This window comes from Oncorhynchus mykiss, chromosome 2, assembly GCF_057628025.1.
Source record: "Oncorhynchus mykiss isolate SJ-2025 chromosome 2, ASM5762802v1, whole genome shotgun sequence".
NCBI classification, from domain to species: domain Eukaryota; kingdom Metazoa; phylum Chordata; class Actinopteri; order Salmoniformes; family Salmonidae; genus Oncorhynchus; species Oncorhynchus mykiss.
In genome coordinates, this window is record NC_143023.1 from 58,036,566 (window position 1) to 58,160,668 (window position 124,103).

The following is a 124,103-nucleotide window of genomic DNA, read 5'->3' on the forward strand; positions in this document are numbered from 1 at the left end:
GTGATCTAGTAATGATCTTTCTTCCTTTGCTTGGGTATCATGGACCAGGGATTTCAGCTCTGGGTCATTGTCTGAGAACTCTTCCCCCTTGACTTGTCCTTTGGGAAGTTCTTCATGCCAAAGAAAGTCTGGACCTGTGAACCAGTTGGAAGCCATGAGCTGTTCTGATGTGAGACCTCTGGAAGCATGATCCGCAGGATTCTCTTCAGAGGTCACATATCTCCTATGTTCGGGATCTGTGCTTTGCTTAATGCGTTGAATACGGTTAGCTACAAAGACGTGGAATCTTCTGGCTTCATTGTTGATGTAGCCAAGAACTACCTTCGAGTCTGTCCAGAAGTATTCCTGTAGACCTTGTATCTCTAGCTCCTTTCTGAGCATGTCACTTGTTCGAACAGCTACCACCGCTGCTGAAAGTTCCAGTCGTGGTATAGTCGTAACCTTGGAAGGGGCGACTCTCGACTTCCCCATAACTAGGGAGCAATGAACTTCTCCTGCTGTGCTGATTGTTCTGAGGTATGAGCACTCTCCATAACCTGAGGTACTAGCGTCAGAGAAGTGATGGAGCTCATAACTCTGCACCTCCTTGAAACTTGATGGCAAGTAGCTTCGTTGGATCCTTACTTCAGACACGTTTTGTAGACCTTGGAGCCAGAATTCCCACTGGGAATGTAAGTCATCTGGAAGGGGGTCATCCCAGTCGATTTTGTCATGACACATCCGCTGCAAGATCTGCTTCCCTGCCAGGACAAAGGGTGCCACAAACCCAAGCGGATCATATACAGAGGCTACTGTAGACAACACTCCTCTTCTTGTGAGTGGGCGTTCCTTGACAACTACTCTAAACTGGAACTCGTCTGATGCGACACACCACAGTACACCAAGCGCTCTCTCCATGTGTGGTTCACCCAGAGCCATATCCAGGTCTTTGGCACCCTCGGCACATTCTTCCTTGGGAATTGTGGCTATAACTTCCTTGCTGTTAGAGATAAACTTGTGCAACCGAAGTTTGCCGATGCTGCAAAGCTCTCTTGCATTTTTCACCAGCTGGGCCTCTTCAGCCTCAGACGATACGCTCGTCAACCCATCATCAACATAACATTTCCTTTCTATGAACTGGATAGACTTCTCGCTGAAGCTTCCTCGTCCTTCGGCAGCAAGATGTTTGAGACCATAGTTGGCGCAACCGAGAGATGAAGCTGCGCCGAACAAGTGGAACTTCATACGATACACTGAGGGTTGAGACTCTAGATCTCCGTTCTCCCACCAAAGGAACCTTAGATAATCTTGGTCTTCTGCTTTCACATGAAACTGGTGGAACATGCGCTCTACGTCACACATGATTGCAACTGGACCCTTACGAAAACGACAAAGGACGCCCAGCAATGTGTTTGTCAACTCTGGACCGGTAAGGAGATGATCATTCAAGGACGTCTCTCGAAATTTAGCTGAGCAGTCAAAGACGACTCGTATCTTCCCAGGCTTTTGTGGGTGATAAACCCCATGGTGCGGGATGTACCATGCTGGATGCTTGTTAATTTCCTCTTTAGAGACCTTCTCAGCATCTCCACAAGCTATGGTATCTTCCATGAATGCTGTGTAGTCCTTGTAGTACTGCTTGTCTCTCCTTAGCCTCCTTTCCAGGCACTTGAGTCGGTGAACTGCACATGTTTTATTGTTCGGCAGATTGGGTCTTTCTTCCTTAAACCTTTCTTTAGTACGATCTTCGTGCAGGCAGGATGGATGCCTCCTCTGACACGTGTCGCAGGTGTTCCTGTTATCACAATCTTTCGAGCGATGCCCAGGCCTTAAACAGCCAAAGCACAATTTATTATCTTGAACAAACTTCTGTCGCTCTGCGGTGGGCTTATGCATGAACTTCCAGCATTTGTGGAGACTGTGACCTGACTTCTCACAGAAGCGACAACTAGTAACAGTATCTTTCTCATCAGAGTTAGTTGCTCCGGGGCTTTGAATCCTTGGCATCTTAGGTTTTCGTTCTTCGCTTGGTTTCAAAGCATGAAGGGATGTCACAGGATTGCAAGCGATCTTTGCTTCTCTCGTGAGAAACTTCACAAACTGACTGAAGCTTGGAAAGATCTCAGTTTCTTCTAAGATGTCTATGACCTTTCTATTCCATCTTGAAGTTAGCGAGGATCTTTTGGTTTTCATTACAGTCATTAAGCACCTCCAGGCCCTTATTCTGAGACATAGCAGCCTCACAGCTGCGAAGAAAGTCTACAAGGTCTCTAAGTTCCAGACTGTCCTTGGATCCTATCTTAGGCCATGCATTGAGCTTATCTCTGAAGGACTTGGCGATGAGGAATTTGTTTCCGTACCTTTCTTCAAGAATGGTCCATGCAGCATAGTAGACTGACTCTGTTCCTAACATAAAGTAACTTTCGATGGCTTTCTTGGCACTCCCACCAATATATTTTCTCAAGTAATATATCTTCTCAGTTGCTGGTATGTTCTTCCTGTCTATCAGAGTCTGAAAAGAGACCTTCCAGTCAGTGAACGAGAGTGGTTCTCCATTGAATGTTACTGGTTTGCGAGGTGTTGCTGCAGCTGCTCAACTTGACCCACCCCATCTCTATCACCTTTAGTGAAACTACCTCTTTCTGACATTCTAAATCAAGTCAAATCTAGGTAAGGTTAGGATAAGTGAGTAGATAATTTATACTCCAATTCACTGTAATTTAAACCTTAGTACATGGTATAAACATGTATAAGGCTTGTAACGAAGGCTTGAACAAACACCTTACCAAACAATTACACTATTAACTTACAGGTGAAAATATAATTAATAGGTGTACACTGACCCTTAATGTTTTGTAACTATATATATATATATTTTTAGTAAGTATCAAATAATATTTTTCCAGTAATACACATACCAGCGATACATTAAGATAGAAAGAGCAAATGCATAATACCAGAGTCTTTATGAAATAGACAACTATCTCCAGTCCTTACGAATTGTAATCTTAAAGTCTCTTATTAGCTGTTCACAAGGCTAGGACCACCTTCAAACACCTTGACTTGTACTTGCGTGTCTGACTTTCCTGTTAGTCTTGACCTTATGTTGCCTCACGATGCTTCCTTATGTGGAGATTTTCTTCTTAGTTTGCAGGTAGGTGCAAAACTCTTATCTGGCAGATGACAGGGTCTACCAGGACTTGGGAATCTTGTAGACGTTTTACTGCTGGATGAGATTCTTCTTTCTCTCTTGCTCGTGAAGAGCATTGAGTTCTCACTGTAGCTCCCTTCAGTAACCACGAGCACAACCGTTCCTTGATTTTAACTGGCGGCTTTATTCTGTAGTTTTAGTCAGAATTATCACCTTCTGTGAGAACTATAAAGTAAATGAAAAATACAGTTAAGCACACTCTTACAAGCTTATCTTACGAGTGACTTATTAGCTTGGTATAACTCTGAAGTGCTTACATACATAACAGTTTAACCGGCGTTATAACGGGTTCAGATTAAACACATGAATAAAGGAAAAAATACCTCATTGGCTGCTTATTACAGAAGGGAGGAAATCAAACTTCACACTTATTATTCCTGGCATGAATTCACACTTCATCCTAACATACACTCTTCAACCTTTATGAACTACACCCGATGACATGAAAACTTAGCTAACGCAGCGCAGGATTGCCTTCCCTCCAAAAGTGTGTTGCTACAATAAGGATCCCCGTTACAACAGTATTAGCTACGTAGTTCCGCTTGTATTATCATTTCCCCCGCACAGCGGACACGTAAACAATTCAAACAAAAGACAACGACATAACCTGTAAGTCTAACTGTCAGTTACACTCCCACCAATCACCGGTGATTTCTGTGAAAGGGGTCTGCAGGTTTCTTAATCGGCTTCCAGGAGGGTGACTGTCTTATGGATGGGCCTCTCCAGATAGGTGGGTTTGGTGATGCGTTTATCTCTCTCATCTAGGGTTGAGTCGCTGATCAGAAACTTGAATCTTCTCACCCGGCCATCCTGTCCCGGGTACACTTCTGTAACCTTTGCCAAATTCCACTGGTTGCGTGGTGCAGTATCATCTTGCAAGATGACAATGTCATTCATCCTTGCGTTTCTTCTGTCTTTACTCCATTTCTGTCTGTGTTGGATGTTTAGGAGGTACTCTTTCTTCCACCTTGTCCAGAATTCATTGGCTAAGAATTGTACTCTGCGCCATCTCTTGCGGAGATAAAGATCTTCCTTGATGAACTGTCCAGGTGGCGGTAAGATAACTGTGGACTTCATTGTTAAGATGTGATTTGGCGTGAGAGGTTCTGGACCTAATGGATCATTCAGATATTCCGTAGTTAGGGGCCTACTATTTAAAATCGCCATGACTTCATAGAGAAAGGTACGCAGAGAAGCGGTGTCGAGTCTTCCGTCTGACTGATCAAGAGTGGATGTTAAGACACTTCGTATCGTGCGGATTTGCCCTTCCCAAACACCACCCATGTGACTTGAAGATGGGGTGTTCATGATAAACTCGCATCCAAGTTCCTTCAGTCGTGTTTGATCCATTTCTTTCAGGGCGTCCACAAACTCGCGTCTTGCGCCAATGAAGTTGCTGCCTTGATCACATCTGATTTGACGAACATTACCACGTATGGCAATGAATGAACGCAGGGAATTGATAAAAGCGTTGGTGGTTAAGTCATCAAGCATTTCAATGTGAACTGCTCGGGAGCCCATGCAAGTGAGTAGGAGCCCATAACGCTTTAACTCTCTTCTTCTGTCCTTGGCATAGAAAGGTCCAAAGCAGTCCATATCGCAGTATGTGAATGGAGGCGCGGTCTCCATGCGTTCCTTCGGAAGATCTGCCATCCTTTGCCCTTCTGTACATCTTCTGAATTTCCTGCATTTCACACATTTGTAGACGTGAGAGGAAACTGCATTGCTGCATCCTAGGATCCATATACCGTTGGATCGCAGCTCATTGATCGTCATTCCACGTCCTTGGTGTCGTACTCTTTCATGATAGTGCTTGACGAGCAGCACTGACAAGTGGCTATCTCTTGGCAGGATTGCAGGATGCTTCACATGGGAATGAAGAGTTGCATGAGCCAAGCGACCTCCCACCCTGAGGATACCTTGCCCATCCAGAAATGGACTCAATTTATGCAACTTGCTTGCTTTATCTTTGGTCTTGACGTCTTTCTGGTGCCTAAGGTTGTGTATCTCATGGGAGAAGGCTGCTTCTTGAACCATCTTTATAATGGTGTGCTCTGCCTCTCTCCTTTCTTCTATGCTTGTAGCTTCACTGGACCTCAATTTTAAGCCTATGGCTTCCTTGACATGTCGTTTGAGCCTGGCAATAGCTTTTACCACTCTTGCCCAGTCTGAGAACTTATGAAGGTGATCTAGTAATGATCTTTCTTCCTTTGCTTGGGTATCATGGACCAGGGATTTCAGCTCTGGGTCATTGTCTGAGAACTCTTCCCCCTTGACTTGTCCTTTGGGAAGTTCTTCATGCCAAAGAAAGTCTGGACCTGTGAACCAGTTGGAAGCCATGAGCTGTTCTGATGTGAGACCTCTGGAAGCATGATCCGCAGGATTCTCTTCAGAGGTCACATATCTCCTATGTTCGGGATCTGTGCTTTGCTTAATGCGTTGAATACGGTTAGCTACAAAGACGTGGAATCTTCTGGCTTCATTGTTGATGTAGCCAAGAACTACCTTCGAGTCTGTCCAGAAGTATTCCTGTAGACCTTGTATCTCTAGCTCCTTTCTGAGCATGTCACTTGTTCGAACAGCTACCACCGCTGCTGAAAGTTCCAGTCGTGGTATAGTCGTAACCTTGGAAGGGGCGACTCTCGACTTCCCCATAACTAGGGAGCAATGAACTTCTCCTGCTGTGCTGATTGTTCTGAGGTATGAGCACTCTCCATAACCTGAGGTACTAGCGTCAGAGAAGTGATGGAGCTCATAACTCTGCACCTCCTTGAAACTTGATGGCAAGTAGCTTCGTTGGATCCTTACTTCAGACACGTTTTGTAGACCTTGGAGCCAGAATTCCCACTGGGAATGTAAGTCATCTGGAAGGGGGTCATCCCAGTCGATTTTGTCATGACACATCCGCTGCAAGATCTGCTTCCCTGCCAGGACAAAGGGTGCCACAAACCCAAGCGGATCATATACAGAGGCTACTGTAGACAACACTCCTCTTCTTGTGAGTGGGCGTTCCTTGACAACTACTCTAAACTGGAACTCGTCTGATGCGACACACCACAGTACACCAAGCGCTCTCTCCATGTGTGGTTCACCCAGAGCCATATCCAGGTCTTTGGCACCCTCGGCACATTCTTCCTTGGGAATTGTGGCTATAACTTCCTTGCTGTTAGAGATAAACTTGTGCAACCGAAGTTTGCCGATGCTGCAAAGCTCTCTTGCATTTTTCACCAGCTGGGCCTCTTCAGCCTCAGACGATACGCTCGTCAACCCATCATCAACATAACATTTCCTTTCTATGAACTGGATAGACTTCTCGCTGAAGCTTCCTCGTCCTTCGGCAGCAAGATGTTTGAGACCATAGTTGGCGCAACCGAGAGATGAAGCTGCGCCGAACAAGTGGAACTTCATACGATACACTGAGGGTTGAGACTCTAGATCTCCGTTCTCCCACCAAAGGAACCTTAGATAATCTTGGTCTTCTGCTTTCACATGAAACTGGTGGAACATGCGCTCTACGTCACACATGATTGCAACTGGACCCTTACGAAAACGACAAAGGACGCCCAGCAATGTGTTTGTCAACTCTGGACCGGTAAGGAGATGATCATTCAAGGACGTCTCTCGAAATTTAGCTGAGCAGTCAAAGACGTCTCGTATCTTCCCAGGCTTTTGTGGGTGATAAACCCCATGGTGCGGGATGTACCATGCTGGATGCTTGTTAATTTCCTCTTTAGAGACCTTCTCAGCATCTCCACAAGCTATGGTATCTTCCATGAATGCTGTGTAGTCCTTGTAGTACTGCTTGTCTCTCCTTAGCCTCCTTTCCAGGCACTTGAGTCGGTGAACTGCACATGTTTTATTGTTCGGCAGATTGGGTCTTTCTTCCTTAAACCTTTCTTTAGTACGATCTTCGTGCAGGCAGGATGGATGCCTCCTCTGACACGTGTCGCAGGTGTTCCTGTTATCACAATCTTTCGAGCGATGCCCAGGCCTTAAACAGCCAAAGCACAATTTATTATCTTGAACAAACTTCTGTCGCTCTGCGGTGGGCTTATGCATGAACTTCCAGCATTTGTGGAGACTGTGACCTGACTTCTCACAGAAGCGACAACTAGTAACAGTATCTTTCTCATCAGAGTTAGTTGCTCCGGGGCTTTGAATCCTTGGCATCTTAGGTTTTCGTTCTTCGCTTGGTTTCAAAGCATGAAGGGATGTCACAGGATTGCAAGCGATCTTTGCTTCTCTCGTGAGAAACTTCACAAACTGACTGAAGCTTGGAAAGATCTCAGTTTCTTCTAAGATGTCTATGACCTTTCTATTCCATCTTGAAGTTAGCGAGGATCTTTTGGTTTTCATTACAGTCATTAAGCACCTCCAGGCCCTTATTCTGAGACATAGCAGCCTCACAGCTGCGAAGAAAGTCTACAAGGTCTCTAAGTTCCAGACTGTCCTTGGATCCTATCTTAGGCCATGCATTGAGCTTATCTCTGAAGGACTTGGCGATGAGGAATTTGTTTCCGTACCTTTCTTCAAGAATGGTCCATGCAGCATAGTAGACTGACTCTGTTCCTAACATAAAGTAACTTTCGATGGCTTTCTTGGCACTCCCACCAATATATTTTCTCAAGTAATATATCTTCTCAGTTGCTGGTATGTTCTTCCTGTCTATCAGAGTCTGAAAAGAGACCTTCCAGTCAGTGAACGAGAGTGGTTCTCCATTGAATGTTACTGGTTTGCGAGGTGTTGCTGCAGCTGCTCAACTTGACCCACCCCATCTCTATCACCTTTAGTGAAACTACCTCTTTCTGACATTCTAAATCAAGTCAAATCTAGGTAAGGTTAGGATAAGTGAGTAGATAATTTATACTCCAATTCACTGTAATTTAAACCTTAGTACATGGTATAAACATGTATAAGGCTTGTAACGAAGGCTTGAACAAACACCTTACCAAACAATTACACTATTAACTTACAGGTGAAAATATAATTAATAGGTGTACACTGACCCTTAATGTTTTGTAACTATATATATATATATTTTTAGTAAGTATCAAATAATATTTTTCCAGTAATACACATACCAGCGATACATTAAGATAGAAAGAGCAAATGCATAATACCAGAGTCTTTATGAAATAGACAACTATCTCCAGTCCTTACGAATTGTAATCTTAAAGTCTCTTATTAGCTGTTCACAAGGCTAGGACCACCTTCAAACACCTTGACTTGTACTTGCGTGTCTGACTTTCCTGTTAGTCTTGACCTTATGTTGCCTCACGATGCTTCCTTATGTGGAGATTTTCTTCTTAGTTTGCAGGTAGGTGCAAAACTCTTATCTGGCAGATGACAGGGTCTACCAGGACTTGGGAATCTTGTAGACGTTTTACTGCTGGATGAGATTCTTCTTTCTCTCTTGCTCGTGAAGAGCATTGAGTTCTCACTGTAGCTCCCTTCAGTAACCACGAGCACAACCGTTCCTTGATTTTAACTGGCGGCTTTATTCTGTAGTTTTAGTCAGAATTATCACCTTCTGTGAGAACTATAAAGTAAATGAAAAATACAGTTAAGCACACTCTTACAAGCTTATCTTACGAGTGACTTATTAGCTTGGTATAACTCTGAAGTGCTTACATACATAACAGTTTAACCGGCGTTATAACGGGTTCAGATTAAACACATGAATAAAGGAAAAAATACCTCATTGGCTGCTTATTACAGAAGGGAGGAAATCAAACTTCACACTTATTATTCCTGGCATGAATTCACACTTCATCCTAACATACACTCTTCAACCTTTATGAACTACACCCGATGACATGAAAACTTAGCTAACGCAGCGCAGGATTGCCTTCCCTCCAAAAGTGTGTTGCTACAATAAGGATCCCCGTTACAACAGTATTAGCTACGTAGTTCCGCTTGTATTATCATTTCCCCCGCACAGCGGACACGTAAACAATTCAAACAAAAGACAACGACATAACCTGTAAGTCTAACTGTCAGTTACACTCCCACCAATCACCGGTGATTTCTGTGAAAGGGGTCTGCAGGTTTCTTAATCGGCTTCCAGGAGGGTGACTGTCTTATGGATGGGCCTCTCCAGATAGGTGGGTTTGGTGATGCGTTTATCTCTCTCATCTAGGGTTGAGTCGCTGATCAGAAACTTGAATCTTCTCACCCGGCCATCCTGTCCCGGGTACACTTCTGTAACCTTTGCCAAATTCCACTGGTTGCGTGGTGCAGTATCATCTTGCAAGATGACAATGTCATTCATCCTTGCGTTTCTTCTGTCTTTACTCCATTTCTGTCTGTGTTGGATGTTTAGGAGGTACTCTTTCTTCCACCTTGTCCAGAATTCATTGGCTAAGAATTGTACTCTGCGCCATCTCTTGCGGAGATAAAGATCTTCCTTGATGAACTGTCCAGGTGGCGGTAAGATAACTGTGGACTTCATTGTTAAGATGTGATTTGGCGTGAGAGGTTCTGGACCTAATGGATCATTCAGATATTCCGTAGTTAGGGGCCTACTATTTAAAATCGCCATGACTTCATAGAGAAAGGTACGCAGAGAAGCGGTGTCGAGTCTTCCGTCTGACTGATCAAGAGTGGATGTTAAGACACTTCGTATCGTGCGGATTTGCCCTTCCCAAACACCACCCATGTGACTTGAAGATGGGGTGTTCATGATAAACTCGCATCCAAGTTCCTTCAGTCGTGTTTGATCCATTTCTTTCAGGGCGTCCACAAACTCGCGTCTTGCGCCAATGAAGTTGCTGCCTTGATCACATCTGATTTGACGAACATTACCACGTATGGCAATGAATGAACGCAGGGAATTGATAAAAGCGTTGGTGGTTAAGTCATCAAGCATTTCAATGTGAACTGCTCGGGAGCCCATGCAAGTGAGTAGGAGCCCATAACGCTTTAACTCTCTTCTTCTGTCCTTGGCATAGAAAGGTCCAAAGCAGTCCATATCGCAGTATGTGAATGGAGGCGCGGTCTCCATGCGTTCCTTCGGAAGATCTGCCATCCTTTGCCCTTCTGTACATCTTCTGAATTTCCTGCATTTCACACATTTGTAGATGTGAGAGGAAACTGCATTGCTGCATCCTAGGATCCATATACCGTTGGATCGCAGCTCATTGATCGTCATTCCACGTCCTTGGTGTCGTACTCTTTCATGATAGTGCTTGACGAGCAGCACTGACAAGTGGCTATCTCTTGGCAGGATTGCAGGATGCTTCACATGGGAATGAAGAGTTGCATGAGCCAAGCGACCTCCCACCCTGAGGATACCTTGCCCATCCAGAAATGGACTCAATTTATGCAACTTGCTTGCTTTATCTTTGGTCTTGACGTCTTTCTGGTGCCTAAGGTTGTGTATCTCATGGGAGAAGGCTGCTTCTTGAACCATCTTTATAATGGTGTGCTCTGCCTCTCTCCTTTCTTCTATGCTTGTAGCTTCACTGGACCTCAATTTTAAGCCTATGGCTTCCTTGACATGTCGTTTGAGCCTGGCAATAGCTTTTACCACTCTTGCCCAGTCTGAGAACTTATGAAGGTGATCTAGTAATGATCTTTCTTCCTTTGCTTGGGTATCATGGACCAGGGATTTCAGCTCTGGGTCATTGTCTGAGAACTCTTCCCCCTTGACTTGTCCTTTGGGAAGTTCTTCATGCCAAAGAAAGTCTGGACCTGTGAACCAGTTGGAAGCCATGAGCTGTTCTGATGTGAGACCTCTGGAAGCATGATCCGCAGGATTCTCTTCAGAGGTCACATATCTCCTATGTTCGGGATCTGTGCTTTGCTTAATGCGTTGAATACGGTTAGCTACAAAGACGTGGAATCTTCTGGCTTCATTGTTGATGTAGCCAAGAACTACCTTCGAGTCTGTCCAGAAGTATTCCTGTAGACCTTGTATCTCTAGCTCCTTTCTGAGCATGTCACTTGTTCGAACAGCTACCACCGCTGCTGAAAGTTCCAGTCGTGGTATAGTCGTAACCTTGGAAGGGGCGACTCTCGACTTCCCCATAACTAGGGAGCAATGAACTTCTCCTGCTGTGCTGATTGTTCTGAGGTATGAGCACTCTCCATAACCTGAGGTACTAGCGTCAGAGAAGTGATGGAGCTCATAACTCTGCACCTCCTTGAAACTTGATGGCAAGTAGCTTCGTTGGATCCTTACTTCAGACACGTTTTGTAGACCTTGGAGCCAGAATTCCCACTGGGAATGTAAGTCATCTGGAAGGGGGTCATCCCAGTCGATTTTGTCATGACACATCCGCTGCAAGATCTGCTTCCCTGCCAGGACAAAGGGTGCCACAAACCCAAGCGGATCATATACAGAGGCTACTGTAGACAACACTCCTCTTCTTGTGAGTGGGCGTTCCTTGACAACTACTCTAAACTGGAACTCGTCTGATGCGACACACCACAGTACACCAAGCGCTCTCTCCATGTGTGGTTCACCCAGAGCCATATCCAGGTCTTTGGCACCCTCGGCACATTCTTCCTTGGGAATTGTGGCTATAACTTCCTTGCTGTTAGAGATAAACTTGTGCAACCGAAGTTTGCCGATGCTGCAAAGCTCTCTTGCATTTTTCACCAGCTGGGCCTCTTCAGCCTCAGACGATACGCTCGTCAACCCATCATCAACATAACATTTCCTTTCTATGAACTGGATAGACTTCTCGCTGAAGCTTCCTCGTCCTTCGGCAGCAAGATGTTTGAGACCATAGTTGGCGCAACCGAGAGATGAAGCTGCGCCGAACAAGTGGAACTTCATACGATACACTGAGGGTTGAGACTCTAGATCTCCGTTCTCCCACCAAAGGAACCTTAGATAATCTTGGTCTTCTGCTTTCACATGAAACTGGTGGAACATGCGCTCTACGTCACACATGATTGCAACTGGACCCTTACGAAAACGACAAAGGACGCCCAGCAATGTGTTTGTCAACTCTGGACCGGTAAGGAGATGATCATTCAAGGACGTCTCTCGAAATTTAGCTGAGCAGTCAAAGACGTCTCGTATCTTCCCAGGCTTTTGTGGGTGATAAACCCCATGGTGCGGGATGTACCATGCTGGATGCTTGTTAATTTCCTCTTTAGAGACCTTCTCAGCATCTCCACAAGCTATGGTATCTTCCATGAATGCTGTGTAGTCCTTGTAGTACTGCTTGTCTCTCCTTAGCCTCCTTTCCAGGCACTTGAGTCGGTGAACTGCACATGTTTTATTGTTCGGCAGATTGGGTCTTTCTTCCTTAAACCTTTCTTTAGTACGATCTTCGTGCAGGCAGGATGGATGCCTCCTCTGACACGTGTCGCAGGTGTTCCTGTTATCACAATCTTTCGAGCGATGCCCAGGCCTTAAACAGCCAAAGCACAATTTATTATCTTGAACAAACTTCTGTCGCTCTGCGGTGGGCTTATGCATGAACTTCCAGCATTTGTGGAGACTGTGACCTGACTTCTCACAGAAGCGACAACTAGTAACAGTATCTTTCTCATCAGAGTTAGTTGCTCCGGGGCTTTGAATCCTTGGCATCTTAGGTTTTCGTTCTTCGCTTGGTTTCAAAGCATGAAGGGATGTCACAGGATTGCAAGCGATCTTTGCTTCTCTCGTGAGAAACTTCACAAACTGACTGAAGCTTGGAAAGATCTCAGTTTCTTCTAAGATGTCTATGACCTTTCTATTCCATCTTGAAGTTAGCGAGGATCTTTTGGTTTTCATTACAGTCATTAAGCACCTCCAGGCCCTTATTCTGAGACATAGCAGCCTCACAGCTGCGAAGAAAGTCTACAAGGTCTCTAAGTTCCAGACTGTCCTTGGATCCTATCTTAGGCCATGCATTGAGCTTATCTCTGAAGGACTTGGCGATGAGGAATTTGTTTCCGTACCTTTCTTCAAGAATGGTCCATGCAGCATAGTAGACTGACTCTGTTCCTAACATAAAGTAACTTTCGATGGCTTTCTTGGCACTCCCACCAATATATTTTCTCAAGTAATATATCTTCTCAGTTGCTGGTATGTTCTTCCTGTCTATCAGAGTCTGAAAAGAGACCTTCCAGTCAGTGAACGAGAGTGGTTCTCCATTGAATGTTACTGGTTTGCGAGGTGTTGCTGCAGCTGCTCAACTTGACCCACCCCATCTCTATCACCTTTAGTGAAACTACCTCTTTCTGACATTCTAAATCAAGTCAAATCAAATCTAGGTAAGGTTAGGATAAGTGAGTAGATAATTTATACTCCAATTCACTGTAATTTAAACCTTAGTACATGGTATAAACATGTATAAGGCTTGTAACGAAGGCTTGAACAAACACCTTACCAAACAATTACACTATTAACTTACAGGTGAAAATATAATTAATAGGTGTACACTGACCCTTAATGTTTTGTAACTATATATATATATATTTTTAGTAAGTATCAAATAATATTTTTCCAGTAATACACATACCAGCGATACATTAAGATAGAAAGAGCAAATGCATAATACCAGAGTCTTTATGAAATAGACAACTATCTCCAGTCCTTACGAATTGTAATCTTAAAGTCTCTTATTAGCTGTTCACAAGGCTAGGACCACCTTCAAACACCTTGACTTGTACTTGCGTGTCTGACTTTCCTGTTAGTCTTGACCTTATGTTGCCTCACGATGCTTCCTTATGTGGAGATTTTCTTCTTAGTTTGCAGGTAGGTGCAAAACTCTTATCTGGCAGATGACAGGGTCTACCAGGACTTGGGAATCTTGTAGACGTTTTACTGCTGGATGAGATTCTTCTTTCTCTCTTGCTCGTGAAGAGCATTGAGTTCTCACTGTAGCTCCCTTCAGTAACCACGAGCACAACCGTTCCTTGATTTTAACTGGCGGCTTTATTCTGTAGTTTTAGTCAGAATTATCACCTTCTGTGAGAACTATAAAGTAAATGAAAAATACAGTTAAGCACACTCTTACAAGCTTATCTTACGAGTGACTTATTAGCTTGGTATAACTCTGAAGTGCTTACATACATAACAGTTTAACCGGCGTTATAACGGGTTCAGATTAAACACATGAATAAAGGAAAAAATACCTCATTGGCTGCTTATTACAGAAGGGAGGAAATCAAACTTCACACTTATTATTCCTGGCATGAATTCACACTTCATCCTAACATACACTCTTCAACCTTTATGAACTACACCCGATGACATGAAAACTTAGCTAACGCAGCGCAGGATTGCCTTCCCTCCAAAAGTGTGTTGCTACAATAAGGATCCCCGTTACAACAGTATTAGCTACGTAGTTCCGCTTGTATTATCATTTCCCCCGCACAGCGGACACGTAAACAATTCAAACAAAAGACAACGACATAACCTGTAAGTCTAACTGTCAGTTACACTCCCACCAATCACCGGTGATTTCTGTGAAAGGGGTCTGCAGGTTTCTTAATCGGCTTCCAGGAGGGTGACGGTCTTATGGATGGGCCTCTCCAGATAGGTGGGTTTGGTGATGCGTTTATCTCTCTCATCTAGGGTTGAGTCGCTGATCAGAAACTTGAATCTTCTCACCCGGCCATCCTGTCCCGGGTACACTTCTGTAACCTTTGCCAAATTCCACTGGTTGCGTGGTGCAGTATCATCTTGCAAGATGACAATGTCATTCATCCTTGCGTTTCTTCTGTCTTTACTCCATTTCTGTCTGTGTTGGATGTTTAGGAGGTACTCTTTCTTCCACCTTGTCCAGAATTCATTGGCTAAGAATTGTACTCTGCGCCATCTCTTGCGGAGATAAAGATCTTCCTTGATGAACTGTCCAGGTGGCGGTAAGATAACTGTGGACTTCATTGTTAAGATGTGATTTGGCGTGAGAGGTTCTGGACCTAATGGATCATTCAGATATTCCGTAGTTAGGGGCCTACTATTTAAAATCGCCATGACTTCATAGAGAAAGGTACGCAGAGAAGCGGTGTCGAGTCTTCCGTCTGACTGATCAAGAGTGGATGTTAAGACACTTCGTATCGTGCGGATTTGCCCTTCCCAAACACCACCCATGTGACTTGAAGATGGGGTGTTCATGATAAACTCGCATCCAAGTTCCTTCAGTCGTGTTTGATCCATTTCTTTCAGGGCGTCCACAAACTCGCGTCTTGCGCCAATGAAGTTGCTGCCTTGATCACATCTGATTTGACGAACATTACCACGTATGGCAATGAATGAACGCAGGGAATTGATAAAAGCGTTGGTGGTTAAGTCATCAAGCATTTCAATGTGAACTGCTCGGGAGCCCATGCAAGTGAGTAGGAGCCCATAACGCTTTAACTCTCTTCTTCTGTCCTTGGCATAGAAAGGTCCAAAGCAGTCCATATCGCAGTATGTGAATGGAGGCGCGGTCTCCATGCGTTCCTTCGGAAGATCTGCCATCCTTTGCCCTTCTGTACATCTTCTGAATTTCCTGCATTTCACACATTTGTAGATGTGAGAGGAAACTGCATTGCTGCATCCTAGGATCCATATACCGTTGGATCGCAGCTCATTGATCGTCATTCCACGTCCTTGGTGTCGTACTCTTTCATGATAGTGCTTGACGAGCAGCACTGACAAGTGGCTATCTCTTGGCAGGATTGCAGGATGCTTCACATGGGAATGAAGAGTTGCATGAGCCAAGCGACCTCCCACCCTGAGGATACCTTGCCCATCCAGAAATGGACTCAATTTATGCAACTTGCTTGCTTTATCTTTGGTCTTGACGTCTTTCTGGTGCCTAAGGTTGTGTATCTCATGGGAGAAGGCTGCTTCTTGAACCATCTTTATAATGGTGTGCTCTGCCTCTCTCCTTTCTTCTATGCTTGTAGCTTCACTGGACCTCAATTTTAAGCCTATGGCTTCCTTGACATGTCGTTTGAGCCTGGCAATAGCTTTTACCACTCTTGCCCAGTCTGAGAACTTATGAAGGTGATCTAGTAATGATCTTTCTTCCTTTGCTTGGGTATCATGGACCAGGGATTTCAGCTCTGGGTCATTGTCTGAGAACTCTTCCCCCTTGACTTGTCCTTTGGGAAGTTCTTCATGCCAAAGAAAGTCTGGACCTGTGAACCAGTTGGAAGCCATGAGCTGTTCTGATGTGAGACCTCTGGAAGCATGATCCGCAGGATTCTCTTCAGAGGTCACATATCTCCTATGTTCGGGATCTGTGCTTTGCTTAATGCGTTGAATACGGTTAGCTACAAAGACGTGGAATCTTCTGGCTTCATTGTTGATGTAGCCAAGAACTACCTTCGAGTCTGTCCAGAAGTATTCCTGTAGACCTTGTATCTCTAGCTCCTTTCTGAGCATGTCACTTGTTCGAACAGCTACCACCGCTGCTGAAAGTTCCAGTCGTGGTATAGTCGTAACCTTGGAAGGGGCGACTCTCGACTTCCCCATAACTAGGGAGCAATGAACTTCTCCTGCTGTGCTGATTGTTCTGCGGTATGAGCACTCTCCATAACCTGAGGTACTAGCGTCAGAGAAGTGATGGAGCTCATAACTCTGCACCTCCTTGAAACTTGATGGCAAGTAGCTTCGTTGGATCCTTACTTCAGACACGTTTTGTAGACCTTGGAGCCAGAATTCCCACTGGGAATGTAAGTCATCTGGAAGGGGGTCATCCCAGTCGATTTTGTCATGACACATCCGCTGCAAGATCTGCTTCCCTGCCAGGACAAAGGGTGCCACAAACCCAAGCGGATCATATACAGAGGCTACTGTAGACAACACTCCTCTTCTTGTGAGTGGGCGTTCCTTGACAACTACTCTAAACTGGAACTCGTCTGATGCGACACACCACAGTACACCAAGCGCTCTCTCCATGTGTGGTTCACCCAGAGCCATATCCAGGTCTTTGGCACCCTCGGCACATTCTTCCTTGGGAATTGTGGCTATAACTTCCTTGCTGTTAGAGATAAACTTGTGCAACCGAAGTTTGCCGATGCTGCAAAGCTCTCTTGCATTTTTCACCAGCTGGGCCTCTTCAGCCTCAGACGATACGCTCGTCAACCCATCATCAACATAACATTTCCTTTCTATGAACTGGATAGACTTCTCGCTGAAGCTTCCTCGTCCTTCGGCAGCAAGATGTTTGAGACCATAGTTGGCGCAACCGAGAGATGAAGCTGCGCCGAACAAGTGGAACTTCATACGATACACTGAGGGTTGAGACTCTAGATCTCCGTTCTCCCACCAAAGGAACCTTAGATAATCTTGGTCTTCTGCTTTCACATGAAACTGGTGGAACATGCGCTCTACGTCACACATGATTGCAACTGGACCCTTACGAAAACGACAAAGGACGCCCAGCAATGTGTTTGTCAACTCTGGACCGGTAAGGAGATGATCATTCAAGGACGTCTCTCGAAATTTAGCTGAGCAGTCAAAGACGTCTCGTATCTTCCCAGGCTTTTGTGGGTGATAAACCCCATGGTGCGGGATGTACCATGCTGGATGCTTGTTAATTTCCTCTTTAGAGACCTTCTCAGCATCTCCACAAGCTATGGTATCTTCCATGAATGCTGTGTAGTCCTTGTAGTACTGCTTGTCTCTCCTTAGCCTCCTTTCCAGGCACTTGAGTCGGTGAACTGCACATGTTTTATTGTTCGGCAGATTGGGTCTTTCTTCCTTAAACCTTTCTTTAGTACGATCTTCGTGCAGGCAGGATGGATGCCTCCTCTGACACGTGTCGCAGGTGTTCCTGTTATCACAATCTTTCGAGCGATGCCCAGGCCTTAAACAGCCAAAGCACAATTTATTATCTTGAACAAACTTCTGTCGCTCTGCGGTGGGCTTATGCATGAACTTCCAGCATTTGTGGAGACTGTGACCTGACTTCTCACAGAAGCGACAACTAGTAACAGTATCTTTCTCATCAGAGTTAGTTGCTCCGGGGCTTTGAATCCTTGGCATCTTAGGTTTTCGTTCTTCGCTTGGTTTCAAAGCATGAAGGGATGTCACAGGATTGCAAGCGATCTTTGCTTCTCTCGTGAGAAACTTCACAAACTGACTGAAGCTTGGAAAGATCTCAGTTTCTTCTAAGATGTCTATGACCTTTCTATTCCATCTTGAAGTTAGCGAGGATCTTTTGGTTTTCATTACAGTCATTAAGCACCTCCAGGCCCTTATTCTGAGACATAGCAGCCTCACAGCTGCGAAGAAAGTCTACAAGGTCTCTAAGTTCCAGACTGTCCTTGGATCCTATCTTAGGCCATGCATTGAGCTTATCTCTGAAGGACTTGGCGATGAGGAATTTGTTTCCGTACCTTTCTTCAAGAATGGTCCATGCAGCATAGTAGACTGACTCTGTTCCTAACATAAAGTAACTTTCGATGGCTTTCTTGGCACTCCCACCAATATATTTTCTCAAGTAATATATCTTCTCAGTTGCTGGTATGTTCTTCCTGTCTATCAGAGTCTGAAAAGAGACCTTCCAGTCAGTGAACGAGAGTGGTTCTCCATTGAATGTTACTGGTTTGCGAGGTGTTGCTGCAGCTGCTCAACTTGACCCACCCCATCTCTATCACCTTTAGTGAAACTACCTCTTTCTGACATTCTAAATCAAGTCAAATCAAATCTAGGTAAGGTTAGGATAAGTGAGTAGATAATTTATACTCCAATTCACTGTAATTTAAACCTTAGTACATGGTATAAACATGTATAAGGCTTGTAACGAAGGCTTGAACAAACACCTTACCAAACAATTACACTATTAACTTACAGGTGAAAATATAATTAATAGGTGTACACTGACCCTTAATGTTTTGTAACTATATATATATATATTTTTAGTAAGTATCAAATAATATTTTTCCAGTAATACACATACCAGCGATACATTAAGATAGAAAGAGCAAATGCATAATACCAGAGTCTTTATGAAATAGACAACTATCTCCAGTCCTTACGAATTGTAATCTTAAAGTCTCTTATTAGCTGTTCACAAGGCTAGGACCACCTTCAAACACCTTGACTTGTACTTGCGTGTCTGACTTTCCTGTTAGTCTTGACCTTATGTTGCCTCACGATGCTTCCTTATGTGGAGATTTTCTTCTTAGTTTGCAGGTAGGTGCAAAACTCTTATCTGGCAGATGACAGGGTCTACCAGGACTTGGGAATCTTGTAGACGTTTTACTGCTGGATGAGATTCTTCTTTCTCTCTTGCTCGTGAAGAGCATTGAGTTCTCACTGTAGCTCCCTTCAGTAACCACGAGCACAACCGTTCCTTGATTTTAACTGGCGGCTTTATTCTGTAGTTTTAGTCAGAATTATCACCTTCTGTGAGAACTATAAAGTAAATGAAAAATACAGTTAAGCACACTCTTACAAGCTTATCTTACGAGTGACTTATTAGCTTGGTATAACTCTGAAGTGCTTACATACATAACAGTTTAACCGGCGTTATAACGGGTTCAGATTAAACACATGAATAAAGGAAAAAATACCTCATTGGCTGCTTATTACAGAAGGGAGGAAATCAAACTTCACACTTATTATTCCTGGCATGAATTCACACTTCATCCTAACATACACTCTTCAACCTTTATGAACTACACCCGATGACATGAAAACTTAGCTAACGCAGCGCAGGATTGCCTTCCCTCCAAAAGTGTGTTGCTACAATAAGGATCCCCGTTACAACAGTATTAGCTACGTAGTTCCGCTTGTATTATCATTTCCCCCGCACAGCGGACACGTAAACAATTCAAACAAAAGACAACGACATAACCTGTAAGTCTAACTGTCAGTTACAAGCATTTCACAGTAAAGTCTACACTTGCTGTGTTCGGCGCATGTGACAAATAAAGTTTGATTTGATTTGACCTCAAATGAACTTATCCCCTGCAATCACAACTGATTGGCTCCACAACGCATTAAGAAGGAAAGAAATTCCACAAATTAACAAGGCACCCCTGTTAATTTAAATGCATTCCAGGTGACTACCTCATGAGGCCGGTTGAGAGAATGCCAAGTGTGAAAAGCTGTCATCAAGGCAAAGGGTGGCTACTTTGACACTTTTTTGGTTACTACTCTGTGTCTCACAAAGCCATGTCAGTTGGGACCAAAAATCTCAAATTTGGACTCATCAGACCAAGGACAGATTTCCACCCGTCTGATGTCCATTGCTCGTGTTTCTTGGCCCAATCAAGTATTTTCTTATTATTGGTGTCTTATTATTGGTGTCCTGAATCACGCAGTCTCCTCTGAACAGTTGATGTTGAGATGTGTCTGTCACTTGAACTCTGTGAAGCATTTATTTGGGTTGCAATCAGAGGTGCAGTTAACTCTAATGAACTTATCCTCTGCAATCAGAAGTGACTCTGGGTCTTCCTTTCCCGAAGCGGTCTTCAAATTTCTTGAAATTTTCCGGATTGACTGACCTTCATGTCTTAAAGTAATGATGGACTGTCGTTTCTCTTTGTTATTTGAGCTGTTCTTGCCATAATATGGACTCTTTTATCAAATAGGGCTATCTTCTGTATACCAACCCTACCTTGTCACAACACAACTGACTGGCTCAAACTTATTAAAGATGGAAAGAAATTCCACAAATGAACTTTTAACCAGGTACAACTGTTAATTGAAATGTGTTCTGAAGCTGGTTGAGAGAATGCCAAGAGTGTGCAAAGCTGTCGTCAAGGCAAACGGTGGCTACTTTGAAAGATATATTTTGATTTTGTTTAGCAACTTTTTTTGGTAACTACATGATTCCATATGTGTTATTTCATAGTTTTGATGTCTTCACTATTATTCTACAATGTAGAACATAGTCAAAATAAAGAAAAACCCTTGAATGAGTAGGTGTGTCCCAACGTTTGACTGGTACTGTATGCGTATTTCATGTGTTGTGGTGATAGTGCAGCTACGACGTTGAAGACACATTTCCCTTAGGGATAAAGACAGTCTGGTCATGGCTTTGTTTTGTCCTACAGCTGTGCACCACCACCCCAAGAAGGACTCACGTAAAACCCCCAAAAAAAGAGAGTCAGAGAACAGTTCATATTTTTGTAATGTTTGCATTTTTGTCTCATTTTCACAAAACAGGTACAGGGGAAGGAAAAGCCTTTCAATGGAACCTGAGGTATTTTGCGTCAAGCAGCCTAAGGTATCAGGATTTTCTTTTCAAAACTTACCTAAACTCATCAATGTTCTTAGATACGTTGCTATTTACACAACATAATAATAATTATATAATAATAATAATAATAATAATAATAATAATAATACATCAATACCAACAATTATAGCAATCGGGACAGCCTGCATCTTCTCTTAACATGTTTTAAAATAATTATAGCATCTTTTAAAAAATAGAGAGAGTAGAAGGAAAGGCTAGGAAGAGAACTGAACACAGGAAATCCAGGTCTGACCTTACAGCAGCACAAAGGTATAGGTCAAAGGTCAAAGTTCGCCATAGAGAAAAGATAACCGAAGAAAAAGAAAAGAAACACATATACGTACATCATAAATAAATAGACAATCTCGCACCAGGAGAGCAATAGCATTCATTCATTCACCTCTGAATCACAACAAATCCATTCGAGTTTCATCCCTTCCATTTTGTTTTTTTTATCATACCTTTGGAAAACAAGAGTGAGCGCGATAGAGAGAGAGCGAGGGAGTGAGGGGGACATGCATTGTGCTGATGTGCCAGCAGCTGTGTATCCTGCTCCGGGCTTGGCTCACTGAAAGATCCCCTGAGAACAAACGAAAGGTGGCGGTGTATCTTCGTGTGTGTGGAGGGGGTTTGTTTCAGCTTTGGGCTCCTCTCACATCCCAACACTGTGTAATTAATCCTGTGTGTGTGTGTGTGTGTGTGTGTGTGTGTGTGTGTGTGTGTGTGTGTGTGTGTGTGTGTGTGTGTGTGTGTGTCTGTCTGTCTGTCTGTCTGTCTGTCTGTGTGGAAACTAACCAACAGAATGAGTCTAGCACTCTTAGGTGGATGTCTCTAATATTGTCAAAATGTGTGGATCTACTTGCATATACCAGTAGTTGTTGTCCTTAGCCCTCGAGAAATCAACAGTCCTTCCTACAATAATGCTGCTCTTTAGAAGAGCACAGGGTTTAATAAGGTTCTTCAGTCTCCTCACACGAACAGTCTCCCAGTAGATAACCCTAATAACTGTAGGAGCCCACGATCACCCCAAAAAAATAACGTCATAAATACACACAACTGAAGAGTCGACACAGTGAGCACAAGACGTGGAAAAGATGTATTTCAGCGTCTTCTCACTGTCTTTACAAGCCAAAATACATGTTTTGTACGTCTTTTCAATGTCTTTCAAACGTGTTGTGCTCATAGGGAAGTAGCTAGAAACCCCTCAGATGACTGTTTTTCACCATACCACGCGTCTGGTTATATCACCAGGGGTTAGAGCGTGTTGGTACCCTTAGGAAGTGGATGGGATACTTGTTTTTTGAAGAGAGTGACAGAAAAGTGCATATTAATGTCAGATGAAACCCAAAATACATCACTCTCCCTCCAAATAATGAACATCACATATTGCTTGCTTGTAGTTGTGTGTGTGTTGTTGCATGTGTATGTGTTTCATAAATACCATTCAACAAAAACTGAGATTAACAAAGGAAAAAGTCCACAAAACATGATTATTTCTCATTACCAGAATGAACAGATAAAATAAATTAAAACTATGAGAAAAAAAATGTTGATTAAAAGTCCATTAAAATTGCTATATATATTCATATAGTATTTGTCTGTCTGTCGGCCAGCCACTCTGGAGCATGCTCAGTAGAGGCTGGGAGAAGGGGGGGCATGGGTGGGGGGGTATACATAGGGGGGTGGGGTGTGTGGAGGGAGACATGCGTGTACAGAACGCCACTACAGGGAGGTCGTAACTTAGACCTAACCCCTCCCCTCCCCTCCCCACCGCCCCAAACCTCAGTCACGTCACACCGTTTAACACTGGAAACAAGGGAGCAGAAGAGGATTGTGGGGAAAATACACTGTCAGTCTTTATCGGTCACTATGAGTCCTCGTGGACCATGCTGGGCTGACACGCCAACATGGAGGATCCTTCATTGTTTTGATGCAGTATCACCGGTATAGTCACTTAGTAGACACTGAATGGTATCTCACTGCAGTGTGATGTGCTGTGTTTCTGGGGTACGTAGCGCTTTCAGTCTTTTTAATGAATGGTGGGGCAGACTGAGCCATGCTGGGGTTCACTGGGGCTGAAGTCAAGCTTTAGGAGGAAACCGCTTGGCTATACGTCTCAAATGACACCCTATAACCTAACTAGTGCTATACTTTTGGTGACATTTGTTCAAAAGTAGTGCACTATATGGGGGATAGGGAGCCCTTTGTGACTTGCCCCAGGGTCCCTTTTTGTCTAGCTGACACCATACAGAGGAAATAGTTCATAGTTCAGTGTCAGGCCCCACAGCCTCCATCTTCCCCAGAGTTTCTCTCTTTAGAGCTTTGTTTGGTAGTACTGTAGATGTACAGTAGTAGTAAATTGACAGTTGAACCTCATGTCTCGTCACAAAAACTCTCTGTCCATTTGTTTGTCTTCTCAGAGTTTGAGTCTTTAACACGGTCTGCGTAGGGATTATAAATCACCCCCCCATGTCCTCCCCCCTCAGGTCCATTTGCCCCCCTCCCTGGGCGAGCAGGTTGTGGTCCGGAGTCCGGTTTGTCAAGATACCTCGATGATCTCCACGCTCCCGGAGAAGCTAGACTGCTTCCCAATCTTCCCTAACTCCTCCCGGGAACGTGTCTCGGAGATGCCCTCCTCAAACTCCATCTGACAGCTGCGCCGCTTGAACTGCTTGTCGTTGCTGTTGGAGCCCGTCCCGTTAGCAACGGTCGTCGAGGATGATGACGACGCTGACGACGACGACGTTTTGTCCCGCGGCACTTTCTCCCGTAGCCGCACCCCTTCGCTACACCCGAACGCCACGTACGCTGAGCTGCTTCCGAATCGCACTTCCACCCCTCCTCCACTGCCGCCTCCGAGTTCCATCCCTCCTTCCCCTACCTCTTCTGCCCCAAAGTACCAGGGGGTGTCGGTGGTAGGGGTGACTGGGGTGGTCGCCTGGACTGTGTCTCTGTGTTTGGTCCACATGGTCCCAGATCCCATGGTGGGCAGGGAGAGAAGCATGGAGCCCTTCAGGCTGTCGTCCAGGCTGGGGCTCTTGTGGACGGGCAGGGAGCGTCCCAGAGCCAGGCTGAGGGACTGGGGGTGTGGGAGGTAGGAGTGGACCGGGGAGTTGCTTGTGGATCCAGCTCCACCAGATCCAGAGCCGTGCTTGGCTTTCCTCCTGGGCCTGGACAATGAGGGACCTCCAGAGCGACCGCCCCCTTCACTGGGACCCCCGACGCCGAGACCTCCGATGCTACCGCCGCACCCCGGGGAGGGGAAGGGCGACTCGGCTGAGCCAGGGCTGTCCGGGGCAGGGGAGAACTGGGGACAGATGCCATTGACAGGGGGGCTGTCCAGTTTACACAGCTTGGGCACATCCTCGGAGTGTGTGAGCGCTGCCAGGCGCGGGCAGTGGGGGCTGCTAGGGGAGTACACAGACTTGATGTCCAGGGAGAAAGAGCGTTTCAGCCGGTTGGTGTCCAGGATGCGCTCGGCTGACAGGTGGAGGCCGTTGAAGCCCTGCTGGAGGGAGGTCGGCGAGGGGAGTTTGGGTTCTGAAGGGGTCGGGGGCTCTGCTAATGAAAAGTCATGATGACCGTTGATCTCTGAACCTGTGCTGACCCGGTTGACCTCTGAACCCTGGGATTGACCTTTGCCCTCAGAGGTCTTGTCATCCGACAGCGCTTGGAGGAGCCGCAGACCCTTCTCGAACTCCAGCAGCTGGCCCAGGAAGTTGAAGTTGGGCGATATCGAAGGCCGCCGGTCCTTCACAAACCTGGTTAGGGGGGAAACAAGTGAGCGAAATGTTAGTTCCAGTTAGAGTTGGGGATCCAGTTGCAAAGTAAAGCAAAACAAATATTTTGTAAAGTTCCTCCAAGCTACTTCCTGTGTGAACCTAATATTGATTGTTGGGTTGCATGCAGGGATACTCTGTGATTCTATCTCCTTCCCCAGAGTCAGGTGAACTCGTGGATACCATTTTTATGTCTCGTTGTCCAGTATGAAGGAAGTTAGAGGTCGTTTCGCGAGCCAATGCTAACTAGCGTTAGCTAGCAGATACCCATAGACTTCCAGTTATTGCGCTGACGCTAGTTACTAATTGCGCTGGCGCTAGTTTGCAATTTCCTTCAAACTGCACACAGAGATATAAAAATGGGATCCATTGGTTAATTTGACTCCGGGGAAGTAGATAAAGGGGCTCATCGCCAAAATCCTGAAGTATCCCTTTAAGTAGCAGGTTAACCCCCAGATGAACTGGTGTGAACTAACTGAAAAGATGATCCTAGGTCTATGTTCTCCAGACAACACCGCTAGTTCCTATTGTACACTTTTGTACAGTTCCTCTGGCAACCATAACAATTTCATTTCTCACGACTGGGGAGTAGAGTTGACTGTCTAGCGTTTCCTCAAACACTTGAGTCGCCTTTTTAAAAGACGGGGAGAGTGTACCTGTAGGCGTCATCCGATGACAGGCCCATTGTCTTCATGATGTATGCGATGGCGATGGTTGCCGAGCGTGAGATTCCAGCCAGGCAGTGCACAATGACTCTGCAGTTTGACACCTTGGCTTTGTCTGTTGGGAGGGGGAACAAACACGTGTGAACACACACAGCTGTACACAAAACCCAGGAACAGTTAGTCAGAACAGAGAGTCCCGAGAGAATGGAAAGCCCATTGAAAACGATCCGCCACTTCCTGTTCAGCACTGGGGGTCGTCGCCATGGCGATTAACATGGCTTCGGGAGTGTCGCTATTGATGCAGTTTATTGTACGTGTTCAAGTACCACTTGTGAAAGCAAGGAGAATTGTATGGTGCTGTACATTGTGACTGTGATATTTTGAATATGAGGGCTGTTTCACTATGTTGTGTGACATACACTACCGCTCGGGCTACTAGCGCATATTACCGTTGCATATTCTCCCGCACATACAAAAGACACACAGGGAATCTTGACTTACCAATGAATTCATTGGTTTTCTCCAGCCAGGGCAGTAGCTTCTCGCAGTAGTTGTCGTTGACAGGGATCCGCATGAAGTGGCTCTCGCTGATGAAGTCAGGCTTGGGACAGGTGTTACTGGCATTCAGCACGTACGTGATGCCATTCTGAACCATCAGGTCCTACAGACAGACACGACGAGAGACACAGGTGGGGGGGGGGACTGTTAGGAAAGGCAATAACAAACCAAAAAATTGACAGCAAAGGTAACACTTCATATTTCTGCTCACAGTCCCTCTACTCCGATTCAGAGTGTTCAATAGTCACATGTATTGGGGTTGCGGGTGCAATTGCAGGGTACATGCAGGACTAGTGAAATAACATAATGGAAATGGTAATGTAAAACAATATGACTATAAATAGCACTACAGACACAGCAACAACTGTGGCCGTGATGAATAAACACATGTCCATATTCCCCCCTTCTCTGCTACGGGCTCACCTGGTTGAGGACGTCTTTCTGCGATCCCAGGTAGAGGTGTGGTAGGATGCGTGTGGGACCTACGTTAGCTACAGGCAGGCAGGGCTGGGATATGCTCATAGGCAAAGCTGGCTTGCCCTCACACAGCCCGGGGAAACAGGAGGAGAACGCAGCAAAGCCCCCTACAGGAGAAGAGAGACAGAGGAGAAAAATATCAGTTATACTCTACAATACAACTTTCCCCCAAAATTGGCAAAACGTTTGGGCGCCACTGCGTTTGGTTCAGCCGCACCTACAGAACTCACGACCCAATACACAGCATCTCTTGGTGCACTGAATCCCCTCATGTTACAAACGTGTGTTCCAACAACGTCGCCTAACCATTTGAAACTGTGGACATATTGTAGACAGCAGTTGGAGCTAGAATGCGAGATAGTGCCTCAGCTCCCAGATCAGTAGGAAAAATGTCTCTGCCGCATCTTTGACTGGGGGTTAGTTTGGCTGCTGGGCGCCGAGGAATGTGTGTAGCTGGCCCTTTAAGAGCAGGCGGATCCACTTTTGGCCTGTGTGTGCGTTAGTGTGTGTTAGAGACTGTGTGTGTGTGTGTGCGGCTCTGTTTCCTGCATGAGCTCATGTCCTGTAGCAGAGAATTGCGTCAGGGCTGGGGAATGAGAGAGGCCACAGGTGCAGGGCCAGCACAGAGGCCCAGTAACATCCCCCCCGACGACCGCGCAGTACACGCGCACACAGACGCACACTTGCACGCACACAGCATACAAACGCACACACATGCGCGTCCAGCGTGCACACAACCGCGCAGTGCACAAAACACACAGACACACACACACACACACACACCACAGTCGTTTGTACAAGCCTGCATACACATGCAAAACCACACAAAGACAATCTTACACAATCTTGCTCACTCTCGCTTTCCAAGTCTGACTCACACACACATGAACAAACACACACTCGCTCATCATTACTCTGCATTACCACGGTTGTATAACTTCTGGGCGGGGCTAAGGGGGGAGGGGAGGGGGGTGAATGACCTCGCCGAGCAAAAGAAAGGTGGGAGGGAGCGAAGAGAAGGAGGGAGAGATGGAGGAGTGCTTCAAGGAAACCCTGAGCCCCAGCCCAAGGATTAGAACCTAATCTAGGTTCAGCCCTGCCTGCCCCAATCTGGCCTACTGCCACACACACACACACACGCACACACACCAAAGTGCTGCTGTGCTGAATATGGGTCGTAGCGGAGTCAGTGTGAGCAGAGTGTATTCTGACCCACTGATAGGCAGGCAGACATAGGGCTATATCTGGCGCCCGTCTCTTTAAGAGTAGAGAGGATTGGGAGGAGGGCCTGCCTGTTTCCAGCTATTAATGGCAACCCGGGCAAAAAAGATGACATCACCTCTCCACACGCAGTCGGGCAGGCAGAAAGAGAAACAAATGAAGAAAGAGAGGAACAGAAAGAGTACGCTCTTACTATGACTAAGGTAGTCCCCCCTTCCCTCAATTAGCACACTTCCTTTCAGCAGCAGTCTACGCCTGCACAGATATAATAACTTCTGGAATATTCCTCACTCCGAGCCACCCCCATCCATATGCACTTTATTCACACTGCATAGAACAGAACAGTGGAAGGAAGGAGGGAAGGAAGGATCTCTTTCAGGTTGTTCTTTGAAGGCTATCTTCCTGGTTGTGCTCATGCTCTCTCACTCTCTCTTAGCTCCTCTGACCGAGGAAGGAGTGTGTTCCTGAAAAACAGGAAAACCCCCACGTCACGTTAAGAAACATTTCCTTTTTCATTTAAGAGGACATTTGTCAGAGAGTTGTTGAGAGGATCAAGTCAGCATGGGACAGTGGGTGTTCAATAGCTAGTGCTGCCTTCGTGCAAAATGACCTACTCTCCTCCTCAGGTACAGAGAGCAGAGATAACACAACAGGATTGTGTGCCCGTGGGTCTATTGAGGGCTATTACGTTTCAGCAGGGTTATGTCAACACCTATCAAACACACACACACCACTGAGCTGTCCAAAGGTTTTACCGTGGGCCTGTGCTGCGTTCGTTGGCTCTCAGTCAGCACTGATAACACACACTCACTCACTGTCACCGGTCACCTGACCTTCAGACTTAATGTGGCTATGGCAATCACACGGGGACGATGTGGCCCGACCGTTGGGCCTATTGTCCCTGGGGTGCTGTCACTATGGGAAAACTCACCATGCGCCCACACACACATATACAGAGTGCCCTCATACACACACTCTTGAGAACCTGATGATGTGCCAGAGAGACATGCACTCACATCCCCCAAAAAGTACCAGATGACACATCTCTCCATTCCAATCCAAACCCATTGAAAAAACCCATGACACACTCTGGTCCAGCTGTCTGATGCGATGACATCATAAAGTCAACTGTCCGTAAGCACTGAGAAACACAGTCACAGACCAGGTCTGCTTCCCAAATGGCGCCGTATTCCCTATGCAGTGCACTACTTTTTGCCCGGGGCCCAAAGTAGTGCACTGCGTAGGGAATAGGGTGCCATTTGGGATGCATGTCACCTCAGACAACAGCCTGTCCTGGTCGGGGCTCCTGTTCCACTTTAGTTTCTGGCTAAGACAACTGCTCTAGGACCAGTTGCCTGTTCCCCCAGGGTCTCACCTTCCCCATTATGAGCTGAATAGCTAAACTGACCCTGGCTGTTGAGTAGCCACCTTTCAGTCTGGTAGCCAACTCACTGGGCACGGGGGAAAGAGGGCACTGTGTCGCTCGCCATCAGCTTCACCAGCCAGTGTCGACTTCCTTCCCCCCCCCCCCCCCCCCCGCTCTATCATGTCATGTGTTTTATTCTCTCCTCTCGGAGCGCCCCGGCCCTCCCTTGTTTGGTCTCTCTCTCCTTTTTCACCTTTTGTTTCTCCATCCCTCCACGGGGAACTCTGAGGGAGAAGTAGAGTAACGCACACAAATCGAGACGCCACCCCATATGAATGAAGTTCATAGAGAAATACGTGTCAATGAGTGTAACATAACATCTATCAATGTTGAAGAAAGAAATGGAAAGCTTGTGTTTGTAGCAAGTTCATGGGGACAAAGGATCCCTTTTCCCCCCCACAGAACACATGGCGTGTGTGTTGCCATATTTGGAATGCAGCACACACGCTTTTCCACCAAAAACAAATCACATTCTCCATTACTACAAAACAGTCTCAGTTATGATAAAAAGGTCTGTTTGTATGGCCTGAAATCACTGAGATATTGACTGAACACAGAGAGACAGAGAGAGAGAGGGGAGAGAGAGAGAGAGAGAGAGAGAGACAGAGAGAGACAGAGAGAGAGAGGGAGAGACAAAGAGAGAGAGAGAGAGGGGAGAGAGACAGAGAGAGAGAGAGAGAGACAAAGAGAGTGAGAGAGAGAGGGGGAGAGAGAGAGAGAGAGAGAGAGAGGCACACTATATTGGTACTATTGATTGGCGCTCAAACCCCCCCCCCCCCAAACACAGCATTATGTCTTACTGGAGGGAAACACACACACGCAGATATGGGCAGTATTTCTGTGGTATTTGAATTACTTCTGAGTATTTAGTATGTTCTATTACACTGGGTTGAACTACACTCCAGTGTATTTTTTGAAAGCTGTAATTTGTATTGTCAAAATACCCAAAAACATTTATATACCATATATTTCTATACAATATATTTTGTGGCCCCCTTTCACACCCTACATTAGTATCAAAAGTCTGAAAAGAGCGTCTGCTAAATAAACGAAGTATACATGTATATGTCAAAATGAAAATCGCAAAACGTGCTCAGTATTACTCTGACAAGCTCCGCCCCGAAACGAGGCCCGTGATAATGACAATACCCAGTGATCCAGATACCAATGATCCAGATACCAGTGATCCAGATACCAGTGGTCCAGATACCAGTGATCCAGATACCAGTGATCCAGATACCAGTGATCCAGATACCAGTGATCCAGAGTGGTTTTTGTATTTTAAAATCCACCATACATGCATTTTAATTAGGTACAATACTTTGCAATAAGCATCTTATTTTGTTTAAATACATTGGTCTTCAGGGCGTTTTGTAGTTGTATTTTGTAATTGACGTCCATCACCATGCACACGCACGTACGTACACTCCCCCTCCCTTCTCCACCCCGGGGGAATTGATTTGTCTGAATGACTGCCCTCCCTCCATCTCCTCTCTTCTATCATTCATATGGGGGGAGACATGACGCCATCCTCTGTGCCCCTCCAGCTGTCCCCTCTGCTCTGTAGGGGACATTAGCATTTCAATGTGTGTGCCCCCCCCCCACTATGACATCATTGCACACATGCCCCACTCCACTCTGCTCCACAAAGAGTCTGCTAAAGCAGCAGGGGGCCAAGCGTAGCCACTAGATCAGCGTGTCACAAAGGACAACAAAATTGCAATGTAGCAGATTGAAGGGCAACCAGTATCAATCCGTTTGTGCCTATGTTATGTTTATGGTAGCGTTAGCATGTGGCTATGTGTGTTTGAGTGTAAGTAGTGGGGGTGGTTTGTAGCAGCCAGGCAGCTTACTTCCTGAGCGCAACACAATCTGAGAATAACCACTATGACACTAACAACACCTCTATTGAATAACAATAATAATTTGGTGGGTGCCTATATTTGTCCTTTTTGACACATGTACAATTGTGTATTAATATATTGGTATTGGACATTTTTTTTGTGCATATCCCAGTCTCCCTGAGACACCCTCGGAGAGTGGGGTCACGGCCAAAGTCTGCCATTATCAACGGCGACCCTGGAGCATTAGGTTTAAGTGCCTTGCTCAAGGCCACGTCGGCAGATTTTTCACCTTGTCGGCTCGGGGATTCCAACAAGCAACCTTTCGGTTTACTGGCCTGACGCTCTAACCGCTCGGCTACCTTCCGCTCATTTTCAACAGGGGATGACAAACGTGTATTTGTCTCGATCTTGACTAACGAGTTTGGCGGCTCCTGCCTTGAAGCCATTGCACAGCGTGAACAGGACCAGGTGTGGAGTGCTGGGCTCACGGCACTGAACCAGCTCGCGGCACTGAACCAGCTCGCGGCACTGAACCAGCTCGCGGCACTGAACCAGCTCGCGGCACTGAACCAGCTCGCGGCACTGAACCAGCTCACTGCATTGAACCAGCTCACAGCACTGAACCAGTTCACTGCACTGAACCACATGCAGAGCATACACACTCTCCAGCACATCTAATATATAGCTACACACACACACACACATAATTAATGTTGGAAATACACAAACTGTACATTATATCAGTGCACACTGTGCAACACACACTACACACGCACGCACACACACACACAGTGACACCTCGGCATTGTCTACTCCTGCTGTGTGAAATGTGTAATATAAAACACCTGGCTTCAGTGCACACACAAATCGATAAAACTGTCAATGCAGAAGAGAGAGAAAGAGAGGAAAGAAAGAGAGAGAGAGAGAGAGAGGCAGAATGTTCAAAGAAAGGGGCCTTTGTGATAGTTTTACATGTCAATGACCACACGAGTGAGCACTATGTCACGCTGCAGAGCTGAGCTCGCTCTCATCTCTTTCTATCCCTCCGATAAATCCCTCTACTCTGCTTGTCCATCTTCTCTTTCATTCGCTTTCTTCAAGCCTCTGTGAATCCCAGACTTCAAGGGATGCCTGGATCTCCAGTAAGTCAGCCATAGCCCCATACCTCAATACTGTTTTACCCCCTACCCTTGTACCTTGTAGAGTTGTACACCACAACCTCTGCAACATACCCCTTGTGCCCCCAGCTCCCCCATTGCCCAATACCCCCATGTGAGGGTCCCCCCCCCCCCCACAAAGCCCCCCAGGCTGGGTCAGTACACACCTCGTAACTCCCTCCCTTCTTTGGTCCTGCGGACTCTGATCTTCAGCCTCCTGTCTGACTCCTGCAGGACAGGCCAGAAACAGTCCTCCGCCGGGGCTATGACCACGTCCAGAGGCATCGCCCTCAACACGCTCAACATACACGCGTTCTGGTGTGCTCAGATCTGGTGTACACTGACTGGACGTCCAGACCGGGGGAATCCCCCAGGAATAAGTCGGCAGAACGGGTAAACAAACAAATAACTTCCCGAAAAAGGTCCAAAACTCGACACCACAAAGTCCCGAGTCGTCACTACTCACACTGGTGGTGTCTACTCAACTCAGACGGTCCCCAAGTCCAAGGAGCAGAACCTTAGTCCCAGAACTCAAGAGAATGGACGGAACCCGCTAACAGAAAGCAAGCTACTCCCAAACATCTGTAGATGTACTGTCCACAAGTCCCACAAGCCAGTTCTAGAACTCATTCAGATCAAAATCCACCCAGAATGAGATGTATCCTATAATATCTAACAAAGCCATAGAGGTCCAGCACTATTTTGAGGAATAATTAAATAAATAACTATGGAGAAAACAAATGGTGGTCATGTATCTCTATCTCTCTCTGTCAGTCCTGTGCTGTATTGCCTGCAGTTTCTACAGTGTGTCTCTCCGTGCCTCCTCTCCGCGTGTGTGTGTGTGTGTGAGCCCACAGCCAGCAGAGCAGTACCCTATTGTTGTGCTGCTTCGCTCTCCCAGTCTCTCATTCGCTCACACTCCTCCCCCCTCCCTCTCTTCCTTTCCTCTGTATAGAGGATGACGTAGTTCTCTCTTTCCTCTCGCTCGCCCGGGGAGGGGGGGGGGGTGAATGAGCTCACTTGCCGTGAGCTAAGACTCTGACCCCCTCCTCTCCCTCCCCTCCCCTCCTCCCTCACATGGTCCCTCCCTCCTCCTCCCTTGCTCCCTCCTTCCCTCTCTTGTGGAGCCAGCGCTCTGTCATAGCTAATGTCTAAGGCATGTAACCACATTCCTTACTCACCAGACAAATATGTGGCTACCTCAGGGGCCTAGCGAGCTGGAGCAGAGAAAGACAGCAACTACTGCTCAATGGGTTTTAGCAAAATACACTGTGTCTCCGTGTGTTTAATTAAATAGTGTGTGATTTATAATGTGCAGTGTGTGTGCATACAACAAGTAGGAGATATCACTCCCTCTGAAACACATCACTCAATCTGCCTTAGCAACCCACACACTCAATGCCTGTGTGTGTGTGTGTGTGTGTGTGTGTGTGTGTGTGTGTGTGTGTGTGTGTGTGTGTGTGTGTGTACATATAAATATACACACACACACACAGACACACACTAACATTCAAAAGTTTGGGGTCACCTAGAAATGTCCTTGTTTTTGAAAGAAAAGCACAATTCTTGTCCATTAAAATAACATCAAACTGATCAGACTTTACAGAAGCCTCACAAGTCCTCAACTGACAGCTTAATTAAATAGTACCCGCAAAATACCAGTCTCAATGTCAACAGTGAAGAGGCGACTCCGGGATGCTGGCTTTCTAGGCAGAGTTCCTCTGTCTAGTGTCTGTTCTTTTGCCCATCTTTTATTTTTATTGGCCAGTCTGAGATATGGCTTTTTCTTTGCAACTCTGCCTAGAAGGCCAGCATCCAGGAGTAGCCTCTTCACTGTTGACGTTGAGACTGGTGTTTTGCGGGTACTATTTAATCAAGCTGCCAGTTGAGGAATTGTGAGGTGTCTGTTTCTCAAACTAGACACTCTAATGGACTTGTCCTCTTGCTCAGTTGTGCACCGGGGCCTCCCACTTCTCTTTCTATTCTGGTAAGAGCCAGTTTGCGCTGTTCTGTGATGGGAGCAGTACACAGCATTGTACCAGATCTTCAGTTTCTTGGCAATTTCTTGCATGGAATAGCCTTCATTTCTCAGAACAAGGATAGACTGACGAGTTTCAGAAGAAAGTTATTTGTTTCTGGCCATTCTGAGCCTGTAATCGAACCCACAAATGCTGATGCTCCAGATCCTCAACTAGTCTAAAGAAGGCCAGTTGTATTGCTTCTTTAATCAGGAAAACAGTTTTCAGCTGTGCTAACATAATTGCAAAGGGGTTTTCTAATGATCAATTAGCCTTTTAAAATGATAAACTTGAATTAGCTAACACAATGTGCCATTGGAACACAGGAGTGATGGTTGCTGATAATGGGCCTCTGTATGTAGATATTCATGAACAAATCTGCCGTTTCCAGCAACACTGTATTTCCGATTAATTTGATGTTATTTTAATGAACACATTTTTTTACATTTTCTTTCAAAAACAAGGATATTTCTAAGTGACCCCAAACTTTTGAACGGTAGTGTATATATACAGTGGGGCAAAAAAGTATTTAGTCAGCCACCAATTGTGCAAGTTCTCCCACTTAAAAAGATGAGAGAGGCCTGTAATTTTCATCATAGGTACACTTCAACTATGACAGACAAAATGAGGAGAAAAAAATCAAGAAAATCACATTGTAGGATTTTTAATGAATTTATTTACAAATTATGGTGGAAAATAATTATTTGGTCAATAACAAAAGTTGATCTCAATACTTTGTTATATACCCTTTGTTGGTAATGATGTTTTCTGTAAGTCTTCACAAGGTTTTCACACCGGTATTTTGGCCCATTCCTACATGCAGATCTCCTCTAGAGCAGTGATGTTTTGGAGCTGTTGCTGCGCAACACGGACTTTCAACTCCCTCCAAAGATTTTCTATGGGGTTGAGATCTAGAGACTGGCTAGGACACTCCAGGCTCCTTGAAATGCTTCTTACGAAGCCACTCCTTCATTGCCCGGGCGGTGTGTTTGGGATCATTGTCATGCTGAAAGACCCAGCCACGTTTCATCTTCAATGCCCTTGCTGATGGAAGGAGGTTTTCACTCAAAATCTCACGATACATGGCCCCATTCATTCTTTCCTTTACACGGATCAGTCGTCCTGGTCCCTTTGCAGAACAACAGCCCCAAAGCATGATGTTTCCACCCCCATGCTTCACAGTAGGTATGGTGTTCTTTGGATGCAACTCAGCATTCTTTGTCCTCCAAACATGACGAGTTGAGTTTTTACCAAAAAGTTATATTTTGGTTTCATCTGACCATATGACATTCTCCCAATCTTCTTCTGGATCATCCAAATGCTCTCTAGCAAACTTCAGACGGGCCTGGACATGTACTGGCTTAAGCAGGGGGACACGTCTGGCACTGCAGGATTTGAGTCCCTGGCGTCGTAGTGTGTTACTGATGGTAGGCTTTGTTACTTTGGTACCAGCTCTCTGCAGGTAATTCACTAGGCCCCCCCGTGTGGTTCTGGGATTTTTGCTCAACGTTCTTGTGATCATTTTGACCCCATGGGGTGAGATCTTGCGTGGAACCCCCAGATCGAGAGAGATTATCAGTGGTCTTGTATGTCTTCCATTTCCTAATAACTGCTCCCACAGTTGATTTCTTCAAACCAAGCTGCTTAACTATTGCAGATTCAGTCTTCCCAGCCTGGTGCAGGTCTACAATTTTGTTTCTGGTGTCCTTTGACAGCTGTTTGGTCTTGGCCATAGTGGAGTTTGGAGTGTGACTGTTTGAGGTTGTGGACAGGTGTCTTTTATACTGATAACAAGTTCAAACAGGTGCCATTAATACAGGTAACGAGTGGAGGACAGAGGAGCCTCTTAAAGAAGAAGTTACAGGTCTGTGAGAGCCAGAAATCTTGCTTGTTTGTAGGTGACCAAATACTTATTTTCCACCATAATTTGCAAATAAATTCATTAAAAATCCTACAATGTGATTTTCTGGATGTTTCCTCCTCATTTTGTCTGTCATAGTTGAAGTGTACCTATGATGAAAATTACAGGCCTCTCTCATCTTTTTAAGTGGGAGAACTTGCACAATTGGTGGCTGACTAAATACTTTTTTGCCCCACTGTATATACATACATATACAGTACTAGTCAAATGTTTAAACACACCTACTCATCCAAGGGTTTTTCTTTATTTGACTATTTTCTACATTGTAGAATAATAGTGAATACATCAAAACTATGAAATAACACATTTGGAATCTTGTAGTAAGCAAAAAAAGTGGTGAATCTTGAAAGTAGCTACCCTTTGCCTTGACAGCTTTGCACACTCTTGGCATTCGCTCAACCAGCTTCACCTGGAATGCTTTTCCAACAGTCTTGAAGGAGTTCCCGCATATGCTGAGCACTTGTTGGCTGCTTTTCCTTTACTCTGCGGTCCAACTCATCCCAAACCATCTCAATTGGTTTGAGGTCGGGTGATTGTGGAGGCCAGGTCATCTGATGCAGCACTCCATCACTCTCCTTCTTGGTCAAATAGCCCTTACGCAGCCTGGAGGTGTGTTGTGTCATTGTCCTGTTGAAAAACAAATGATAGTCCCACTAAGCCCAAACCAGATGGAATGGCAAATCACTGCAGAATGCTGTGGTAGCCATGTCAGTTAAGTGTTCCTTGAATTCTAAATAAATCACTGACAGTGTCACCAGCAAAGCACCCCTAAAACATCACACCTCCTCCTCCATGCTTCACGGTGGGAACCACACATGCAGAGATCATCCGTTCACCTACCCTGTGTCTCACAAAGACACAGCGGTTGGAACCAAAAATCTAGAATTTGGACTCATCAGACCAAAAGAGTCTGGTAACACTAATGGACTTATCCTCTGCAGTAGAGGTAACTCTGGGTCTTCCTTTCCTGTGGCGGTCCTCATGAAAGCCAGTTTCATCATAGCGCTTGATGCTTTTTGTGATTGCACTTGAAGAAATGTTCAAAGTTCCTGAAATTTTCCGGATTGACTGACCCACATGTCTTAAACGAATGATGGACCGTCGTTTCTCTTTGTTATTTGAGCTGTTCTTGCCATAATATAGACTTGGTCTTTTACCAAATAGGGCTATCTTCTTTATACCCCCCTACCTTGTCACAACACAACTGATAAACAAATGCATTTGTTCAACCCTTTTTTGGTTACTACATGATTCCATGTGTTATTTCATAGTTTTGATGTTTTCACTATTATTCTACAATGTAGAAAATTGTAAAAAATAAAGAAAAACCCTTAAATGAGTAGGTGTTCTACAACTTTTGTCCAACATTTTTGCCACCCTTGACAAAGATTATTATTATTTTTTTTTATAATATCAATGCTGAGCTATATTGTGTGCTACATTTATTTGGGAAATTATATTATTTTATACTAATACAATTGCTCAGATAAAAATATTATGTTTAAAAAGAAATACAAATATTTAAAAAAGGTAAAAACTTATTGGCACCCTTGTTTTCAATACTCCAGCACCCTCCCCTTGCAAGAATAACAACAATGAGCCTGTTTCTAAAATGTTTTATAAGATTGGAGAACACATTGGGATCTTGGGATGGGCAACTTTGATGGGGTGGGGTCCACAAAAAAATCGGAGGGGGCGCTCGCGGGTCTGTGTAACCAAATCCATACCCACACAGTTGCTGGCCTTTTAGGGGGCCTAAAGTAAAATGTTGTTGCCCCCCCCCCCCCCCCCCCCCCCACCACCTTGCAAGCAAAACATTTTATCGGCCCCCCAGAAGTTTTAGAGTTCATATACTGCAATCCTACACAATTTGCCATGGGGTGTAGAGAATGCTTTGCAATTGTATAATTAATTTCATGCAATTCTAGTCATTTTACCATACGTTCGCAGTTTTTAATATGATATCTGTGAGAGCGACTAACAAAATCAACGGGGGGGGGGCGGTCGGTAATTTGACCATGATTACTACAAGTTTAGAACACTGGCTAGACTAATTTACCAATCTTAAAATTGTTAGCTGACATGAGCTAATTGAGTAACAGTCAGTGACTGAAAAAACAAGCGATAAACTGCTGATGCCAACCAAATTCTGAAATTGCACCTTGTGAATTCTACTATTCTAGATTAATCCACGGACCTACAAAAGTGGGCCCCAGTTGCCCATCCCTGTCTTAGACCATTCCTTCATACATCATCTTTCTAGATCCTTGATATCCCTTGTGTGTACTTATGGACTTACCTCTTCAATTGAATGCACAGGATTTCAATGGGGTTCAAGTCCGGAGACTGTGATGGCCATTGCAAATTGTAGATTTTGTGGTCAATTAGCACTTATTTTTTGCAGATGTTGATTTGTGCTTAGGGTTGTCTTGCTGGAAGATCCACTTCTGGCCAAGTGTCAGCCTCCTAGCAGAGGCAACCGGGTTTTGGGCAAAAATGTCCTGGTACTTAGTAAAGTTCACAATGCCGTTGACCTTAACAAGGGCCCCAGGACCAGTGGAAGCAAAATAACCCCATAACATCAAAGATCCACCACCATATTTTACAGTAGGTATGAGGTACTTTTCTGCATACGTTTCTGTTTTTCGACAACAAACCCACAACTGGTGTGCGTGGTCAAAGATCTTCATGTCATCTGACCATAGCACCGCCTGGAGCTTGCTAAACGGCATTGGCACTTGGATTGGAACCGGTGTTATGTTCATATGACATGAAAATAGAACTCTTTGGCCACGCAGTGATCTCTCCCGATGTCTCATAAAACATTTTAGAAAAAAGCTGAGTGGCGTTATCCTCACAAGGGAGGGTGCTGGAGTTTTGACCCCCCCCCCCTCACCATGTGAGTGTGTGTGTTGAAAAGGGATGTTAATTAAACAGTGTGCATTTTAGAACGTGCATGCACTGAACAATTTGTATATGTCCTTAATTAGATAGTGTGTGGGTTGTGTATCACGTATGAGTGTTAAAACGCTTAGTCTGAGTGTGAATGTATCAAACGATGTGTGTGTGCTTCAGATAATATTTACACGCATATGTGTGTGTGTTGCAGACATAGATTCAAATACTATTTATGGTATTTCAACTACTTTCAAATACATTTTAAAGTAAGTATTTCTATATATGTATTTTGAAAGCACAATGTAGTTGAGTTTTGGAATGTATTTGGAAATATATTTGGAAAGTATTGGCAAGTATTTTAAAATACTCAAATACACAGTATTAAAAAAAAGTTAATACTCCCATGAATTTGAACCAGATCTGTTTGGTATTTGAAATAATGTATTTGGAAAAAGACTTCTGCAAATATTTTAAAACAGTGGGTTATGTGTAGTATTTGAAAAAACTTCAAATACTTCCAATAGAAACATTATTTGAGAAAACTCAAATACACAGAAAAGTATGAAATATAAAATGAAAGAGAACCTGTTAACGTGTTTTGAATTCCAGTATGATTACATCATCTTGTGTAAGTATGTTGCCTGTATGCAAAGACAGAGATAATGGGTATATGCGTGCGCGATGAGTAATTGCTCCACATTTCCTGCTCTGGCCCTTATTTTAAGCGCCTGTGTTTGCACGCACACACCAGTAATAAGCCACAGTCAGAGCGATCTCAGAGCTTTACTTTTGCATCACAAACATTACCTTGATCATCAAGTTAAAGTTGACCTTAATCATACAATTCAAACCTCTCCTCGGGGACCGCCAGACGTCTCAAATGGTTTTTGTAGCCCTTAACTAGCTCGCCTGATTCACCTAATCAAGGGCTTGATAAGGAATTGACAAGTTGAATCCGGTATGCTACTTCTGGGAAATATCAAATACATGGAACGGCTGTGGGAGGAGAGTAGCGGTTCGAAAACCACTGATCTAGATGATCAAACTAACGCCGGCTGCTATCTGAATAGGTCTATCGGACAATTTTCTTGGGTCACTATAACTATATCTATTTTGAGAATTGGATTGGTCCCCTCTACCACACGGTACCCCACTAATCTACCGACGGAAACGCACAAGGTGGCTAAAAACAGACCTCCATCCTCTGCCAGCTTGCTACCTATGGCCCGGCTAGCTGTCTGAATCGCTGTGAACCCCAACCAACCTCACTACTCACTGGACCCTTATGATCACTCAACTAAGCATGCCTCTCCTTAATGTCAATATGCCTGGTCCATTGCTGTTCTGGTTAGTGTTTATTGGCTTATTTCACTGTAGAGCCTCTAGCCCTGCTCATTATACCTTATACAACCTTTCAGTTCTACCACCCACACATGGGATGACATCACCTGGTTTCAATAATGTTTCTAGAGACAATATCTCTCTCATCATCCAATGCCTAGGTTTATCCCCACTGTATTCTCATCCTACCATACCTTTGTCTGTACATTATACCTTTAAACTATTTTATCTCCCCCAGAAACCTCATTTTACTCTGTTGATGATGTCCTAGACAACAAATTCTCATAGCTTTTAGCCGTACACTTATCCTACTCCTCCTCTGTTCCTCTGGTGATGTAGAGGTGCATCCAGGACCTGCAGTGCCTAGCTCCACTCCTATTCCCCAGGCGCGCTCTTTTGATGACTTCTATAACAGTAATAGCCTTGGGTTCATGCATGTTAACATTAGAAGCCTCCTCCCTAAGTTTGTTTTATTCACTGCTTTAGCACACTCTGCCAACCCGGATGTCCTAGCCGTGTCTGAATCCTGGCTTAGGAAGACCACCAAAAACTCTGAAATCTCCATCCCTAACTACAACATTTTCAGACAAGATAGAACGGCCAAAGGGGGTGGTGTTGCAATCTACTGCAGAGATAGCCTGCAGAGTTCTGTCCTACTATCCAGGTCTGTGAAAGCCAGAAATCTTGCTTGTTTGTAGGTGACCAAATACTTATTTTCCACCATAATTTGCAAATAAATTCATTAAAAATCCTACAATGTGATTTTCTGGATTTTTTTTCCTCATTTTGTCTGGCATAGTTGAAGTGTACATATGATGAAAATTACAGGCCTCTCTCATCTTTTTAAGTGGGAGAACTTGCACAAATGGTGGCTGACTAAATACTTTTTTGCCCCAATGTAGCCCTTGGTTCTCTCCAGACCTGACTGCCCTTAACTAACACAAAAACATCCTATGGCGTTCTGCATTAGCATCGGACAGCCCCCGTGACATGCGACTTTTCAGGGAAGTTAGAAACCAATATACACAGGCAGTTAGAAAAGCCAAGGCTAGCTTTTTCAAGCAGAAATTTGCTTCCTGCAACACAAACTCAAAAAAGTTCCGGGACACTGTAAAGTCCATGGAGAATAAGAACACCTCCTCCCAGCTGCCCACTGCACTGAGGATAGGAAACTCTGTCACCACCGATAGATCCACAATAATTGAGAATTTCAATAAGCATTTTTCTACGGCTGGCCATGCTTTCCACCTGGCTACCCCTACCCCAGTCAACGGCACTGTACCCCCTACAGCAACTCGCCCAAGCCTTCCCCATTTCCCCTTCTCCCAAATCCAGTCAGCTGATGTTCTGAAAGAGCTGCAAAATCTGGACCCCTACTAATCAGCCGGGCTAGACAATCTGGACCCTTTCTTTCTAAAATTATCTGCCAAAATTTTGTCACCAAAGCCCCATATACTACCCACCACTGCAATCTGTACGCTCTCGTTGGCTGGCCCTCGCTTCATACTCGTCACCAAACCCACTGGCTCCAGGTCATCTACAAGACCCTGTTAGGTAAAGTCCCCCCTTATCTCACCTCGCTGGTCACCATAGCAGCACTACCTGCCGCACGCGCTCCAGAAGGTATATCTCTCTGGTCACCCCCAAAACCAATTCTTCCTTCGGCCGCCTCTCCTTCCAGTTCTCTGCTGCCAATGACTGGAACGAACTACAAAAATCTCTGAAACTGGAAACACTTATCTCCCTCACTAGCTTTGGGCACCAGCTGTCAGAGTAGCTCACATATTACTGTACCTGTGCATAGCCCATCTATAATTTAGCCCAAACAACTACCTCTTCCCCTACTGTATTTATTTATTTATTTTGCTCCTTTGCACCCCATTATTTATATATTTCTCCTTTGCAGATTCTTCCACTGCAAATCTACCATTCCAGTGTTTTACTTGCTATATTGTATTTACTTCGCCACCATGGCCTTTTTTTTGCCTTTACCTCCCTTATCTCACCTCATTTGCTCACATCGTATATAGACTTATTTTTCTACTGTATTAGTGACTGTATGTTTGTTTTTATGTTTTTTTACTCCATGTGTAACTCTGTGTTGTTGTATGTGTCGAGCTGCTTTGCTTTATCTTGGCCAGGTTGCAATTGTAAATGAGAACTTGTTCTCAACTAGCCTACCTGGTTAAATAAAGGTGAAATAAAAAAATACAAAATAAAAATAAATTGTCTTCATGTAGGATCACAGAACTGTAAATATCCTACTATGTTGCAGTGAAAATGGTTAACTGAATGAGCTACATTGTTCAGTTTCGTTTGTAGTCTGCTAATAGTTGAGGTTAGGATTGGGGCAGGGCAGACTGGTCCCAGATCTGCGATTAGAGTCCAGTTGTTCCTCAAGTGGCTGAGCTCACCTCATGCTATAAGACTGTGAGTGAGTTAGTGAGTGACTACAGTGATAGAACTAGCAGTAGGTAAACATCTGTAGTCCACGTGGTGAGTGAGTTAGTGAGAGACTACAGTGATGGAACTAGCAGTAGGTAAACATCTGTAGTCCACGTGGTGAGTGAGTTAGTGAGAGACTACAGTGATGGAACTAGCAGTAGGTAAACATCTGTAGTCCACGTGGTGAATGAGTTAGTGAGAGACTACAGTGATGGAACTAGCAGTAGGTAAACATCTGTAGTCCACGTGGTGAATGAGTTAGTGAGAGACTACAGTGATGGAACTAGCAGTAGGTAAACATCTGTAGTCCACGTGGTGAATGAGTTAGTGAGAGACTACAGTGATGGAACTAGCAGTAGGTAAACATCTGTAGTCCACGTGGTGAGTGAGTTAGTGAGAGACTACAGTGATGGAACTAGCAGTAGGTAAACATCTGTAGTCCACGTGGTGAGTGAGTTAGTGAGAGACTACAGTGATGGAACTAGCAGTAGGTAAACATCTGTAGTCCACGTGGTGAGTGAGTGAGTGAGTGAGTGAGTGAGTGAGTGAGTGATAAGAACTAGGTCAATTGGAAACAGGCCACAAGCCTCCCACAAGCCTCCCACAAGCTTCCCACAATAAGTTGGGTGAATTTTGGCCCATTCATCCTGACAGAGCTGGTGTAACTGATTCAGGTTTGTAGACCTCCTTGCTCGTACACTTTTTCTCAGTTCTGCCCACAAATGTTCTATAGGATTGAGGTCAGGGCTTTATGATGTCCACTCCAATACCTTTACTTTGTTGTCCTTAAGCCATCTTGCCACAACTTTGGAAGTTTGCTTGAGGTCATTGTCCATTTGAAGACCCATTTGTGACCAAGCTTCAACTTCCTGATTGATGTCTTGAAATGTTGCTTCAATATATCCACATCATTTACCTCCCTCATGATACCATCTATTTTGTGAAGTGCACCAGTCCCTCCTGCAGCAAAGCACCCCCACAACATGCTGCCACCCCCGTGCTTCATGTTTGGGATGGTGTTCTTCGGCTTGCAAGCCTTTTTCCTCCAAACATAACGATGGTCATCATTTAAAGGCACAGTCAACTTAGTGTATGTAAACTTCTGAACCACTGGAATTGTGATACAGTAAATTATAAGTGAAAAAAATCTGTCTGTAAACAATTGTTGGAAAAATTACTTGTGTCATGCAAAGTAGATGTCCTAACCGACTTGCCAAAACTATAGTATGTTAACAAGAAATTTGTGGAGTGGTTGAAAAAATAGTTTTAATGACTCCAACCTAAGTGTATGTAAACTTCCGACTTCAACTGTATCTATCCAACCATCTGGAAATTATATCAAACTCAGTTGGTATCATAGGTGGCACTCCCTATTGGCCATCTAGTGTCACTATTGTCACCAACACTAACTCACCAGCCACCAACTTAGTGTCCATTACGTTCATGTACATTTCTTTGAGCAGCAAACTAAGTGATCCTCAGTAGATTAACATAAATATGTTTTGTCCTCTCTCCCTTTCTCCTCCCCTTACCCACTCCCCCCTCCTCTGCTCCCCCCAGCAGGGTAACAAGACCCAGAATAGCAGGTGTTTAATTAGGGGATTGCAGGCAGGGTGCTAAAAACGCCAGGGAATTGCTTTTATTTACTGCACACGTGTGTGTGCCTGCCTGGCCATAAATAGGTGTGATGGTCACTCTGCCCCCCCCCCCCCTCCCCAAGCCAGACCAGCTAAGACTGGGCTTTTATGGGAGAGGGCCTGTTACTGGGACAACACCACAAAGTTTATACACACAGAGAGAGAGAGAGCGCGATGGAGACGAGAGAAATAGATAGAAGAGGAGTAAAGGCCTTATGGGAACATAGAGACCAATAACTTACAAATAAACGTCAGGAGCGGTTTTGAAAGCGTGTTACTTCCACCAATGCGTTGAAAATGTCTGTTGAACCAACAAAAAAAAGCATTTTCAACATCTTTTCCATGCCTTGGGCTCATAGGGATATTGTTTCTTGGTGGTTGAGTGAACATAACCAGGGACTGCTAAAGAAAAATCTCAGTTCAGTTGTAACAAACATGGTGTTGTTCCTTTAGTGGATCACAGGAGACTACATAACCCACAACACCCTGCTACAGTATTTCCACCAATGCAATGCAAAGGTATATTTCCCTCTGTTTGTTATTGGCTGAGTGAGGGTTTCCTTCCTCTTCTAGTTAGGCCTTAGTGAGCAGAGAGAGGAGAGCAGAGCTATGACCTGTTCCTCATGCCATGAAGTTTGTTAGGTTGTGTTAGCACAGCAGGGCTAGGATAGATTGCCGGCTAACGAGCTGCACCACCTGCCTGCCTGTCTCACACCCACAGCCCACACACTTGACAGGGAAGGCAGGGAGGGAGGGGCAATAGAGTACAGTACATTTAGGGCTCGTACAGACAGAGACAGATCAAATTGTGCATGAAGGACACACAAATCTCTCTCTCAAAAGTTGCAACTTCTAACGCTCCTAAAAGTATGTTTGAACAGGGTTGAAAGTCTGAAAGGATATGCTTTCTATGAGAAAGCACGCAGTGGCAAAACACGATGCGTAACTTACAGCAACAAGTTCAACAGTCAAAATACATGACCTATAGCCGACGTGCAAGTTCTGTGAACGTGAATATAGTGTGCCTGTTTACTATTATGTGCTCTCTCTCTCTCTCTCCTGTCTCTCTCTCCTGTCTCTCTCTCCTGTCTCTCCACAGGATCATCTGTCAGGATACCAGCGGAAAGAGACATCACCCCCAGGCCAGACTACACAACAGGAGGCAGGCGTCCACAACAGGAGGTGTGTGTGTGCAGATATCAGGGGAAAGCACCATCGCCTCAGGGTAGACTACAGAGCAGGGGGGGGGTTAGGTTAATGAAGGTTAATGAAGTGTGTGTGTGTGTGTGTGTTGATAGGGCTGGTTGTCAGGGGATCAGTAATAGGGCTGCTCCATCAGTGACGTAATGCCAAACAGGAGAACAGAACACAGCTGCCATGCCTGGGGGGTGAGGTAGTCACTGGGGGAGATAGAGGGGGAGGAGGGAGAGGGATATATGGGGGGGGGGGAGAGATGGTGAAGTACCATGAGGATAAGGGAGAGATAGAGGGGGGAGAGCGGGAGGGTTGGTGAGGTAGTCCTGAGGACAGTAATCCGTGTGTGTGTGTCTCTGTGTGTGCAATACTAAGACAGTAACCCTGGGGTGTTGGGATGCACTCTGGTGGTTAAGTTGTGTTCTAGGATGCGTCTGCTCGATTGATGCTAGACCCCCTCCCCATCTAATCTACCCCCCATGAAATGGACCTTGGGAGAAGCAGACTGCACAAATATACAGACGTAAACTCCATCAACCATGGGCAAGGGAGGATGAATCACACACACACCACACACACACACACACACACACACACACACACACACACACAGGGGGTAGGGAAAGCCATCACACACTCTGTTGGGGGCCAGTCAGGACCATACTGCCTTTCATCAGCCAGATGAGCTCCTTCAAAATCCCAGTGTGAGGTGTTCACTGTGTATGTGCCGTATGTTTGCATTTTGTGTTTATCCCCATTAGAGTTTGTGGATGGGGGAAGGTTTGTGTGTGTGTGTATGTGTGTATGTGTGTATGTATGCTTACCATATGATAATTGGGGATGGGTTAACGGCCAGATCACCCGTGATACAAGTCAGTATTCGACGTTCATCCATGTCTGAGGACATCGGGAGATGACGTGGAACCCGGCCACTAGGGGCAACAGTGAGCTCTGTTACCTTCAAGTGGGTTTCAGGGATGGCAGATGTGCACAAGCATCTGCCTCTGGTGCCAAAGGTTCCATGTTCAAATCCAGCCATAGAAAGTTGTTATTATAGAATTTTGTTTGAATACTTTCCCAAACCTTAACCATTCGGAGTTAATACCTAACCTTAACATTTCTGAGTTTACGCCTAACCTTAACATTTTTGAGTTAATGCCTAAACGTAACCCAAATCTCTCGTGCCAAAATATTTGACGTCTGAGAAACAAGGATGAACGTCTCATTCTAACGTGAGACTGAGAGAACTTGTTGTGGTTAAATGGTTACGTCGCTGTGTGTGTGTGTGTGTGTGAGTGTGTGTGTGTGTAGCTCAGGTCTGATTTCCCTAGAGGAGACTGTCTATCAGGGTGGGTGTGCTCTAGCATAACGGATATGGTTTATTCATTATAATGCTCATAGGAAGCTGTAACACACTGGTCACTAGGGGAGAGAGGCAGAGGTTGATCTAATGTAAATATTAATTGGCACTTCTACGATGGCAAATATTGATTCAATGGATTATGGAAATACGGCTTAACGGTTGTGGTCCGCATGGAAATAAGACTCTTTCTTTATGCTTTTCTCTTTCCGTCTTTCTCTGACAGCGTTCTTTAAGTTTATGACCTCGCTGACTATGCCAGATGGAGGGATGTCTGCACACACACACACACACACACCAATGAGTGTGCTGACATGGTCGGGATAGACTTGGGCTGAAGCCAGGTCAGACTAGTGTTAATTAGCTCCTATCAACGCTGCAGGCAGCTGACAGACAAAGAGGTCCCAGAACAGAACTTACTGTGCTACAGGCCACACAGGCCCTTCTGCTCCTCTAGTTAGTTAGTTAGATAATCTATCATGAAAACCCTACTCCATAGGCTCGCTCTATCTCCATCTTAGTTTCCCATTCTCTCTCTTTCTTGCCTCTCTCTCTCTCTTTCTCCGTATCTGTCCTTATTTTCCTCTCATCTTCTCTGTTTTTCTACCTGTTTCTCTTTTTCCTTACCCCCACACTCTCTCCTCCCCCCACCCACCCTCTCTCCTCCCCCACCCACCCTCTCTCCCTCCACATCATTTCCTGATCAGGAAATTATGTCACAGCACACCCAGTCCCTTTAGATAAAGGAACGAACTGAAAGAAAAACACTGAATGAATTGATCACAAAACATTGAATACATTGGAATACATTGAACCTCAAATTGTAGCCAATTTATGCTGGTAGTAATTCCTAAAACTTGCCAACTAAATGTTGCTATTTTCCTAGCACACATTTGAGTCCTTTCCGAATCCTTCCAACTGACACAATATGCACTAAGATATATTTCTGGATAAAGTCATGTCATAGAAACATCTATATACAGTATAAACATGTATCCCCAGGAGGGCTGTGTTTTGGGTGGAGATGAAGACAGTGGCCATCCCTGTGCCCTGGGTTAGGGTGTGCTTTCCTGTCATGGCAGCCCCTATAGAGACAGAACGGCATTTGGCTCTGGTTGTTCTAATACTCCGGTCACATCCACCCAGCAGTGAGTGACATTATTAGCAGAGTGCCCTGACAGAGAACAATGGAGCCAGAGGTGACGCAAGGCTCAGATGAACCAGCCATGCTGTCCACATAGACATCAATACATCTACATAGAGGGTCTCTTAGGAGTCGGACCTCTATGGCCCTGACACTCACACACACACACACACACACACACACAGCCTCTCCCACTGTGGGGGACCCTAATATCACTTCGCCACATCTGAAACAGGAAGTGGTTGCACAACCCTTACGGAAAGAAATACATTTAAAATCTATTTTTAGATTAAAAAAAAATAAAATAGGACACGTGAAATATTTAAAATTAGCCAAATAAATGTCCACTGAACAAAAATATAAACGCTACATGCAGTAACAGCTCATTTAAAGGAAATCAGTCAATTGAAATAAATTAATTAGGCCCTACTCTATGGATTTTGCATGACTAGGAAAACAGATATGCATCTGTTGCTCACAGATCCTTAAAAAAAAGATATGGATGTGGATCAGAAAACCAGTCAGTATCTGGTGTGACCACCATTTGCCTCATGCAGCGCAACACATCTCCTTCACATAGAGTTGGTCAGGCTGTTTCTTGTATTTGTATTTATTATGGTCCCCATTAGCTGCTGCCAAGGTAGTAGCTAATCTCCCTGGGGTCCAGCAAAATAAAGGCAGTTTGATTGTGGCCTGTGGAATGTTGTCCCACTCCTCTTGCTGTATATTGGCGGGAACTGGAACAAGCTGTCGTACACGTTGATCCAGAGCATCCCAAACATGCTCAACGGGTGTCTGATTGAGAATGCAGGCCATGGAAAAACGGGGACATTTTCAGCTTCCACGAATTACAGATTCTTGCAAAATGGGGCCATGCATTATCATGCTGAAACATGAGGTGATGGTGGTGGATGAATGGCTCAATAATGGGCCTCAGGATATTGACACAGTATCTCTGTGCATTAAAATTGCCGTGAAGAAAACGCAATTGTGCTCGTTGTCCGTAGCTTATGCCTGCCCATATCATAACCCCACTGCCACCATTGGGCACTCTGTTCACAACACTGACATCAGCAAACTGATTGCACAAACTACATTATTAGGCTGTTTAGCTAGTTTGCTCTGACTCAGCTAACTAGCGATTAGCAATAGCGGATAACACGATATAGGCCCAACTTGTTAACACAAGACACACTAGCCGTTTGCAGATGTAAGTAACCCAAACTAATAGTGTAATTATAGAACGCTAGTGGATTTACATTAAGAAGCAAAGTGACAACAACATCGCTGTCATCAACATTGTAGCATGTGTTGCATTGACCATGCAGACTGGATGCAAGTGTCTCGTGGTTGAGGAAAAACCAATGTGCTCCTTGAGTGACAGGGGGCGTGGCTAGGTCAGTGTGGAAAGAGGCATGGAGAGAGAGCAGAGAGAGATGACTCAAGTAGCGGAGTAAACTCTAAAAATGGACGTTAGACACAGCGTATCACATTTAACAAACCAAACATTCAAATACCGTTATAGAAGTTAAAGTAAAAAGCCAAACTGGTACGTGCATCAATAACGGTATATCGTAAAAGATGGTATACCGCCCAGCCCTACGCTCGCCTACACAACTCCATATACGCCGTCTGCCATCTGCCCGGTACAATTGAAACCAGGATTAATCCGTGAAGAGCACACTTCTCCAGCGTGCCAGTGGCCATTGAAGGTGAGCATTTGCCCACTGAAGTCAGTTATGACTGTGAACTGAGGTCAGGTCAAGACCCTGGTGAGGACGACGAGCACGCAGATGAGCTTCCCTGAGATGGTTTCTTTATTTTTTTTTTATTTTATTTTACCTTTATTTAACCAGGCAAGTCAGTTAAGAACAAATTCTTATTTTCAATGACGGCCTGGGAACAGTGGGTTAACTGCCTGTTCAGGGGCAGAACGACAGATTTGTACCTTGTCAGCTCGGGGGTTTGAACTCGCAACCTTCCGGTTACTAGTCCAACGCTCTAACCACTAGGCTACCCTGCCGCCCCTCTGACCGTTTGTGCAGACATTTTTGAGTTGTGCAAACCCACAGTTTCATCAGCTGTCTGGGTGGCTGGTCTCAGATGATGCTGCAGGTGAAGAAGCCAGATGTGGAGGTCCTGGGCTGGCGTGGGTACACGTGTCTGCATGTGAGACCGTTTGGACGTACTGCCAAATTCTCCAAAATTAAGTTGGAGGTGGCTTATGGTAGAGAAATTAACATTCAGATCTCTGGTAACAGCTCTGGTAGACATTCCTGCAGTCAGCATGTCAATTGCACTCTATGTCAAAACTATGGCATTGTGTTGTGTTAAAAAACTGCATATTTTAGACTGGCCGTTTATTGTCCCAAGCACAAGGTGAACCTGTGTAATGATCATGCTGTTTAATCAGCTTCTTGATATGCCACACCTGTCAGGTGGATGGATTACATTGGCAAAGGAGAAATGCTCATTAACAGGGATCTGAACAAATTTGTGCACAACATCTTAGAGAAATAAGCTTTTGTGCTTATGGAAAATATCTGCGAAAATGTCTCTTCTCGGCAGAGTTGCAAAGAAAAAGCCATATCTCCGACTGGCCAATAAAAATAAAAGATTAAGATGGGCAAAAGAACACAGACACTGGACAGCGGAACTCTGCCTAGAAGGCCAGCATCCCGAAGTCGCCTCTTCACTGTTGATGTTGAGACTGGTGTTTTGCCAGTACTATTTAATGAAGCTACCAGTTGAGGACATGTTTTTAAAAATTTTATTTCACCTTTAATTAACCAGGTAGGCTAGTTGAGAACAAGTTCTCATTTACAACTGCGACCTGGCCAAGATAAAGCAAAGCAGTGCAACACAAACAACAACACATGGAATAAACAAACATACAGTCAATGATACAATAGAAAAAGTCTGTGTACTGCTATATACAGTGTGTGCAAATGAGGTAGGATAAGAGAGGTGAGGCAATAAATAGGCCATAGTGGCAAAATAATTACAGTATAGCAATTAAACACTGGAGTGATAGATGTGCAGAAGATGAGTGTGCAAGTACAGATACTGGGGTGCAAAGGAGCAAAATAAATAACAGTATGGGGAAGAGGTAGTTGGATAGGCTATTTACAGATGGGCTATGTACAAGTGCAGTGATCTGTGAGCTGCTCTGACAGCTGGTGCTTAAAGTTAGTGAGGGAGATATGAGTCTCCAGTCATTGGCAGCAGAGAACTGGAAGGAAAGGCGGCCAAAAGGAGGAATTGGCTTTGGGGGTGACCAGTGAAATATACCTGCTGGAGCGCGTGCTACGGGTAGTGCTGCTATTCTGAGAAAGGCGTGGCTTTACCTAGCAAAGACGTATAGATGACCTGTAGCCAGTGGGTTTGGCGGCGAAAATGAACTAAAGGCCAGCCAACGAGAGCATGCAGGTCGCAGTGGTGGGTGACAAAACGGATGGCACTGTGATAGACTGCATCCAATTTGCTGAGTAGAGTGTTGGAGGCTATTTTGTAAATGACATCGCCGAAGTCAAGGATCGGTAGGATAGTCAGTTTTACAAGGGTATGTTTGGCAGCATGAGTGAAGGAGGCTTTGTTGCGAAATAGGAAGCCGATATTAGATTTAATTTTGGATTGGAGATGCTTAATGTGAGTCTGGAAGGAGAGTTTACAGTCTAACCAGACACCTAGGTATTTGTAGTTGTCCACATATTCTGAGTCAGAACCGTCCAGAGTAGTGATGCTGGACGGGCGGGCAGGTGTGGGCAGCGGTTGAAGAGCATGCATTTAGTTGTACTTGTATTTAAGAGCAGTTGGAGGCCACGGAAGGAGAGTTGTATGGCATCGAAGCTCGTCTGGAGGTTAGTTAACACCGTGTCCAAAGAAGGGCCAGAAGTATACAGAATGGTGTCGTCTGCGTAGAGGTGGACCAGAGAATCACCAGCAGCAAGAGCGACATCATTGATGTATACAGAGAAAAGAGTCAACCCGAGGGTTGAACCCTGTGGCACCCCCATAGAGACTTGTGAGGCGTCTGTTTCTCAAACTAGACACGAACGTACTTATCCTCTTGCTCAGTTGTGCACCAGGGCCTCCCACTCCTCTTTCTATTCTGGTTAGAGCCAGTTTGCGCTGTTCTGTGAAGGGAGCAGTACACAGCGTTGTACAAAATCTTCAGTTTCTTGGCAATTTCTCGCATGGAGTAGCCTTCATTTCTCAGAACAAGCATAGACTGATGAGTTTCAGAAGAAAGTTCTTTGTTTCTGGACATTCTGAGCCTGTAATCGAACCCACAAATGCTGATGCTCCAGATACTCAACTGGTCTAAAGGTCAGTTTTATTACTTCTTTAATCAAGACAACAGTTTTCAGCTGTGCTAACATAATTGCAAAATGGTTTTCTAATGATCAATTAGCCTTTTAAAATGATAAACTTGGATGAGCTAACACAATGTGCCATTGGAACACAGGAGTGATGGTTGCTGATAATGGGCCTCTGTATGCCTATGTAGATGTTCCATTAAATAAATCAGCCGTTTCCAGCTACAATAGTCATTTACAACATTAACAATGTCTACACTGTATTTCTGATCAATTTTATGTTATTTTAATGGACAGAAAAAATTGCTTTTCTTTCAAAAACAAGGACATTTCTAAGTGACCCCAAACTTTTGAACGGTTAGTGTGTATATATACTCAAATATATATACTGTATACACACACACACACACACACACACACCGTATATGTAAAATGTATATCACAATTTATGCTAAATGCATTGGAAGATGTATTTAATGTGTTTCAAAATACATTCTGAAATACATAATGTATTTTAAAATGTATTTATCAATATATCTGGTTCATATATTTTCAAATGTATTTGTAAATGTCTAGTGAAATGCAGTATATTACATTTGATTGTAATTGTAAGAAATATCTGATTACATGACAATGTAAAACCTGGTCTCAGCATATGGGAACAGGTGTCATGCCAATTCATTTGTTATGTTGTACTCTGCTTATAACGACTAAGCTTGAACACTGCCAGTTCAGTAGTGTTAATGAGACTGCCATACAGTACCAGTCAAAAGTTTGGACACACCTACTCATTCAAGGGTTTTTCTATATTTCTATGATTTTCTACATTATAGAATAATAGTGAAGACATCAAACCTATGAAATAACACATATGGAATTATGTAGTAACCAAAAAGTTAAACAAACAAATAAAAATATATATCATATGAGATTCTTGAAAGTAGCCACCCTTTGCCTTGATGGGGTGGCAGGGTAGCCTAGTGGTTAGAGTGTTGGACTAGTAACTGGAAGGTTGCAAGTTCACAATCCCCGAGCTGACAAGGTACAAATCTGTCGTTCTGCCCCTGAACAGGCAGTTAACCCACTGTTCCTAGGCCGTCATTGTAAATAAGAATTTGTTCTTAACTGACTTGCCTGGTTAAATAAAGGTAATATATATATATTTTTTTAAATGACAGCTTTGCATTCTCTTAACCAGCTTCATGAGGAATGCTTTTCCAACAGTCTTGAAGGAGTTCCCACATATGCTAAGCACTCCTCTTCCTTCACTCCGCGGTCCAACTCCCAAACCATCCCAAACCATCTCAATTGGGTGGTAAGGTGATTGTGGAGGCCAGGTCATCTGATGTAGCACTCCATCACTCTCCTTTTTGGTCAAATAGCCATTACACAGCCTGGAGGTGTGTTTTGGATCATTGGTATCTTTTGGTTCTGGTTTCTTTGCAACAATTCGACCATGAAGGCCTGATTCACGCAGTCTCCTCTGAACAGTTGATGTTGAGATGTGTCTGTCACTTGAACTCTGTGAAGCATTTATTTGGGTTGCAATCTCAGGTGCAGTTAACTCTAATGGATTTATCCTCTGCAGCAGAGGTAACTCTGGGTTGTCCTTTCCTGTGGTGGTCCTCATGAGAGCCAGTTCCATCATAGCGCTTGACAGTTTTTGCGACTGCATTTAAAGAAACTTTCATAGTTCTTGACATTTTCCGGATTGACTGACTTTCATGTCTTAAAGTAATGATGGACTGACATTTCTCTTTGCTTATTTGAACTGTTCTTGCCATAATATGGACTTGGTCTTTTACCAAATAGGGCTATCTTCTGTATACCACCCCTACCATGTCACAACACAACTGATTGGCTCAAATGCATTGAGAAGGAAATAAATTCCACAAATTAACAAGGCAACCCTGTTAATATAAATGCATTTGGGGCGGCAGGGTAGCCTAGTGGTTAGAGCGTTGGACTAGTAACTGGTTGCAAGTTCAAGTTCAAACCCGCGAGCTGACAAGGTGCAAATCTGTCGTTCTGCCCCTGAACAGGCAGTTAACCCACAGTTCCTAGGCCGTCATTGAAAATAAGAATTTGTTCTTAACTGACTTGCCTGGTTAAATAAAGGTAAAATTAATAAAATAAATACAATTCCAGATGACTACCTCACGAAGCTGGTTGAGAGAATGCCAAGAGTGTGCTAAGCTGTCATCAAGGCAAAGGGTGGCTACTTTGACACTTTTTTGGTTACTACATGATTCCATATGTGTTATTTCATAGTTTTCTATGTCTTCACTATTAATCTACAATGTAGAAAATAGTTTTAAAAAACTTTTTAAAAACTGGAATGCGTTGGTGTGTCTAAACTTTTGACTGGTACTGGTAGTACAAGTAATACTAAAGAGCTCCATTGTTATCAGTCACCATTTCATTACAATATGATTTTAGGTGAAGAGGCACTTACTGTTGTATTTTTTTTTTCTCTTGAGATTGGAAAACATGCTTATCATGAAATGTAACATTTCTGAACATTTATGACAGAATGTTAATATTTACGTGAAATAAAAAGTTATCAAAAAATAAAATAAAAAAAAGTTTCATGAAATGATATCACCGCCAAAGTTTTGGGCTTGGTTGCCAAACAAATCATTTCCATTGATCAATACGTAAAGAGTGTGTGTGTTTTTTGTGTGTACTGTATATGTGAGTTTGGGTATGGTTATGTCTACTGTGTGTGTTCATTTGTGTGTGTGTGTGTGTGTGTGTGTGTGTGTGTGTGCGTGTGAGAGACAGAGAGAAAGGAGGAGGGATATGAGGAATGATGACGAACTGCAGCATTCCTCACCAGGGTCCTTGGGCTTGACAGGAACTCCAAAATTAGCCTGCTGTTTCCGCGGTGATGGAAAATCTCCCGCCTTTATCAGGAAACCGAATTCCATGAGGGTCAACGGCAGTGTGTGTATTTAACATGTATTTACAATACCAGTTCCTCGGTGTGTGTGTGTGTGTGTATGTATGTATGTATGTGTGTGTGTGTTATACACTTACAGTACTCTATGAATGAACTAGTGAGTTACAATCCTTTCTACATGCCCCACATCTTTTTTGGCCAAGACACTCATCTCTGTATGGTGTAAATCCATATGCTCTCTCGTCTCTCGTACAGTATGCCGCTACTCTGACTCACTCTGGCATGCACCAGTCCTGGGAAGACAAGCCTGAAATCATGCCCACCATGGATGAAGTGTGTTCCAGATGGGACCAAAACGATCCGCTGGCTACTGCATAAACACCATGGCAACCACCCAAGTAAACAAGGAAGGGGTTTTGGTGGCATGCCAGAGATAAAGTGGATCAAAAAGTCAGGCATGAGGGCAAACAGGAATCCGCCATTGTTCTATGGAATGACGCAGTCGCGACTAAAGTGGTAGAGAATGAATGGAATCTAATGGACCCGGGCCAGGCCAAGGTAGAACAGGGCTAGATGTTCATCTAGCCTCATTCTGCTACTGTTATTTTCCACTGAAGATGCACGCCAACCCCGACGTGAACATCGCCTGGCCTAGACCACTGTCCATGTTTTAGAGTGTATAGCAGTCTGTTCAACAGTGGCATGTCTAAATTACATTGTCACGTGGCTGCTGAAGCAAAGCGCGAAGAAACCGACTGTGAGCGGGAAGGCGGGTGCCCGTAAAGGGTTTATGTGTCCAAGTGTGTGACCGCCGTGTTTGTTCATGTGTATGCATCTAATGTAAAGCATGCGTGCCTACTGCCCGTTTCTCTAAGTGAATGTGTCTACGTGTGTCTCCCTGTGCGTGGCCCCTTTAAGCCAGTGGGGGTGTGAGGAAGAGGGGGAAGAGGGAGAGCAGGAACACAGCTAGACCACGTCACGCTGGAAACATTTGGCAGCAGCAGACACACACACGCTGGCCTGCATGTTTTCGTGCTGCAGTTTTGAGGGGGGAAAAGGGAAGATGACATCAAGCTCATCATGTGGGGCCAGGAAGACGGGGGATGATGAGAACACTGGCAGAAACACAACACTGTTACATAAAACGTACAGGGTACGGTTGGGAAAACCAGGACCTCTGGGGTGTGTGTGCGCACACAGGCGAGTATTTGTGCCCTTGCATTGTATGTCAACTACTGTGTCTGTCTTTGTGACTGTTTGTAGCCATAGAGTATGCAACTCATGTACGCAAGTGTGCCATTGTGTACGTATTCAAGAGAGGTGATGTCATTGGCATTCTTACAGGTCATCGGTTTGACCTTTCTGCTCCTCGGGCAGGGGCTGACTGGGGCGGGGTCAGGTGTGTCTGTGTGTGTGTGTGTGTGTGTATGTATGTGTGTGTGTGTGTGTGTGTGTGTGTGTGTGTGTGTGTGTGTGTGTGTGTGTGTGTGTGTGTGTGTGTGTGTGTGTGTGTGTGTGTGTGTGTGTGTGTGTGTGTGTGTGTGTGTCTACGGGCCAGGGGTGAGAGTACACAGGCCACTGGCGCCAGATGTGACGACCGCAGGAGTCTGAAGAGAAATATTGGAAGGAGGAGCGGATGAAGGTAAGAGAGGAAGGGAGGAAAGGGGAGGTGGAGGAGAGGGAGCGGGTAGGAGAGGTATAAGAGGAGGGGATCACTAGAGGAGAGGAAAAGGGGAGCTAAGAGAGGAGGAGAGGGAAAGACACAGAGAGACAGAGAAAGGGGGAGGGAAGAGAGGGAGCAGGGGAGAGGGAGAAGGTCATTGAGTATAATGTGCCAGACCTCCCTCGGGGAAGGTGAGCTCACCTCTTAATGGCACCACTGGCTCCTTCTCAATGAAATCATTGATCTGCCAAGAGTCCCCGGTACGTAATGGATACGGAGCAGATAGGAAGCGAGGGAGGGTGGAGGGGTGAATGGGGAGAAGGGGAAGGAGAGCTGGATGAGAGGGGTGAGGAAAAGAGAGAGAGCGAGAGAGAGAGAAAAAAAGGGCAGGACCATGACCCCTGGCAGCCAACCATCAGATCACTGTGACCTCAATGACCTCAACTGTGACCAATCAAAATACAGCGGTGAACATAAACAATCCAATCCCATACGACCATTTCAGGCCACACACACATCCAATCGCTGTTCAGCTTGGTACTCCATAATGTAGTGAGTTTGTTAGAGAACATTTAAAATGTCTACGCAATTCAATAGCAAATTATGCGAAATATGCTCAATGTATTACAGGGGAGCTAAGAGTGGCTTTCCACATTAAAAATACTTTCTACTCAGAGTATGAGCAGTAGATGCTAGTAAAATGGTCTGGGATTATTATTTGGCTATTGCTTCCGATTGGCTCAGTGGGTTAGACCACTGCCCGTGGAATACCAGGTTCGTGGGTTCGAATCCCACATAAGCCATGTGCTGAATAGAAATGCTCAAATTTGGCCACATTATTCTGCGCCTCAGGCCGTGCATAGCCACAGAGATGACCACCCAGTACTGGGAACGAAAGAGAAACATAAAGCCTTCATTCTGAGAGGGCTCAGGCAGGTCACGCTACAGTCCGACATTAAAAATGACGTCTACACACAGGCCGTCATTCATCAGGATGGAAGGAGGTGAATTACCTCACCTCCTCAATAGGTCTGTCTAACCAACACATACATGCACACACACAGACCTCCTTATGTAGTGCATTGGAATGTCTCTGAACGGCTGCATTGTGAGAGTCTGCCTCCCACGATTACCTCACTTCCTCAGCGTCTCTCTCTCTCACACACACACACACACGCAGGGGCCGCCGCCCAGTTGTATAACAGCACAACTGGATTGACCTTTGTACTGTAGACTGTGCAGTTACACCCAAACCTGATCTCATCAAAGCCTAGAGGCCCTCACACTGCTTCTGTGTGTGTAAGCGGTATCTTTCATTACCTAATATCTGGCACAAAATGGCTGCTGTGTATCCCTGATGTCGGTGCTACCAAAGATTCTCTATTATATTGACAAGATAGTCAAGTGACCGCTCTAACAATGGAAATACATGTCCTTAAAGATGGATGGCAGATGGGACCACTCTAGCCAATGAGAGGGCAGATACACAGCTGAACAACAGGGCATAGAGATATATAGAATACTTATCTTTGTATCTGTGCCGTTATAGCATCTGTGAAACCATTTTAAAGTAGTCAATTTTCTACTTCTTCATTGGATGCTTGCTCCCAACTTTTCCAAAGTTGTAGAAATGCCATATTGAGTCCACTTGTATCAGTGCATTCAAACCAACTCACGAAACCAATGCGAAAATGTATATTCGTTCAAATTAGCCTCACGAAGTAAATAAGCAAAAATATATATTGGGGACCAAATTCGACACTAGTTGACCTCCATACAGTTCGTGGGCTTATATTCGTGGCCAGATTTTGAGTAAAGCCTCTCGTTTCGCCACTTCCTCTCTGGTGATACACATTGGTGGATGTGGAGTAATGATCACACACAATGTAAAGCGCTTTGGATGGATCTGGCATGCAGCACACAGATTTGATGATCACAATCTCTTTTCCATTCCATCCTCGTCAGTGTACGGCATCTAGGCACCTTCTCTCACTCGCTTTACTGATCTCTCTCTCTCGGTCGGTCTCTGTGTCTGCGCATGTGCGTCCCAATGGTATGTAGCTTTAGTAATCCTGGGGGGAAAAAAACACTGGCAGATGGCACTAGGAGAGATTAGGAACAGTCACTGCACATCTGTAGACCACACACACACACACACACACACACACACACACCTGCATCTCTCTCTACCTTTCTCTCTCTCCGTACCTATACGTCTGCCTCTCTCTCTCCGTCCTCTCCCTTCCTTACCCACTCTCCACATCTGCAGAGCTTGCACACCTGACAGCTGGACCTCTGCCTCGTTCTCTCGCCATTCTCTCCTGTTCTCGCTCTCTCTTCACACACTCTCATCTCCAGAGGGTGCATTTCTCAACACTTGCATCTCTACCTTTCTCTTTCCTCGATCGTTTAATCTCTCGTTGCGCATACAAACACACCCCCTCCCCTCTCTCTCATAACAACATCAGGACAAGAGCTATGCTCCAGTGCACTCTGTTCTCAGTATAGCCAACGTGAGAAACAAACAAGCTGGGGACCTCAACCCACTGGGGACTGGACTGGCTCTGGCTGGGCTGTGTATGTGTGTCTGGCACTGCCTGCGTTCTACTGATGCTAAGCTTTCCTCTCTCAAGCATGGTTCTCACACACATGAGAGCACGCACGCACACACACACACACACAAACACACATTTGAAACAGAAATACTGTGAAGAGTCATCTGGCCATACACGTAATCTTCTTAGTGAGTAAAAAACAACCCTATGGGGACTGGACCTCACATGACACTCGTGATATCATCTGCAACATAGGGAAGGAAGCACTTACAGCATAGAGTAGATCCATTGATTGATTTGACTTCTACGTCTGCACTTAAAGCACCATTCGCGGTTTCCCGCCCTCCCAAACACCACCTCCTATGGGCTCCATAAAGTCCCAAGCTGTTATGAACTATTCTGTTATGACAAGCCTGAGTAGGGCCTCAGAATGTATTAAAAGAGCATTACCATTTGGTGTTTTGGCGGCATCAACACTATAGCACAGGCTACTTCTGGATGCGTGTGTGTATGGGTTTTGCGTATCTCTGTGTGTGTGTGTGTGTGTGTGTGTGTTTAGCAGCACGCGTGTGTGTTCTAATCCTTCATTTAGCATGCCTGTGTGTACATAACCGTTTAGGCAGTAAATCCTCTCTCCCCCAGACAGCGAGACCAAGCTGCTGTAATTATTCCTGTATTCACTCTGTCTATCCCATTTAAGGCTTCTTTTCATCCCTCTATCCTAGCCTCCCCTCCTCCCTCCCTCCCTCCCTCCCTCCCTCCCTCCCTCCTCTCCTCTTGATGCTCGGAGCACTTGTGCAGAGCTGTGCGTGCATGTGTGTGAGTCGAGAGGGCCACACCAAGCAGTCGGCTTAGATCATGAGGTCATCGGCGCTGTTAATGACGGGGGGAGCAGGGAAGTGTATGGGAGCAGGGAAGTGTATGGGAGCAGGGAAGTGAGGAAAAAAAGGGAAAGAAATGGGGTTGAGGAGGGGTGATTCCCCGGGTATTCTGAGCCAATTAAACTACAAGAAGTGCTAAATGAATCCGGGGAATCGGGACGGTGGACGGAGAAAATACATGAACTTTGTTAACTGAAGGTCTGAAGAAACAGAATGAAGTGGAAAACGGGCAGAAACACACGCGTGACCAGATGCTCGAGCCAATGCCATAAGACGTGTGACCAGATTGACTTTTGACCCGGGCACATCCTGCTGCCCTGCTGTGCTGCCATGACGACTGGCTGCCAACAGGCCGGCGCTGCCGACCTCAGAACAGCAGGGGAGCTCGCTTCTCTCTCTCGCTTTGTCAGCACCTCTCACTCTCTCTTTCTTCCCCACATTGTCACTCTGTTTTGTGTGCGCCGTCTCTCTCTCTCTCACGCGCATGCATGCACACACGCGGTACTCTAAACAGGAAGTGACATCATTACAGGTGGTGGACGGGCTCAGACAACTAGCCCTGTTTATGACCCAGTGAAGCTCAGCTGGGGACAGAGACCACTGTTATCGCCCATGACCCTGATATACACACACACACACACACACACACACATACATACATATATACAGACACACAAACACATTTCTTATTTTGATTTCTTGTGTGTTTTTGTTTTACCTTAATGTTGTTTTTAGAGCTACATTGATTACCGCATTGTTGGGTTTAGAGCTTGCAAGAAAGGCATTTCACTGTACTTGTACACGTGACATTAAAACTTGAACACACACACACACACACGTTATTCTGCTATGACTTAACACCACTGACACCCACACTACACAGCAACAGTCATTCTCATTGGCTGAATCATATCCCACAGGATATTCTCTTCCGCTGTTGTCGTGGAAACAGCAGAGAGAGGGACAGAAATGGAAGAAATGTGAGAGAGAGAGAACCGCTGACAGTGGGATCTTTCTTCTTCAGGCTTACATGGTACATGTGTGTGTGTGTGTGTGTGTGTGTGTGTCTGTGACAAATTGGGGATCTTAAGTACATTAAGGTAGAGTGAACCTCTATGAATGACTCATGGAAAGTGCAATCTGACTATGCTATTGGAGATTTACAGGAGTAGGACACATCTTTACACACACACACACACGGTCTTTCTCCCAAGCCTGAGTGAGGGAGATTATTCATTTGACACATTTGAGCCAGGGTCCTAAGCCTCCCTGTGTGTGTCTATGTGTGTTTGTGCGTCTGTGTATCCATGTGTGTGTGTGTGTGCGCGCATAAGCCTCTGTGTGCTTACTGCCACTGTCTCTCCGCAGCGCTGCAGTCCCATACTGAGAAGTTATTAAGCCTCTGCAGAGCCAGCTAATACACACGTCAGGCCTCCAATCTAACTTTGAGGGTGCTTAGCAGCCAATATGACAAGCTGTTAAGTATGGTAAATAAGACTGGTTGATAAGAATGGCTACCCCCCCAAAAAGGTAAAAAGACTGGCTGATTTGATAGACAGGTATTAGTTTAACTTAAGCTTAATCCCCAATTTTAAAGGGCTAGGAGAGAGAAGTGTTTGGTGTGTGTAGTGTGGACGTGGGGTTGGGGGTTCTTTGGAAAGGCCTGTACCACAAAACTCATCGGTGTCCACAATTACTCGGTATTGCTTCTTTTCTTCATTCTTCCTTTCCTAATTCCTTCCTTCCTCCCTCACTTCCTCCTTAAGAGTGAAAAAGTATGTTTGTGGATCATGATGGATGATGGATACTATTACAGATGATGTTCACTAGTGACACCTGCTGCCCAAATAGACACATGGCACTCTGCTCCACTCAAAGCAGCTGCAGAGATCTAGGCCTTCTCTCAATTGGATTTGCTCAACTCCTGTCCTCTCTCCTCCGTCCTCTCTCAACTCCTTTTGAAAAAGGTCAAAGGTAATCGAGGAGAGGCGGCGAGGTGAGGGAACGTGAACGGAAATGCGATTTTTAAAATCAGACAGTCCTCCACTGTGCGTCATCAGGCAAATTACTTTTACATGGGTAGAATTGCAAAATAACTTTGTAAACTAATTTGGTTGCGCAAGACATTTTATAGATGACAGGATAAGTAGCACACAGTTCATAAATGTTTGCATGCTTTTCTCTTTTGAGAAAGCAATAGCTGATCCCAACAGTGAAATACCCACTTGTTCAATGCAGGCCACATCTTTTTTTTTTTATTTTTTTTTTTTACCTTTATTTAACCAGGCAAGTCAGTTAAGAACAAATTCTTATTTTCAATGACGGCCTGGGAACAGTGGGTTAACTGCCTGTTCAGGGGCAGAACGACAGATTTGTACCTTGTCAGCTCGGGGATTTGAACTTGCAACCTTCCGGTTACTAGCCCAATGCTCTAACCACTAGGCTACCCTGCCGCCCCCATCTTAACATACACACAGGAACTGACTTGGGATCAGCTGTGAAGATCTGTTGTGAAACACCACGGAGTCATTTGCTCGTAAACACTAACTCCAGGATGGTGGTTTCTATTATCACACACACACACACAACACACACAACACACACAACACACACACACACACACACAGTAAGTACCTACCGGTGAGCAGGGAGACTCGGTGGAAGGTGCCCTCCAGCTTGCCCAGTAGGATGTGGACAAAGCAGTCTTTGGATAGTTGCCCCGCCTCTTTGGAACTCTGGTCGTACATCACCACTTCCTGTTTCCTGCCCATCTCAACCTGCAGAAACACGAATGAGGAAGAAGACGTCAGAGATCAATGGAGGTATGGCAGTATCAATGGACGCAGGTATGAAGGTCTCGTAAACGAATGAGTAAAACATGGCTATGTTGCACAGATAAAAAAAAGACCACAGAAATGCTGTTTGCAGTAAAGCATACATTTATGTTCATTTTTTTGTACGGGTTGATACATTTCTCGTTAGGGCTAACCAAGTCTGACATTTAAAAGTGGAAATTACAAAACTTTGGAAACCTTGTAAACCTTGAATACACTACAACATTTGTATTTCCTACTATGCAGGAAAATTTTCAGCACCAAAAAAGTGATCAAATTAAGATCCTACATCTGTACTTTCAAAGACAGAGGCTTACTGCTTTTGTTCATCTGGAGGGAAAAATGCCCCTAACAAACGTACCTATATATTTACAGAGCATTCCGAAAGTATTCAGACCCCTTGACTTTTTCCACATTTTGTTACATTACAGTCTTATTCTAAAATTGATTACAATTGTTTTCCCCCCTCATCAATCTCCACACAATAATACCCCATAATGACAAAGCAAAAACAGTTTTTTTAATCAATTTTGGTAAATATATTTGTAAAAAACCTGAAGTACGACATTTACATAAGTATTCAGACCCTTTACTGAGTACTTTGTTGAAGCACCTTTGGCAGCGATTACAGCCCAGAGTCTTCTTGGGTATGATGCTACAAGCACACCTGTATTTGGGGAGTTTCTCCATTCTTCTTTGGGGATCATTTCAAACTATATCAGGTTGGATGGGGAGCGTCGCTGCAAAGCTATTTTTAGGTCTCTCCAGAGATGTCAGATCGGTCTCCAGTCCAGGCCCGGGGTGGGCCACTCAAGGACATTCAGAGACTTGCCACTCCTGTGTTGTCTTGGCTGTGTGCTTAGGGTCGTGGTCCTGTTGGAAGGTGAACCTTTGCCCCAGTCTGAGGTCCTGAGCGCTCTGGAGCAGGTTTTCATCAAGGATCTGTACTTTACCCTGTTCATCTTTCTCTCAATCCTGACTAGTCTCCCAGTCCCTGCCGGTGAAAAACATTCCCACAGCATAATGCTTCCACCACCATGCTTCACCGTAGGGATGGTGCCAGGTTTCCTCGAGACGTGAAACTTGGTTTTCAGGCCAAAGAGTTCAATCTTGGTTTCATCAGACCAGATAATCTTGTTTCTCATGGTCTGAGTCCTTTAGGTGCCTTTTGGCAAACTCCAAGTGGGCTGTCATGTGCCTTTTACTGAGGAGGAGTGGCTACTGTCTGACCACTCTACCATAAAGGCCTGATTGGTGGAGTGCTGCAGAGATGGTTGTCCTTCTGGAAGGTTCTCTCATCTCCGCAGAAGAACTCTGGAGCTCTGTAAGAGTGGCCATCGGGTTCTTGGTCACCTCTCTGACCAAGGCCTTTCTCTCTCGATTTCTCTGTTTGGCCGGGCAGCCAGCTCTAGGAAGAGTCTTGGTGGTTCCAAACTTCTTCCATTTAAGATTGATAGAGGCCACTGTGTTCTTGGGGACCTTCAATACTGCATAATTGTTTTGGTACTCTTCCCCAGATCTATGCCTCGACACAATCCTGTCTCGAAGCTCTACGGACAATTCCTTTGACCTCATGGCTTGGTTTATGCTCTGACATGCACCGTCAACTGTGGGACCTTATATAGACAGGTGTGTGCCTTTCCAAATCATGTCCAATCAATTGATTTTACTACAGGTTGACTCCAATCAAGTTGTAGAAACATCGGAAGGATGATCGATGGAAGCAGGATGCATCTGGGCTCAATTTCGAGTCTCATAGCAAAGGGTCTGAATATATAATTATACTTCTGTTTTTGTTATTTGATTAATTTCCAAACATTTCGAACAAACTTTTTTGGCTTTGTCATTATGGGCTATTGCATGTAAATTGATGAGGAAAAAAATTGGGCGGGTGGTAGGGTTACTGGAACAAAATGTGCGAACATAGCAAAAAATATTACACAACGTGGACACGGAGTTTTAAAAAAATAACGTGCTGTGTTTTCGCATTGATAACCATGAATTGACGCTGTAACAGTAAATAAAGGCAATAGAATTATACAAGTCCTATCTGTCAAAAACAAAACTCAGAATCCAAATGCATGGGTGAAAGTGGACAGCGCAAGCCCTCTTCAGTGCGTCAGCATGCTGTATATGCTTTGTCACAATGTGTTTGTCAGAGAGGAGGAGAGGGCGAGCATGCGCCTGTGTTTTTGTCCACGCGCTTGTGTGTACGTGTGGTTGTGTGTGCGAGACACGCCAGCCAGGCTCCTTCTCCATGTTGTCAGGCAAGTTTGGGTCACATGACCAGCAGCCAGCGCCTAGCCTACTGCGGCTCGGAAACACCGCATCACTAAACAACCGCTTGACAGCACCGGGAGAGAGAGGGGAGGCAGACAGGAGAGAGAGAGAAAGAAGAAGGAGGAGAGAAGAAACGGGAGGTGAAGATGGCTGAGAAAAGAGTGAGCCAAGGATAAAGAGATGGAAGCGAGAGAGAGAGAGAGAAGCGAGGAGAAAAAGAGACTAGAATAACCCTTTTCTTCTTGTTGTTTTCATGCACTCCCTCCATCCTTCAGATAGCATAAAGGCGGCACTATACTGTAGATGCTGGGAAAAACTGCACAGGAACACTGTTCACTGAGCCTCACAGTGTTAGGGGGCATGGTACCCACACATGCTGATACTGTGGACGGTACACAGTTCTAGCAATGCAGTGGACGAGTGTGTGTATTTGACAGTGTATTACTCTGCAATATTGTGTGTTTGTGTGCGTGCCTCAGTGTGTGACAGTGTGTGTTTGTGCTTACCGTTACACATTAGCCTTCTCAGAATGTATGGGCCAACAACCACACACGTGACTGAGGCAGGTCAAGGTCAGACAGACACACAGACAGCTGATATGGGTACAGCCAGACTGAGCCATATATACTGTGTGTGTGTGTGTATATATATATATATATATATATATATATATATATATATATATATATATATATATATATATATATATATATATATATACAGTACCAGTCAAAAGTTTGGACACACCTACTCAGTCAAGTGTTTTTCTTTATTTGTACTATGTTCTACATTGTAGAATAATAGTGAAGACATCAAAACTATGAAATAACACATATGGAATCATGTAGGAACCAAAAAAAGTGTTGAACAAATCAAAATATATTTTATATTTGAGATTCTTCAAAGTAGCCATCCTTTGCTGTGACGACAGCTTTGCACACTCTTGGCATTCTCTCAACCAGCTTCAGAAGTAGTCACATGGAATTAATTTAAATTAACAGGTGCGCCTTGTTAAAAGTTCATGTGTGCAATTTCTATCCTTCTTAATGTGTTTGAGCCAATCAGTTGTGTTGTGACAAGGTAGGGGAGGTATACAGAAGATAGCCCTATTTGTTAAAAGACCAAGTCCATATTATGGCAAGAAAAGCTAAAATAAGAAGAGAAACGACAGTCCATCATTACTTTAAGACATGAAGGTCAGTCAATACGGAACATTTCAAGAACTCTGTGTGCTGTTTGAAGGAAGTTGCTAACTAGCGCTAGCGAAATTGCTAACTAGCATTAGCACAATGACTGGAAGTCTATGGGTATCTAGCTAACGCTAGTTAGCATTGGCTCGCAAAACTACCTCTAACTTCCTTCATACTGGACACAGAGACATAAGAATGGTATCCACGAGTTCACCTGACTCTGGGGAAGGAGATAAAGGGCATTGCTGACAAAAATCCTGAAGTATCCCTTTTTAAAAAAGACCCTTGTGACATGTTTATAACACATCCACAAAACATCCATAACACCTCTTTTACACTGTTGTCACCAGTCTTTTTCCTCGTGCGTGTTCAGTGAGCCAAGAGAGCGGCGATAGCATCTCAACCTGAGCGTCTACTCTGTGTTTCAACACAACCTCCAATAAAGCGGTCACCTGAACCATTCAGTCCACTGATTCTATCTGAAGCCCAGCCTGATACTCTACAGGATACGTTTGTGTGTGTGTGTCTAGCTACAGCTAGAGGGTGAAATCACCACCTGAGGATTACAGAACAGCTTCTCACTATGACCCCCCCCCCCCACACACACACGTCTACTGTACATAAGTGTAAATGGGTCACTGTTAAAGGCTGTCCTTTAATCCTTAAGGTGATGTCCCCAGGAGGCAGTTTCCTTTCCCAAATGATCACATTCACCTGCACAGGTATCCCAAGATGCATCGTTGCTGTACGGGGGTTCAGACAATTGTACAATATTCCTATTTCAAGAAGATATAAATCTTCACTTTCACCCTTAGACCACCTTCCTTCTTCTGAGAATGCCTCACATTACAATTCAATTCTTCAATTTGAATTGAATTTGAATTGAAGTAGTAAGCAGAATACAGAATTGTAATTCGAATTTGAATGAAAGGAAATGTAATTTAATTCACTGAAATTCAAATGCCTATTCTATTCCATATTAGGTGTAGTCTATATAAATATTCATATTGTACATAAAACATGTCGTTATATACATGAATATAAAATGTTGTTGAAACAATTAATTTTCAGGACAAAATCTTAAAATTAATTATTAAGGAAAACAAAACCTGTATGCAAATATACTAAGTTATTATATTTAATTAATCACTTACATTTTGTTCAATATTGGGAAAATACAACATTTCCCAGAATGCATTAGTTGAACCGTCAAGTTGACCCTGAGGTCTTCTAAAAGAAGCCAAACAAATGAAGTGGTTGGTGGAAATATAATTGGCTAATCTAAGCATGAAGGTTAAAAGTGATATATCCTTTGGTATCTGGAAGTGCGACCTGTCAGATTCAATGAAACTGATGTTCTATGACTGAGTGGAATTTCTTTGAATGGCACTGAAATTCTACTTCCTGTCACTCAAATTCCAATTCTACATCCTGTGGGGTGTGGCCAATTCAATTAGAATTTCAAGCCATGACTTGAATGGGAGTCAATTCCAAAATTCTGATTTGAGCCCAACCCTGGTACAGAGACAGTACTACAGTATCTGCATGATTACTGCATTGTTAGAGGTTAATAACCTCTGGAGTCGACCTACTGCAGCATACGAACCAGCTCGGTCCCTCACCTTCACCAGCCTGCAGGCTGCAGCACTACACTACTATACTGCTGTTCTACCACTAACACTGCAGGTGTTACATAGGAATAACAGAGAAGGAGAGACAGATAAAAGGAGGGAAAGAGAGGGGGAGAGAGAGTGTCACGGCCGTTGAAAGAAGAGGACCAAGGTGCAGCGTGGTGAGCGTACATTTACTTTTTATTAGAAAAGACGCCCGAACAAAACAATAAACACTACAAAACAAACCGTGAAGCTAAAGGCTGTGTGCCATAAACAAAGTCAACTTCCCACAAAGACAGGTGGGACAAAGGGCCACCTAAGTATGGTTCTCAATCAGAGACAACGGTAGACAGCTGTCCCTGATTGAGAACCCTACCCGGCCAGACATAGAAATACAAATAATAGAACATAGAATACCCACCCCAAATCACACCCCGACCAAACTAAATAGAGACATAAAAAGGATCTCTAAGCGTGACAGAGAGCAAGAGAGAGAGAGAGAGAAACAGAGCGAGAGAGAGAGGGGCAAAAAAACGATAGTGCGTGGAAGTCAAAATGCCAACAGTGAGCTGGCATCACAGCAGGATGTAAATAGAGAAAAGTGGCTCATCATGTCGTCTGCATTCCCACCTCCGCAGAGATAAGGAGGGAGGGGGAACGAGAGAAGCAGAGAAATAGAGAGGACTGTATCCTCACATTGCCTGGGAAATTAGCAATATAAAAAATGTACGACAGAAGATAAAAAACCTTTTCCCTCTGTGACTCTAAGACCTCACCCTCTCAGCTGAAGTACTATCTGTGTACAACAGCGAGACGTCTGGCTTCAAATATAACTGTATGAGCAACAAACATGACACAGGCAAGTAGGGGGAAATGGCATGCAGTGAGAGCTTGAAATGTTCTGGGTAGAAACGCAATGGTTTCAACTGCTACTGCAGAGAAGACGGGAGTGCTATAGAGCACAAACAGGTGTATTGTTGCAGAGAAGACGGACAGGAGAAACGTGAGATTAGGTGCTGCAGAGAGGACCTTGGAATGCCAAACGCAGATGCATACACACACGTGCGTACAGGGTCATTGGTCACAAGGGTAATGCAGAGCTGAGTGTGTGTGTGTTGGTCACCCAACATCACCACAGTGCTACTATCAGACATGAAAACCTCAGAGGTCAGAAATTCATGGAACAAGTTCAGTGATCTGTTGCCTCCCAGTCCCCACAGGCAGTTATTATCTGTCCATGTGATTCCCAGTAGATTGTTGCAGGTGGGTGACGGTTCTAACCATCAAAGCGCTGTAGCAGAGTCCACTAGCAGGGTCCACTAGCAGGGTCCACTAGCAGGGTCCACTAGCAGGGTCCACTAGCAGGGTCCACTAGCAGGGTCCACTAGCAGGGTCCACTAGCAGAGTCCACTAGCAGGGTCCACTAGCAGGGTCCACTAGCAGAGTCCACTAGCAGGGTCCACTAGCAGGGTCCACTAGCAGAGTCCACTAGCAGGGTGTGATACATACAGCCCGTCAGTAAAGATAACACTCAATGGTGATATGATGTCATTGATTGGCACTGGCAGCTGGCACTGCTGTGTGTGTGTGTGTGTGTGTGTGTGTGTGTGTGTGTGTGTGTGTTTGCTCAGACGTGTTTGGGCAAAGGTCCCCTCTATCATTTGCTGCGAGAGGGTGTGACAGATCGAGTGACCCGAATCACTCCAATGACCGATGATGACCGTACACCACGAATGGGCACCATAAAGGGACTTTCCCACTGCCCCTCACCCACAATCTCTCTCACACACACACACACACACACCTGTCCAATAAAAGGGGCACGTGCATCTTGTAGTTCAAGAGGTAATGTGTCACATGGGCCAACCTTGTCACACCAGCATGGCCATGTTTCACATCACAGGACAACACATCTCTCCCACACTCCTTCTCTGTCATTCTCTACCTTCTTCTCCATACCCCCCCTTTCCCTTCGCTGCCGTTCACTGTGTGCGTCTCGCTCAGGCCACTTTTAAACCAAAAAGTGAGAAAACATGGCATATACACCGGTTGGCCTCGTTCAAGAAAATGGTTCGCCCCTACAGACAATGAAAAATGTGACCGTGGCGTGCTATATGAAGTGGGCAGACAGGCATCAAGGCAATCAGTTACTGTTTGATTGAATGCTGGGCAAAACAAGTGACCTGAGCGACTTTGAGCGGCCTCCTGGACTTTTCACGCACCGACAGTATGTAAGGTTGACCAAGAATGGTGCAACAAACAAAAAAACATCCAATCAGCAGCAGTCCCGTGGGTGAAAACTTGAAGGAGAATGGAAAGAATCGTGCAAGCTAACAGGCGGGCCACAAACAGACAAATAACAGCGCAGTACAACAGTGGTGTGCAGAACGGCATCTCGGGAACGAGCAACTCGGCAGTCCTTGTCATGGATGGGCTATCGCAGCAGACGACCACACCGGGTTCCACTCCTATCAGCTAAAAACAAGAAGAAGTAACTCCAGTGGGCACGCAATCACCAACACTGGACAATTGAGGAGTGGAAAAATATTGCCGGTCCGACAAATCCCGGTTCCTGTTGCGTAATGTCGATGGCAGAGTCAGGATTTGGCATAAGCAGCATGAGTCCATGGCTCACATATTCTTTATCCCCTTACACTGTGTACAAGACAGTAGTTTTGGAATTGTTAGTTAGATTACTTGTTATTACTGCATTGTCGGAACTAGAAGCACAAGCATTTCGCTACACTCGCATTAACATCTGCTAACCATGTGTATGTGACAAATAAAATTTGATTTGATTTGGCCCCATCCTGCCTGGTGTCAACAGTACAGGCTGGTGGCGGTGGTGTAATGGTGTGGGGAATGTTTTCCTGGATACAAATTGAGCAACGTTTTCATGCCCCAAAGAACTCAGGCTGTTCTGGAGGCAAATGGGGTTCTGACCCGGTAGTAGATGGGTGTACCTAATAAACTGACCATCTGAGTGCATTTTCTTCCCAGCTCTTCTGGTTCTGGAGTGACCCTTTAGTATCTCCCTGTTGTTGTGTGTCTTAACCAGGCTTTACCAGCATCAACACATCCTGTTTCTCGTCAGTCAGGTCAGGTCAGGTTCACCGTGTGACAAACCACACACCGTATGACACGTGACTCACCACTTGATGACATCACTTGTGGGAATGAAAACACAGCGTCGGTCACGGCTGGGCTAAAATGTAAGGTTGACTAAAACGTCTGCCCTAAAGGAAATCCCCCAAAACCCTGCTGTGCCCTCCTTACGGTCAACATGGCTGTGACACACACTGGGTTAGCCTGAGTGGGGCAATAGGCATGTTACTGTAAACCTAATTAGAACTGGAAATGGACCTAAAAACTATGTCTACACTGCTGTACCTGGATGGACTTCAGTACGACACTATCCTCTGGTACGCTTACTCCGTCACCACCACTACCTGGAAATAACATATCAACGGGTCAGAATATGACACCTGTGCAACCTATTGTATACTGGAGTCTCGGGTTGAAATGAGAATGATACGGTGAACTGACAATCCACTTTCAGTCACTACTACCTAGAGTGAATGCAAATAACACACATCTATGGTTCGGGATATGGTACTTATCATACGCATCATGTAAATGTATCAATTTTTTTTTTTTATGTCTCATCCATATTCAAGACAAATTATGGAAGATATTTGTCATGTCTAGTAAGGGCACGACAACGCATGTGTCTTCTGGGTGACCCACGAGGCATTGCACTACATTAAGTCATTACCCAGGATCCTTAGCTGGGAGGTGGCATATGGTGGACCTTAAGTAGAAGTTACGGATATCCTTATTTAGTAAACGGCTTTATGGGACACGTGCTGCCGGAACCCAGTCTTCGGCCAAATGGACCAATTACCATCAAAGACTAACCGATGACAATTGAACCTCAGTAAAGGGTCGTCAGTAGAGACTGAAACAACTGCTGATGAACTGGAGAGAGAGGGGCAAAAAACGAGCATGTGCGACTTTAGTTTTTTGTCTGAGCTACACTGTGTCTGTCAGTCTACATAGTACAATATAGTACTACAGTAGAGAACAGGAGAGTATGGTGGCTTCCCTAAAGGGCGGGTCTAAGTGTCTCCATGGCCCTGACTGGAGCTAGTCAATCTCCACGCCATCTGTTAGGCCTTGCCCTGGTCCAGGCTCACTCTTACACCACATTCAGCGGGTCTAAGTGTCTCCATGGCCCTGACTGGAGCTAGTCAATCTCCACGCCATCTGTTAGGCCTTGCCCTGGTCCAGGCTCACTCTTACACCACATTCAGCAACATTGAGCAGTGTGGAGGGATTAGCGTCGCTTAAGCCAAGAAACCACCCAGCCTGACCATAAAACAGTCTTTGACTAGGGAGCCATGATGCTGTGGAGCTCAAGGTTCACCCACACACCACACACAAATACGGTCACACACAGCCTACTGTATTTAACTGACCTAGTTTACTAGAGCCTGCCAGTGAACTACATGGGGGTTATGTAGGGAGGGAGGGGAGACACCATTTTGATTCCAGTCCATACACAGAGTTCACTGAACCTAACCCTGTGATGATGAAATCTGAAAGGACCGAGCATAGAGCCTTGGGGGACGCCTGCCATTTTCACTCAATGGGATGCAGGCAGGAGGTAGCCCACCCATGACTACACCCTCTCTCGCTCCCTCCCCCTTCAGCTTCCTACATTCAATCCCACAAAGACCCACTATGGTGTCCTTTGCTTCCTTGGCAGGCTGTGTGGGGGTGTTTGTGGTGGGTTGGGCGGGAGCCTGCATTAACACCACACAGCCGGTCTGCACGTGCCCTACTCGCGGCCTGCCAGTGGCCACACAAAGGGGGATGATGTCATGCTTAGCCAATAACAAAGGACTCTCTGGGGCCGTGTGGACCTTCCCTCTCACCCGGCTAGTTCCAGCTTTATCCAGCCTACCATTAAATCGGCAGCATTATCCTCTTTACTGTGGGGAGGGGGGGGGGGGGGGGGATAATAACAACAGCTAGCCAGCCACAGGGCAATGCTGGGAAGAAAGAGAGAAAAGAGGAACAGAGAAAGAGCGGAAAGTGGGATGTTGATAGAGAGATGATGAAATAGAGGCGGGGGGGCCACCAGGACTGAGAGACAGAGTGTGTGAGAGAGCAGTGCAGCGAAAAGATAAACAGAGAAAGAGAAAGGATGAAATAAAACAGATAGCGTGTGAGGAAGATAGAGAGAGAGAGGGGGAAGGAAAGAGGGACACCCCACAGGGTGCCTTACCACTGTGAGACCTGTCAGCCTCTCAGCCCCATTAGAAATGAATGATTCATCATGTATTATTGTGACATTTTGGAGTCCCTTTTATTGTAGATAAGAATAGAATACGTTTCTAAACACTTCTACATTAATGTGGATGCTACCATGATTACGGATAACCCTGAATGAATAGTGAATAATGATGGAGTGGGAAAGTTACAGACGCATGTTTACATACTGTTTTACCCACTTCATATGTACACTGAGTATACAAAACATTAAGAGCACCTGCTCTTCCCATTACATAGGCATCATCCTGGACTTCTTGACGGGCCACCCCCAGGTGGTAAGGGTAGGTAACAACACATCCGCCACGCTGATCCTTAACACAGGGGCCCCTCATGGGTGCGTGCTCAGCCCCCTCCTGTACTCCCTATTTACTCATGACTGCACGGCAAGGCACGACTCCAACACCATCATTACATTTGCAGATGACACAACAGTGGTAGGCCTGATCACCGACAACAACGAGACAGCCTATAGGGAGGAGGTCAGAGACCTGGCCGTGAGGTCCCAGGACAACAACCTCTCCCTCAACGTGATCAAGACAAAGGAGATGAAGAGGACTGAAAAAGGAACCGTGTGGTGCCAGGAAAAAGAGGACCGAGTACGCCCCCATTCTCATCGACAGGGCTGTAGTGGAGCAGGTTGAGAGCTTCAAGTTCCTTGGTGTCCACGTCACCTAAAACTAACATGGTCTAAGCACACCAAGACAGTCGTGAAGAGGGCACGGCAAAGCCTATTCCCCCTCAGGAGACTGAAAAGATTTGTCATGGGTCCTCAGATCCTCAAAAGGTTCTACAGATGCACCATCGAGAGCTTCCTGACTGTTTGTATCACCGCCAGGTATGGCAACTGCTCGGCCTCTGACCGCAAGGCGCTACAGAGGGTAGTACATCCCTGGGGCCAAGCCTCCTGCCATCCAGAGGAAGGGCCTAAAAATTGTCAATGATCCAAGAGGCTTCTAAACAGATTCTACCCCCAAGCCATAAGACTTCTGAACATCTAGTCAAATGGCTACCCAGACTATTTGCATTGTCCCCCCCACCCCCTCTCCACACCACTGCCACTCTATGTTGTCATCTATGCATAGTCACTTTAATTAACTCTACCTACATGTACATACAACCTCAACTAACCGGTGCCCCCGCACAATGACTCTGTACCGGCACCCCCTGGTATATATTGTTATTATTTACTGCTGCTCTTTAATTACTTGTCACTTTTATCTCTTATTCGTATCCATATTTTTTAAAACTGCACTGTTGGTTAGGGGCTCGTAAGTAAGCATTTCACTTTAAGGTCTTTAAGGTCTTAAAGTGATAGATTATAGTAATTTAAAAATACACAAAAGCACCTATGAAATGTCAATGGAAGTAGAGGAGGTATCCAAAATAAACAAAAGGCCTATATCTACCAGTGGAAGGATAGTTAAGATATTTCAATGATTTTTCAACCTGTTGAATTCGGCGCATGTGACTAATAAAATGTTATTTGATAAGGTGAATCCAGGTGAACGCTATGATCTCTTACAAATGTCACTTGTGAAATCTACATCAATCAGTATAGATGAAGGGGAGGAGATGGGTTAAAGAAGGATTTTGACATGGATTTTGTATGTGTGCCATTCAAAGGGGTGAATGGGCAAGACAAAGGGGGTGGGTGCCACTCAATATTAGGAAGATGTTCCTAATATTTGGTATACTCAGTGTATCGTCACTGTCAATAACAAAATAGTTCTATAAGAGGCTTTGACAGATTAAATGACTATGTTTACAACTTCTAGCATCCCAACCAGACCAAGGTCTCTACACACTGACTGGAGGACCTTAGCCATTGGTCTATTAAAAGAAGGGTTGCGCAACAACATCCTGCTCAGGATAATAATGGCTCTAACCTAACCGGGTTGTAAGCCTGAGCATTGGCAGTATGCCAATGAAGCATATTTGAATCTGAGAACGAGTGAGAGAAAGAAAGAGAGAAAGAAAGAGGGTGAGAGAGAGAGAGAGAGAGACACCCTTAGCTTGTAAGCCTGAGCATTGGCAGTATGCCAATGAAGCATATTTGAATCTGAGAATGAGTGAGAGAGAGAGAGAGAGAGAGAGAGAGAGAGAGAGAGAGAGGGGGGGGGAGAGAGAGAGAGAGAGAAAGAAAGAGGGAGAGAGAGAGAAAGAAAGAGGGTGAGAGAGAGAGAGAGAGAGAGAGTGTGAGGGGGGGAGAAAAATATAGATGAAGAGAGGAGGCGAGAGAGTGAGCATGTCAAGCTAAGGGTGTCTTCCAATCCCAGGGAACAATGACATCCAGAAGTATTGAAAATAAAGCATATTTTAATTAAGTTGACTGGAGGTCTAAGGCGATGCTGCTTCCACTCATGTCAGACACCTCTAATTTTCACAGTTAATTTACATTTACAGAATGCGTTGGAGAGAGTGACTCCAGGTGATTAAAGCATTAATATAACCTGCTAAGGAAGGGAAAGAGAGAACGAGAGGGAGCACGAGACTCACTCATACATGGTAGGTCAGGAATCCAGGGTCAGGTGGTTCACATCAGGAAGTAGACCACTGGTTTTTATGAGCTACCACTCAAACTGCCTGTGTCACACCTAAAAAGGAAATCCCACCAAATGTTTCCGTCTTCATGACACTAAAGGGTAATGTGTCATCTGGCTCCGATAGCATCGCAGAAGCAATGCTCTGGCCGTGTTCTTTGGCATTTTTGGTTGGATTACGTTCAAACTATGCCACTACAGCACTGTGTCTGTCTTGGTGCCGCTGTAGGAAGGAGGATGGAATTTCCACAGCTCTGTTGTGATGGATTCCTTTTTTTCTCCAAATCTTTTCATTTTTTCCCTGTGCATTGTTGGGAAGGGCCAGTGCGTATTGCGTTTCACTGTTAGTCTACCTTTTGTTTCCTAAGTATGTGACAAATTTAATTTTATGTGTCAGGTAAAACCCCTGGATAGAGCACACACACACACGCACAAACAGGCAGACACACATCATACACACTTGGGATTTCCCGCTGAGTTTCTCCAGTTTCACACAGTGACTAAAAATACAGGAGTTATGTCGCATGCCATGGCCGTGCTACGGGGGGGAAAAAGGCTGTCGTATTGGGAGCAGAAGTCATGGAAAAAGGGAGGATCCAGTTTCAGGGCCACTAATAAGCAATAAAACCTACAGTACAACTGCCTGCCAGCCAAATATAGCACCCAGAGATCCAGGGCAGAGAAGACGCTCGCCAGAGCGATCCAGACTAACCACACAACACAGAACAGCACGTAACAGACTCCTACCGGAGCAGCATCGGAGAATATTAATGGATGTCTGGTACTGGACTCCTAGGACAGTGTTTCCTGGTCCCCGACTATCTCCAACAGTACACATGTTCATTGTAGCCCTGGACAAAACGCACCTCATTCAGCTCATTGAGGGCCTGATGATTAGTTGACAAGTTGAATCAGGTGTGCTTGTCCAGGGTTACAGTAAAAATGTGTAGTGTTGGGGGTACTTGAGGACCAGGGTTGGGAAACACTGTCCTAGAACATAGACATAAAGTGATACGACGTGGGCAGACCCTTGGCCAGCATGACCATCATCCCTGGTGAACTGTTGAACAAATTTATTCTTGAAGGACAATAAATGGGGACTCACATCCACCCTCAGACCTCTAACCCCTGACCCCTTGACCTACCTTGACCTTGCCATTGGGCTGCAGTAGCTCGGTGACGGACACCTTGTCTTGCTGCAGTCGCCGCTTCACCAGCTTGGAGCAGCACACGTTGACCGCCCCCTGTATGTGGGACGCGTTGTACTCCGAGAAGGTCCTGCTGTCAATCACCAGCAGGCGCCCCGCCCCCCTCTGGATCAACCCTGCCAGGCGCTTTATGTCCATGGCGCTCCGCCTGGCTGGTCCCTTCTCCCCTGCCATGGTGCCACAACGAGGGGTCGCAAGAGGATGGGTGGATGGACGGGGGAGGGGTGGCGTTGAGGGGGGGAGGGGTGGAGAGAGGGAGTATCGGTGGAGGAAGAGGAGACGAGAGCAGAGGAGGTCAATGGAGGAGAGCAGCCACTGCCACTGGAGCAGGCCTCAGGAGATCCATGGTGTCTGAGGAGAGAAGAAAAGAGGGGAAAAAAGCGAGAGAAGAAGGTCAATAGAGTCCCTTTTCATGTGGATGGCTATAAATGAAGTGCTTTGTAACACTAAACTAGTGGCAACTGAGCTGCCACTAACTTTAAGGAGATGAAACCTTAAAGGGAAAATGTCACAATTTTTGTAGTAAAAATATATAGAAGAAAAGTGTTTCCAATGACATCAACCAATTCTAATTGGTTAAAAAAAATCACGATGCACACCGATGATGTCATTGGAAACACATCTTCCTCTATCTTTTTTTTCACAACAAAATATAGAAACGAGCAAGTTTCACATACGTTGATGCTGGGGTGGTGCTGGAGATGATGAATATGAAGTAGAATATTTTTTAAAACTTTGCTGGAGTTTTGAAACACATGGGTGTAAGGGTTACAAGACAGATTTAAGGTGAACTGAAACATTCATCCTGAGAAGTTTGGAAACATGACATGGTGATGATTGACACCACACAGTAACCTATTGTCCCCCATGTTTCCATCACGTATACCAGACTCTGGGCTGCTATCAGAGCAACATAAAACAAACCACATCAGCCATCAGTCCCATTATCTCAATGTCAAGTGTGCGCAGTATTTTTTGCATTTACAGTCTTATGTGCAGACTTCGCTCACCTCGCATTTAAATATAACTGGAGTACTAAACATGGATATAAAATGTTATTTTAAGACTTCACAAGGGCTCTGAATCATCCACTGGACTCAATCTGTCCTGAGATCTGAGGGAGCTATCGTCAAGACTAGCAGGTGAGATCACAACAATAGACAGGCGCTTTATATACGGACTAGTACGCATGGTATAATTGAAACAGTGTGTGTTTGTTGTGGTGGGTGCAGGGTCTCTTGTGTGGCAGCTCGTGAAACAGGAAACTGAGGGGCTGAGATAAATTAAGCCAGGAGAGGAGGAGGGGGGGGGGGGAATTCACAGAGCAGGTCTGGGCACAGATGAACAGCCTGTGTGTGTGTGTGTGTCCCTGTGTGTGTGTGTCATTTATCACAGAGAACCCTCTACAAACTTGATGGGCTGCCTCCTCTCATCTATCACACATAATCACTTTCACTCCCACCACCACCCCCGCAACTGTCAAGACTGTCAGCTGACACACACACACACACACTTCATGCATACACATGTGAACATACACACTGCAGTACCTGCCAGTTGGGTTGCGTGAATAACCCAGCATGTTGGGTGGACAAGGACATCCTAGCCGGGCCAAACCCCTAACCTGGACAGCGCTGGGCCAATTGTGCGCCGCTTCATGGGTCTCCTGGTTGCGGAACCCAGGTCGGTAGTGATGCCTCTAGCACAGCGATGCAGTGCCTTAGACCGCTGCGCCAATCGGGAGGCCCAGTTAGGTTGACCCAGGGTCTTTAAAAAAAAATGTAATCCATACTCCGAGTCCCTATTCACGTAATAATAAGGAATTCCCCTCCACCACGCCCACAAATTAGGGAAAACATTCTGTCCTATTGACCCCCATTGTAAAAAAGCCAACTTCGTCGTCAACTTTTAGTCATACAAAACATGCCGATAAAGCTGCTGTCTTCATTTTTAAAAAGGCACGCAGGTCAGAAATCCCGACCTACGAGTTACGGTTTGCAATGCTTCCACGTGGGGAAATGAAGCCTGAGAGAAGAGCCCTGTGGCTTCAGGCTAGTAGGCATGGGAGAGTGGGAAATGTGGGGGCCCGGTGTCCAAGTAGGCTACACCTAGCTACTGGATGGTGTGGAAAACATTTCATTACAGGGAAGACATTTAACTTGACGAGTATAGTCAGTTTGCAACTCCACTCGCTACTTGTAGCTGTGGCTAGAGTCCGTTTGTGTCGTTGGTCTTGGCTAGCTAACTAGCAGTCACATGGTTGCTAGCACCGTCATGAAAAGGGGCAAAAAGGGAGCACTACAATATTACGTTTTTCAAAGCAGTGAGAACGCTCAGGAGCAGGCAATGTTGAAAAAGTCATCTTTAGACATGTTGTACTTTTCTTAAATGTAGTTTCGTAATTGACTAAAACAAGCACACGACAAGGAAATTGAGTTTGAAAAAGGCGACCTAAGTAACCACGGGTTGTTTTCCCCACTGGCAGGCAGGGCCGCGACATTCTATCTAATACAGACTGGGACTATAAATGATTTTCAGGAGGTGTGGCCTATTAGGGGCACGGCTTTCTGACTGATCCACCCTATTACATCACCTTAATTAGAGGTGACGCGTGCAGAACGCTGATCGAAGGAGAGCTCGGTTTGTTGTTTTGAAAGTCTCTGAAGAAGTGTTATTTAAAAAAAGTTTGATTACCAACTACCTTTTGAATTTGGATCCCATGACGAGAGACTTTCAGAAATATTACAAACTGTAAGTCCACGCCCTTTACTCTTCTCTATTTTATTTTTTACTAATGACCTGTCCCTGGCATAAACAAAGCCCGTCTGTCTATGTATGCTGATGATTCAACCCTATATGCGTCAGCAACCACAGATAGTGGAATCACTGCATTCCTAAACAAAGAGTTGCAGTCAGTTTTGGAATGGGTGGCTAGTAATAAACTAGTCCTGAACATCTCTTAAACTAAGACCATTGTATTTGGTACAAATTATTCTAGACCTCAGCTGGAGCAAGTTGAGACTAAATGACTTGGTGTTACCTTGTATTGTAAACTGTCATGGTCAAAACATATTGATTCAATGGTTGTAAAGATGAGGAGAGGTCTGTCCGTGATAAAGAGATGCTCGACTTTTTTGATGCCACACTCCAGAAGTGCAAGTCCTGCAGGCTCTAGTTTGATCTCATCTTGATTATTGCCCAGTCATATGGCCAGGTGCTGCAAAGAAGGACCTAGAAAAGCTCAAATTGGCCCAGAACAGAGCGGCATGTCTTGATCTTCACTGTAATCACAGGTCTAATATTAATACTATGCCTGCCAGTCTCTCTTGGCCAAAAGTAGAGGAGAGACTAACTGCATCACTTATTTTTATAAGAAACATTAAGGTGTTGAAAATTCCAAATTGTTTGCATAGCCCACTTACGCACAGCTCTGACACACACACTTACCCCACCAGACATGCCACCAGGGGTCTTTTCACAGTCGCCAAATTCAAGAAAACGTACAGTATTATATAGAGCCATGATTGCACGGAACTCCCATCTCAGATTTCCCAAGTGAACAGCAATTCTTGTTTAAAAAACAACAACATTTAAAGCAACACCTCACGACACAACCCCTGTTCCCTATTTGACCTAGATATTTTGTGTGTATTTTGTCACGTTGGTATAAAGGGATCAGGAGACAGGCGCAGGAATGCGTAATAGGGTTTTTTGTTGACCCAAATTACAGTGTGCCGTGTAAAGGCATGGGGACGAAGACCAAACAAACACGTACACAAAACACAGGGTTGAAACCCAAACAAAAGAGCGAGGAGTACCTTGAATAAATACGAGACCCGTAATCGTCTGCACAATACAAGCGGCACGAAAGCCAAAAAACAAGGCGCAGGTACTCACACAACCAAAAGGACATTGGAACAATAATCGGCAGCCCAATGGTGAAACAAAGGGCACATTTATACAAATACAGTCAGTGAGGAATTGGAACCAGGTGTGCGTAATGACACAGTTCAGTGCCTAGAGGCCGATGACGTAGACCTTCCCGAAACTGGTACACAGAACGAGCAACGGTACCGGAGGGATCCGGAACATTTTTACTAATATGCAGGCTATGTGTGATGTTTTAAATGTATGTAGTTCTGTCCTTGAACTGTTCTTGCCTATTAATGTTCTGTATTATGTCATGTTTCATATTTTGTGTGGACCGAAAGGAAGAGTAGCTGCTGCTTTCGCAACATATAATGGTGATCCTAATAAAAAATGAAAAAATACCAATAATAATTTTTGGCCACCCGTAAATGTCATTCCATTTCATCATGTTAAGTTTTTACACTGAAAATGTGAATTTTACTTTCATATTTTTGCACATTAAATGTTCTAATATGAAATGTATTACATTAGTATTTACATATTCCAACATTGAGATATGCATAGGTTTTTGGAGAAGTCTTATCAAAGCATCAAAAGTGTCAGCGTTCAACCTTAACATGTGATAACAATACAACAGAGCAAATGAACCGGAATGACATTGTCTCACGGGTGGCCAAAAATAACTAACTATCTGAAAGCAACGCTCATACTAAGCCACATCTCCGGTCTTCTGAGCTGACCCGCTGGATCTTATCGCAATAACCCAGCAGTCAATCACTCAGCACCCAGCATCAATAACCCAGCAGTCAATAACTCAGCACACAGCATCAATAACCCAGCAGTTTTTAAAGAAAACAACCCAACTAAGTGACCCAACGTCTGCAACCCAGCAGTTGGGTCAACCAAACAACCCAGCATTTTTTTTGCGGAATGCACCATTCACCATACACACACACTGACAACCATGTACAACACAGAGAGGAAGGGAGGAAGAGAGAGGGGGAAGAGATGGAGACAGAGAGAAAGAAAGGCAGCATGTGTGTAAGGAGTGGGAGAGGGGATGAAAGACTATGCGAAAGAGAAAGAATTTGTGTGTGTATGTGTGAGAGAGAGGTGGGAGAGAGAAAAAGCATGCGTGAGAGAGACAGAGAGCGAGAGAAACAAGAAACATTCAGTCCTGTCCAGTAGAATAGTGGGGACTTGGTGGGTGACAGAAAGAGAGACAGACAAAATAGAAAGAGAGCGCTCTGGTCAGCAGCCAGTCAGTCAGCAGTGTCCGTGGACGGGGGCCATGATCTACTCAACAACCTTTAACCCCTACTATGACATATCGCCCCCGCACAGGGAGGGTAGGAGAAGAGGGGAAAGGAGGGATTGTTATTCCACAAGGACCTCTCAGCCTAGCAACACAGCTAGCTCCAGGCTAGGGGAGGGGTAGAGAGCCGTGCAGATGGAGCATAGAGGAGAGATTGAAGAGAGCGAGAGCGAGAGGAAGATAGAAGAGAGGGCAAATAGAAGAGAGGAGAGATAGAAAAGAGATATATAGACGATAGGAGGTTGCTTGGCAACGCTCCCAGTGCTAGCACGGCATCTCGACCACGGAAGAACTAACTAACCTCTATACGTAGACAGCTAGAGCTAACGGACTCCTCCAGCATAACACAAAGTCACTGGGACTGCTATGAGCAAAATACTTTGAAGGCGTTGGAAGTACATCTTGTTTTGGGGTTGAAAAGATGTTGAAAAGACGTCTTTTTCAACATCTTGTAATGTCTTTTTCAACGTATTGTGCTTGCTATTCCCTGCTCTACTTTACCGTGTCTTGACGTGAAAGAGTAGACACACGTATACACAATATGCATGGTTACAAATCTAAAGCACACGCAACAACAAATAAAATCTTATTGGTTGCGTACACATACAGTATTTTGCAATTATTATCGCAGGTGCAGCAAAATGCTTATGCCCCCCCCCTCCCCCCTCCCCCAAAATAAATTAACAAACATCACAATGAGCAATGTCAGAGTCTGGAATACAAATATATATATATGTATATGATATGTTTACACAGTATGGACAGTATATGAATAGAAAAGATGTGTACAGCAGCAGTTATATAAGATGACACTGAACACTAGGAACACCTTTCTAATATTGAGTTGCAACCCCCACCTCTTTTGCCCTCAGAACAGCCTCAATTCGTCAGGGCATGGACTCAACAAGGTGTCGAAAGCGTTCCACAGGGATGCTGGCCCATGTTGACTCCAATGCTTCCCACAGTCGTGTCAAGTTGGCTGGATGACATTTGGGTGGTGGACCATTCTTGATACACACGGAAAACTGTTGAGCATGAAAAACCCAGCAGCGTTGCAGTTCTTGACACAAACCAGTGCGCCTGGCACCTACTACCATACCCCGTTCAAAGGCACTTAAATATTTTGCCTTGCCCATTCAGCCTCTGAATGGCACACACACACACAATCCATGTCTCACTTGTCTCAAGACTTAAAAATCCTTTGTTTAACCCGTCTCTTCTATTTCATCTACACGGATTGAAGTGGATTTAACAAGTGACATTCAATAACGGATCACAGCGTTCCCCTGGATTCACCTGGTCAGCCTATGTCATGGGAAGAGCAGGTGTTCTTCATGTTTTGTACACTCAGTCTACATATGAGGTGGGTAAAACAGTATGTAAACCTTATTAAAGTGACCAGTGTTCAATGTATATGGGGCAGCAGTCTCTAAGGTGCAGCGTAGAGTACCGGGTGATAACATGTGACTAACCCATAGTAGGCCAACAAAAGACATCACATGCAATGCATGTCAACAAAAATCCACACATGCCCGCCCCCCCCCCTCCCCTTCCTCTCTCTCCCACACAAATACAAAAAAAAACTATTTGGTTTCCTCACCTGAGCTAGCAGCTAGTGTAGCCTCACTGCACCAAGGATGTTAGCATCCCTATGTCATCCTTACGCCGCTTTATAACATCACATTGCATAGCATGTCTATGGCAGTTGAGTCATTCAGACAGACAGACAGACAGTGCAGTGTACTAAAGAACAGGCTGAGCACCACACACACGGACGCTGCTTATGTCTAATGGCGCCAGAGCCCGCCCTCCCATCTCCCTCCCTCACTCTCTCGTTTTCTTATGCAGACAACAAGGACGGCAGGGAGGGGAGCGGTGTGCAGGTTACATCTGTAACAGGGAGGAGAGAGGTACCAGCTATCACGCCATCGTTGCACCACAGCTTGCCTCTCATTGCCTTCTGTTTGTCTACATTGAGAGGGAGGTAAGAGAGCAGAGAAGGGGGAGGCCCCAACCTCAGCATCCTCCACCATCCAACATGGCAACGCAGTATCCTTATTGAACATGGCAACTTCATTCCCTCTCCTGCATAACAAGTCTCCTCCATCTTGTATTTAGAAACCATCAAAAAAAACCTCTGAGATTTAGAAGGAAAAAAAATGAACTATCTAAAATAGCCAACGGGAGTCTGTTTTTATTTTTAAATCTTGGATGTACAGAAGAGAAGTTGGAAACAGAAGAGTGGAACAGGTGGAACTGACTGGAGCAGATTATCGGGTTGCCATAGAAACAGCCGTATAGGGTAGAGCAGGGGGCACGGGGAGGACAGAGGGAGGGAGGATGATGTTTAGTGGGTACTGGTAGGGTAAGGTACCACCACTTAGGCTGGCTCCAACACAACTAACCAATTACTTGTGCATCGGAACAGGTTAATATATTGTCAGGACGAGGCTAACAAAAATATGCAACTTCAGGTCCTGTAGTAGCCCAGGAGTAACGAAACATGAATTAAAAAATAACCAACACTCTCAAACTGAGTAAATGATTTTAGTTATTACATTTAGTAATAAAGTCATTTCTATTCAATACATTTCAAATAAACAACTCAATGCTGGCTGTCTTCTTAAGGCCAATAATTACACATAACCCTGTGGTTAAACAAAGAGATCAACTGGAGGACACCCAACGACGAGGTAACTTCATCCGGGTTAATCATCAACTCCCAATAACGTCATCCACAGACCTCATAGGAATCTGTGGAACACAAACAGTTGATTCATCCCGTGCCATGTCCTCTTTCCCTTTTATTGTACTGACCAGCAATCACCTATAACAACTCAACCAAAACATGGGAATCTGTAGAGCACAATACACATATGACTTCAGAGCCGTCTCCTCTTTCCCTTCACCTATATGACAACTCCACCAAAACATGGGCGCATCTCAATAGTCCTCCCCTTGACTCCTTTCCTTCATCTGCACGGATGTGGAAAAACTATAGATAAGGGCCTGAGTGGCGATGAAGGGAGGAGGAAAGGAAGGCACTGCAGACAATTGAGATGTAGCCCAGGCAGGTCTCCTCCAGGCCTGGGGCCTAAGGCTAGTGCTCCTGCTGTGATAATCAGTTCAATATGGACACCAGTGTAACATAACCAGTGTAACATCTGACAAGACTATTTTGCTCCGACAAATGCCACAGTGGTGACCACAGCAAGATCCAACCCCGGCTCAACAAAGAACACAATCTTCATTGAACACTATGGCCATTGATCATGAGGCGATCATGTTTCTATAAATAATGCCATATCTCATGTGTGGTTAACCTACAATCCCAAGCTCTCATTTCCTTAACCCAAACCCACAATGATTTCCAATAGAAAATACCCAAAATGTAAATAAATACTAGCTACCCTCCCTTATGAACGAATATAGTTTCACTGACAGCGTACACGTATTCAGGCAATACTGTTAAGCGTGTTGATTAGAGAACTTCCTTGCAGGATTCAATCTGACTCTAGACTCCATGCCCATTGTGTGGGTGTGGATACTAATGACAGGGGTATGACAACAGGGTCAGTGAGCTGAGCTGACAGATACAGAGACATGTAGAACTCCAGTTGATCTCTCAACCCCGCTGTGTGTGTGTGTGTGTGTGTGTGTGTGCGTGTGTCGGCACTTATCTACCATCTACCCCCCTGTCCCTGGGCCATCATAGTAGAATAATAACATATGCAATTTAGCAGAAACGTCTATCCAAAGCAACTTACATTGTAAGCAACATGCTCTACCAACTGAGCCACAGGAGACCACCATCACACAGGACTAATTCAGTGCTGCTACCAATGGACCGCCTAGGATCCAGTGAGGCACAGGGCCACACATCTGAGGGACAGGTAAAGTACACGGTACACAGTTGCTGTTTAATGTTTACACACACACACACACTCAGAAACGCCCGCACACACACTGTGTTCAGTGTAGCGCTCCCTCGGAACTCAAACAGCACAATAACCATATACTGTAACGACCGGCTGTTATTACAGCACCTTCTCAGAGGGGAAAGCAGACCGTACAGACATTGCATCACCACCCTCAGTACTGTAGCTGCACCTGCCGTGACACACAGGACACGCACAAACAGTATGCAATGATGTTCATCATCTCCTCATCATCTCCACTAGTCTTGCATAGCCCACTCGGTCTACTTTTCAGGTGAACCTACAAGCGAAGGTCCTAGATCTGATTCAACGCGTGAATGCTGTCAACAGCGCCTACAGCTTTATCTGCTTAGCATACAACATGATAGCACTGGTTAGAACGGGAGTATCTGCTCTATCAACGTTATTAGGGCTGTCTCCAGGTAACGATAGTGCAGGAGGTAGGCCAACTCCGAATGCTTTGATAAACAGCGTAAGGAACACATTGCCTCGGGAAGTAGTTTGGGGGTGGTGCGATTGTTTTTTTGTTTTGTTTTTAGGGGGGGGGGGGGGGGGGGCACCTTCAGCACACCCTGCAGCACCCCTACTCCCTGTGGCTATGAAGGGACAGCATCGTCAGGAGATAACATCACACAGGGCTGCTCTCCGTGACCAATACAGCTGTATCTCAGCGACACTAGCATTCATATCTCAACTTAAACAATCACGTAACGAAGACAACATTAGCAGTAGCCTATAATATTACCTCACGTTGTTATAAAATCACAGGTCAATAACATGAGCATAACAATAAAAGGCAGGGAAATAATAGAAGGGGGGAAAAAATATCCACAAATAAAATGTTAAGACATATAGCCTATGTCGATGTATTTCTGGTTTTCAGCACGATGAAAACCACGGGGTGTTCTGGCCTGGTGACAATACCCGCTCCCCCACGATCCAGTATAAATAGAGACGCGACAATAAAACCGAGCCGCAACACAAAAATAACGCACCGCAATACACCCAATGGAGATATTGCCACAATAAAGACCAGATATGGAATATACATATTTGTGGTCAAATGTTTAGTAGTATATTTTGGGGGGATAATTAGACTACATTATAGGCTACAGGCGCGGGCGCGTCAATTGAGAATGATAGTGCGGTGCAGTAGATTTACTGTTCTGTTGTGACGTGTGGATATCTACATGCGAAACGACCACCCTTTCATCGCGCACATGATTAATAGCCCCAAAATAAAAACAGAAAAATAACTGCATTCCACCTACCGTAAAATGAAAAGAAAAAATGCGAAGATACCAGGTATTTGTAAAAATAAAGAAGAAATAAGCCCAGGTTTGATTATTTTCCATTATACGGGGCTGCGCACTAACAGACGGCAGGGGGACGTAACCACGCCGCACTACTGTAGCAAGCCAACTAACGTTAGCCCCCTGCTAACGTAATAGGCAAGGGGAGGAATTATTTGACAAATAGCTGACCGATCACTGGAAAACAAACGGTGAAAAGTATTTTCACGCCACTTTAAAACCGAAGTGACTTTTTCGTAGTAGGTTAGGATAACTTACATAGCATGTTAGGATAATTAACGTAGCAGGTTAGGAGACTGGGGTTAAGTTTAGGAAAAGGGTAAGGGTTAGGGAAAATCACCTTATATTGAAGTGATTGATCACACGCTGCACAAGAGGGGGGTGGCTCCACAAATACTCACCTCTGTGTCCCCGGCTTGGTGATTTGTGATCAGCTAACCTCCATGTGTGAAGGAACAGTGTGTCACGGAAGCCCTCTTCAAAGCGCTTTAACTTTGGTCACTGTTTACTTGTCATGGGTCGAGGGTAATGAAACACTGTGCGACAGCAGAGCCACTGTGGTCACAGCGCAAAGTTGACAGCGCTGGGAATGTAAAGGAAATTAACACATTAAAGCACTACAATTGTTTCGCTTGTATATAGGTAATGCAGTGTGGCCGCAATTACAGATAAGCAATCTGCATTTACTAGGCATTAACGTCCCTGGAAAACAGAAGGTGCCTTTAGCACTAAAATGAACTAAGGATGAGGTCATGGTTCAGAAGGGAGAGAGAAAAAAAATCAGGTTGACGTCATTTTCAGCCAATCGGAGTCCGCGGTTTAGGGGTTAGTTGACGTCAGCCTTCTGAGCCGTGGATTAAAGGGACACTGGTTTTAAAGGAGACGTGCACGATTATTCCTTGATCTCGCGTGCGGCGCAACATGCTGTCAAGAGCTCACACGCTTCAGGGACCATAGGGGTCATGCACTGTCGCTTAGAGAGGAAAAGGCTCTTTTATGCAACCGCGATTCAAAGGTTGCTGGATGGGTGTGCAGAATCCTGGGCCCAGGAGGCTGCTGAGGGGAGGACGGCTCGTAATAATGGCTGGAATGGAGTGAATGGAATGGAGCCGTCCTAATTAAGGTGCCACCAGCTGGCCGGCTGCCTGTGATCCCAGGACATGTCTAGGTTTGGTCTGTGTGATGTCCCTCTTCATCTCCCCCTTGTCTGTAAAACCACGGAATGAATGAAAAAAAATCAACTCTCTAACCACCATTTTGAATTGTAAAGAATTTAGGATTTTTTTCGGGTTACTTTGACATTAGTAAAATAAAGACGCATCTCATGAGAATGTCAAGAGCCACAAAATTGGATCAATTTTATTTTTATATAGAGCCAAGACAAATACTAACTCTAATAGGGCTCAATACAGGGTGAATGAAAATAAAGAATAGCCAGTTAACCAAAAAAGGAACATAAAGGAAAAAAAATGCATATACCCGAGAGAACCAAAACATATAATACAGTCTAATAAAAGGCCTACCCAATAAATACAGTAACAACATCAACACTAGATCCATATGAATATTTATAGGCATAAAATCCTACAATTGTAGTGGTGGTCAATGCTCATTGTGTGTTATTTTGCTCTCATAATAAAATGGGATGGTCTTTATGTGTCATAGCACAGATAATATATTAACAAGTGACCGCTCTAACAATGGAAATTAATGTCCTCAACGATGGAAGGCAGGCAGAGGGAGGTGAGATCCTTCCAGCCAATGAAAGGGCAGATACAACAGTCACAACTCCGATATGAAGTTTTTTTTTTAAGTTGCCGAAATGCCAGGTGTCCACTTATATCAGTGCATTCGTAACAACATAACCATTACGAAACTTCTATTCAATCAAATTAGCCGGGCGTAGCAAATGAGGAATGACATTTTAAGTTGCCTAAATTCGACTCTCTCTCATTGACCTCCATGCAAAAATTCCGTGGACAGATTTTGGGTCGAGTAAACCCTCTCGCTTCGCCTCTTTCTCTCTGGTTGTAGTCGTTGTATGGCACTGTATTACATTGTATAGTCTGGCATCTAGTGGTTATAGTTGTGTACTGACAACTGCTACAGCAGGCATTCTAAAGAGAAATGACAACACAGATTCATGAAAATCTACTTTTATTTGGATGCAAAAACTCACAATTTAAAAGCAATACTGTAGTAGCAGAGGAGAGTAGGCTGTTTGCTGGTTGGTTGGAGTATGTCTGATAGTTTCCCCAGTGAGCAAAACTGTTTGAGAAGACATATTTTCAACCAATTTTGTTCACTGGGTTGGCTATTTCAATTATCTTCTCCCTCACTATGATCACCAGAATAAGACCTGGCAGCACAGACAACAAGCACTCAAAATGAGCGTGAGCAATGAGCGTTATCAGGAAAGGATTTCATAGTTGAATTCCAACTTCTCCAAGTTCCTAGCGGTTCCACTTCAGCTCTTTTGCCATCTGCAAAACTCAACATGTCACGGCCGTTTCAATCAGAGGATGAAATGCTAATTTTTACTTTGTGAGATGCCCATTTAAAACAAACCAGTGACATTGTCTCCTGCTGGGTGTTCGCTGTAATGGACCAGTTGCATTCAATCAAGATGAGAGTCGTTAGAGGTTTCTTCCATACAACTCTTAATCCCATTGTTTTAGCTGTCCTACGCGTAGTTGATATTTCTCATGTCGATGTGAGGTCAGTCTGGCCTGGAGTTCACAGGCCACAATGCAATCAATTACGCGCCAAGGGGAAACCATGCAGTCGGTCAATGTTAAGTATCGGAGGTGTCAACCACATTCAAATCCTGGCCCGGAAGCTGTTCGTCATTGGCATAAACATTTAGAGTGAACCCATAGTGTGGTTTTCCTTTATATGCGATTGAATTCAAATGAAACCACAGATGGGGAATGTGTGAGGACTGTGTAAAAACTGGGTCTGGGGTAAAACTCGAAAAGAAAACGAGATAAACAACCTCAAGGACACACAAAGCAAAGTATATTGAAGCAAAGCCTAGAGGCATCAAAGTCATACTGAAGACAAAACAATCAATGGTTTTTTGTTGTAAGGTAACTTGGGTAGTTGTCACATTTGTTTCTGTCAAATCTTGCGATATAAACCAATGGTTTGACCACAGTATGAGCTACATTCCATTGTGGTGTAAATGGAAAATATACACAAGGCATCTACTCGAAAGGATTGTATAAAAAACGGTTCTAAAAATATCTCTGGTTGGTTTCACAAAAGCAAACTGTATCAAAAGCATTGGCAGAGAGCAAGCAAGATAAATCGGAGAACCCTTATTACAACAGAAAGCTGGACAACCAATCACTTTCGCTTTGATTACGGACATATGAGAGTCCCATACAGCACATGCAATCCATTTAAGTCAACACAGTCAAAACACGACACAGAGAAATGAACATTTTACAGCTGAACATCAGAGAGACAACCATAGTTGGTCTATTGTGCTTTATACGGAGTAGGCTTGGCCTGTCTATACAACAATCATGGGCTGCTAACGTCACGCACGTGTTCAGGGTACTGTTGTCAGCAGAGGTTATCATCATCCCAACCCCACAGAGAGGGCGCTGATGGGCAGGGTCAGGAGGGTCAGGTTTACCCATCATCATTAACACCTGGATCCTTTGTTAAGAGGGGAATAATAACGTTTAAAGGAAAGCTAAACCATTAAAGTCCAGTTTAGAGGTTTTGTTTCTTCTTGCAAACTTTTTACATTTGTACCCTTTTGCACTTTCATGTTGATCTTCTAGCCTGGTCCCAGATCTGTTTTTTTGTTGTTGCTTTTGCAGACTATATTTGAATTGACAAAACATGACAATACCATAAGGAGTTTGGCAAGCGAGCCGAAACAGACTGGCACCCAGGCTATTTGTATTTGACTTCCGTGAGGGGAAAAAGTAACAGGTGCACGTTTCACTAGTAGATCTGCACCTCCGTCTCTGGATTCCTATGCTACTGTATGTGCCAGTCATTACTTCTCATGTGTGAACTCAGAAGTTGAGACATGCACCCCCCCCCCCCCCCCCCCCCAAGTCTCAGTGGTCACCTGACAACGCTGGTGAAAGTCTATGAGGCTATGATGTCTGATGAATTACCATGGAGATCATGATGACTGACTGACTGACTGCACATACGCACGGTACTGTAATACTGAAGAGACTGCACACAATGCCTAGTTACCCAACGGTTACATTCCTCTGTGTTTCCATAGAGATCTATGGCACATGCCTCAGTCAGTGGTAATGAACACGGAGCACCATGAAACCTGAAGATGAGGTGGCTCCTGAGAAGCACCAGGAGTTTCGAAAGGCCTGCTGTACTGTGTTTATTTGAAGAGGCCAAGTGAGCACAAGACTTTGAACATTGACATTTTTCTACGTCTTTTGCTCGTATGGAGATGGTTTTGTTGTAACAGGAGAGAAAAGCTAGTTGGCGGTTTACGTTTCAGACGAACTGGTGGTCCCTCACTGTGAGACTGTTTTACAACACCGTGAATATAGGCTGGACTTTTTCTTATCTGGAGAAGTCTGAATAATCTAACATGGCACTTGACGGGACATATCTTATCAAATATCCTACTGGACAGACCTCTGCCAAGTGTGACAACAAATGTCTGCGTTAGAAGTGGGGCCAGACAGACATGTAGTCATTGCTACTCTTAGAGCATGGTCTGCAAATCAAATCAGTCAAATTCTTGCCGAATTAAGGAATTTACGTCAGGATTGGGCTTCTCGTACGTGGGCCTCTGAAATGGAAGGGGGCTGGATGAGGCTGACATAGTCTGTTATTGTTTTTGTGGTTGTGTGTGCTAAAGGGTGACATTGAGATGGGTGTACAGTACAGTAGGTACCGTGTACAGTACTGTAGGTACCGTGTACAGTACAGTAGGTACCGTGTACAGTACAGTAGGTACCGTGTACAGTACTGTAGGTACCGTGTACAGTAGCTATCAGTGTACAATACAGTAGGTACAGTACAGTAGGTACAGTACAGTAGGTACAGTAGGTACAGTGTACAATAGAGTAGGTACAATGTACAATAGAGTATGTACAGTGTACAGTACAGTAGGTACTGTAGGTACAGTGCACAGTACAGTAGGCACCGTGTACAGTACAGTAGGTACAGTGTACAGTACAGTGTACAGTACAGTAGGTACATTGTACAATACAGTAGGCACAGTGTACAATACAGTAGGTACAGTGTACAGTAGGTACATTGTACAATACAGTAGGTACAGTGTACAGTACAGTAGGTACAGTGTACAATACAGTAGGTACTGTGTACAGTAGGTACATTGTACAATACAGTAGGTACAGTACAGTAGGTACATTGTACAATACAGTAGGTACAGTACAGTGGTGTGTCTCTACTCCTCTACAATGTGGGACAGCTGCTTCTCGTAGAGGCTGAGGACGTGGTGAACAAACTGGTACTGCTCACCCGTCTGGATCATCCCGCCTCTGCAACACACACACACACACACACACACACACACACACACACACACACACACACACACACACACACACACACACACACACACACACACACACACACACACACACACACACACGGGTCAGATGGGAGAGAAAGAACAGACCGGTGTCAGGAAAAAGACGAAGACAGACAGGTGTGAAGCAAGAGCCCAAAACAGACTGGAGACTCACCTGTCGAGGCGGAGCTGGCAGGTGGTCCTCAGGATGTCGACCACGCCCTCACTCCTCAGCTGTTTACACAGGATGGAGGTGGCGATGAAACAGCCTGTCCGACCTATCCCAGCACTGCAGGAAGGAAGAGGAACCATGAATGTAGTACACCTGTATTTCTGACTTGACTAACTACTAATGCACCGAAAGCCATGAGAGCTGCAGTGCTGCCAAGTCGTCCGTCTTTAGGGGCATAGACCTTCCAAAGATTCCACTGAGACACCCGCCCCATTTATGGTACTGACCAGAGATTGAAAGAGGACTCATCTCTGTATCTGTGCCATTATGGCGTCTGTGACAGCCACAATGGCTCTGTCCGTGCTATCTCCACTTCAAAGCAGTCCATTTTCTTCTTCTCGTGTTTATTAAAAGCGTAAAGCTAATATTGGTGATTTACAGCCACCTGCAGTGCTGAAGTCCTGAACCAAATCTTGTGTGTCATTCATTTATTGTGGCCACTAGATGGCGGATATGGCATTAAATCATTTACAAACCATAGGCAACCCTATTTGAAGAAGAAGGCAATGCTCTGAACATTGTCTGTTCGCTCCCAACCCATAGGAATCCCCACCCAGTTGACTACTTTGAAATGGTGGAATCCCTCAATGGCAATGTCCATGCTAGAATGGGTTATATCCATCTAGAGCCCTAATTCTACCTCTATGGTACAGACTAACCCTCCAACTCTACCTGCAGTGGACGATGACAGGGCCGCTGGTGGGCGGAGCTTCCGCTCTGGCCTGCTCCACTTCCTCTACCAGCTCCAGGAGGGGCGGGGCTTTGTCTGGGGTCTTCTGGTCAGGCCAGGAGGTGTACCAGTACTGCCTGAGGCTGCGCTCCTCTCCATCAAACTGACACACACGCGCACACATTAACACATACATGCACATGCATAGGCACACACATGCATGGGCACACGCAGAGACAAACAGAGACACAGAGACATTTTTTCAGCCTCATCCTCTGCATGTACATGCAAACTGTTACCTAGGTGTTAGTTGCTATGACAACAACGATTGCAGAGCCAGACTGTGACAGGAACGCAGAGTGACTTTTTAAAATATATATATATATTTTTTTACAAATGGTGTTGTTTTTCATTGTGTGATTTCATAAGCATATTATTAGCCAACAGCTGTACTTGTGGCAGCTTTTCTATCTCTCTTCATTCAGAGGCCAGTGCTTAGTGGATGAGAAGTGAGTCCATAATCCAAAAGGGTCAATGTAATAACTCAAACTGCTTTTTCTCATTGTCATTTTATATAATCATTTATACATGTCCATGGCAGTGATGTACAGGTTGTATACTGTATGTGTCTGTCTGCTATCAGTCTCACCTTCAGAGTGAAGACCCTCAGGCTGTAGTCGTCCTCCTGGGTTACCGTGACAACCTTGATCTCGATGCCCTCGTGGGTCACAGAGTCCTCAGGCCAGTACTCTGCACATTTCTGGTAAGGCGGCAACACATAGCCAGGGTTTCACATTGGACATTTACTGGGAAGAGTGGGCTCCTACCACACCATCCTCCCCTATCCATCCCTCTTCTCCCTCCTCACCTCATTCTTCTCCTCTAGGTTCGTGATCATGACGATGATGGGACAGCGCTCCTGCCACACCATCCTCCAGAAGTCTCCCACTGTGTTCACTGTAGGACCCTGGGTAGCGATGTACGCCCGCTCCTCACCCCCATAACCCTGAGGAAGGCAACACAGTAGTTCAAGTGAGAGCACGTAGAAGGTCTCACAGGACCCTTGATGGGAACAACTTGTACACAGGGCCAACCCAAGCCTCTTGCCCCCAAAAACAAACACGTTAGGGTTTTACCCATGCTAGTGTTTTTGCCCTAGCGGCCGCTGGGCCCGAAGCGGCCACTTGCCGTATGTTTCTTATTGGCTGGGCTGGCACTGCTTGTACAGGAAGTAGCTGAGAGGGAGCAGTAGGCAGACAAAGACGTACCTGTAGGTAGTTAGCGTTGATGTAGGTACTGAGGAACTCATCTTCATCTGCTGTCCGGAGTATCACTCGGCTGTGTGCGTCTGGAAAACAACGGATCCCGTTACAAGGTGTGTGTCCAGCGTTGTCGCTCACCTCTACTCTACATACCAATTTGTGACAGAGGTTCAGAGACGGATTCAAAATGGCTGCCGTTTGTAGTGCCTCTACTCACTGGGGAGGATGGTCTTGTAGCGGTTCTTCCTCACCAGGCCCGGGTAGTTATACTCCTTTGGGTCCACAAAGTTCATGGGAGTTTCCTGTCAATGGCAACAGAACAATGGATGTGGCTTAGCGATGTATGGCTGTTTAGAGGAAGTGAGGACCCTACTGAATTGTGTGTGCAATGGGCATGATTGTGTGAGTGTCACTAATTGTGTGTGTTGTAAACGAATAATCTCAGCAACAAAAAAAAAGAAACATCCCTTTTTCAGGACCGTGTCTTTCAAAGATAATTCCTAAAAATCCTAAATAACTTCACAGATCTTCATTGTAAAGGGTTTAAACACTGTTTCCCATTCTTGTTCAATGAACCATACATAATTAATGAACATGCACCTCTGGAACGGTCGTTAAGACACTAACAGCTTACAGAGACTGTGGACAATTAAGGTCACAGTTATGAAAACTTAGGACACTAAAAGAGGCCTTTCTACTGACTCTGAAAAACTCATGCAAGTAGGCATGAGGACTACAGATGTGGCCAGGGCAATAAATGGCAATGTCCGTACTGTGAGACGCCCAAGACAGCGCTACAGGGCAGACCATGTGTAACAACACCTGCACAGGATCGGTACATCCGAACATCACACCTGCGGGACAGGTACAGGATGGCAACAACAACTGCCCGAGTTACACCAGGAACGCACAATCTCTCCATCAGTGCTCAGACTGTCCGCAATACGCTGAGAGAGGCTGGACTGAGGGCTTGTAGGCCTGTTGTAAGGCAGGTCCTCACCAGACATCCCTGGCAACAGCGTCGCCTACGGGCACAAACCCACCATCGCTGGACCAGACAGGACTGGCAAAAAGTGCTCTTCACTGAAGAGTCACGGTTTTGTCTCACCAGGGGTGATGGTCGGATTCTCGTTTATCGTCGAAGGAATGAGCGTTACACCGAGGCCTGTACTCTGGAGTGGGATCGATTTGGAGGTAGAGTGTCCGTCATGGTCTGGGGCGGTGTGTCACAGTATCATCAGACTGAGCTTGTTGTCATTGCAGGCAATCTCAATGCTGTGCATTACAGGGAAGACATCCTCCTCCCTCATGTGGTACCCTTCCTGCAGGCTCATCCTGACATGACCCTCCACCATGATAATGCCACCTGCCAAACTGCTCGTTCTGTGCGTGATTTCCTACAAGACAGGAATGTCAGTGTTCTGCCATGGCCAGTGAAGAGCCAGGTTCTCAATCTCATTGCGCACATCTGGGACCTGTTGGATCGGAGGTTGAGGGCTAGGGCCATTCCCCCCAGAAATGTCAGGGAATTTGCAAGTGCCTTGGTGGAAAAGTGGGGGTAACATCTCACAGCAATAACTGGCACATCTGGTGCAGTCCATGAGTAGGAGATGCACTGCAGTACTTAATGCAGCTGGTGGCCACACCAGATACTGACTGTTATTTTTGATTTTGACCCCCTTCCTTTGTTCAGGGACACATTATTCAATTTCTGTAAGTCACGTGTCTGTGGAACTTGTTCAGTTTATGTCTCAGTTATTGAATCTTGTTATGTTCATACAAATATTAAGTTTGCTGAAAATAAACGCAGTTGACAGTGAGAGGACATTTCTTTTTTTGATGAGTTTAGATTATACACAAAAGTAAATTCACTCTAATTGAAGAAAATGTAACTCTGCCACAGATAACATTTGGTCCCGCTCTAAAAAGAGTAAAACATACTCTGGAAAGAAGGTTGTTTTTTCAGAGTTGTGTATGATCAATTTAGTGTTGATATTTAACTTTGCATTTAACTCAGGACAGGATTAACTGAAAATAACTCTCTGCAGTGTTGTTCAGTATTCTAGAGTAAATTATTTAGAGTAATGTTTACTCACAACATAATCGCAAGAGTTCATTCAACTCCTACGGACTCAAACTCAGCAATATTTTGGTGTTTAAACGGTGCCATTTGAGGTGGAGGATGTAAAGTCTCATTCACATATTTCTTAATGTGCCATATTATGGAGGCTTAGAATGTGACATCCAATCTCGATTGGTATCCATTTAAGAAGAAGGATGTCCTACATCAGCCATGACTCTGCATGTCAGGGAAGACAGTACTTTTGTTAGAGACTACCTAGATTATCTAAACTCCAACTGCCTTCTCAGTAAATTGCAATAAATCCAACCACTTACAGATCAGATTTGTTTAGGAAAATGTATGTTACATATTGTGTAGCATAAAATCAAACATGCAAAAACAGAGATATTGAAACAAACAATTCTAATAATCTACCTGCAACAGAGCATGCTGGGAAATATGACAATGACGCTCCCTCCCACATCTGTGGCTACTCCATAGTTCTAACTCCCAATCAACTCCAGTTATCATTACTAACTCCAGGGAGCGCATCACTCGGTTGAGGGTTATGATAACTCCAGGAGAGTCAATTCAACAACAACAAAATTACTCTGACATTTCAACTGTCCTTGATTTACCGTGTACTAATTGTGAGTGTGCACCTCTACTTTACTGACTTTATTGTCCCCTCTACCTTGAGTGGGATTGTGTACAACAGTCCTGCTTCATGCAATTGTGTGTGTAGACCCACAGTACCTTGGTCTGAGAGAGAGACCGAGAGAGACCGAGAGAGACAGAGAGAGACAGAGAGAGAGACAGAGAGAGAGACAGAGAGAGAGACAGAGAGAGAGAGACAGAGAGAATCTCAGCCTAAACATGTAACGTATCCTCTATGGAGCTGGGTATGCTAATGCATTTCACTGTGTCCACATCTCACCCACCAACTGTTTTGAGTAGCCTCTGGATGTACAGCGCTCCTTGGCGTGTGTGTTTTACTCACATAGAACTCAGCCTGTAGGGCCTGGTCGTCTATAGCGCGTGTGTGGAGCTGGCTAGGGGTGAGAGTGTTTGTTCCCTCCCTCAGGTACTCCTTGGCAGTCTGGTCTCTGGGGGAGAGCTGGGCTCCGTAGCCATAGGGCTCCGTACAGCCAGGAGAACACATGTCCAGGGTCAGAGACACGTTGGAGCCTCTCCTAACACACACACACACACACACAGACACGCACGCATCCACACACACAGGACGGCACCGACACATACAAGAAGAACAAACGTACAGACACATACAAGAAGAACGTTGTGCCATAATTGTGCGCACGCACACGCAGAAGCACAACAACCCCCACACGCGAGAAAAAGGCATGAACGCATACACACACACACAGACATTCCCCCTAGAACACCTCTCCACCACACTTCCACCCCCCCCCACTGACCTCTCCTGCAGGCCCACAGGTGTAACAGAGAGGGTGGTGATGTCCCCCTCTGTCCTGGTGTCCAGGCCCAGGTCAAAGATGGGGGTCTGGGGTTCAGCTTCCAGGTCCATCAGGTCCTCCTGGGCGTCTGTCCACTCCGACAGGGTGAAGGAAGGCTGGCGACTCACCGACTGACGTCTGTCCCCATGGTCAGCCACCGTCGCCGCTGACCACCACGCATCACCGTACTCCAACTTACACACAGTGCGGATGATCTGGAGACGCAGCATCAAAACGCACATTTCAGAACTGTGTCCAATGCCGTCGTTTGTCTCAATATCAAATCATTTCTGGGTAACAATTAAGTACCTTACTGTGATTGTTTTAAATTAAAATGGTCGGGATAAAAAACAAAATATAGCTGTTAAGCAAAGAGCAATTTCTCAAGCAAGAATTTTCCTAGACTGTCTAGGAGTCATCTGAATGGGGAGGGGACCACTGAAAACGATCTGTTACTGGCAGAAAGGTTTAGAACCTATTGGTCTATTAACTAATTGACATAGGGGGACATGGGAGAGCCACCCTTTATTAAGTAAACTGGAACTGTGATCCTTTTTTTCAAGAGTAAACGGCCTGAGTAAGACATCTTCATTTATCCACCATCTTTGACTTTGGCACAGATCCACAAGCCTTTATATCAGTAATTCTACATCCCGTCTTATTTATTGACGATTGGCTGTAAGAACAGATTTAGTGTCGCCATCATGTCAAAGCGCAAGGCAGATGATCTCAAACCCAGGACTTGGCCCACAAGTATGGCCACTGCCATAGACGTTTGGGAAAGACAGCATACTATGATAAATGAGCTCATCAGTGGACAGTCGAGCGACAAGACACAGCAACCTTTCCCAGAGGAATTGCCATTGCAGCAAGAACAGACCAAGAAGTTACTTTGTCAGGATGAACATGGTACGTGCGTGTTTATGATTACAGAGTTGCTTGTGTCTCCTCTGCAAAAGCATTCATCATCTTGTCTAGCATTTTCTCCAACTTACAACTAAGTGCACATCGATAATATATCATAGCTATAAGTTGACTTTATTGCCAGGCTTTTCAGGCCCCGTGTTGATTTTCAATGTCATTCTACCAGAAACGTTTATTAGAGAAGTTTTTTTGTTCGTGTCATGCCTTTAACTCATTTGGCCTACTTGGAATTTCACCACCATCTTGTCATCTGTTCAACAACACAGATCCAGGTCAAGCACCCACAGGTTGCAACAAATCGGGGGTGAAAAGAGCCAATTACGCCGCCGTGCACTGGACGGACAACCATGTACTGCAACGTCAGAATGAAGTTCACAAAATGCAAGGAAGTAGGTGGACACAAGCGAAGACCAAGGCAGAGAGGAAAACAATAGAGATTGAAACTGGGGCCAGATTCTCTGAGCTATGTAACAGTGCATTCGGAAAGTATAGAGACCCTTTGACTTTTTCCTTCTCCCCCCCAACAATTTACATACAATATCCCATAATGACAAAGCAAAAACCGTTGTTTTTAAAAAAAATATATATTTGCAAATGTATTCAAAATAAAAACTGAAATGTCACATTTACATAAGTATTCAGACCCTTTACTCAGTCCTTTGTTGAAGCACATTTGGCAGCAATAACCGCCTTGAGTCCTCTTGGGTAAGCTGGGCACACCTGTGTTTGGGGACTTTCTCCCATTCTTCTCTGCAAATCCTCCCAAGCTCTGTAAGGGTTGGATGGGTGTGTCGCTGCATAGCTATTTTCAGGTCTCTCCAGAGATGTTAGATCTGATTCAAGTCCGGGCTCTGGCTGGGCCACTCAAGGACATTGAGACTTGTCCATAAAGCCACTCCTGTGTTGTCTTGGCCGTGTGCTTAGGGTTGTTTTCCTGTTGGAAGGTGGACCTTTGCCCCAGTCTGAGGGCCTGAGTGCTCTGGAGCATGTTTCCATCAAGGATCTCTCTGTACTTTACATCTTTTCCTCGATCCTGACTAGTCTCCTAGTCCCTGCCACTGAAAAACATCTCCACAGCATGATGTTGCCACCACCATGCTTCAACGTAGGGATGGTGCCAGGTTTCCTCCAGAAGTGACACTTGGCTTTCAGGCCAAAGAGTTCAATCGTGGTTTCATCAGACCAGAGAATCTTGTTTCTCATGGTCTGAGATTCCTTTAGGTGCCTTTTGGCAAACTCCATGCGGGCTGTCATGTGCCTTTTACTGATGAGTGGCTACAGTCTGACCACTCTACCATAAAGGCCTGATTGGTGGAGTGTTGCAGAGATGGTTGTCCTTCTGGATGGTTCTCCCATCTCCGCAGAGGAACTCTAGAGCTCCGAGTGACCATTGGGTTCTTGTCCACCTCCCTGATCAAGGCCCATCTCCCCCGATTGCTTAGTTTGGCTGGGCGGCCAGCTCTAGGAAGAGTCTTGGGTTGTTCCAAATTTCTTACATTTTAGAATGATGGAGGCCACTGTGTTCTTGGGGACCTTCAATACTGCAGACATTTGTTGGTACTCTTCCCCAGATCTGTGCCTCGACACAATCCTGTCTCGGAGATCTACGGACAATTCCTTCGACCTCATAGCTTGGTTTTTGCTCCGACATGCACTGTCAACTGTGGGACCTTATATAGACAGATGTGTGCCTTTCCAAAATTGAATTTACCACAGGTTGACTCAAATAAAGTTGTAGAAACATCAAGGAAGTTCAATGCAAACAGGATGCACCTGAGCTCAATTTCGAGTCCCATAGCAAAGGGTCTGAATACTTATGTAAATAAGGTATCTGTTTTTTATAGTTTCGGTAAACAGATAACCAACAATCACAGCATCTCAGTTCAGTTAATGAAAAGGTATGTTGTTTATTTGTTTATGATGTTTTAGTAATTTTTAGAACAACACAAAAACATATTTAGAGTTGAAGTCGGAAGTTTACATACACTTAGGTTGGAGTCATTAAAACTCGTTTCTCAACCACTCCAAAAATGTCTTGTTAACAAACTGTAGTTTTGGCAAGTCGGTTAGGACTTCTACTTTGTGCATGACACAAGTCATTTTTCCAACAATTGTTAACAGACAGATTATTTCACTTATAATTCATTTTCTCACAATTTCAGTGGGTCAGAAGTTTACATACACTAAGTTGACTGTGCCTTTAAGCAGCTTGGAAAATTCCAGAAAGTTATGTCATGTATTATTTAAGCTGGAAAATTGAAGGCTTTCACATTTTTTTCTTAGAAAAGGCCATTCAAGACGGTCTAAAGCCTTTTCGGCATCAACAGCCATTATTGATAAATCTACATCTTGTTTTTTAGCGTATTACATTATACTGAAACATGTTCTTGTGTTTGTTTGTCTCTATTTTTAAATCAACCCTGTTTGATTCATGTGTATCAAGTCTGGTAAGACTTTTGCCATTCTGTTGCGTATGAGTTTTGTTGTTATTTTCTTGTCGTAATTTTATTCAACTTATGGGTCTATAATATTCTAGTATTCTCTCTAGTTTCCCTAGTTTTAATATAACTTAAATAACTGTTTGACACATGGAATTCAGAAGCACTGAATTGAGTGACGTGTGTGTAGTCATTTGAGTAAATGGGGCGCTACTTTGTCCCTGAATGTCAAATAAAAATCTATGGGACAGCTGTCCATACCTGGTGCTTTTCTCCGCGCTAACGTTTTAACAATGTCTAATGTTTCTTTTTGAGGTGATTTCTATTTTTAGTGGTTCGTTTTTTTTGTCTGCTGATAGTTGCTTCAGGGTTACTGAGTCTAAGAAGGCTGTAGTATCAGTCCAACTGTTGTTGAATTCGGATTTATATAGATTTTCAAAAGAAGCTTTTTTGTAAAAATGTGTTGTTTCGAATTAAACCATTTGTATCCTTATCTTTGAAAATTATAAATGCAAAAGGTTTAAAATGCCCAAGAGGTTAAGAGCATGACCTGGCCAACTGACTTTGATATGAGAAAAGTATTAGCAGGCGGTTAGGGGAAAGATGATATACATGTAGGTCCTGATGGTACCAAGTACTTACATGCCATTGATCCGAGTGAGGATAAGGATCTGACCATTACTGAATTTGCAGTGAGCTCAGCCATAACAACCCTGCCCCCTAAACAGCTGTTTGTTATAGCAAGTGAAGATAGGAACGATCTGTATAGCAGTGGAGGTTCCTCAGAGGAGGATCATTCAACTCAGTGAATTTCAGCAAAATGTCAATTGTGAAACATTCATTTTTAAAATTATTTTTAGATAAAACTATACTAAATAAATTGAGTGTACAAAACATTAGGAACACCTTCCTAATATTGAGTTGCACCCCCTTTTCCCTCAGAACAGCTTTAATTCTGGTGCGCCTGGCACCTACTACCATACCCTGTTCAAAGGCACTTCAATCTTTTTCTTGCCCATTCACCCTCTGAATGGCACACATACAACAATCCATGTCTCAATTGATATCAATAAGGGATCATAGCTTTCACCTGGTCAGTCTATGCCATAGAAAGAGCAGTCCTCCTCTGAGTACATTGACTTCAATACAAAACCTAGGGGGCTCGAGGGTTCTCACCCTCTTCTATAGACTTACACAGTAATTATGACGACTTCCGGAGGACATCTTCCAACCCTATCAGAGCCATTGCTGCATGACCTGACATGTTGTCCAACCAATCAAAGGATCAGAGAATGAATCTAGTACTGAAAGGATAAGCTACAGCTAGCTAGCACTGCAGTGCATAAAATGAAGTGAGTAGTTGACTCAGAGAGAAAAAATAAAATAGAGTTTTGAACAAATACATTTCTTAAAAAAGAGAGAGCCATATTTAGTTGTATTTTTTCCCTTTCACTTTCATTTAGCTAATGCAGCTAATTTAGCCTAATCAACAACCTGACTCAGAGAGGAATGCCATTTATGTTAGCTAGCTGGTTAACACTCCAATTCTTCCAAAGCGATGTAAGCTTTCGGTTATAGTCATTTATTGCCAGTGTAACTGCTAACCTGCTTGCTGTACACATGGATTGGAGTTTTGGGTTTAATAACCTATTAGTTATAGTAGCTATGTTGACTATGATGTTAGCTAATACGGTGACAACGATTAAGGGCTGTGTGTAGCGGTTAGCGGTTATGGTATGAAGGTTTGGCTTGGTGAGATTTTTTTAGTCTGGTCTGGTCACAAACAGCTGTTAAAATGTGAGAGGAGGAGAGCGTGTAGATGTGATGATAGGTGATGTTCAGTTAGCGAATGATTCCTTATTTTTTAACTACTCTTTCTACTGACTCGAGAATCATGATTCGTGACAGATCAGTGGCAGCAAGTCTTAAAGATCACGAACAGTCAAAATCATGTTGTCATGAAATACGATGATATTTGAAGGAAACCAGGTCAAAGTAGGATGACCAAAGTTTGAAAAATGACTGTTGCTTCTACATTGATCAAGTTTGATCTGAAAGTTACTGGTCCCCTCCCCCATGTCAAACACTTTGATTCATTATTAAGGGACAAGGTGACATCACCTTAACTTTCATACACCAATATTCTCTTACCTAATTTAAATAAGTAGCGCCTTGTAACCAACATCGGAGAAGGTGTTTTTGCAGAGGACCGTGGTTTATATAGCTAGATAGCTACTCTACTAGTGCCAAAATGTGAGTGTAAGGTGTCAGCAAATATAATTAAAAGTTTACACTATTAATCTATGGCAAAGATACATGTTACCCCTTTCATCCTCGTCTGGTGTTAGCTAGTTACTGGCTAGCTAGGTCTTCAGCCAGCATGGAACCAAAGGAAGGGGGGTCGTTCAAAACTCTGACGCCGTTGGCAAGTCAACACATCCGTAAGTGCTGCTGTGAACCGTATCACAAGAGACATGCCAAACAGGAGTTGTATAAAAACATTTTTTTGATATCATAGATGCAATTTCAATGTTGTTTGAGTTGCTTTGTGTATCACTCAATTAGCTTGAGATAATTTTACTGCAACGCCGCTCACTGAATCCAAGTTGCTTGGCGTTTCAAAGAGCTGTCAGTCAAGGCGAGCTCCTGAATATAAGCTCCCCGCCCACTCAGCCTGTCTTTTCAAACTTTCTGGTAGTTAGACATGAGAGGAAAAGTACTTTTCAGAATGACTGTTCAGGACCTTTAAACCTTTACTGGTTGAGTGCTTTGCCAAGTCCTTTTGGTTTGGAAGCCTTTGTTTAGGCCTCTAGAAGTGCAAGTGATATAAAACACCAAATATTCATAAACATTCTGTAATATAAAAATACCTAATAGCCAACCTGCTTGCACCAATCCCATGTAATTACAGTAAAATACTGTAAAATACCAATATTATGATTACAGTAGCATTTACTCTCTTACAGTATAGTAGGCACATTTTACAGTATTGTACTGTGTTGCTCTGATATGACAGTAATTTATAGGAAGTTGGTGGTAAGTTACCGTGAATATTACAATAAAAATACTTGGAATTTGCCAGAATTCGGCAAAGATACATCAAAAGGTATCTTGATACAAATACGAAATCCCTTGAAGACCAATGTATCCTTAACTACAACAACATTCTCAGTAACGGTGACAGAAACGTTTGACTGGCTGTGACCTGGTTTTCTTTTAGAAACCAACCTTAGTTTAATGCAATGACTGTAGGTCGCTCTGGACAAGAGCATCTGCTAAATGACCAAACTGTAAATGTAAAAATGAACACTTGCAAAAGCCAGAGCCGGTCCTGACCTCCCTCAGGCCCTAAGTAACAATTCTGCTAAGGGGCCCTACTACTTGACCCCGTGAGCCATGTAAACCATTTGTCGTTGCTACACAGTCACAATCGGGAACCCCAGTGCGCCCACTACAATCCTCCCTCCTTTAAAACAGTTTGCTCCATCTGTCGTCTAAGAATAAGTGGACCTATACAGAACAGAATGAGGTATAAACAGACAATATTTATTAAATAGAACATTTTCTATATAATCTTAAGATAAGTGAATATTAACATAAAATAAATGAGAAATTGTAGAAAATATAAAATGTAGAAAATAATGAAATATAACACTGAGCTTTGGCTCTGCTGCCTGGTAACTAGTCCAGTCCTCACAATATTATACAATTAGCTTTAGCTATACAATGTAAAGATAAGGGTGCAGCTATTTATTTATTTTACCTTTATTTAACTAGGCAAGTCAGTTAAGAACAAATTCTTATTTTCAATGACGGTCTAGGAACAGTGAGTTAACTGCCTGTTCAGGGGCAGAATGACAGATTTGTACCTTGTCAGCTCGGGGGTTTGAGCTGACAAGGTTACTAGTCTAACGCTCTAACCACTGGGCTACCCTGCCGTCTCAAAATAGTAAGTTAAAACCTATACAGCTGAGTGATTAATTTTGGTTCCCTCTACAGCCTGGGCATTTTCAGCATCAGCATGGGCACCAGTCTATCTGGACTGTCTGGAGGAAAATGAGAAAGTACGTCACATAGTTAGTTAAGCAGTCATGTACACAAACGCACTTCTTTGCCACACAATCTTAAGTGTTACTAAGTGTGTAAACATTTGAATGTTTGACTTAAAATCTTACCATCAAAAAAATTCCTCTCCTGCACATTCTTGAGGCAAAATCATCAATGATGTCATCATAGGACACGTGTTTCCCTACATCATGATTTATGGTCATCATGGCCAGACCACTCATACGTTCCTGTGACACGGAAGACCTCGGGTAGCTTTTGATGAGCTTTCATTTTGAGAAGCTCCTCTCTGCCGATGCTACTGTTACTGGTAGGGTGACTGCAATTCTTAGGGCCGTCCAAAGGTTAGGAAATAGTTCTTCCAGCTTTTTCTCACAGAGAGAAAGGAAAGCAGGTCAAAAGGCATCTTATCTGATGGCAGATCAGGTCAATCCTGAATCTCGTGTGCCGGATCCATTCCACCGATGTCACAGTCATCTCTGAAGGATAAAGTGTTTTCAACTTCCATGCAGTGGGCCTTTAAAGATTCACTGGACATCTGAGAGGCAGTGCTGAAGTTCAGCAGCACTCCATATTCGGTTTTCACCTGGTTGAAAGAGTCGGCCACCATGTTGAAGTAGTTGACTTCAAGGTTTTTCAATGCATCAGTCACTGGTTCATCAGGAGCCTCATTGCTGAAATGCCTCTTGCTGTTTCTCAGTCTCTTCTCGTTCAATACAGCCTCCACATCCATTTCTTCACAAATGCTTTTGGCTGTTGTCTGGGCCTCAGAGAATCCAGTTTCCCGGTATGTAGTGAGGGAGGCCTTTGCATTTGAGATGAAATTCACTGCGATATCCAACTGCATTGAGGCGGATTGGAGGAGTTGTTCACCTTGTTTGTCATTGTATGTATCTCACGCCATACGACACAGCAAATCAAGAAGCAGTAGGACCCAACTCCCTCTGCAAGTTCTTGTGCCTCGACTTTGGCCACAGGATTGTTGAAGCCTGATACCTGATCGCATGAACACTTTGGAGCCTACTCTCCCATCTTGTGTCCCACCTTGACTTCACGGTTATGTTCACGAGTTTCATCAAAACACTCCCATCTTTGTGTGCCCCCCAAAAACCCAACTGCATCTTTTAAAGATTTGGCAGCATCTGCGATGACAAGGTTTAGAGTATGTGCTCCACATGAGACCAACACGGCTCTGGGATTTTTTTGTTGCAGTCTGGCTTGTACTCCTTGGTGCTTGGCCTTCATGTTGGCCCCATTATCATAAGCTTGCCCTCTGCCATCTTCAAATGGAATCTTCCGCTCGTTCAGCTTATCTACGATGACAGTGTAACCTCAACGTTCACAAAGCCGAGGAAGTGCTCCTTGATCTCTGGCTTTCCCTTAAAAGCCACGCTTCTCAGAATAATGGACATTTGCGCATGGCGACTAATGTCAGGTGTACAGTCCAAGATAATGGAGAAGTACTTGGAGTCTCTTACTTGAGTCACTATTGCTTCCAGAATCGTGTCACTCACAATCTGTATCAGCTCATTCTGTGTGCGCTTCCCAGGGTAATGAGCATGCGTCTCGCCATCTTTCATTTTGCTGAGATGATTTTCCATAACGGGGTCAAATTTTGCCCAGTAATTCAACCTATTTTAGGAAGTTTCCATTACCTGGTTGGAAGAGTTTTGTCTGATGAACCCCTGAATGCTAGGCTTCTTTCAGCCAGAGACTGGGTTATACTTATTAAATGTGTAAGGACATCCCACCATCTCTTTCTTTCAGCCTCCAAAATTGTCATTTGTATCTGGTCGAGAGTCTGTCTCCGTCTTAGGCGCAGATCAAGTTCTCTCCACTTAATCATATTATCTGTGTGTTCAGGACTACACTCATGGTGTTTCAGAATATTGATATTCGACCAGTCATTCACGCCTTCCTTTATTATGTTGTAGTCTTTGGTAGAAAAGAGCTTACAGCAACAACAACAACAAAAAAGCCAGCTCCTGGTAATCTTTTCCCCATTTGACAGCTGTCTCTGTAATACGCCTTAATGGAAACCTCTTCTAGAATTGTGTTTTGGGTAAAAAAAAATTACAAATCCAGTCCTGGTTTGAATGCGCACTGACTCAGTCGTCATAAAGTCTGTTGAGACTGGGGGCCAATCTGCTGGGTTATTTGGTGGAGATGCAACTGTTCTAGTCGGGTCTGAGCTGCTTGTATCTGATGCTGGCTGAACACCTCTGGTTGTGCTAGTGCTGACTGAGGCTGCATGTACTTCAGCTGGGTCTGTGTTAGTAATTGCTGAAGATGGCTGTATTGGGTCTGTGTTAGTACTTGCTGAAGCTGCCAGTACTGGGTCTGTGTTAGTATTTGCTGAAGCTGGCTATATTGGGTCTGTGTTAGTACTGTCTGAGGCTGGATGTGGATCAACTGAGCTTGTGCTTGTACTGGATGATGATCCAGTATCTCCTCTACTGACAAACATAAGCATAGCACCTGTAAATTATGGATAACATTACTGTTATTAATTTTATCAGTTGCATCAGGCCCATTCAAACTGGCTCCCCCAGATTTCCGTTTATACATTTTCAAATATAAAATACTATTTATACTATAGCTTGGCATAATACTTGATGGTTATTATTTACTGAGAGATCCGTCATGTCCAGTATGTCCAGCTAATCAACATTTTAAATTCAATATATAAATCAATAGTCAGTATCAATTCATTGCTTTCCATCTTGCATTAGTCCAGAGTTGTAACTAAACCTTGACTGAGAGACTAGATAATCATTGTCTTGTTTTAAAATGATGTGCCATCACACCCATATATTGTCTGGACTGGTCCCACACAGAGGTTGCTGTTGGAAAGCGTGAGTTTCATTTCGAGCCCGCGCAAAGGGTATGAACGCATGTTCACGCGCGACGCGGGTATCTTTTCCGAGCTGCACTTCATAAACACCGTTGCCTGTCGGCGTTTATCAAACGTAATAAATAGTTGTGTTTCACTCTCACTTTCGTCTGGCACAAAGTCACAGAACAAAGCCCTGGAAGTGGCTGGCTAGCAAGCAAGACACAGACAGACCAAGAGATGCACTGCCTAGCTAGGTTAGCGAGACAGACAGACAAGAGAGAGAGATGCACTGCAACCTAGCACATCAACTTTAACGTTACTGTTATTTGCTGACATCAAACTTGGAGAGGAGAGAACACAAGTTTACCTGATCGCTGTTCCCGCAATTCACTCTCGTGGTGTTTTTTCTTCTTCTTCTCCTTTCGTGACCAGAAGGATAGTTACGCTTCACCCTCTCATCCGCGTTGTAAACATTGACACCCGCTTTGACACGAGGGGGAGGCGGGGCCCTTGCGTAATTTGCGGGACCCTACGCAACTTGCTTTAGCGTACAGGGCCACCCGGCTCTGTGCAAAGCACACCGCAGCGTTCATCAGGGTGTGTGTGAGAGGTACCTACCATGAAGACAATGATAGCCATGCCAATGCCTTCGGTGGCCTGGAGGACCCAGTAGTGATTGGTTTTCTCCACCTCCGCCATCACGCACAGGGACTGTTTAACAGACACACAGAGAGAGGATGTGGGACATGCATACCGGTAACATTTATTTTCATATATTTTATTTATTTACCCTTTAGTCTCATTGGGATATATATATTTTTTTATGTTTTATTTTTCAAAGAGAGACCTGGACCAAGACAGAAGCATCAACACATCAGTATCAGACAAAACAAATCACATGACTTCAACCAGACTAGAATTATATGAATACAGTAAGCAGCACGTCAGTAACGGACATGTACACAACACAAAGTCACCGAAGCCAGAAAAACACCAGAGAGCAATATGTTGCCCGGGGCAGGTTCGCGGCACCTTCATTTGGTAGGACGGGCTTGTGGTGACAGCTGGAGCAGAGTAGGTGGAATGTTATCAAATACATTGAACACATGGTTGCCATGTGTTTGATGCCATTCCATTTGCCCCATTCCAGCCATTATTGTGAGCCATCCTCCCCTCAGCAGCCTCCACTGGTCAAGCATTAGAGTTTGCAATCAATCATAGGGTCTCTGCTTTACATGTAGAAATGAGTGAATGCTATGTCCTAACTTTGTAATCTGGCCAGGATTTTTGTTCTCTCCAAACACTATGAACTGGCAAGTCCCCCCAAAAAACAACACTTTGTGTAATGTCAACTTCAGTTGAAGTCTTTATCAAACTTTCCTCTGCATGCCACCACCTTATAGGCTTGTGTTGTGTTGCAATGTCAGTATACCGGTGGGTCCAATTACTCACGTCCACTCCAAACACAGGGTTGAATGATAGGAGGACGCCCAGGTAGAAGTCTAGGAGCTGCAGGGATTTGTAGAAGGCTGAGAAAAGCCCATTACCATCCACCAGGAAGAAGGCCCAATAACCCTGCGGGGAGGATTGGATTCAGACTGTTCTCAATGAGGCCATTTTGCAGCAACCACAATACATACAAATGAAATCACATACTTACAAACAACAGATAGCAAGGGATATTTACAAGCAAAGTAGGCTAAGTGCAATTTTAAGGCGCAGACACACACGAGGTCTTAATAACATAACGAATATGTAGAGTGGTGAACTTCAGTATATCATAATAAGGCCCTCATTCACCTAGACTTTTGCATAAGTGCTAATTTCACACCTGTCTTTTTTCCCAGCATGAACACATCATAAACAGACAGTATCCTACAAAAAAGGCCTGGATATTTTCTTGTTCATTCACTTAGGAAACAAGACAGGCAATATTGCATCAGAAGGAACGTTGATCTGCTCCTACACGTAGCAAACCAGTAGATTACCTTTAATTAACTAGGCAAGTCAGATAAGAACAAATTCTTATTGAAAATAACAGCCTACCGGGGAACAGTGGGTTAACTGCCTTGTTCAGAACGACAGGTTTTTACCTTGTCAGCTCGGGAATTCGATCCACCAACCTTTCAGTTACTGGCCCAACGCTCTAACCACTAGGCTACCTGCCACCCCGATGAAGTTGAATAGTATTTTTTTTGTTTCTGACAAGAACAGCTACTTTCACAGCTAGGCCTTTTCGAACTGTGGTTGCACTGCACGTCTATTTGCATTTATGAACCATTTTTCTACAACATCCTAGTGCCCTGTTGTTAGTAATGTCGGGAGCATCTCAGCTGACCCACCGTGATTTGGGAAATTGTGCAGAACACGGCACACCAGTGCATCCCCATGACGATGGTGTAAAACTTGTCCCTCCACAGTTCCTTTGGGTGTCTCTGGGGCCCTGGGGGACCTGTCCCTGGTCCTGGGGGTTCATCAAGGCCTGGGGGGCCATCTCCTGGTTGAGAGGGGTCGCCGTCTGTCGTTGGAGGGTCATCCAGCCATATGGGGTCTTCGTCTGGCTTTAGGAAGACGGAGTCCTCCGTCTGGGAACGAGTCGAGCTGCTCAGTCGTCTGGTCATGATGCCCCTGAGACAAGGAGGGGAGCGGGTAGGTCAACAATACAGGAGGGGAGACAGGCAGGTCAACAATACAGGAGGGGAGACAGGCAGGTCAACAATACAGGAGGAGAGACAGGTAGGTCAACAATACAGGAGGGGAGCAGGTAGGTCAACAATACAGGAGGGGAGCAGGTAGGTCAACAATACAGGAGGGGAGCAGGTAGGTCAACAATACAGGAGGGGAGCAGGTAGGTCAACAATACAGGAGGGGAGCAGGTAGGTCAACAATACAGGAGGGGAGCAGGTAGGTCAACAATACAGGAGGGGAGACAGGTAGGTCAACAATACAGGAGGGGAGCAGGTAGGTCAACAATACAGGAGGGGAGCAGGTAGGTCAACAATACAGTAATGTGATGGGTGCCATGATCTGCACAAATGCAGATGAATCCTCTCGGCGAAACCTCCATCCAGGAAATGAGCCTGTTGCAGTTCAATAATGTGGTGTTTGTGAGTTACTCGCATTAAGCCTGAAGTGCTTGGTGTGTGTGTTTTACTCGCATTAAGCCTGAAGTGCTTGGTGTGTGTGTGTGTGTCGGTCTATTCTGCTGGCCTATTCAGGTGTGAGTGGCTTGCATCTCTGAATCCTCTTGTCTTACTGGGATTGTGTTCGTGTGTGTGTGTGTGCATGTGTGTGTGTGTGCGTTTGTGTGTGTGTGAGCTCTATTGCAGAGGGAGGGATGAATCAGGGGAGGAGTTTACAGCTCCATCCATCTTCATGGCAACAGAGTGCCTCTCATCCTTCCCAGGCATAATCATCCACTGACAACACATAAACACACACACATGTACACTATTCATCTATTTCCTTCTTTCAATCAGCAGTCTATTCAGAGTCCTTTTCTGTACCACTCATCTGTCTTTCCCCATTAGTAAGGGTGCCACTCATTCGCCTGATTGCCTGACACACACACACACACACACACACACACGTGTCAGCCAACCCTCCATATGTGTGTGTGTGTGAGTATGTGCCTGTGTGTGGTTTGTGCTGTGTGTGTCTGTGGCACATTTACACCCCTCGCAGAGCTTTATATCAACGCTCTAAACAACAATATTCCCTATCATATGGAGCAACGTTGGTAGCCAGAACCATGCTGTCTTCACACAGTGTCCTCTCTGACTGGATGTCTAGGGTGCCACAGAATGACAAATTAGAACTCGCGATTCAATAGGACCTCTCCGTACGGTACGTTCTGTTCTTCTGTCGAACAAAAGATTCCTCGTCGAAACTAAGATTCTCACATGTACAGTAGCATTAAACCAGGTTCGAGAATGTCTCAATCCAGGTCGATTTCCAGTTGTAACCTATTTCACTTCAGATACTTACCGACACGAATTCAACCATTCTGCTGTTTAACATGTTCTCTTTAATTGTTTACTTTTCAGCTGTTTTATTGAATCGCCCGAGTCCATCCAGCTAAAGAGGAAGTCTGAGGAGGTCAGGTGACTTACCTCTGGAAGGTCTAAGGGTACAGGAAGGAGGACAGATCACATGATCAAGTCAAATTCTGTATCCTGTGGCAACCACCAGTTGTTGGCCATGCTGTATGAATCAGTCCTGGAAGAAGAGAAAAGGTTTTACTCAGTTACACAGATATTTCGAATCTGTGTATGAGTCGAATCCAAAAACCATCCGCACAAATATATAACAGGCAGTAAAATAAAGTGGTCCTTTTGAAGAGGATATTAGTAATCCAGTGTAAGCTCTAGATGTACCAGAGTATCATTCTGGCCAGTCACCAGCTGGGATGTGATTAGAGGAGGATGGAGATGGAAGGTGAACTGTGAACCACTAAACTAAATCTCTCTCTCGTTCTCTCATTCACCACGCCAACCAGGCCCAGACCCAGTCAGTCAGTCACAGACAAAAGAGTTAGACACATGAAAACAGTCAGACATAGCAAAACAGTCCGACCGACTATCAAACAGTCAGACAGGCCCAGCCCAATCTGTAGGCTCCGCGTGCTTCAGTTTAGCTCTCTTTATTCCTCTTCTCCTTTCCCTCCTCCTCTACTGCACTGCTGAATGAATGTGGTGAACTCAGTGGAATATGAGACCACACCATGTGTGTGTGTGTGTGTGAGCGCGAGTGTTGAACAGAGGGATGCTGCTTTCAGTCCTTTTCTCTCTCCGCTCGATGCGAAGGTGGGTTTGAAGTGATGACGCCAGTCGGGCTGGCCAGTAGCCATGGCAACGTACGTACACACCACACACACACACACACACACACACGTGTTGCAGCATTGAGGGTTTTGTATCGAAAGTGATGGTTTAAGTTCACAAAGGTTCTTCCTCTCAATGGATGGATGGATGAGCAGAAGGACGTATGAATGAGTGGATGGACAGACGAGTGGATGGACGGACGAGTGGATGGACGGACGAGTGGAAGGACGGACGAGTGGATGGACGGACGAGTGGAAGGACGGACGAGTGGATGGACAGAAGAGTGGATGGACAGACTAGTGGATGGACGGACGAGTGGAAGGACGGACGAGTGGATGGACGGACGAGTGGAAGGATAAACGAGTGGAGGGACAGACGAGTGGATGGACGGACGAGTGGATGGACAGACGAGTCGATGGACAGATCAGTGGATGGACAGATGGGTGGAAGGACAGACGAGTGGAAGGACAGATCAGTGGATGGGCAGATCAGTGGATGGACAGATGGGTGGAAGGACAGACGAGTGGAAGGACAGATCAGTGGATGGGCAGATCAGTGGATGGACAGATCAGTGGATGGACAGATGGGTGGAAGGACAGACGAGTGGAAGGACAGATCAGTGGATGGGCAGATCAGTGGATGGACAGATCAGTGGATGGACAGATCAGTGGATGGACAGATGGGTGGAAGGACAGACGAGTGGAAGGACAGATCAGTGGATGGGCAGATCAGTGGATGGACAGATCAGTGGATGGACAGATGGGTGGAAGGACAGACGAGTGGAAGGACAGATCAGTGGATGGACAGATCAGTGGATGGACAGATCAGTGGATGGGCAGATCAGTGGATGGACAGACGAGTGGATGGACAGGTGAGTGGAAGGACAGACGAGTGGATGGACAGACGAGTGGATGGGGACAGACGAGTGGATGGACAGACGAGTGGAAGGACAGACGAGTAGATGGGACAGATGAGTGGATGGGCTGATGAGTGGATGGACAGACGAGTGGATGAACAGATGAGTGGATGGACAGACGAGTGGATGGACAGACGAGTGGATGGACGGACGAGTGGATGGAAGGACAGATGAGTGGATGGGCAGACGAGTGGATGGACAGACGAGTGGATGGACAGACGAGTGGATGGATGAATAGGAGGCTAGCAGCACTATTTTGTGTGAAGGTTGTTTGAAGCGCTAACACTGTAAAGCTGGAGTTTCAGTAACCATGGTAATGACGAGCATACAGCACACACACACACCCGTATAAAAGCTTAGCGCGAGGTACAGTATATGGTGTGCCACTGAGACAATAGTATGTATACTGCACAAAAATATAAACGCAACATGTAAATTATCGGTCCCATGTTTCATGAGCTGAAATAAAATATCTCAGATAAAGTTTTTCACTCAATTTCTGTGCACAAATTTGATTACATTTCTGTTAGTGAGCATTTATCCTTTGCCAAGATAATCCATCCACCTGATAAGGTGTGGCATATCAAGAAGATGATTAAACAGCATGATCATTACACAGGTGCACCTTGAGTTGGGGACAATAAAAGGCCACTCTAAAATGTGCAGTTTTGTCACAAAACACCATGCCACAGATGTCTCATGTTTTGAGGGAGCTTGCAATTGGCATGCTGACTGCAGGAATGTCCACCAGAGCTGTTATCAGAGAATTGAATGTAAATTTCTCTACCATAACCCATGTCCAACGTCTTTTTATAGAATTTGGCAGTAAGTCCAACCGGCCTCACAACCGCAGACCACGTGTAACCATGCCAGCCCAGGACCTCCACATCCGTCTTCTTCACCTGCGGGATCGTCTGAAACCAGCTACCTGGCCAGCTTATGAAACCGAATAATTTATGCACAAACTGTCAGAAACCGTCACAGGGGAGCTCATCTGTGTGCTCGTCGTCCTCACCAGGGTCTTGACCTGACTGCTGTTTGGTGTTGTAACTGACTTCAGTGGGAAAATGCTCACCTTCAATGACCTCTGGCATACTGGAAAAGTTGTGCTCTTCACGGATAAATCCCGGTTTCAACTGTACCGGGAAGATGACAGACTGATGTCAATGTTGTGAACAGAGTGCCCCATGGTGGCTGTGGGGTTATGGTATGGGCAGGCATAAGCTACGGACAACGAACACAATTGCATTTTAATCAATGGCAATATGAATGCACAGAGATACCGTGACGGTTCCTGAGGCCTATTGTCGTGCCGTTCATCCGCTGCCATAATAATGTTTCAGCGTGATAACGCACGGCCCCATGTTGCAAGGATCTGTACACAATTCCTGGAAGCTGAAAATATCTCACTTCTTCTATGGACTGCATACTCACCAGACATGTCCCCCATTGAGCATGTTGGGGATGCTCTGGATCAACGTGTTTTCGACAGCGTGTTCCAGTTCCCGCCAATATCCAGCAACTTCTCACAGCCATTGAAGAGGAGTGGGACAATATTGCACAGGCCACCATCAACAGCCTGATCAACTCTATGTGAAGGAGATGTGTCGTGCTGCATGAGGCAAATGGTGGTCACACCAGATACTGACTGGATTTCTGATCCAGGCCCCTACTTTTTTTTAAGCTATCTGTAACCAACAGATGCATATCTGTTTTCCCAGTCATGTGAAATACATAGATTAGGGTCTAATGAATGTATTTAAATGTACTGATTTCCTTATATGAACTGTAGCTCATTAAAGTCTTTGAAATGACTGCATGTTGCGTTGATATTTCTGTTCGGTGTTAATGTTGGTCCTAACAGTGAGACCACCCTCCTCTTTTGGTCCTGAAGGCAGCACTCGCTCAGTCATTCATCCCAGTTCAAGACTACAGTACATTGTGTTGATCAGAAAGTAGAGTATGTAGCACTAAGCACAAGAGCCCCAGTATAGCCTGGTAACATAATGGTTGCTGCTTCAAACAATGTTTCTTGTTTCTCTATTTGGCAAGAGACCCAAGCTACCATCAGTAGTCCACACCCCAGTAAGCAAGCCATGTGTAGCAACTGCACTGGGTATCTACTCTACAAGGCCAAGGATATGCTGTGCGATTCCTGGCGATAAGTGGGACATGTTCCTCTTGCCGTTTGGTTTCGGTAAGCAGGTAAAAGACCCTCAGTCGTGAAGCACCCAGGTAACTTTTGAATGGGCTCTTTTTTTTTGGGGGGGGGGGGGGGGGGGAATCAAACTTTCCCGATTGAGATCCTTCTATAAAATAGACCGACGGCGTCGGAGGACAGCGACGGAAGGTCTGACCATCTTTTAGAATATGGCAGGTTAGTGGGCTCGATAAACAGTTGATCATCTCTCAGTTAATGCATTCTGAGCCCGAAAACACTGGAACAAACAAACAAATTAGAGTGGAGATAATTTGGCGTTGAGTAGGATAAAAAAAACCCAGCGGAAAGTGACGGCCATTACGGCTAAGCGTTCTGCGATCACAATTCAGATGGTTGAAAATGACCCCCCCAACGACGCTTCTGGACTAATGTGTTTTCGCAGTACGTTCATCAAAATAATGTTTTAGAATGCGTGCTGCGCGGGCTTCCTGGTCTTGTCTATCACATAATACAATACGCCTAATAACGTGTGATTATGAGAAACAGAGATAGATATCAAAGACAGCCCTCCGTGAGCCTCTCGCATAAAAGACCAGTCACCGTATGAGACTTCACACCGTCCTTGTCCCAGGAGAGAAGACCAGGGGCCTGTATTCACAAATCGGCACAGAGTAGGAGTGCTGATCTAAGATCAGTTTTGCCCTTTTACAATCATAGTGAATAAGATGATATGGCCAGGGGGGGGGGGGGGGGGGCTGATGCTAGTTCAGCACTCGTACTCTGATGCCTGATTCGCACTACAGGTCCAAACCGAGCCAAGCTGAGCTGTACTGGGCATGCCTGGTTGCATGCATCCACCATAGATGCTGGAACCGTGCTGGAAAGGACACTGTGAAAAGAAAATATCCAAACCAGCTGAGTATGGTTCCGGTTGGCACTAGTATGAATAAGGCATGAGACGCCTTGTGAGTACAGGCCCAAGAGCTCTCCAAGGACCAGATGAACTAAGCCTCTCACACACTTGGGAAAGTTTTGCACCTGTTCTTTTTAAAAGACACTACGGCGTGCAAGGTCAGAACTAAAGGTAAAATTGAGTTTAGGAGAAGGATAATTGCACCACCCGGAACCAAATCTTATGTGCACCAGCTAGCTAACTCAATTTAATTCTGGGGGCGGAGGTGCCAACATCTGAACTAGTGAAAACAGCAGATGGCATGCAAGAGAAGAACAAAACTATATTTGAAAGGAATTTCTGAGAAAATAAAATAGAAAATGAGGAAATTGCCTATCACTTTGGTGTTTTCTTCCAGCTGAGACAGTGGGTGAGGGGGTTAGAGGTCGGGAGGTATCGGACAGTGTTGTGTTAATGCTCACATGACAGGCAGGAGCAGGAAGCTCTTACTGAAAGTGATGATAGGACAGTAACAGGAGACATGGTCATGAGAGACAGAGACATGCCTCCCTCAGCAGCTTAAATCCTTCACGCACGCACGCACACGCACACACAGACACACACACACTGGATTCCATTCAACAACAGTGCGGTAAAAAAATGGATCAATAAATAAACATAAAATGAATTCCTCCAAGGATGGTTAGTTGGTTAACAAAATATAATAATCAACACTGCGGAGATAATCAACACTGCGGAGATAATCAACACTGCCATCTCAGAAAATAAAGCATCCTTATCTACAACCTCTCACTTCCTCAATGAGGAAAGATTGCATCCACATTAGGCCTACATCTAACTACAAAGTATACAGAATATTTTCATTCTTTGGTAGTCGTTCATACTGAGACAAAACACCATTCATATCACGTACAGCGCTACAGTGAGCCAGAGAGATCAAACTGCACAGAGAGAGCGCTGCATGAAAACATCCGTAATGATTCCCACGGGGATGGGAGCTGTTGCATCTCTCTACAGTAACTCGCATATTTTCGTTTAGGAAAAGATATGCACTTACCCAAACAATACAGTTACTGAGACAAACACACTAGATTATACAATGAAACCAGTACTAGATTCAATGCTTAGATTGGAAGGCAACAAAGCATAAGTGTTGAAGGAAAACACACTCGCACACAACATGACTCCCTCCCTACCTTTTACGGTCAGTAGCGCAGCTGCCAGCTGTAAACATTGATATTCACTCCATGTTGTCTCGCAAAGAGGAGGAAGAGAGAGAGAGAGGGAGAGAGAGAGAGAGAGAGAGAGAGAGAAAGAGTAGTGGCAGCTCTAGGCATTACCCAGTCGTATGGTCCAGTCTGGAAGAGCTTTCTTACCTGGGTGTGTTTCTCTTCACATTACCATCCTTCCTCCCTCTCAACTCAACCCTTTGACACAACGCAATCTGAAAATACTTGTTTCCTTTATCAGTGTGTGTGTGTGTGTGTGTATGTGTGTGTGTGTGTGTGTGTGTATGTGTGTGTGTGTGTGTGAGAGAGAGAGTGTATGTGACGGGTTTTCTTTTGTTTGTTTCCTGGAGGAGAGCGAAAGATCCACAAGCGACAGCCTCGTCTAGGTATATGCAGCAAGAGGCTATATGGTAGCCTTGGCAACAGAGCCAGAACGAGGGAGAGGGAGGGATAGAGAGAGGGAGTAGGGAGGAGGGAAGAATCATAACACATCGCTGAGCAGTGAGCACCCCCACTGTCCCCTCTCATACCAAGCTGTAGGCTTTGCCACCCACCTCTCCCTTTCCCTGTCTTTTCCCTCTCTCTCTCTGTTGCTCATCCTTTTTCCCCCCCTCCTCTCTCCGTCTCTTTATGTCATCCCCTCGCGTTCTCCTACGCTCACTATCTCTCTCTTTCCCTCTCTCTCTCTCTTCAGATATCTCTCTCTATATTCCTTCCCATCTCTCTCCAGCTATATGTGATGGAATACACATGGTAGCTTTTCTTTGGCAGCCCTCTGAACTGACCAGGAGTCCACAAGCCATCAACACAAATACACTACAAGACATGCACTCCCTCTGTCTCTGTGTATGTCCCCCCCCCCCCCATCACATTAACACCAAAACAGTTCAATAACAATAACAGTGAAGAACATGCTCTCTCTAAGCAGGCTTTAGCTCAGTGGGATACTGCGGTATTGTGACGCACGTAACTGTTTTTTTTTTTTATAGCGGGCGGTCATATGCACACACACATACGCACAGACAAACACACGTTGTTCCCTGGAGGTCATCCGCGGGTAGGGCAAACCGGACGACAGGTTAAAAATACCGAAAAAGGCCTGATACCCAGCAGCCTTGAGTTGACAGGCTCCATGGTCACCATGTTGGAATTCTTACATCACTTTGCCATGACGGAGATGTTATCATGTCCATTTAAATTCCTCGCCAATAACATAGCCGGACATTTAGAAATGACAAGCCTTGAACAATCAAACAGTACACTGCTCTCTATCCGATTTCCAAGCCAATATGTATTTCAAATTGCCGTGGGGGTAAAAGTGGAAGTAATGTAGGTGCCAATACTGTGCAACAGTCTACTCTAATGTATGAATATTTCCTGGTCAAAACAGAACGTGGTGAGGTGTTCCTCTAGTGAAAATGTAGGACATCTAGTGGTAAATATCTGTCATTGCAGAAGCATCATTTGTAGACGACTGTAAACACAGGCCTTTACCATACCATCACTATCACTATTGATTGATTGTATCCAGCGGAATATCCAGAACCTTATTGGGTCAGTAATTGCATGTTCATTAACATGGTCGGTATCCTCCAATGGTAAACGCACAATGTAACAGGAACAACAACAAAAAAACTGAACCATACATTGTCTCCCTGCAGCCCGGTAGACAACCCTGTACTCCGTCGTCAGATGTGACGTTGACCTCTATCAAACAGCCTCCCTGTCTATCAGTGTCTATGCCATAAAACACGTGGCTGACGGCCAGGGATGCTAACATATCTACCGGTGGATTTGCATTAGGCTGCGGGCGAATCAAATCAAATCAAATCGGTTTATATAGCCCTTCGTACATCAGCTGGTGTCACAAAGTGTTGTACAGAAACGCAGCCTAAAACCCCCAAAACAGCATGCAATGCAGGTGTAGAAGCACGGTGGCTAGGAAAAACTCTATAGAAAGGCCAAAACCTAGGAAGAAACCTAGAGAGGAACCAGGCTATGAGGGGTGGCCAGTCCTCTTCTGTCTGTGCCGGGTGAAGCCTTCATCTCACTACTGTAGAGATCATCTCACTTCTTCAATGGACGATCAGTTGTTTTGAACTACATTCTGCCACTATAGTCCACGACTTGACTATGCTGTATGGCCTGCTTCCCTGACCTATAGTTTAGCCTAGTCCTGAACTAAAAAGTGTATTCTATGGAGATTCTCTATTAAATATGCTATTTAGTTCAGGACTAGGCTTATTCTGGCTCTGGAAACACCACCCCTAAATGTATATTCAGTTGGTAACGAACTTAGTGAAAAAGTTTATAAATGCATTAATATCAATTATCAATCATTGCAAAAAATGTAGGAATAACATGGATATTTACAGTTCAGATTTGGCCCGTTATGAGCAGAGTGAGATGAAAGTCTGAGGAAACGGACTGAGGAGGTGACTAATGGTAACTACTTCTAAAATTCCTAAGATCCAATCAACCATGGACGAATGATAGTATTCCGGCTTCACATTGAATTGATGGTGTCCTTTGGGCAAATCCAATGTCAATGTAGCTTACAAAAAACTCAACCTCATCTTACACATTGTGTAAGAAAAGTTAGAGAAGTTACTTTCAACTATAGATAGTTTACACAAATCGGTATGGAAGCTGATCAATGTCTAAATGTGTTGACCTGATAGCTCAGTTAATTGAATGCAGCTTGATTCCAAAGCTAAACAGGGTACAAAGAGGTAGGTATCTGGATGGTAGACTAGTTCTTACTGAAGTGCATTACCCTTCATATACCAGTAGGAGTCACTGCTCAGTCAGAAATCAATGGACTTTTCAAATCCAATGTATTATCCACATTGATTCGACGTCACAATACGTGGAAAAATTCCATTGAAACAACATTGATTCAACCAGTGTCTGCCCAGTGGGATGTGCGTGAACTGATGGGATAAAAGGTAGACTCAGTGTAATGAAGTTGCCACGAGCAGCACCGCAGATATTGCGATAAGCAAGATGCAAGACCTCGCTTCCACACAGTATCTACGTGCATTGGTTCGCTTCACGCTGTTAGAGCTTGGTACTGTAGGTACGGGACCAAAACAGTTAGCGTCACGCTTCAACGCTCTTAGAGGTTGCGGATATTGACCCACTATGCTATTTACGTTGTGCACCTACATTATATCGCTGATGCAGGCAGCGATCGGTTGAAGAGCATGCATTTAGTTTTACTCGTATTTAAGAGCAATTGGAGGCCACGGAAGGAGAGTAGTATGGCATTGAAGCTTGCCTGGAGGGTTGTTAACACAGTGTCCAAAGAAGGGCCAGAAGTATACAGAATGGTGTCGTCTGCGTAGAGGTGGATCAGAGACTCACCAGCAGCAAGAGCGACATCATTGATGTATAATATAGGCTATGCAAGAGCAGTGTGTTTGTGTGCAAGGCTGAAAAAGTTAGCTCCTCATTAGTTTCATTCTTAATCTTAATTGTAAAGCTGTTAGCTGTGGGCTATGTCCCTTTTCAACACACTATGTAAATCTACATTTCAAAAATGGGGTGGGGGGGGCGACTCATGTGAGATTCGAACCCTTTCCACTATCTGCAACAATTACGTGGATTAGGCACTTTACACAGAGAGCAATTTGACCAGTCAGTCAAACATAAGTGATTGCTGCTTTGATGATCAGAATGTGCTGTTGAACTGAGGTATGTTAAAGCAGCAATCAGCAGGTCGTGACTATATGCCGCCCCACTTCTTGTGTAGTGTTTTCACTTCGAACTAAAACAAGGGGTTTGAGCCCTGAGCCACCTTGGGCTGGCCTTCTGGGCATGGTGTGTCTTTGTGTTAATCCCACCTATTCTAATGACCCTGCAGTCCCAGAGATGGAGAGGAAGTGAAAGTCACTTGCAACCTAATGTTAAAGCCACCAGAAACAAACAGAGCAGACGAAGTCAACAAGCAACAAGTTCTTAGATCTGAATCAACTCGACCCCAAAAGAGAAAAAGAAGCTGGCATTCTTTTGACTAGTTGAATATCTGGAGCATCAGCATTTGTGGGTTTGATTACAGACTCAAAATGGCCAGAAACAAAGCACTTTCTTCTGAAACTCGTCAGTCTATGCTTGTTCTGAGAAATGAAGGCTATTCCATGTGAGAAATTGAGAAATTGGCAAGAAATTGAAGATCTGGTACAATGCTGTGTACTACTCCCTTCACAGAACAGCGCAAACTGGCTCTTACCAGAATAGAAAGAGAAGTGGGAGGCCCCGGTGCACAACTGAGCAAGAGGACAAGTACATTAGAGTGTCTAGTTTGAGAAACAGACTCCTCACAAGTCCTCAACTGGCAGCTTGATTAAATAGTACCCGCAAAACACCAGTCTCAACATCAACAGTGAAGTAGCGACTGC

General features: G+C 44.8%; 2 protein-coding genes across 6 annotated transcripts; both read right to left on the reverse strand.

The window, feature by feature from the left end:
* Positions 1-21,201: 21,201 nt before the first annotated feature.
* dusp8a (dual specificity phosphatase 8a) lies at positions 21,202-88,918 on the reverse strand. 3 transcript variants are annotated; one of them, XM_036951707.2, is made up of 7 exons: positions 88,563-88,918; positions 77,663-78,076; positions 63,362-63,500; positions 26,744-26,904; positions 26,264-26,423; positions 25,754-25,877; positions 21,202-25,079 (listed from the first exon to the last, which is right to left on the reverse strand). In XM_036951707.2, the coding sequence occupies exons 2-7, from the start codon at positions 77,897-77,899 to the stop codon at positions 23,858-23,860; spliced, it is 2,043 nt and encodes a 680-aa protein (XP_036807602.2). In that variant the 5' UTR covers positions 77,900-78,076; positions 88,563-88,918; the 3' UTR covers positions 21,202-23,857. The 3 variants fall into 3 exon arrangements, with proteins under 3 accessions (XP_036807602.2, XP_036807611.2, XP_036807631.2); XM_036951716.2 differs by lacking the exon at positions 88,563-88,918 and adding an exon at positions 88,120-88,272; XM_036951736.2 differs by lacking the exons at positions 63,362-63,500; positions 77,663-78,076; positions 88,563-88,918 and adding an exon at positions 32,613-33,417.
* Positions 88,919-90,301: 1,383 nt separating this feature from the next.
* On the reverse strand, positions 90,302-120,431 carry ptpn5 (protein tyrosine phosphatase non-receptor type 5). 3 transcript variants are annotated; one of them, XM_036951749.2, is made up of 14 exons: positions 119,851-120,431; positions 113,774-113,879; positions 112,004-112,289; positions 111,114-111,236; positions 110,280-110,372; positions 99,360-99,613; positions 98,924-99,116; positions 96,079-96,163; positions 95,868-95,947; positions 95,468-95,605; positions 95,249-95,359; positions 94,602-94,762; positions 93,873-93,986; positions 90,302-93,665 (listed from the first exon to the last, which is right to left on the reverse strand). In XM_036951749.2, exons 3-14 carry the CDS (start codon positions 112,280-112,282, stop codon positions 93,572-93,574), a joined length of 1,725 nt encoding a protein of 574 aa, XP_036807644.1. In that variant the 5' UTR covers positions 112,283-112,289; positions 113,774-113,879; positions 119,851-120,431; the 3' UTR covers positions 90,302-93,571. The 3 variants fall into 3 exon arrangements, with proteins under 3 accessions (XP_036807644.1, XP_090059619.1, XP_036807651.1); XM_090203493.1 differs by having other exon boundaries at positions 110,029-110,372; positions 119,851-120,203; XM_036951756.2 differs by having other exon boundaries at positions 119,671-119,910.
* Positions 120,432-124,103: the final 3,672 nt, after the last annotated feature.

Bases quoted from the DNA above. Each gene is read 5' to 3' on its own strand.
- ptpn5 (XM_036951749.2), bottom strand. From the start codon at position 112,282: ATGACCAGACGACTGAGCAGCTCGACTCGTTCCCAGACGGAGGACTCC. The intron at 111,237-112,003 runs GTGGGTCAGCTG...TCCTCCCCGCAG, and splicing joins GCACAATTTCCCAAATCACG to GGTTATTGGGCCTTCTTCCT. The intron at 95,360-95,467 runs GTGAGGAGGGAG...CCGCCTTACCAG, and splicing joins ACCTAGAGGAGAAGAATGAG to AAATGTGCAGAGTACTGGCC.
- dusp8a (XM_036951707.2), bottom strand. From the start codon at position 77,899: ATGGCAGGGGAGAAGGGACCAGCCAGGCGGAGCGCCATGGACATAAAG. The intron at 26,424-26,743 runs GTGAGCCCGTAG...GTCTGTCTGTAG, and splicing joins AGAAAGACGTCCTCAACCAG to GACCTGATGGTTCAGAATGG. The intron at 25,080-25,753 runs GTACACTCTCCC...CCCCCTAACCAG, and splicing joins TCATCGGATGACGCCTACAG to GTTTGTGAAGGACCGGCGGC.